This window comes from Rhineura floridana, chromosome 1, assembly GCF_030035675.1.
Source record: "Rhineura floridana isolate rRhiFlo1 chromosome 1, rRhiFlo1.hap2, whole genome shotgun sequence".
NCBI classification, from domain to species: Eukaryota; Metazoa; Chordata; class Lepidosauria; order Squamata; family Rhineuridae; genus Rhineura; species Rhineura floridana.
The window spans coordinates 286,051,025-286,195,203 of record NC_084480.1 but is presented as its reverse complement, the minus strand read 5'-3'; the positions used below and the strand labels follow the sequence as shown (position 1 = coordinate 286,195,203).

At 42.4% G+C, this 144,179-nt stretch overlaps 1 protein-coding gene across 2 annotated transcripts; it reads right to left on the bottom strand.

Annotated features, from left to right (window-relative positions):
• Positions 1-36,273: 36,273 nt before the first annotated feature.
• On the bottom strand, positions 36,274-104,094 carry KCNS2 (potassium voltage-gated channel modifier subfamily S member 2). Of its 2 annotated transcripts, XM_061607341.1 has the most exons (3): positions 104,011-104,094; positions 38,763-38,921; positions 36,274-38,137 (listed from the first exon to the last, which is right to left on the bottom strand). In XM_061607341.1, exon 3 carries the CDS (start codon positions 38,093-38,095, stop codon positions 36,662-36,664), a length of 1,434 nt encoding a protein of 477 aa, XP_061463325.1. In that variant the 5' UTR covers positions 38,096-38,137; positions 38,763-38,921; positions 104,011-104,094; the 3' UTR covers positions 36,274-36,661. The 2 variants fall into 2 exon arrangements, 1 of the variants encoding a protein (XP_061463325.1); XR_009760254.1 differs by lacking the exons at positions 36,274-38,137; positions 38,763-38,921 and adding an exon at positions 99,988-100,251 and having other exon boundaries at positions 104,011-104,080.
• Between the last annotated feature and the right edge of the window lie 40,085 nt (positions 104,095-144,179).

Here is a 144,179-nt window from a genome sequence, read left to right as displayed (position 1 = left end):
CCACTTCCACCCCCCGGCTTGTTGTAGTGGTTGTAATGCATTGTGTTAGATGCTGTATGAGTTTTAATTGTATTTTTATTGCTCTTTTATTTCTTATAATGCATTTTATTGTATTACACATTCCATATAATTCAAATTGTAATACAAAAAAACTCACAACAGCCTAAAAAATAAAAGGAGCAATAGAAATACAATTACAGATCAATATGAATATTTAATGTGGACATGCTGCAGACCACCTGAATGAAGCTCACGGACCACTGGTGCTCTGTAGACCACAGTTTGGGAACCTCTGCTCCAGGCATGTTGAAAATCAGGTGTTACCTATAAGAATAAATGAGTTATTTTTTTTCCTGAGGGTTTCATTAGCACAAGTTTGTAAAACATGAGACTCTGCTCCAGAGGTGGCCCAGGAGAGGGCATTCTCTGTGTCCCCACTAACTTGTGAAACTCCCTCTCCACAGAGATGTATACAGTTTTCATCAAATGCTGAAGATGCACCTCTTTAACCCAACCCTCGACACTTGCGATGAATATTATTTTTAGGATCCATCTTATTTTTGTAATTTGTTTTAAACTGTGTCGTTCCCCCCCCCCCAGACCTTAGGGTGAAGAGTGGGTAACAAATCAGGACAATGATGATGATTCAGACTTTCTTATCAACCTCTGTTTATCACACTATTACTGCACTATAACTACAGCCTTGTGTTTATTTTTTTGTAAAAGTCCAAAGTGTATAAAATATACAACTGAAGGGTTGAATTTCCTTAAAGCTTTTTCCGGATCCTGGCTCAGCAACGCATGTTCAGCTGAGCATTTATACAATGGTAAGAAGAGATGGGAAGGGTCAGAAAGCGCACCATATCCTTTTCAGTTTAGGTTTGTGGACTTCGGAAAGCTGGGACAACTTAATGCAATCTGATGATAGTTCTTTCCTTTACTAGCCATTACACTAGGGTGAGGGGTCACAGGAGATGTAAGGTATGGTGCGTCCAACTTTCTTATAACATGCATGCTCAGGATAATTAGTAATATTAATACAATTTAATATCTGGCTATTGCTAAAACTGGTCATTTGTCCTTGGGCATGAGAAACCTCTGTCACATTGGTAGAAAATCAGAACAGCAGAAATATTTTAAGTGTGACCGTTATGGTTGTGTGCATATGATGTTATGTTATGTTATGGTTTATTTCTACACTTCCTTTTGGCCAAAAAGGCTCTCAAGGCGGCTCACAAAAAACAAACACAAATACAAAATACACATCAGAAAAGACCAGATACAAAACAAATACAAAATATGATACAAATTGTTGACTGAATGTAACTATAGGCTGGCTGTTTTTGTAGTGGTCCCTTATATTAGTCAAGGATATTGAAGACTGATTGCTCTACTTTTTAATGGCACCAGGTTTGTTTATCTTCCATAATACAATATTCCTTAAGTTATTGGTAGCTACCCAATAGCCCTGTGCAAGGATTTAGTAAACCTAAACCTTGTTCAGTTGGTAAGTGCAATGATCAGTTCTGTTTATACACCCAAGCTGACAGATGTTTTTTGGTCAAATGTAGAGGGGAATTAATCAGGAATGTTAACAGGAATGTGTGTATGAATGTTTGTGTAATAGATATATACCTCCTTAAAATTACAGGATTCATAACTGAGCTACTGTGGCCCCTTCACAACGGGACTTCTCTTTGCCTACATGGCCCTCAGTCTTGGCCTGTCAAATTAAAACACTTCTGTCTACATTGAGATTGGGTAAAGCTCCGGGTGAGGATATGCTCCCCTCTGAAATTTTTAAAAATTTCCTGGACTGGTGGGCACCCATATTAGCCAAATTGTTTACACAAATAAATAATACAGGTATTTTTCCAATGGGATGGAAGCAAAGTATAATCATTCCCATATATAAGAAAGGGGAGAGACTGGACCCTAATAATTAACCCCATCAGTCTGCTAGATACAGCAGTGAAATTGTACTCTAAATACCTGTTATCTAAATTTGAAGAGTGGGAAGCTGCTAATTGGGTCATTTCCTCGGAACAAGCCGGTTTTCGTAAAGGTCAAAGCACGATGGACCACTGCTTTACCTTATACTTTTACAGTATTTTATTACTATGTTGTATTCTGGATGTTGTTTGGTTCTCGTATTGTTTGTGTGTTTTTGTTTTTTTTGAGTTATTATATTTATTGTATTTATATATTGTGCCTGCTTTTACCTTTTATGTACACCGCCCAGAGAGCCTTTGGGCTTAGGGCAGTATATAAATTAAATTAAATAAATAATAAATAAATAAATACTATATCGCAAGGAAAAGTGTTCTCGGCCCTATGAAACATCTATATGCGGCCTTCATGGATTTGGTGGCGGCCTTTGACTCTATAGATAGAGCAAGGTTGTGGGCCAAACTGGCCAAAACTAATATAGGCAAGCATCTTCTCTTCCTCATCAGAGAACTATACACTGACAACAGTGCTAGAGTTAGGGTGGGCCTTTCTGGCACGCTTACAGACTCCATTGTTACTAACAAGGGAGATGAACAGGGTTGCCTCTTGGCCCCATCTCTATTTAATTTCTACCTTAACGAAATAACCTCTGAATTGGCCAGCCCTGATTTCTTTCCTCCCGCCCTTGGAAACAGGAAAGTATCGATTCTCTTATATGCTGACGACATGATCCTGTTCTCCATTACACGTGTTGGCCTAAGGAGATTGCTTAGGAAATGCAGCGCTTACTGTGCAATAGAAAACCTCCGGATCAATTATTCCAAAACCAAAGTTATGGTTTTTGGTAAAAGGCATAGAAATTTTTCCTGGACTATGGATGGCCACCCGATTGAGCAATGTCATTCTTTTAAGTACTTGGGTATTTATTTCCAGGATAACCTTTCCTGGAAAAAACATATAAACAATACTAAAACAGCAGCTTTAAGATCCTGTGGGGCTATCTTGAGCTTCTATAGAACAGTAGGAGGCAATTTAGTCCTCCCAGCCCTAAAAATTTATACAAACAAAGTTCTTCCCCAGATTATATACGGTGCACCTGTTTGCGGATGGGAAAGTTCCATCTTGTCCTCCCTTGAGACAATTCAAACCAGTTTTTTAAGAAAACTCCACCTCCCTACAGGCACGCCAGCTGCATTACTCCGAGCAGAACTTGGCCTCCCCCAAATTAGAGCCCGTGCTCATTATATCCTGTTCAATTTCTGGGAATCTTTAAAAAATGCTTCTACCAAACTCTCAAACATCTGCTATGACCAGGCATTCTGGTGCTCCAGAATAGTGAGCCTATATCACTTGTACCACACAACAACCCCAAATTTACTCATTTCGAACCGAGTTAAGTTGAAAGATGCAATTTTTCAACACTGCTTCTGCATTGATCATCTCGCCATTAATAATTCCAAATTTTCAAGGTGGTATGGAGCAATTAAGTCGGATCATCAGAGGGCTAGTTATGTGTCCTATCCTATGCCAACAAACTTTAGACACGCATTTACCGCGCTAAGGTTCCAGACAATGCAGACGGCGGTCCTGTTAGGCCGCTATAGCCAGGTCCCTTGGGCCCAGCGATTATGTATTTGCGGAGCAGAGGTGGCCAAAGATCTACCCCATTACTTGCTGGATTGCCCATTATATGCCCACCCGAGAGCTAAATTCCTTGATGGTTTGTTGTTACAACAGGGAACTTTGCAAGAAATCATGGTCCATCTCTTATCGGACCAGGACCCATTAGTCACACAGAGTAGCCCTCTTTGCCTTCGCTGCCCAAAAGCTACGGGTGAAGTATGCTGAAGTTTTGCTAACCAATTCTTAGTGAGTAGTATCATGGATATGTACTTTTTATCTGTTTTAAATGCTGGTATTTTTTTTTTATACTGTAAATTTTATAATGTATATTGCAAAGGCCTACGGCTAGGCAATAAAGTTTGACTATGACTATAACTGAGCTATTTACGAATTTGAGTATATGTGAGTTAAAATATATCTCCATATATTTGAGTATATGTAGGTTAGAGTGTGTGTGTGTGTGTGTGCCACACTAATCATAAGGACTATAATACAAACTGTTGTCCAACACAATGCTTCTGCTTATAAAAATTTGTTTTTAAATTGGTTTTTTTTTTAAGTGTTTTTAAATTTGTATATTTGTTTTTAATTGTTGTAAACCGCCCAGAGAGCTTCGGCTATGGGGCAGTATACAAATGTAATAAATAAATAAATTAATTGATTAATAAAAATAGTGAAACTTTTAAAAAACAAAATCCTGAAATTCAGACAACACTGAAAACTAGATGACATTGAGCTCCAAGCAGGCAGCTCAAGGTGGTATAATAATTTTTGCTAAGATAGAGTGGCTGTTTTGGCCCTAGTGAGCTTCCTGGTTGAACAATGATTTGATCCCATATGTCTGTGATCCATGCCCAGCACTTTATCGATTATCCCAATACTAGTAGTATTCAGACTTTCAGACTCACATTTAACCCCAACCTTCAGAATGAGATTGACCATATATATGTCCTTCCTTCTCCTCTACATGATTCCTTTCTCTCTCATTACTCCTGTCCACTAGATCCAGTGTGGTATAGTGGCTAGAGTGTCAGACTAGAAACATAGAGACCCAGTTTCAAATCTGCATTCAGATATGAAACTCACTGGGTGATCTTGGGCCAAACATATGCATATGCACAGACAGGGTTAAATGGGGGAAGAACCATGCATGTTGCTCTGAGCTCCAAGGAGGAAGAGCTGGGTAAACATTTAATAAACACTACTCTCCCTCTTTGTCAATCGTCTCTTGAAATGTTTGAGAAAAAAGAAAATGGTAGTGGCATTGTTGTTGCCACCTTTTATGTTGTGAGTTGATATGCCGCCATCACCAATGCACTGCACCTGACTGATGCTCAAGTCTATTGATTGGTGGATTAGTGTTCAGTGTTTGCACAAAATTTCACAGAGTCCTTTAAAATCAGACTACATTAATCTCCAATTTTGCTAATATAAAAAACTACCCTGTTTCACTCTCCTTCTGTTCTCTATGCCGCAAGGAACCTGTGAGTTTCATTTAAGACTCCCTGTTAGCCAAGGATGATGGGAGTTATAGTCCAACAACGTCTAGAAGGCCACAGGTTCCTCATCCCTACAGTCTGGTCCAATTAACAGTGTAAATCCTTTCCATGCCTACCCAGAAATAGGAATTTAGGAACACAGGAAGCTGCCTTTCATTAAGTCAGAGCATTGGTCTATTTAACTTAGTAATGTTTACACTGACTGGGTGTGGCTCTCCAGGGTTTCAGGAAGGGGTCTCTCTGGAGAAGACCTACCTGGAGATGCTGGGGACTGAACCTGGAACCTTCTGCATGCAAGGCAGATGTTCTACCACTGTTGTCCTATGGAGTTGCATGAGATTTACTCCTAAGTCTGCAATCTTCTCTACGCCACCTTAAGGCTCTGTCTAAATGCAGACTTTGCGGCTTCACTATGAACCCAACAATTCACCCACCCTCATTTTGCTTAACATGTAGTTCATAGAGAGCTCAAGAGCTGCCTTACTATTTTTGTGATATTTGGGTTGGTGTCACCTGACAGAAAAGAAGAACATAAGAACATAAGAAGAGCCTGCTGGATCAGTCCAGTGGCCCATCTAGTCCAGCATCCTGTTCTCACAGTGGCCAACCAGATGCCTGGGGGAAGCCCGCAAGCAGGACCCGAGTGCAAGAACACTCTCCCCTCCTGAGGCTTCCGGCAACTGGTTTTCAGAAGCATGCTGCCTCTGACTAGGGTGGCAGAGCACAGGCATCACGGCTAGTAGCCATTGATAGCCCTGTCCTCCATGAATTTGTCTAATCTTCTTTTAAAGCCGTCCAAGCTGGTGGCCATTACTGCATCTTGTGGGAGCAAATTCCATAGTTTAACTATGCGCTGAGTAAAGAAGTACTTCCTTTTGTCTGTCCTGAATCTTCCAACATTCAGCTTCTTTGAATGTCCACGAGTTCTAGTATTATGAGAGAGGGAGAAGAACTTTTCTCTATCCACTTTCTCAATGCCATGCATAATTTTATACACTTCTATCATGTCTCCTCTGACCCGCCTTTTCTCTAAACTAAAAAGCCCCAAATGCTGCAACCTTTCCTCGTAAGGGAGTCGCTCCATCCCCTTGATCATTCTGGTTGCCCTCTTCTGAACCTTTTCCAACTCTAGAATATCCTTTTTGAGATGAGGCAACCAGAACTGTACACAGTATTCCAAATGCGGCTGCACCATAGATTTATACAACGGCATTATGATATCGGCTGTTTTATTTTCAATACCTTTCCTAATTATCGCTAGCATGGAATTTGCCCTTTTCACAGCTGCGGCACACTGGGTCGACATTTTCATCGTGCTGTCCACCACAACCCCGAGGTCTCTCTCCTGGTCAGTCACCGCCAGTTCAGACCCCATGAGCGTATATGTGAAATGAAGATTTTTTGCTCCAATATGCTTAATTTTACACTTGTTTATATTGAATTGCATTTGCCATTTTTCCGCCCATTCACTCAGTTTGGAGAGGTCTTTTTGGAGCTCTTCGCAATCCCTTTTTGTTTTAACAACCCTGAACAATTTAGTGTCGCCAGCAAACTTGGCCACTTGACTGCTCACTCCTAATTCTAGGTCATTAATGAACAAGTTGAAAAGTACAGGTCCCAATACCGATCCTTGAGGGACTCCACTTTCTACAGCCCTCCATTGGGAGAACTGTCCGTTTATTCCTACTCTCTGCTTTCTGCTTCTTAACCAATTCCTTATCCACAAGAGGACCTCTCCTCTTATTCCATGACTGCTAAGCTTCCTCAGAAGTCTTTGGTGAGGTACCTTGTCAAACGCTTTTTGAAAGTCTAAGTACAATATGTCCACTGGATCACCTCTATCTATATGCTTGTTGACACTCTCAAAGAATTCTAATAGGTTACTGACACAGGACTTTCCCTTGCAGAAGCCATGCTGGCTCTGCTTCAGCAAGGCTTGTTCTTCTATGTGCTTAGTTAATCTAGCTTTAATCATACTTTCTACCAGTTTTCCAGGGACAGAAGTTAAGCTAACTGGCCTGTAATTTCCGGGATCCCCTCTGGATCCCTTTTTGAATATTGGCATTACATTTGCCACTTTCCAGTCCTCAGGTACGCAGGAGGACCCGAGGGTTAGCAGATCAGCAATTTCACATTTGAGTTCTTTGAGAACTCTCGGGTGGATGCCATCCGGGCCCGGTGATTTGTCAGTTTTTATATTGTCCATTAAGCCTAGAACTTCCTCTCTCGTTACCACTGTTTGTCTCAGTTCCTCAGAATCCCTTCCTGCAAATGTTAGTTCAGGTTCAGGGATCTGCCCTATATCTTCCACTGTGAAGACAGATGCAAAGAATTCATTTAGCTTCTCTGCAATCTCCTTATCGTTCTTTAGTACACCTTTGACTCCCTTATCATCCCAGGGTCCAATCGCCTCCCTAGATGGTCTCCTGCTTTGAATGTATTTATAGAATTTTTTGTTGTTGGTTTTTATGTTCTTAGCAATGTGCTCCTCAAATTCTTTTTTAGCATCCCTTATTGTCTTCTTGCATTTCTTTTGCCAGGGTTTGTGTTCCTTTTTATTTTCTTCTTTCGGACAAGACTTCCATTTTCTTTTTTTTTTTCAATAATTTTTATTCAGATTTTCATAAAACATACAAGACAAAATCATAAAACATTCAAAGACAAAAAACAAAATCAAAAATAGTTAAACAAAAAGAAAAAAAGAAAAGAAGAAAAAAAAAAAAACAAAAATAAAAAATAAAGAGTAAAATATTGACTTCCCATTTGTCAAAGATCAAATCAGTTATAAGTCTATAATATATAGCAATCCTGTCTCTTAAGTCATATTATAAAATCACTTTCCTCCAGTAGTTATCTTACTTAATCATCAAATCTCATAAACATTACTTTATTCTTTCCACAAAAAGTCAAAGAGAGGTTTCAATTCTTTAAGAAATATATCTATCAATTTTTTTTTTCCAGATAAGCATATCGATTAATCCATCTCATTACTAATTATGATAATCTTATTGTCATAACCATAGTCAAAATAAACATTTCAATTAATCCATCACATCAGAATCTGTTAGGTTCAATAATTTCAGTAGCCATTGTTCTATTATCTCTATTAGTTCCATTTTCCATCTTCCATCTTCAGTAGTCTTGTTAAGTCCAGTAATTTCAATATCCAATCTTCCATTATCAGTATTCCATAATAATCTTGCTGTCAAAGCCATAGTCATATAATAAGAGTCTGATGGGAATTACCTCTATCCCAAATATTTTCTTGCCATCCATTCTGAATAAGTTGCTGAAATACTGCTGTAAAATCATATCTCTGTTCTTTTTTTCAAAATACACTGGGTCATCTCTTAAAAGTTTTTCCATTGTCACATGGCTGCAGTTAATTCCATAGATTTTCTCTATATTGGGCTCCATCACATCATTCCAGTCCAGAAGATAATCCATGCCATTGATAACTTTATCTCTAGAATCTTCATTAATTTCTTCAGAGATAACATTGAGTTCCAAACAATAGATTTTATTTCTAAAGTCCATAGACTCCAAATCTTGTTCCTGTTCCACGTTTGTTCCAATCTCCGGGATCTCCTCTCTCACAGGGACCCCTATTCCAGTCTCCAGGGTCTCCTCTCTCACAGGGACCCCTATTCCAATCTCCGGGGTCTCCTCTCTCACAGGGACCCCTTCCAGGGTCACCTCTCTCTCAGGGACCCTTATATCTTTAATCTCCTGCTTCATTTTACTCAATTCAATTTTCGTTATCTCAATCTCATTCATTATTCTCTGAAACATAGTTATTTCCAGATTCTCAGCCACTTTCTTAATTGCCATTTTAAAAGAAAAATATAGGAAAACCACTTCTTATTTCAGCAACAATTGGGTTAATACTCCAAACTTGGTGACATCACAGTATAAACAGAGCAGACAGCCTTATCTCTCCAATAGTTAAGTAAACAAAATGCAGTTCCCAGGATCGAAGCAATTAATGGCAATCGTCAAGAAACAGATTCGTCAAAATAAAATAGACCAAAAAGAGAGTAGTCTCAAAACAGTATAATATTCTTCAAAATAAAAATCTGGAATAGAAATCCCTCTTCTGTGTGTATCTTTAGAATGCAAATCCAGGACAGCTTTTTGCAACAAAAACAGAGATAAGCTATTAATTAGTGCGTAGCAGAGAGAAGTTACGGCTCCCCAGTGAGATGTCAAAAACCGATCAATCTGGCAAATCTCTTTTAAACAGCAACAATTTAAGTCAAGTAAAAGAAAAATATAGAAAGAAGGGTGCTTGCCTGTTAGTGCGTTCTCTCTTAGAAGATAAGATGAACGTTCGCTTTAACAGATAGAGCTTGCTGTTGAAAATCCGTCCCACCTTCGTCGGCTGGACCTCGTCCCATAAATTCATGAGATCTGGTCGTCCCAACAAAAATAGGCTTTGAGGTTAATCTCTTCGTTTCTCCCTGCCCGGGAGAAGTTTAATCAGTCAAAAAAAAAAGAAAAAACTGACTGATATATCTGAATAAGCTTCTTTTGAGGCAGGAGCCCGTCTCAAAAGCAGGCACAGGCTAAGTCACCCTTCCCGGAAAGACTTCCATTTTCTGAAGGAAGACTTTTTGCCTCTAAGAGCTTCCTTGACTTTGCTCGTTAACCATGCTGACATCTTCTTGGCCCTGGTGGTACCTTTTCTGATCTGCGGTATGCACTCCAGTTGAGCTTCTAATATAGTGCTTTTAAACAACTTCCAAGCATTTTTGAGTGATGTGACCCTCTGGACTTTGTCTTTCAGCTTTCTTTTTACCAATCCCCTCATTTTTGTGAAGTTTCCTCTTTTGAAGTCAAATGTGACTGTGTTGGATTTTCTTGGCAATTGGCCATTTACATGTATGTTTAATTTAATAGCACTATGGTCACTGCTCCCAATCAGTTCAACAACACTTACATCTCGCACCAGGTCCCGGTCCCCACTGAGGATTAAGTCCAGGGTTGCCATCCCTCTGGTCTGTTCCATGCCCAACTGGTCTAGGGCATAGTCATTTAGAATATCTAGAAACTTTGCTTCTTTCTCATGACTGGAACAAGGTCTCCCTGAGCATTTTGATCAGGGGGACAATAGATCGTTCCCAGTATTAAGTCCCTCCTGGGGCATGGTATCACCACCCACAACGATTCTGTGGAGGAGTCCGCCTCTTTTGGGGTTTCGAGCTTGCTGGATTCAATGCCTTCTTTCACATATAGAGCAACTCCGCCACCAATATGTCCTGCCCTGTCCTTCTGATATAGTTTATATCCAGGGATAACCGTATCCCACTGGTTTTCTCCATTCCACCAGGTCTCCATTATGCTCACTATATCAATGCTCTCCTCTAAGACCAAGCACTCCAGGTCTCCCATCTTGGTTTGGAGGCTCCTAGCATTAGCGTACAGGCACTTGTAAGCAGTGTCTCTCTTCAAGTGTCTTTGGCACTTGTGGTTTGGCCTGTGGTAATTTTGCTCTTCTGAATTTATATCCTGTGCCCCTGCTCTCACAATGCCTACTTCTAGGCCTACCCCTTTTAAAATTTCATCATTTCTTTGGTTTTTATCCCAGGGGGGAGGTTTACTCTGAACCGGACCTTCCTCAGCTCCTGTTGGGTTTCCCCCCTCAGTCAGTTTAAAAGCTGCTCTGCTACCTTTTTAATTTTAAGTGCCAGCAATCTGGTTCCATTCTGGTTCAAGTGGAGCCCGCCCCTTTTGTACAGGCCCGGCTTGTCCCAAAATGTTCCCCAGTGCCTAACAAATCCAAACCCTTCCACCCGACACCATCGTCTCATCCACGCATTGAGACTGCAAAGCTGGGCCTGTCTGGCTGGTGCTGCGCGTGGAACCGGTAGCATTTCAGAGAAAGCCACATTGGAGGTCCTGGCTTTCAGCATCCTACCTAGCAACCTAAATTTTGCTTCCAGGACCTCACAGCTGCATTTCCCCATGTCGTTGGTGCCAACGTGCACCACGACCACTGACTCCTCCCCAGCACTGTCTACCAAACTATCTAAACGACGGGTGATATCCGCAACCTTCGCACCAGGCAGGCAAAACACCTTGCGGTCTACACGCCCATCACACACCCCACTGTCTATGTTCCTAATGATCGAATCACCCACTACAAGGATCCCTCCACCCCCTGGAGATATATCCTCAGCACGAGAGGATAGCTGCTCATCCCCCAAGGAATGGGTCCTTTCTAAGGGATTGTTTCCCTCTTCCTCAGCTGGATGCTCTCCTTCCCCGAGACCATCGTTCTCCATGATAGCAGGAGAGCTATCATCGTTGGAGTGGGACACAGCTATAACGTCCCTGAAGGCCTCCTCCACACACCTCTCTGCCTCTCTCCGCTTTTCCAGGTCCGCTACCTTGGTCTCAAGGAAATGAAGTCATTCCCGGAGAGCCAGGAGCTCATTGCACCGAGAGCACACCCACGACTTCTGTCCAACAGGCAAATAGTCATACATGCTGCAGGCGGTGCAAAACACTGGAAAGCCCCCACACCCCTGCTGGCTTCTTACCTGCATAGTTTTGTTTAAGGTTTATTACCTCAATGGGTTGGAGACTGTGGTTTAGTTGAGGTTAGGGAACAGACGGGCAGAGTGGGGGGCCCTGGCCTCCTCGCTCTGCTGCTTAACGGGCCTTGACGCTTTGTCAGCTGGGGCCTTGACGCTTTGTCAGCTGGGGCCTTGACGCTTTGTCAGCTGGGGCCTTGACGCTTTGTCAGCTGGGGCCTTGACGCTTTGTCAGCTGGGGCCTTGACGCTTTGTCAGCTGGGGCCTTGACGCTTTGTCAGCTGGGGCCTTGACGCTTTGTCAGCTGGGGCCTTGACGCTTCGTCAGCTGGGGCCTTGACGCTTCGTCAGCTGGGGCCTTGACGCTTCGTCAGCTGGGGCCTTGACGCTTCGTCAGCTGGGGCCTTGACGCTTCGTCAGCTGGGGCCTTGACGCTTCGTCAGCTGGGGCCTTGACGCTTCGTCAGCTGGGGCCTTGACGCTTCGTCAGCTGGGGCCTTGACGCTTCGTCAGCTGGGGCCTTGACGCTTCGTCAGCTGGGGCCTTGACGCTTCGTCAGCTGGGGCCTTGACGCTTCGTCAGCTGGGGCCTTGACGCTTCGTCAGCTGGGGCCTTGACGCTTCGTCAGCTGGGGCCTTGACGCTTCGTCAGCTGGGCCCTTGACGCTTCGTCAGCTGGGGCCTTGACGCTTCGTCAGCTGGGGCCTTGACGCTTCGTCAGCTGGGGCCTTGACGCTTCGTCAGCTGGGGCCTTGACGCTTCGTCAGCTGGGGCCTTGACGCTTCGTCAGCTGGGGCCTTGACGCTTCGTCAGCTGGGGCCTTGACGCTTCGTCAGCTGGGGCCTTGACGCTTCGTCAGCTGGGGCCTTGACGCTTCGTCAGCTGGGGCCTTGACGCTTCGTCAGCTGGGGCCTTGACGCTTCGTCAGCTGGGGCCTTGACGCTTCGTCAGCTGGGGCCTTGACGCTTCGTCAGCTGGGGCCTTGACGCTTCGTCAGCTGGGGCCTTGACGCTTCGTCAGCTGGGGCCTTGACGCTTCGTCAGCTGGGGCCTTGACGCTTCGTCAGCTGGGGCTCCCTCTAGCTCGTGGAGCAGGCTCCCTCGCTAAGGTGCTCTGACTTTATATGTGTGGCTGGTTCCTCCCAGCTACTGCTGCCAGCCAATGATGTGTTACTTGAGGCTGATGGCTCCGCTATCAGCTGGGGCTTAACTCTTTAGGATTATCTCAGGCTTCCTTCCTTTGAAGGCAGGAAGGCAGGCTTCCTTCCTGAGCGAGGGGCGGGGCTGTTTAAGCTTTTGGCTGCTTTTAATCTGAGCAAGGGGCTGCGACTTCCAGGCAAGTCTTTTTTGTTTGTTGTTTTCCCACCTAGAACAGCCTGACCTTTCTTTAACCTAGGGAAACAGAGCTTGTGGTTGTGTTTCAGGAAGGCTAAAGCTGCCCTTTTTAGCAAGGACTGAGCTGACTCTCTCCCTGTATGTATCGGTGGAGTTTCCTTTTTCCCCTTCTCTCTGACTGGAATTTAGCCTTGTTTACAGTATCCCCTGACACTTTCCTGCTAGGGTGGTGTTGAAAACTAGCTTTCTATAGGCTTTCTTCTTCTAGGATCTGTCTCCTAAGATATAGGTTCTTTCAGGAATTGGCTCCTAGCTCAGGGTGACCTTGGGCTGCCCTTATTACTTATTGCTCTGAGCTGTTTTACTTCAATTAAATAATGGAATAAATGGGAGCTACTTACCCTCTTTTCGCTCTGCTGCTTAACTCGCCTTGACGCTTTGTCAGCTGGGGCCTTGATGCTTCGTCAGCTGGGGCTCCCTCTAGCCAGCAATTCATTCCGTATTATTATTTATGTGTTGTTTGTGTTATTAATACAGTACCTTATTATTCTCTATTTGAAAATACTTGTTCTCTCTTTAGGATGCATTGTACTTAAGATACCAGGGGAATGTCCTTATGGCCTTGCCTCCTTGCACACATCTGGAAAGTGGAAATGCTGGACCAAATTCACCCCAGGTGAAACTCTGGTGAACATCAGGCAAGCTAACCAAGGGAAGGGAGAGCTTTCCAAGGAACAGAACTGGTGAGAGCCAGACAAATGTTATCCAACTGCCATTAGAGATAGTTGGGAAACTTTAAAAAACAACAAAACCTGTTGCGAATGAAATAACCGATACAGGAAAGGGCAGTGAGTTTGAGAAACATGTCACAAGGAACAATTGCACAGCTGGAGCCTCAGAGGAGAGGGCTCCTTGTGTAAAAACCAAAAGGATGCAGCACCTCTGAGGATTGTTGATGCTTTGCTGAGTCTCCAACCTACCAAAAAGAAAACAGGAATGTTGTGCCTTCTATTTACTGACAAGGGGAGGAAAAGCAGAGGGGAACTGCTTTGTATTAATACTCAGCTTAATAAACCGTAGTTTTTCCCAACATTTTTGGGGTAGTTCTTAGTTTAAATTTTGCTGGAGCACTTTTCTGCTGGCAGTAGATAGGTCACCCTAGATGTTTTTCTAACATAAGACATCCTGCATTGGTTGCCAGGCCCAGCCTCCAAGAGGTCTTCTGTATCTTTAAAAGTTGTGCAGGGGAAGGGGGAATTCTACCTTGTGGTTTTTCCCATTACAATGTTGCAAGAACACCTGCACTTGGCTGACTTTCTCTTCTCCTAAAGATACAGGATCAGTCTCAGGCTTTGAACCTGGCAACCCTAATGAGGACTGATTTCATAGTTTACAATGAATTAGAGTCAATGCTTATTATGTCAGTGGCTTCTTAGGGTAGAACACATTCACTATTCTGCTGGCTCCAGTGCATCTTCATCTCTCAGGGGCACATGATCAAACCCCACCCCTTTTTACTGTAATACCTAATAGGAGTAGTTTGAGTGCAGTTTGAGTTTCGGTGCGCTCTTAAAAAAAAAAACTGCTCCCAAGAGATTTCACAACTGATTGGCAGATCAGTCCATTCCCCCTCCAGGTGTGGCTAGTGGAAATGACTACTGTGTTTGCAGCCTTATTATCTATTAGATGACAAGGGTTTTAGAAGAATGTTTAACTACGTTGCTTTCACCAGTTAATTGACTGGTAAGCTTTGTAAGCCCCCCCCCCCGCCCAGTATTGGGTCTTCCTGCTTCTCCTGGAGAATGAGCATGCACATTGAACATTAGTATATATAATGTTTTAGGAACCATCACAATTTTGGGTTGCTAGATCAGCCTTTCCCAACCAGTGTGCCTCCAGATGTTGTTGGACCACAATTCCCATCTTTCCTGACCATTGGCAATGCTGGCTGAGGCTGATGGGAGTTGTGGTCCAACAACATCTGGAGGCACACTGGTTGGGAAAGGCTGTGCTAGATGTTATTTTCAGTAGCCCTGGGTTGTTCCACCATAAATACTTCCCCTCTCCACCTCTGTATGGCTACTGCATTCTCTTGATGGCAAGATATTTCAACATATGGGATTATTTGGACGGGAAAAGGTGCTTACTGTTCTGTCTGTTCTATCTGTAGGTTGTAATGCTGAGCAGAGGCAACACTAGGTTATGTGACAGGGGAGCCCATTGTCTGTGCTTCCTGATGAGAGAAAGCTTTTCTAGCATTTGTTCTGTAATAGGGACTTTCTGAATGTACAAAGAAATCTTTCTAGGATTGAAGGAAGAGGACAAAAACAAAATTCCACATATAGAAAGAGAGAAAGCTCCATGTAATGCATGTGTGTGTGCCTGCAAATTGTGACCCTCCAGATGTTGATGGACTCCAATTCCCATCAGTCCCAGCCAGCATGGTCAGTGGTTAGGGATGAGTGTTTATAGTCCAGCAACATCTGTGGGCTACAGGTTGCCCACCCCTGATATAACTCAAACTTGCCTGTAAACCAGTTTTTTAATTTTTATTTTATTTTATTTCCTGCCCCTCACCCTAAGGTCCCAGGGCAGGCTGCAATGATTTAATATTCTACTAGTAAACAAGTCCCAAAGGCCAGTTTTAAAGTATGTAAAATCTCCCTCAATGGTTGCCTAGCATCAGCCTTCAGACTGCAGCCAAGGAAGGCGTGGGAAGTAGGGCCACTCCTTTGTTTCTACTGAGAGGCCAGCTCTATTTTGCTCCTCCTCTCCTGAACTATTTCCATTCAAACTGGTGACTATAACAACCTTGTAACTTTAAGAACTGGTGCCTGAGATTGTTTGGTTTCTTCCTCTTCCCTCCTCTTCCTTTTCTCCTTTTGTGTTGTGGCTTTTAGATTGTAAGCCTATAGACAAGGGCTGTCTTGCTTCTGTAAGCCACTCTGGGAGTCTTTTCAGTGGTCTACTACCTACTACTGTACTGCCTTCAAGTCGATTCCAACTTATGGCGACCCTATGAATAGGGTTTTCATGAGGCTGAGAGGCAGTGACTGGCCCAAGGTCACCCAGTGTGCTTCATGGCTCTGTGGGGATTCGAACCCTGGTTTTCCAGGTCGTAGTCCAACACCACACTGGCTCTCTTTTCAGTGGTAGGCTGAAGTAAAAGTATTTTGAATGAGTAAATGTATGAGTCAGTCACAGCTGATTTAACTCCTGATTTTTTCAGAGGAAGGCACCTATTTAATACTGGGTGTGTAGAATCATGTAATCAAATACAGGGGACCTCAATTTGCAGGTCAATCTTTGATCAATTTCTTGATATTTAAAAGTACAAGAACTTCCAGGGGATGCATTATGGTAGTGTAGAATTGAATTCTCAAATTGCTTGATCAATTAATCTGTGAAAACATATTGCTAAGCCATTTTTAAAAAATCTTTACGTCTGCTGACAGGCAAAATTAGCAGCTAATTTAATTAATATTGACTCTAAACCTGAGCAAATATCAATTACTTCATTGCAAACTATAAAATTATTCACAGGCTGTCCAAGGGATGTATGATACGCATTTTTTTCCAGTGGCAATCGCTGACTTTAGAAACCTCAGTTCCACAACAAATGGTAATCCTTTTAACAAAGTTAGTTGCTCAGTTGAAATTAATACCTTAATCTTCATTTAGCCTCTAACAATCCTTTTTTGTATAGAGAGGCAGTACTGGCCACATCCTCTCAGTGTTTCCTCGGATGCCAGATACTTGCCCTTTAAATGGCATAAACAGAGAGATCAAGTATGTACACACCAATGAATAGATCAGTGATTACAGTGCAGTGATGTAACAGGCAGTACCACTGCCCCCCAGCAATGACCAAATGTAACAAGAAATAAAAGGATTCTGATTTATACATTGAATGGCTCGACCCTGTGAACTGCTGCTGCATGGAAACAGTGCCTCACATAGGCCTGGCCTAAATGTTTGAAAAATGAGTCCTCCCCTGTCTCTGTTTTCTCCCCTCCATCCAATTCTAGCTCCTCTGTCCTCGTACACTGTAAAGCATCATGCACATTGATGGTGCTGCAAATGTTTACTGGAACTGGGACTGAAACACCGGTCCCAGTACTGCTGTAAGGCTTTTCCTTGAAGCCCCCATGGGGCTGCACAAATGTCTTTTCACACATCAGTTGCCTTGGCACTCCTTCTGAAGCTTCTATTGCCCCTCTTTCACTATTTATGTGAACTGTCTGGTGTCCGTATTGACATTTGTATTAGGAATTACCTCTCTTGCTGACGGAAGCAAGGACTACTTTAAGGCACGCGTGGGGAACCTGTTGGGGTTGGGTGAGCTGGGTGGTCTCCCGGGCCCTGAGCTGAGGGGGTGCCAAGCTGAGCTTAGTGGCTGTGTGTTTTTTTTAGGTACTGTCTGCAGTGAGCTAAGGTGGCAAAAAGGAAGAGTCTGTAACCTTTTTTTCAAGATTCTACAGGTTGTTTGGGTACTAACTACAAAAATGATCTTCCCTCAATTAGCTTTAAAGTATGTTTCTTTTTCCGTTTCCCCTTCAATGTCATTTGCACTAGACGAGAAATCAGTGGAACACAGCTTTACTTTGAGGCAACATTACTGAGCATTTAGCGCTTCAAATACTACTATAAGCACCATATAAATAATGAAAAAATAAAGCTGTAAGGGGTCAGGTGGATACCTTTTTTATTTATAACGTTTACAATTATTTTTAGAAATAAAAATAATGGGTATTCTAAAATAAGGAATGCTTACCAAAAGATAGGAACTGCTACAAAAAAATTCAAAAGTAAAACCTGTGATAGCTGAGGAGGCAGTGTTGGAGCTCAGGGAGGAAAGCTTGCAGCAGGAACCATTTTGTGTGTGTGCTGAATATAATAAAGAAAATAGGCCTACAGCTCCATGAGGCATACAACTCCATGAGAGTCATCCTTTGAGAACCACCCACACCACATGACAGAGAGTTCATTGGGATCCTGAAACTGGAGCAGGAGTGCATTGAAAGCAGAGCAGCAAATAAGAGGTAGCTCACCTGGACCCTTTTCACAGGCATTGCAGGGGGAAAGCCTGGGAGTATCAGGGTCTGTTACACTGCTATGTCTTGCAATCCTGCACAAGCCACACAACTTATAGCACAGCAAAACTGCAGGGCTGCCCAAGGATGGAGGGCACCTGGGGCAATTTGCCCCAGGCCCCCCGCAAAGCATGGCCTCCCTTGCCTCAGTTCCTGTGCATATCATTTGTCCCTGCCCTGACTCTGCCACATTGTTCACCAAATCCTTGGTATTTTGTTTAAAGTTTTCATAAAAAGAAAAAAAAGGTATATTAGCGTATATAAGATTACACTGAACCTCAACAAATAATTATAACATAAGGAGACCTCACCATAGCCATGATGAGGTAAGTATTTTACATAGTTGTGTATGAAACAGAATAGATGCAAATTTGAGGCTTAAGCTGGCTGTAAAATGTATCCTTGGGAGGTTGGAAGGGAGGGACCTGCTTATTCACTAGGTTTGCAGCCCAACTGTAAGGGAGTCTAAACCAATCATGGTAAGGTAAAATCTTCGTCTGGGCAGCAATAAAGATAAGATTGGTCATACAGGTTTACAGGGCCAGCCCCAGGCATGCCAGGGCCTTGGGCACCAGCCTGCCCTGGGCCCAGGCACCCACAGGCATGCAAGCATGCATGCACACACAGCCCACCTACCTACCTACCTACAAAGTGGGCGGAGGAGCAGGAAGTTGGGCTGGCGGGTGAGCAAGCAAGTGAGCGAGCGGGGTGGGTGGGATGGTGAGCAAGTGAGTGAGGGGGCAGGATGGTGGGTGAGTGGGGGCAGGCGAGCAGGGGGGAAGGTGGGGGGAGGGTGATCAAGGAGGAGAGGGCAAGCAGGGAGCAGGGGGGAAGGTGGGGGGAGGGTGAGCAAGGGGGAGAGGGCAAGCAGGGGGCAGGGGGAGGGTGAGTGAGCAGGGGGAGGGTGATTGAGTGGAGGGAGGGTGAGCAAGCAGGGGAGAGCGTGAGCAGGCAGGGGGAAGAGGGTGAGTGGGCAGGGGAAGAGGGTGAGTGAGTGGGTGAGCGAGTAGGCAGGCGGGCAGCAGGGAGAGTGAGCGAGCAGGTAGACAGCTTCCTCCCTGAGGGGAGTGCTACTCCCGCACCATAAAGAGGGGCACTTCAGGGGCCCTTGTGGGCCACGGAGCCCTCAGGCAGGGCCCCACCTGGCCACCCTTTGGAGCTGGCCCTGCAGGCTTATGATTGGCCCAGGCCAAGTAGCTGTAGTTACAGAGTTGGTTTTAAGGAGAGAAGGAACACGGAAGGCTTTAAGGAGGGATTCCGTGGCAGAGTGGCAGCCTGTTCTTGTCACAGAAAGAACTTCAGGCTAGCCAGAGAAAGTAGTGAGTGAGTGAGTGAACACCACCTAAGATTTCCAGGCAAGGTGCCACTGTAGTGCTACCATAGGGAAAGGCATAAGAGTGGTGTAAGGCTAGGCCTTAAGAGAGGAATCCTTCCTGAATGAGTACTGTAGTGGAGAAGGCCAGCAGCAGGCCAGAACCAGAAGACATTTGAGATTGAGCCCCAGAAAGCAGAAAGAAACTCTGCCAGAAGGGGGTTGAAATTTGGAGGAGGTACACAGGTAGGGTTGCCATATTCCAGTTCCACAAATCTGGGCAGGCTAATTTGCATATTATGCAAATTATTTGCATATTAATATTTGGATTGTCCAGTTGTTTTGTTTTTGTGCCTAGGAATTACCACCAAAAACTGGGGAAAGATGTGAGAAATCTTTTTTTAAAAAGCAATATTTTCAGCCTTAAATGCCTAGACGCTAGTTTCCACTATGGAATATTGATTGATTAAGAGGATTTATATCCTGCCCTTCTGCTGTTAAAAACAGAGCTCAGCACAGCTTACAAATATAATAAAAACAATAAAAATACACAATCAATATAAAAACATAATAAAAACACAAAATAGCAACAAACATAAAGTAAGTCAGGGCAGCAGTATGGTTAACCTTTGCTGGTCATTGACCGAAATAAACTTATTTACATTTTTTAGTATGGTTAACCATTACATATACGATATTTTTCAGAGATGTGGTGGGTGGAGAAAAACAAGAAGCCAAAATGTTAGGAAAAGGAGTCTTTCACACCACATGCTCAGTTCTAAATACTGTTGCAGCAAGTTTTACAAGTTCCTCCAGTATTCCACTGGTGCAGGCACTCAGACATTCAAAGTATCTGTATGTTTCTTAGGTTTTATAAAAGCAGAGCTTTGCTTAACTCAAAATTTCTTCTCCCTTTGATCAACCACATCTACACAGGGTCCACCTCCAAAATGAAACTGGGCCTGGAAGTGTGCAACAACCCCACACATACCTTGCTAATTAGATTACCAATGCCAGGATGTCTGTCTTATCGACTACTCTCCTGCTCCCCCCCCCACCGGGCATCATGAAAGACCCAGTCCTTGGCTCAGAAAGAAAATAAATATCTGGTCCTCTTCAAAGTACTCATAAGCCTCTTGTTTTAATTAAAATAATAATTATAAATTCTTGCTCTTATCATTAATGGGAGTTAATTACCTTGCATATGCTGCTGTTGCTTCTATGGCTGTACTGGAGTGAGGTTAAAGATAAGTGAAATGCAAATAGGAAAAAAACAACACAAAAGGCAGTAACACTTTCCTAAATGTAATACCGTACCAACCACAACAAGATTCCTATGAGTAAGGCAGAAAACTCAGCATCCCACAACCAGTCAGGATTCATAACCAAAAACCCAAACTAAAAAAATCCTAGCAGCCAGTCAGTCAAGGTCACAGAAATCCCCATGCAGCACAACCTGACCTGGGGACTGCAGTTAATGCAGAATGCTGCAGCATAATTGCTGACATGAGTGAGATCCTATCAGCACATAATACCTCTGCTCTGAAATCTGCATTGGTTGCTGATTTGCTACCAGGCCAAGTTCAAGCTGTGCTTTCCATGTTATGGGTGCCACATAGTACAGTGCTTGTTCTGCTCTTGTAAGAAATCAGTCCTGTAAAGTGGCAGCACCTACGCTTTGGAACTCCTTGCCTATTGACATTAGGCAGACGCCTCTTTTCAGCACCTGCTAAAATCAGTTTTCTTGAGGCAAGCCTCTCCAGGCATGTGGAAGCTATTGTGTTTTTAAATCTGTTTTTAACTCATTGTTGGTTTTATTATTTTGAATGTTTTTAAGTATCTGTCCTTAACGCTTTTGCCAATAATTTTATTGTTTTAATTCTTTCTGTAAACCACTTTGAGATTTTTTACAATAAAGTGGTATATAAATGTTGTAAATAAAAATACAAAAATAAATGTTGGAGTCACTGTGGCCCTTGAGTCTCTTCCCACTTTTAGGAACCAAGGAATCTGCCTTATACTGATTCAGGCCATTTCGTACCATGATTTCTTAAATGCAACACCATACCAACCATAACAAGATTCCTATGAGTAAGGCAGAAAACTAAGCATCTCACAACCAGTCAGGATTCCTAACCAAAAATATGATAAATGAAGAAATATTTATATAAGCATGACTATCAAATATATTTATTATTTACACAAACTGTAAATATATTTATAGTGCAATTCTAGGTTTATTTATTCAGAAGCAAGTCCCAGTGTATTCAGTGGGGCTTACTCAAACAGGGACAGATATGCAACCTCAAGTGATAAGCAACTTCATTCACACAACCCAAAATTCCGAATCATGCCACTTTACACTGTTTTGCAACTGTTTATACTTGTTTTTATGGTTATTGGATTTTAAATGGCTTTATTTCTTGTTGTGAGCTGCCTTGGTTTCCAACCCTACCTCACAGGGTTGTTTGAAACACTCCATACACACACACACACACACACGCTGCAGATGTATAAATACATACAGCCCATATAATAGTTTATTGTCAATCAATCAATCAATAATTTATTGCGGTCACAGACCCATAGTATATACAGAATAAAAACGAAATTAAACTAAAATGCAATGCAAAACACAATATAATCAAATAGAGCGGAAATAAAAATAGTGGCAAGTTGAGTAGTACTCAATATCTTTCTAACTAGTAGTAATAGCTTTGCGTTTCTGTTGGACCACATATAAAAACTTTGCGACTTGGGTGGTAATCTCTTTATTTGAGCCAGATAAAAGATAAATTATCATGGATTCGGGAGACTTATGAGGGACACTTGCCATTAAGGGGTTTAGGAACTTACTGCGTGTCCAGGAGTATAAAGGGCATGAAAAAAGCATATGTTGGATAGTTTCAATATTACCCGCTCCGCAGGGACAGACACGTTGTTCATAGGGAAGGCCCAAGAACCTCCCTTCCAGAACTGCAGAGTGTAGAGAATTAAACCTAGCCTTAGAAAAGGCTAAGCGAAATTTGGGGACTGTAAGAAAATCCAAATAAGGGGCGAACTTACCACATTCGAATCTTAAATTCAAATGAAGGGGAGAACATATTATGGAAGCCATGGCAATTGAAGTTTGAAAATCAATGTCCCTAAGTTGGGACCGGATAATGGATTTAGCAGAAGCAGGAGAATGAGAAGATAGATATTCTCGAGAGAGGCCGTTCCGTGCCAATTTCATCTCCATTTTTCTGTTCCAAATAGAGAAAAAGTCGCTCCAAAGGAAGGATAAAAAACCAGAGGGGGGGGGTCAAACGATAATTTGGCCCAGTAGTTAGCAGACATCAGCCAAGCATGACACTCAATCGAGGTAAGCCCGCATTCTAATCTAAGGGCAGCTGAGGTAACACATCTTGGGACACCTAATAGTCGGCGTAAAAAGGTGGAAAGCACCGCTTCAACTGAAGAGTTGAATGCATGGATCCAAATTGGGACACCATATAAAAGTTGGGGGATGATCTTGGTTTTAAAGATCTGAATAAGTGCTGGAATGAATTGCCCTCCTTTGTAAAAGAAGTAACGAAGCAGACCCTTTATGGTATTCCTGGCACTCAGCACCGCCGCCCTTATGTGGGTGGTCCAGTTCAGCGAGGAGTGAAAGGTAATACCACGATATTTGTAATGGTCAACCTCTTCGATTTGGTGGCCATTAATAGTCCAAACAGGGGTGGTTATTTGTTTAGAAAACACTAGAATTTTTGCTTTAGCATAGTTAATAATTAACAGGTTCTCACTACAATAGGCCATAAAAGCGCGGAGAGTTCGCTTAAGACCCACCTTCGAGAAAGAGAGAAGGGCAGCATCATCTGCATATAATAATAGGGGACAGCTTAATGCAGCGATTTTAGGAGAATGATGGTCGTGAGAAAGACAGCGAGCGTTCAGGTCATTTAAATACAGGTTGAATAACAGGGGAGCTAGAATACACCCTGTCTCACCCCAGTGTCTGTAGGGATAGAATTAGTTAAACCGCCTTTGCATCCGCAGCGAACCCACAAGGATGTATGTTGATGCAAGTTGTAGATCAAAAAAAGAAGCCTTTTATCAATGGAAGTTTTAGCTAGTTTGGTCCAAAGTTTATCCGGGGGGATAGAATCAAAAGCAGCTTTTAGGTCAACAAAAGCAACATATAAGCCGTTACCCCTTTGACTTCTGTATTTTTCGGCAAGGTGGCTCAGGAGAAGACAATGGTCAAGGACGGAACGTTCTCTCCTGAACCCTGCTTGCTCCCTTCCGAGAATATCATGTTCCTCCATCCAGGTATAGAGTTTTACTTTCAGGTAAGAAGCATATAACTTACCTATTACAGATAATAAACTTATGGGCCTATAATTTGTGGGGTCCTCTCTATCCCCTTTTTTGAAAATGGGTATGATTATTGCTTCACGCCAAGCTGCAGGGAAATGACCAGTATAATTGAATCTAGTAAATAAGTTGGCCAATAGTGGAGCCCACCAATCTTGAAAGTTTTTTAATAGCTCTGGAGGGATATTATCTGAGCCAGGTACCTTACCCATTTGTAGCCCAATTATCAAATCCCTTATTTCATTCTGAGAAACGGGTAACCATACCGGAAGCGACGAAGAGTCCAGGGGGGAGAAAACAAGATGGGGCATTGTGTCGAGTGTTCACGTACATAGCTGTAAAGTGCCGTTCCCAACTTTGAGGGGGAATATTGCATGGAGCAGAATGCGAAAACCTAAAGGCTTTAGAAATAATGGACCAGAAATTTTTGGAGTTTTTGGACCTAGATGCTTGAATCAGGCTATTCCACTCCTCTTGGACTGCCAACCTCCTTTCGATGGCCAACATTGATTTATATTTTCTTTTTATGGCATAGTAATCGGGAGGGAGATAGTTAAGATTTTGATGACGGTATTTTAGATAAACATTCCTTAACTGCCGTTTGAGGGACAAACATTCGCTGTCAAACCATCTTGGCCTAGCACTCGTTATTGCTTTGGGACCAGAAAGCTTGGGAAGCAAAATAGTATTTAAATTCAAAATTAGGGAATCATAGTCACTAAATAGGGATTTTAAAGAGGAGGAATTCATTAAATGCGCTCGGTAAGACATGGCTTCGGGGGATGAGAGAAAAATTTTAATTCTGGAGGCTAGAAAGGGAGACCAAATAGACCGTTTATGGAAAAAGTAAGAGCGATTTACTGTGGTATTGTAATTAGAAGTTAAGCGCATCTTCTCTGATAGGTGACATAAGAAACTAAGGGGGAGGTGATCACTATTTTGTCTATTGCCAATGGCGAATGCTGATGTTAATTTAAGTAACTTAGAGGATATTATCGCGTAGTCGATTACACTGCTGCCATGATTGGATATGTACGTATATTCCACACAGTCATCTATATGGTCGAGGCCATTTAGGATGGTCAGATTGTGACAACCTACTAGCCGAGCCAGGCAGATTCCCCCATAGTTAACCCTAGCGTCCTTCGATTTCCTATTTGGGATGGAGGCAAAACGGTCGCAGTCTTCACCGCGCCATAGCTTTGAGGTGAACAGAGAGATGTTATTTGACCCAATCCTAACATTAAAATGTCCCATAATTATCATTTGGGCTTTGGGGTAGGTGGACTCAAGATCTAGTAAATAGTTATCTAGCTCTTCCCAAACCTGCTCTATAAGATTCCGCACAGATAGGGGAGGGATATATACATTAATACACAGTAAAGATGTTGCATTGAAATGCATAAGGACTGCCATCGTGGTGGATTTCAAGGGCTGAAGGGCTTTGAATTGGATAACCAAAGAGGTAGAGATCAATATTGCCAGACCCCCTTTTGGTCTGCCTTTCGTTGAGCCCGAAGGTTTATAAGTGGTCCAAGTCTCTTGTAAGAAAATTATGTCATGGTTGTTAAGATAGAAGATCCACTCTTGATCATTTTGCTTGGCATTCCAGCCAGCAATATTCCATGAAAGAAAATGAAGAGGGAAGTTGGCCGGAAGAGAGGACACAGAGTTGCACACAAACAGTGGAGAGGTATCAGAGTCAGCTCGAGAAGCAGAACTTTCCGCTGGCAGAAGTTGTCAGTTCAATTCTGCAATTTGATTTAGAGATCTGGAGACACTTGTAGGCGAGCCTAGTTCCTCAGGGTACAAAAATCTTATTTTATCCCAATCCTCACCTACCTGAATTGACCTATTTAGGGGGGAGGGCCTGACACTCCTGGTACATCTGGAGGGAGTATTTGAAGAGGAATAAACGTCCCCAGCTGGTATTATTGTAGCAGGATTAACTAATGGAGCTGTAACAGGTACCGAAGACCTAAGACGTTGGATCAATTGATGTAACTTGTTAATAAGAGCTGCTCGCTCGATGTCAGGCAAATGAGAATAGAGCTCCGTGAGCTGCCGCTCCTCAGGTTCCATTTCCTGAATGAGGACAGACATCATTTATTGTCAAACCAGTTGGTCATTGCAGAAAAATCAGTATTAGTTTTAAAAAATCAGTATTAGTTTCCTGCAGAATAAAAACTGTAATACCTAAGTAAGCCCTGTCTACTTGCTTTAAAATAGGACTGGAGGGTGAACAGAAAGAGTTAGAACACAAACACAATTCTTTTTTACATTCATTCCAAAGTCCCATTGATTTTCAGCACATTCATAACCATGTCTACTCAAAAGTAAGTCCTATTGAATTCAAAGGGATTTACTCTGGGCATATGGGATTAGCATTGCTTTTACAAAAGCAAGTATTGGGAAGGTTTTTAAAACACTGCCCAGGATCTGACTCCTGCACACAAGAGGAAAAAAACCTGAAATGTATATACTTACCCAATTTATGAGATTTTCAGATAAACGGGGAGAAACCACCATTTTCTGGCATTGCAATGAGGTTTTCTAGACACTGCCTCTGGTCAACCAAATGCAACCCTGGCTTCACTGATTGGCTGCAATCCTGAATGGGCGGGGCTAAAGCTACGAAGTGCTATACAGTACTGTTTAAAGAAAGATTTAACAGTCGGGGCGGCTGACGTTTTTATGTGTATCTCGAGAACTGGACCACCTAGAAACTTAATTTTTAAAAAAAATTAAAGCTGAAAATCCAGGCCACCTGAGGGGCTAAACGGGCGCCGGGTGGCATGCAAAGAATCCGGGTAAAACCCGGCTAACCGGGCAATATGGCAACCCTATACACAGGAGAACCATAAGGGATCCATATTCTCTTGTCCCCATGTAAGAAAAAATGAAACACATCTATCATTCTGTTTGATTCCAGGGCAAAGAGGAGCTGAAGGCAAGAATTCTCAAATGAAGTTCGTGCATGCAATAATTTTCACATGTGGCTCCAGCTTTGTACACATATACATGGGTTATTGTGGGGGAAAGCAGCAGGGGCCCTGACATCACACCTTCCCTGGACCCCATAAACCCTTTTGGTAACCCTGCAAAATTGACCATAAGGGGGCACTGAAGGCACTCCTCACCCAGAGGTCTATTTATCTCAGGGCCAGCCCTGCCCATGCCCATTCAGATGTCACTGGATTCCAACTCCCATAAACTTCAGCCAGCCTGGCCAATGGTCAGGGACGATGGGAGACTGAATCCAACAACATCTGGAAGTCTGCAACTTTCTCACCCCTCTATTCAAGCAAACTGCATCTGGAAAAACACACACACATGGGTTTCATGTCATTTTGTTGTGATAGTGGCAGGACTTTTCTATAGCATCCTAAGGACTGTTTATTGCCCCAGAAGCCAGGAAATATAGGAATGACTTTCTTCTGCTATTCTATAGTGATTTGCAGTAGCATAGTACAAATGAAGCATAATGGGGAGGTCCCAGTGGATAGGGATAGTTGCTAGTTGTCCTGAGTCTGCAGAGCTGAAGGAAAAAACACTGTAGCTTCTTTCATTAGCCAGAAGAATGAGGGCCACTGGGAGGTTGCACACCCCATGCCTCCCAGGCCAGGAAGAACAGCATGGTAAGGGGAAGACCAGCCTGTCCCCAGTCATAAGCCTAAGAGTCAGCTGCTGCAGGAAGGTGTCTTCCCTCCTTCCAGAAAGAACATTCAGCTACATCCCCTGGGATTACAAAACTGAGGACAAGGACACCCTGACCATTGGCACTGGCCAGCGGATTTCAGTCAAATGAGGTATGATGATAAACACATTTTTTGTGAGCAGCAGTGGGGAAGCCTGCACAACAGCATTGAAACCCTGGGAGATGGGTAAGGGGAATCTCTTTCTCTTCCTCCCATGGTCCTGAGAAAAAAAACCCTCTCTAAAGCTGCTATTTGTGTTTCAAGGGAAGCTGCCACTGGCACCAATGGGAGCTTCTTCCCTTGAAGTGCACATTCTCCTCCCCATCTCTTAGGTTTCCCCAAGGCTGCTACTTCCATAACACCACCACCACCATGTAAATCAGATTCACACAATCACTATGGTGTCTAATTAGGCCCAAAGAGTCCATTGGTAGCTGACCAGTTTTTTCCAAGTAAGACTATTAGCAAGGGAAGACCAGCCCCACTTGTATGTGTAAACTCACCACTTTGTTCTGGAATTGTAGAACTGATCTCCCACTTCTGCCTTTTCCTTCCATGTTCCTCCCCTTGTGAGTTGTGTCTTTTAGTTGCTAAGCCTGAGGGCAGGCTTGTGTCTCATTTTTATTTATGAACAAGGTCTGCTACTAGCACTGAATTCAGTGCTTAACTGATGTGAGTTGCTTTGGGAGACGCTTTTATATCTATATATAAAAATAGGAGGGCTCACTGAAAACTACTGTTTGGGCTGTGGTGTCTAAAATTTACTCCTGGGATTCACTTGTCTATCCTATATTTAGATTATTTTTTCCTCACCTTCTCATCCTGCTCGGGTATGGTAGCTAGAATACCGGCGGCCGTGAGTTCTGGTTTTGGAAAAAGGGCGGGGTAAAAATAATGATAATAAATAAATAAATAAATAAATATGGGCTGTCCAGTTTGAAAGCCCCATTCAGCTATGAAAGCTTACTGTGTGGCCTTGAATCTCTCTTGCTTTCTCTCTCTCTCTCTGCTTAACCTGTGGGTTACAAATGTAAGCACTCTATGCATATTCTGTAGTATTTGCATTGCAAATGACTGTGCTCAAGAAGTCTGGGTAGTCTGCAAATAGGATGCTTGATGTAACTAGACTTGACCCAGCTATGCAACTTTTATGTTCTATTGTACATCTGATGAGATGTTAAACCACACCATACACATCCACACTATACATTTAAAGCACATGGCTTCCCCAAAGAATCTTGGAAATTGTAGTTTGTTAAAGCGGGTGAGAACTATAGCTCTGTGAAAAGTAAACTACAGTTCCCAAAATTCTTTGGGGGAAGCCATGATTGTTAAAGTGAGGGAATCATTTACTTGGCAAAACATTCACTTTGGCCTTCTCAGAAAACAGTATAAGCCATTGACTTGCCTGTGATTTTTTTCCCCCTGTCATTCTCCAGGTTGTGGCAAATTTGTATTTAGGGTATCCAGTGTTCCACAGTTTTAATAAATGTGTGTTCTGCTCATTATTTTTAAAATAGCATCCATATTTCAAACCAACAGTTTTATAGGCAAAATAAAGTCTTAAAGGATCATCATTTTTAAAAAGTATAGTGTGAAAAGTTTCACCACAGCAGTGTTATCCTATTGAATCAGGACAGCGAGTTCATGCAAAACCGCAACATATTTTATTGGTTAAGCATGTATTAACTAAAGCACTTTTATGTATTAAAAAGCATTAATGAAAATTTCTTCCAAACAATGCAATAAAACAGTGTCTCTTGTTGAGCAATTCATTTTTGTTAGTAAACTGCAGTAGTGACTAAGCCTGATCTCAGTCAGTAATAACACTGTAACATGGAATAATCTAAAAATGATTCATATGACCCAAATGTGAATAATGGGGAATAGCCTCGGGTTGCCAGGCTCAGGGCCTGGGACTGATCCTGTATCTTTAGGAGAAGAGAAAGTCAGCCAAGTGTAGGTGTTCTTGCAACTCTGTAATGGGAAAAACCACAAAGTGGAATTCTCCCTTCCTACAACTTTTAAAGATACAGAAAACCTCTTGGTTGGCAGGCCCAGCCTCCAACAGGTCTTCTGCATCTTTAAAAGTTGTGCAGGGGGAAGGGATAATTCCACCTTGTGGTTTTTCCCATTACAGGGTTGCAAGAACACCTACACTTGGCTGACTTTCTCTTCTCCTAAAGATACAGGATCAGTCTCAGGCCCTGAACCTGGCAACCCTAGAATAGCCATATCTCAGTGACAGGGCATGTTCTCTGCATGCCAAAGATCCATAGTTCAATTCCTGGCATTCCAGATAGGGCTGGGACATACTTCTGCCTGAAACTCTGGAGAGCCATTCGTGGGTGTCTCAAGGTGAGGATTGGCACCCCCCCCAGATGAACCATAATCTCAAGATCCTCAGTTTTCATGTTTTAAAAATAGTAAGTTACATGTATTTGTAGAACCTGAGATATGAGGCAAAATCTACAGACACCATTCTTCTCAGTCTTGCTTGTGTGTGAGAAACTAGTCTGTTCCCCCTTTTTGACTTTGCCCCTCTCAACATGAAAAAGAAGTCCTATAGATGCCCATGGAGCCACAGCCACTCAATTCAGACAATGCTGAGGTAGGTGGACCAATAGCCCCACTTCATAGAGGCAGCTTCCCTATATTCCTAACTAAACTTCAGTAATTTATGAGGTAGAGAGAATTTGGTGTAGAAATTAATACGATAGTTGGTTTAAGAACCAATGAGCCCCAGGAGTTTTGATTTAATACCAAAGAAATTAATTCTTGCCATTGGCTAAAACAGAAGAAAGTGAGGAAAGATGCCCGTCTTTTCCAACAGTCTTTGGAATCTGGCCCCAGTTTTGCTCCTTTACATGTCTCTGTCAAGGAATGAAGAGTTTGGCCATAAACCAATCTTATCCAATACATTTTATACATATTTCATTATTATTGTGGCAAGGATTTTGGCAATTTCCACATACCTAGATAAAGCCCAAGTCAGATCACTGTATCATTTGCCATATACACCCAAGTATTACATGTAGTTTATTATGAACACTTTGAAATCAACCCTTGAGTGGTAAAATGAGACCAGGCTTTTTGTTTTTCTTAAATCTGGATTCCTAATTTCTAAACTCAAACATTTCATTTTACCTTCAGCTAACTAAAGATAATTCCTGATGCCCTGGATTATCTCACACACAGATCTCTCACACTTTTCCTTTGTGGACACGAATCAAGAAAGATTTAATTCATAAAGTAATGCGAGTCTTTCTAGTTTGGAGAATGTATTGACTTTTAATACAGAGACATAAATAGGGAGGGATCATAACTTAGTGGGTGGAACACATGCTTGGCATGCAGAGCATCCCAGTTTCAGTCCCTGGCATCTCCAGTTTAAAAAGAATCAGATGGCCCTTGATGGGAAATTCTTTTTCCTTGAGACCCTGGAGAACCATTGCCAGTCAGAGTAGACAATACTGAACTGGATGGACCAATTATTTGATCTGGTATAAGGCAGTTGTCTATGTGCTACCTATCAGAACACTACACCCAGTAAAGCACAGATGAGACAATTCATTTGAATGATTACAGACAATCATTTAACAAGTAATACTTTAACCTTTCCATAATAGGCATGTAACCATTTGCTAAACTGATGATTTCTATTGCCTTGCCAGGTACTGAGGGTAACACCACCACACTTCTGCACCTGGTGATGTTACCTTCACTATGCGGGGAGAGGAAGCAGGAGCAGTGAATAAGTCCATTTCACATAAGTTCTTATATTTGAAAGACACCCATTTTTTGCACCATTATCCAAAGCTCTGCAAGGATCTGATAAGTACCTGGAATTCATGTTAGCAAGGGTTGCCACAGTCATTTCAAAGTTGGGGAATGTTTTGCATGTGTGCTAGGGATGGGGTTTGCTGCCTAGTTCCAATCCGCTTGTATTCTGATAGTCCATCAGTCAATCCCGATCCGCCATTTTTTTGTTCCCTCTTGCTTTTGCACTTGCCAATTCGATGTCCTCTGGTGTTTTTTTGTGTGTGGTGAAAAAAATTACATAAATTTTAACATAAATGCTTATGTAAATCCATGGAAGTTAATGGATAATAGCAATTGTAATTACAAAGATAATTACTTAAAATCAGGGGGGGAAATCGGGGTAAATGCCATACTGATTACAGCCACGGCCAGCCACAAGAAATCAGTGTCAGTGTGAAAAGACAGAGGACCCTTGGATTCAGTCAAAATCCAGAACTAAGTCCGATTTAGCGGATATTGTCCCCCATCCCTAATGTGTGCACACAGCAATTTGTGTTCCTTAGGAGCTGATTTGGGGTGTGTGTGTGATGTAGAAATAAGCTTTACTGAAGCCAGCAGGACTTAGCCGGTGTTACTCAGTGTTGTTTTTGGAACATTTAACATTAACCATTCTCTGAGACCATCTTGATTTCAGGAATAGAATAAAAACTTTGAATCTAGTTGCCAATATAGCTTGGTGTGAGTTTTGCCTCCAGATGAGAGAGGCTCACTGCTTAGGTTGCATTTTCCAACTTGGAGATGGATCTCTGGGTTGGTGTAAGTGTGGAATTTGCAATGCTTGAAGAGTAGTGCCAGTGTCTATTTCACTATGGGCACATGCACATAGTGCATATTTTGCTGCCTGAGACAAGATGGTGACTCCTCCCTATTCCATGTACAGAAGCAGACTGGCCTGTCAGCTGAATTTTACTTCAACACTAGTGACTATATAGCTTCCTCCACTGCACATGAGACCACAGGCTTGTTTAACAGGTGCAGGGCAGACCCCATACCCTGCACACCTCTGTCCTCCGACAGAGGGGAAAGGCTGGGGAGCTTAAGAGGAACTGCCATGGGGCTGCAACTGTTCCCCCTCCAGATATGCCACGTGAGGTGGTTGCCTTCCTTTGCCTAATAGTAGGGCCAGTCCTAGGTGAGGAAGCTACTGTATATATTATGGAACTGTACTAAGGAATCCCTTCTCACATGAGATCTGTTAGGCTCATTCAACCAGAATCTTTGGATTACTGTTTGAGTCAACCACCCTAAACCCACTTATCTGGGAGCAAGCTCTATTGAACTCAATGGGCCTTACATCTGAGTAGAGGTTATAGAATTGTGCACTTCTGCCAAGCTTTCTATGGCCATGGGACTTGTTGGATTTTCACGTGTCCCTGTTTTATTTTAGTTTTTATTTATTTTTATTTTATTTATTTATTAAATTTATATACCGCCCGACTAGCAATAGCTCTCTGGGCGGTGAACAGAGAAGCAGAGTAGTTTTAAAGGGTTTAATTTTTCTAGAGTGATTTTAATATGATTTTATGATGGTTTATTTGTTTCATAGTAAATCCCGTGGATGCACCGTGTTGGAGAAGTGTGGGATATAAATTTAAATATAAATCATATCGGCTTTCTGATATTTATAGTGGACAAAATGGCCTCCCATTCAAATGTTAAGTGTTTCCCTCTCATTGAGGCCTATCAGAAATTATAAATGTTGAAGCAGAAGAGGAGCTGCTCAAGATCATTGTTTATAATTACCCTTTGGTGAAGAAAGGAATTATTTTCTGAATAATTCCTGAATCACACCCAAAACCCATCTAGTCCAGCACTCTGTTCTCACAGCGGCCATCCAGACCCCATTGGGAAAGCTGCAAGTAGGACGTGAGTGCAACAACACTCTCCCCACCTGTGATTCCCAGCCACTGGTATTCAAAGATCCTGCCTTTAACAGTGAACCTAGCCATTGTGGCTAGGAGCCATTGATATTCTTAAAGGTAAAGGTGTCCCCGCACTTATAGTGCGAGTCGTTTCCGACTCTTAGGGTGACATCTTGCGATGTTTACTAGGCAGACCATATATAAGGGGTGGGATTGCCAGTTCCTTCCCCGGCCTTTCTTTACCCCCCAGCATATGCTGGGTACTCATTTTACCGACCATGGATGGATAGAAGGCTGAGTGGACCTCGATCCCTTTTACCGGAGATTCGACTTCCTCCTTCCGTTGTAATTGAACTCCGGCCGTGAGCAGAGCTTCCACTGCATTACCGCCGCTTACCACTCTGCGCCACGGAGGGTCTTTTTCTCCTTTCCTTCTCACCCTCCCCCCATTTAGTTTTAGCTTCCATGAATTTATATAATTCTCTTTGAAAGCTACCCAAGTTGGTGGCCATCACCGTCTCTTGTGAGAGTGAATTCCGCAATTTAACTATGTGCTGTGTGAAGAAATGCTTTCTTTGGTCTGTCTTGGATCTTCGAACATTCAGCTTCATTGGGTGTCCCTGGGTTCTAGCTTTATGAGACAGAGTAACAGCACTGTCTTAAGCTTCAAATGTGCTTACTTTCAAGAAAGGGTACACTCTAACCAAAGCTAAGCACTTTTAAGTGTCCTTAAGTGGGGTTCGCATGGAGTGAAAGAAATACATTCAGTTCTCTACCACTGAAAATATAAGGTTGCCATCCTATGCATCATAGATGGGGAATCTGTGGCTCTCCAGATATTGTTGGACTTCAACTCCCATCAGCCTCAGCCACAATGGTCATGATGGGAGCTATAGTCCAACACTATTTGAAAGGCCACAGGTTCCTCATCCCCAGTATATACACATTGACCTCAGTGGGATTTAATTCTGAGTAGGGATGAATCAAATTGTGCTGTAAACTTGCTTAATTTTTTCTGGTTCATGTACAGTAAAATCAATTAAAGTGAACTACAGTCCCCATAGTGTTACCAAGATGCTTGGTTCAACTGCAATGCTCATGAGATCTGAACTTCTGTTACGTGAACTCTCCCCTTTCCTTGTGTGTTTTAGATTCCATGCAATTCCACTAGGTTTTTAAGCATCTGCCTGTATTCCATATAAGGCCACCTATCTCTGTCTCTGTCCTAGGGTTTATTCAAGCTTATGGTCCAGGCAATGTGGATTTGGTAGCCTGTGAGATTTCTAACAATTAACCGTCTTGCTATTTTCTGTGCCTGTACTGGCACTTCAAGCCATAAAGTCATTTTGTATAATGTCTGCCATTTTGTGTAACAAAACAATTATATTCATTTGGATTGGCATTTATTGGTGTTTGCTAATTTCCCCATATCAGCAAAGCAATACTGGCATTTACGGAGTACTTAAGTCCAAAGCAAATAACTTTTGTGGTGCATAATTGTCTCCAGTAAAGATCCCTAGAGTAATAGTGAACAAGTATGTAAGACGGGTTCACATGTATATGTTTCTAGAATTGGTAATAATAGACTTTATCTCTCTGAGAAAAATACAGATGGGGGATTTTGGGCGGACAGAAGGGAACAGCTCTTAACTCCACTTCTATTGGTCTGCAATCTACCCATAGTTGCTCTACATGATAAAATAATTGGTGGTGGTGGTGGTGTAATATGTAGTTCTACTCTGACTGCCAAGTAATTGTGTTTGTGACCATGATTTGCTGAAAACGTAATGAGACATTACCTCTACAGGCACCATTTTTCATTAATGTGCAAAGCTTGAAACCCGTCTTTTATGGTAAAATTGGACAGTAAGCCTGGAAATACATATAACACCATTTTAGTACATTTTTGTCCCTAGGCAATTGTCAGCTTGCATATTACTGCCTCTACCACTGGATTTGGTGTTTCTCTCTGCACTAGTGAACTGTAATAAATATCTTCTAATTATGTGCATGCCTACATTGATCACTTAGCTCATACTTCTGTGTGTGTGTGTTTGTGTAAGTTCTGAGCATGCAAGGTTTTAACTTAAGAGGAGATAACAATTTCTAATGTCTAGAAACATTAGGTCTTAAATATCTCATTTGGCACAAAAGTGGGAGTTTTTTTTAAAGGATCCTTTTGAGAGGGAGACCTAATGCATGTCTCAGTGGCAGGAGCAGATGGGAGATAACTTTTTAAAATGTGTCTTCTCAGGCCTATTTTTGTTCCCATGCATAGGAATAACACCCAGAAGAAAGATAAATATCCGTTTACTAAGTGACCTTGAAAATCAGTCCTAACATTCTATCTGTCTGTCTATTTATATATCTATCCATTCCCAATGATCTGTCAAACACTCCCAATATTCTGTCGCACTCCAGGGCAGGGGTGCCAATGTTGTGCCCTCCAGATGCTACCAGATTCCAGATTCCATCATCCTTCATCATAAGCCATGATCCAATGATATCTGGACAGTCATATGTTCCCACCACAACTCTGGATGACCAAGAAACTGAAAAGGACAGTATAAGAGCAGACTTGATCAGCAGAGCTCAGATGCAGTATTTGCGGGACAGACTTTGAAAAGCAGACCTGGCTCTGCAAATTACTCTACCCATGGTGATCACTTTCCATCACCCTTCCCAAGAAAGTTGATAGGTCTTCTGCTAAGTTTAAAATATCCCACAGCTGAGAACTGATACCAGTTTCTTCGGAATAAGCTCAGTCATAGTTAACACATGGTTACAACAGCTTTACTTATCATAAGGAGGAAGTTATTCCCTAAGTGAATTCTCAATTGATTAGTAAAGTATGATAGTGGCAAGTGGTTTTGAAAATGTAATATGGGTACTATAGCTACAGTTGCTCCTTAAATCAAGGAGTAATTGTGTAGCCTTTCTGCTGTATCACAAACGTGCATGGAACTGGGATAACTGCATTTCCAGTTTTGCAGGTGATTTGTTTTTGTGGTCTTCCTGGAAATATTATTTTCTGTGCTCACACAGGGACTTCTAAAGCAAAATTCACATGTGACAAAGAAGCTCAGCATCACTAGCACTAACATCATGGAAACAAAAACAGCTGGATAGAAAAATCAGAAGACTGTTCTCTATGCAGCTGGGTGAAAATGCATAATGTGTCATTCTGTTACTAAATTTCATCTTTAGAATTACCAAGGTAAGTGGATTTCTACAACCATTTTTCCATCAGGTGACCCTTTGCATGTTGTGGTAATTCATGTGCATCATGGATTTGTGATGGTTCAACACACTTTTGATTGCAAGCCGGCACAAGCTGAATGAACTTCAGAACTTATATTATCCCTAAATCTGAATGCATGATGAACCGTTCACAAGACTCAAGTGCATGTGAATTGCTACGAAAAGATTACTGCAAAAAAAGATGGTGGAAAAAATAGCTATGTGGGTCTGTGTTTGGTGCTTAATCGACAACATTAGATGCTGGGGTGAGAAAAATAACATATATAAATACATCTCTTGGTTTTCCATCATGCAAACTGGTCTTGGAACCAGAGACTAATGCAATGAATCATTTAGACTTAGTTCACTGGGAGTGCTCCTGCTCATGTTTGTGAGACTGGCCATAAGTGATTTAACTTTGTAGGCATAGTAGTCCCTTAAGTTGACTGAAGGGACCACTTTCATCCCATCCCCAAAATCACAGCTCCTCATGGCACTTTCTAGCTGCTTTTGGCGCCTGTAAAAGTGAGAGAACTTGTTGAAAATGAGTGTGATAGGAAGAACTACTACTAAGATGCCAGCTAGGATGCATGCAGAAGCTGTCAACCTGCCTGCAGTGGTCACTGGGACAACATCTCCATAGCCAACTGTGGTCATGCTAACTGTTGCCCACCACCAGCAAGCAGGGATGGTCTCTAGGGCCCTGTTTTCCTCTTTTTCAATTGTGTAAGCCACTACAGAGAATATAGAGATTCCAACTGAGAGGTAGAGCAGGAGAAGCCCTACCTCCTTGTAGCTATACTTGAGAGTGGCTCCAAGAGATCTAAGGCCTGTTGAGTGTCGTGCAAGCTTTAAGATATGGAATATCCTCATCAATCTCAGGACTTGGGCTACTCTACCCAAATTCGCTAAAGCAGGGCTACTTTCCACCACCAAGTTAACAATTAAAGTGATGTAAAAGGGAAGGATGGACATTAGGTCAATCAGATTGAGTGCATGCTTAAAAAACTTCAGGAAGTCTGGGGCCACTGCAAACCTTGCCACCAGCTCAAAGGTGAACCATGCAATACCAAAATGTTCCACAATTTCAAATCGAGGGTCTTCTTCAGAGTTCCCATTGCTGTTAACAATCTGAAAGTCTGAGAGGCTGTTGAGGCACATAGTTACTATGGATCCAAGAACAACCACTATGGAAAGAACACTGAATATTCGGCTCAAGACAGAATAGCCAGGATTGTCTAAAGCTAACCAAAGCTGCCGCCTAACTTTCCCAAAGGGTTGCTTGTCAAACTTAGCAGCATCATTGTAGAAGGCCAAGATCTCATCAAATGAAGAGTTGGTGCTTTCCTGATCACTGTGATCTTCCCATTTTTCTTGGTCTGGTTCCATTTTTCTCCCATGGTAGCTGTAACTGCAGCAAGAATCAATAAAGAATTCATTGATTCCCCAATATTCAATCTCCTGACTGAAGGAAAACACACAGAGTTCACCCATCACATGCAGCTTTCCAGTATTATAAAAATGCAGCACATAAGGGAAAAGTTCAGGGTTCCTGTCAAAGTAGAACTCATTCTTAATGTCATCGTAATCATCACAAAGCTCTAAAATCGACTCCTTTGAATTGCAGCTCAGCAGTTTACCCAGTCTCGTTTCAGGGAATCTCAACAAAGTGTTGGATCTCATCTTTTTCTTAAAGCCTCCGACATTGATGCTGATTTCACTGTCTTCAAAATCAGCCTCTGATAAATCCCTCAGACTCAGCCCTGTCATAGTGAGTGTCTTCCGAACCTATATGGGGCAGGGAGAGGAGACCTATGGAATAATTAAAGGAGGCAATCAGTGTTATCCAGTTGTGGGGGGATTCATAATTCTTCTGCCACCCCTTCTGTTTTATTTGGGTCAAAATAAACCTGCACGTCTAGCACCCCACACCCATTCAGATTAGGACACTGAGGCGCCTTTCTTTGAGCCTAGCTTTTGTTCTTCACAAGAGATGAGAGAATCTTAAGGCAGGCTAAATCCACACATTAACACCTTGTATTCCCTTGCCCCCTTTTCTCCTTCCCTGCACAGCCTTTGGCAAGGCTGTAGCTGACACAATACCATGCATAGCCCTTGACTGTCACAGCCCCTCCTTAAACAAGAGTAGAGCTGCCAGAAAGAGGGCATGGATTTTAATGGTTGGATGGGCAGCCAAAACAGCTCCACGGTTCCAGGTGACATAGTAACAGGCGTCTCTCCCTAAAGTCTACAGAGCGGGCGAGTGGAGCGTGGAGGCAAGTCTCTCTCCCTCTCTGCTTTCTCTTTCTCTGCTTCTCAGGTACAAAGTAAGCGTGTCTCTCCCCCATAACAAAGAACTAGGAAAGCGACGACCAGATCCCCAGAGTCGCCAAAAAAGAGCAAGCCCACCGTTTAAATACTCAGGCCCCCGGGTTACCTCAAGAGCTGCTGTTGCTGCTGCGGCCCCTGTTTGGAGTGCGAAACTTCCCCAAGCTGCGCTCCAGCATCGCTGGGGCGGGGTCCTTCTTCCAGGCTGAAGATGCCTCGGCGCCAAGAGCCGATCCGCCGCTTAATGGAGGTAGACAGACAGCCTTTCCTGGAGAAGGTGAGTGGGCACAGCTTTACATCCTGGACCACCCGCCCAAGAGTTGAGCCGCTCCCGAAGCGAAGCCGCCGCGCCGTGGTGCTGAATGGACAGCTCCTCTCCAGCCGCGCCTCCCTATTCAGCAGCGACAGCCGCTGCTGCGGCAGCAGTCATGGCGACCACCGGCAGCCCCCTACACTTTCGAGGCAAGCCCTGCCTGAGGATTGAACGCCTCCCTCCCCGATCTCTTCCCAGGTGGGCGCCGCCTGCTTTTTTTCTCCGGTCGGGCTGCAGCTGAGAGGTAGCAGAGATGGGGATCAACCGCGGGATGCACTCCATGCAAACCTTCTGTTTGGGAGGGAAGGTTGTAAAAGTGTGTCAGCTTGCAGAAGGAGAGCCTGGCTCCGTGTTTGGGACGGAATGGGGCTGAATGCTTCCTAGGGAATCCCACCACCACCTACCCACCTGTCTCCCCTACCTCTGTGGTGAAGCACGCTAGTCATCATGATTAATAATCCCGACAGACTCATCACCCTTTTCATGAAAAGTTCGCAAGGAAAACTGGGAACCGATGGGGCTGTTATCGACTTCGCTAGATTGGGGCGACACTGTATGTCTGTGTATGCTCACTCGATCGGTGCCCAGACAGAAGATGGGTGTGTTTTCCACGAGCCAGCCGAAAGAAGACCCATCGCCTGCAGGCATCAGTGAGCGGGAGAAATAGGGCGCTCTTGCAGGACGCAGGCAGCCAGTCAGTACGTGCATGCGATGGGAATTAATTCCTGCCAGGGTCTTTCCTTTCCCACCTACAGACAGCTTTGGAGATACCAGTCTCCTTTTGTACAGATAAAAATGTCTGCAATTAACAATGCCTTCATCACAGCCCCATGAACGCTGCCCTTCTTTGCCCTCGATGCCTCGCTGGCGATCCTCCATCACGTGGACACCCCAGTCAGTCCAGCTTTCAAAATTGGCTCACTCGCTATGTTTTCCCATTTTAGCACAAAGAGCCAATGAAGGTCTTGCCCATTTTCAGAAATACGTAGCCCTTTCTCTCTGTGTGTGAAACTGGTCGGCGGTAGGTTCACAGGGGCTAATAATTAGCCCTCTTCAGACTTCATTCTTCCCAGAACCATTGTGTGCACACACTTGGGTTCCCCATTGATCTCACTCACATTGTTGCGAGTGTAAACCCTCCCTATCTCACTACCACCCAATGTGCAGCCACTGGTGTTTGCGGTCTGTGGAGGAGATGATGATGCGCCATGGCCAGCAGGGAAATAAAGTGTCTGGTCACTAACTAGACCCCCAGATTGAGAGAGATCACAGCATGTCAACAGCAGATGCCTGAGAGACACAACTGGAGAGGCTGCTGCCTTCTCTCCTTTGTCAGCTTCTTGGAGATCTCTGTCTTGCCACAGGGGTTTGGACTAGACCAGCCATCCTTTGCCTGATGCCCTCCAGATGGTTTGGACTCTGACTCTCATCAGCCCAAGTCAGCATGACCAATGGTCAGGGATGAAGGGAGCTGTAGACCAACATCTGAGGGCGCCAGGTTGAGGAAAACTGAACTAGACAAACTCTTGGCTCAGTAGGACTTTTTGAGCCAGCCTTATCCTCTCTAGTCCTACATTCCTCTCTAGACAGTGTCTCAGGGCTCATTGGTATGTCAGTAGCAGAAATTGTTAAAGGCTGCTTTCACATTCATAGGATTATTATAGGGCATTTTCACAGACTAGGCTTACATAGATCTTTAGTGTGAAATTTTAATTACCTAGAATTTGATTATTGTTCTGTGGCCTGTCCTGACTTAAAAACAGGATGAATGTTGTTTACAATAAGTTTGAATGTGGGCCAAATGTGTTTAAACAAGAGTGCATAACCTTTATTTTGGAGAAAAAGCAATTGTAAGGGTCCATTCTGGGGCAAAAAACAGCCGAAGGAAGTGATTTTCAGCAGGAAACAGAGACCAGGATCAGCAGTGCTGTCAGGGCACAACTTTGGGGCAAAAGCCAAGGACTCCTTCTCTGCAGAGTGAATCGGAACAGGGGCATTGACAGGTTTTTCTAGACCTAGTGTGTGGATTAGTTTCTCCATTGCAGTTCCAAAAGGGAACACATATTTGCATAAAACTTGCTTCTGCTTTGTGTCATGTGCACATTTGTGTCCTTTTTTTACAGGTGCGAGGCAGGGCCCCAAAATAAATCAGGGGCCCACTGACACGTATAATAAGGTGCCTGACAGATGGAATGTCGACAGGTGAAATATTTCCCATAATTATATTGCCACACATGAAAAGGCTTAATTGTTGAATTTCTGTCTGCCACACAACTTCTGCCTGTCTGCCTGACAAATGACAGCCATACTGCATGTATCTCATGAAGTGGGCTCTAGTCACTGAAGGCTTATACCATAAGCAGAGTGTTAATCTTGAAGGTGACACAAAAGATTCTTGATTGTTTTTGCTGCAAAAGTCTTACACGGCTACCCCTCTGGAAACTGTTCATGCTGGAGGCAGAGGTCCATGTACTCCTCTTTAAAACACACATAATTTTATTTATTGATTAATCATTTGCCATAAAACATCCCAAAGAAATTTCGGAATAAAAACAAATACAAAAGCCAATGTCAAGCCCAATACAGAAAGAGACGATAATGTACCGTTCCACCTTTTTTAAAGGGGGACATCTCATATTAATCAGGCTTCCACATGGAGTGCCCACATGACACATGCTATGTGTACACTGCAGGAAGTGGGCATATTTACTTCACCACCATAGGAAGAAGGGCCTTTTCAGTGGTGGTGCCCTGTTTGTGGAATGCTCTTCCCAGGGAGGCTCACCTAATGCCTCACCTGATGTCATTTCACTGCCAGGAAAATACTTTTTTTATTATTATGTGAGGATTTTCAGTGTAATTTGATCCATTTAAATTTAAATTAGCTACAGTTGCTGTTTGTACACTGTGATTTTACTGTTTCTAGTACATTTTTATATTTTAATTTGTTTTATTCTGTTCTGAGATTTTGGAGGCTATTCCACAAAATTCATTGAGGGGCAGGGTATAAATTCCTAAACAAACTAACTGACTGAGTATCAGCTGGTGCCCAGGGTTAATTTATTAGGACAAAGTTAGTGAACTTGTTTGCATGTATTAGACCAGACTCATTTCTTCTTTGTAAATTATGTAGACACACAGTGACCTTTCTCTGTTCATCTCCTCCAGCCATGAGTCATATCGCTTTTGTATCCTTCACAAGTAGAATACACATTAGAAAGAGCACACTGATACAGCAGTTGTGCAGCAGGGATTGCAAGACTTGACTGCCTATGTTCAACAGTAATCCTTACAGTGGAAATTACCTAGTATTCTGTCTCTCTCCCTCGCCTTCTCTGTCCCTTTTACATGGACTAATAAAGCTGTGGTCCACTGGGATAATCTCTTACAGCGCAGTCTTGTACACATCTACTCAGAAGTAAGTCCCAATGAGTTCAATGGGGCTTACTCCTAGGTAAGTGGGTATAGGGTTGCAACCTTCCTTTTTAAAAAAACAAGTTTATTGCTATGCTGGTACTCTTTACCTGAGAGCCCCTGAGCTTTAAACATTCCATAAGTCCATGTGGTTATGATCCATACACATTTACTTTGGCATGTCCTTTCCTGGGCTCATGTTGAAAGTTCTTGCAATCACAGTGTTTTTGTCGGTGTAATTAGAGAAGCCTAACCAACTGTTTCTCATCTTAAATCTCCCTGGGATAGTTTGGGAACACCTGCTGAAACCCAGCTATGGTATTTAGAGGAACGTTCTACAACATTTTGCATTTATATGTTGTATTTTTAATCTGGCCTTCTTTCAGAGAGGTCAGGGCAATACAAATCCCCCCCCCAATTTTATGAGCTTGTGAGATGGATGAGACTGAAAGATAGTTACTGACCAAGGGCACCTAGTAAGTGTTATGGCTGAGTGGGAATTTGAACTCAGGTCTCTCTAGTCCAGGGGTAGCCAATCTAGTGCCTCCCAGATGTGATGGACTCCAACTCCCATCAGCCCCAGGCAGCATTACCAATGCTAAGGGATGACTGGAGTTCCAGTCCCACAATCGCTGGAGGTAGCCCCATGGGCTGTTCCTGCTCTAGTCCTTATCTGAGATTCTAGTCACTATATTTATTTATTGAAACATTTATATCCCACCCTTCTAGGGCAAAAGACACCAGTCAGGGTGACTTACAACAACATTCCATAAAACAATTACAGAAAAGAGTTAGGGTCTTCTGTGGGTTTTTTTTAAAAGAAAAATCATAATATTGTCTACCTCATAAAAATAAAAGCCTGCTGGGATGAAAAAAAAAAGGTCTTCAACAACTGACAAAAAACAAGGGAGGGTAATGGGTAACTGAACTTCATAAGGCAAGGCACTCTGTAACACCAGTGGAATCCCTGCAAAAAAGCCCTCACTCTTGACCCACCCATCTGTACTTCCACCATAGGTGAGGCATAGCAAAGAGCCTCTCCCTTTGATCTTGGGAAGTGGGCAGGAGGAGGTGATTCCCAAGGTATCCTGGACCTAAGACAGCCTTTCCCAACTGGTGGGCCACCAGATGTTGTTGGACCACAATTCCCATCTTTCCTGACCATTGGCAATGCTGGCTGAGGCTGATGGGAGTTGTGGTCCAACAACATCTGGTGGCCCACTAGTTGGGAAAGGCTGACCTAAGACATTTAGCAATTTAAAGGTAGTTCACAGCACTTTGGATTGTGCTCATAAGCAAACTGGTAACCACTGAGGCTCTCACAAGATTGGTGCAATATGATCTCACAGGTGTCCACCCTTTGAAGACTTTTCAAAGGTAGCCCTACATAGTAATCCAACTTGGATGCAATGAAGGCATGTGCTCAGTAGTGTAGTAGCAAATCTAGAAGTGCAAGGTCCCTTCATGATCATCGTAGCCACACACCCTTATTTTGCTGCTAAGTTGAGAATGTGATCCTTGTTAATGCCTTCTCCCATAACAACAGACATCCCTAGGAGCCAATAAGCATGGGAGAGTGTTAGCTACTGAGAAGAGTCTTCTCAGTGGCTGACTCACCTCCTATCACTCCAATTGGCTCCAATCAGCAGGAAAGTACAAGGAAGCATGTCAGAAGACTCTTCTCAATGGTGAACACACATGCTGATTGGCTCATAGGATGCTGGAGACATATGGACCTTCTGGGAGGATTTTGGCCAGCTGCATGTGGTCGGTCTCTCTCTCTCTCTCTCTCTCTCTCTCTCTCTCTCTCTCACACACACACACACACACACACACACACACACACACACACACAGAGAGAGAGAGAGAGAGAGAGAGAGAGAGAGAGAGAGAGAGAGAGGAATTCACTCTAGGTTGCTCGGAGGGCATCAAAGCAATTAAGTGCATGTATCTGATACTTGCTATAAAAACTCACCTTATTGAGGCTTCTTCAGAAAACCTATTCAGCAGGTTGTATTTATTAAATTTATTAGTTGCTTCTCTTCACTAAAGTGAACCCAAAGCTACTTACAGTCTATAAAAAGATTAAAACCAATATAAAAATTTAAAACAAACAAAATCTTTCAAAACACAGTAGATTAATATAAAAGGCCGTGGAACAGCCCACCCGCTACAGGAGGCTACAGCATCAAAAGCCCTCCAAAATTCCCTCCCAAATGCCAGTCAATACACATTTTTCGGGGAGGGGGAGGAGTTTGCCCTAGTCCCTCCTCTCAGAAGGAATCTACTACATCACTGTAAATCCTTCTTAATTCTACAAAACTAAATTCATTTGTTTCTTTCAGGTATTTATATCCAGTCCTTAGGGATACAGTCCTTCCAAGGTGACTCATGTTATGTACCTAACTAGAAACTAATTCTATCAAAATAATAGGATCTCTCTCCAAGTAAATATGCTGATGACCAGAGTTTTGAAATACTTTAATCACCTTGAAGTGCTACAGTTCAAAGGGCGTTTAAACCTTATTAGGCATCAGCAAGTCTAAAACCTCAGGGCTGTTTCTCTACTTTCTTATGCTGATCAGATGTAGCAAACTAGGAACATAGGAAACTGCCACATTTTTAGTCAAATCATTGGTCCATCTAGCTCAGTATTATTTACATTGACCGGTAGCAGCACTCAAAGATTTCAGACAAGAATCTCCCCCAGACCTGGAGATGCCGGGAATTGAACTTGTGACCTTCTGCATGCAAAGCAGATGCTCTACAACTGAGCTACAGCCTTCCCCCCAAGGGGAAGCTGATGAAGTTTCAATCATTAGACTGTCCTTACACACGCAATACACCTTGCTTGCTGCTGATTAGCTACCAGGCTAAGTTTACAGTACTGGTGTTGTGTATAAAGCCCTGTTCAGCTTGGGACCAGGATACCTGAAAGATCATCTTACCCCTTATATACACAGTCAATCACTGCACTCTGTAAGTGATGGCCTCCTGCAGATACCATCTCATTTGGAGGTCCATACTGCACAACATAGGAAATGGACCTTTAGTGTTGTGGCACCTACCCTGTGGAATTCCCTCCCCTTAAATATTAAGACAGGCAACATCTGTGCTATCGTTTTGGCACCTATTGCATTGCAGACATTATTCTGCATTGCAAACATTATCTGAAGTGGCACTTAGCAGCATATGAGATAGTAGGTCAGGCATGTCTTGTGCAAGGACAAACCAGTCTGCAGCTGGTAGGCCAGTTGGTATGGTAGACCAATAATGATTATTGCTGAACTGCTCCAAGAGAAGAGAGAAAACAGTTGATAGGCCACTTTTATAGGAGCAGGATTTCTTCTTCTTAAAGGGTTGCTGGGTGTAGAAATAACACCAAGCTGTGAGCTTCTCCTATCAGTCATCACATTGAATTGTAGCCATTTATACATTTGTCCAATAAACAAACAAACAGACATGCTTCTCAGAGACCTAGATTGCTTAAAATTCAACAGGCGATACTTATCCTACACTTGCTATTAAACATTCTGATAACCTGCTTTCAAGACCTGGATATGTCTGCACTAGATGCATGCTCTGTGGCATGGATCAATAACCTCACAGACTAGGAATGGGGAATCTGTGGCCCTCCAGATGTTGCTGGGCTCCAACTCCCATCAGCCTCAGTCTGATGGTCAGATGATGGGAATTGTAGTCCAGCAGAATTCTGAGGGCCACAGTTTCCTCATTCCTGCCCTATGGGGTTGTTGATTTTAGTCAACAGGATCATGCCAACTTCAAATAATTTATTAATGTAGGACTTTTCCACAGCAACCACAGCAGTTACAGTAGCAGGTGGCAAAGGCAGCCTCTCACAGTGCAAATCTTCATCCAGCAACCTCAAACAATCCCCCGGATGGTTTCTTGGGGCTTCCCAAGTAGAGAAGAGAGAGAGTTTTTGCAGTGTGCTTCTTTCCGCTTCAGAATATCACCTTATTAGCTGTCTTCATGAAATCAGATGACTTCCCAACTGCAGAAAGAAACTCAGCATCCAAATTTTTCTTGGATGTGCTCCTGCTTTTCCAAAGCCACCAACTGTCTCTTGCACCTTGACCTTGGAAATGACTTTGATGTCCTCCTCTTTCATGCGATAGTGTTACTTTGCTTTATAAAACATGTGAGTTGCAGAATAGTGAAAGCTCAAGGCATTCCTGTGCATGTTTGCCTAGGGGTGTCCCATTGAATTCAGTGGGCTTACTTGCCAGATTATGTGTGTAGGACTGAAAATCTCAGGAACTGGACCACTGGCTTAGCTGAGCAAGTCAAGAGAAGGTGTCACTAGACCATCACCTCCTTATTTGAATTTTATTTATTTATTTATTTATTACATTTATTGGTTGCTTTGTAAACTGACTTCTACCTAAAAGTTTTGTATTTTGATATTTTAAATGTCTGTTTTAAGCTGCTTTGGGCATAGCTCACTGTGGAAAGGCGGCATATAAATAAACTCAATCAATCAATCAATCAATCAATCAATCAATCAATCAATCAATGTACAGCCACTGAATTTTTTATGCGCTAGAATCAAGCAACAACAATGGTCATATGTTATTTATTGTTGTTGTTATATGCCTTCAAGTTGATTACGACTTATGGCGACCCTACGAATCAGCAACTTCCACTCCATCTTCTCCACACTTAGAATATGCATGCAGAACAAGTGAAGAGGGCTAAAGAAGCAGGCCTGCCATGAAGACTGTATGACCCACCCTGATACGTAACAGATATGTGGATGAGATGGGACTAGAGTAGGCTAGAACTTCCTACAGCTAGTACTGAAATAAAGTTTTCAGCCCTTATCGTCATTGTTGTTATGTGCCTTCAAGGTGATTTCAACTTATGGCGGCCCTATGAATCAGCAACCTCCAACAGCATCTGTTATAAACCACCCTGTTCAGATCTTGTAAGTTCAGGTCTGTGGCTTCCTTTATAGAATCAACCCAACTCTTGTTTGGTCTTCCTCTTTTTCTACTCCCTTCTGTTTTTCCCAGCATTATTGTCTTTTTTAGTGAATCGTGTCTTCTCATTATGTGTCCAAAGTAGGATAACCTAAGTTTCATCATTTTAGCTTCTAGTGATAGTTCTGGTTTAATTTGTTCTGACACCCAATTATTATTTTTTTGCAGACCGTCGTATCCGCAAAGCTCTCCTCCAACACCACATTTCAAATGAGTTGATTTTTCTCTTATCCGCTTTTTTCACTGTCCAACTTTCACATCCATACATAGAGATGGGGAATACCATGATCTGAATGATCCTGACTTTAGTGTTCAGTGATACATCTTTGCCTTTGAGGACCTTTTCTAATTCTATCATAGCTGCCCTCCCCAGTCCTAGCCTTCTTCTGATTTCTTAACTATTGTCTCCATTTTGGTTAATGACTGTGCCAAGGTATTGATAATCCTTGATAAGTTCAATGTCCTCATTGTCAACTTTGAAAAATGGAAATGGACTGTCTTCAAGTTGATTCCGACTTATGGTGACCCTATGAATAGGGTTTTCATGGTAAGCGGTATTCAGAGGGGATTTACCATTGTTTTCCTCCAGTTTTTCCCTCCAGTTTTCACAGCTCCTTCATTTTGGTCCAATCCCTCTTTCCGTATGATATGTTCTGCATATAGATTAAACAAATAGGGTGATAAAATACACCCGTTTCACACCCTTTCCGATATGGAACCAATCGACTTCTCCATATTCTGTCCTTACAGTAGCCTCTTGTCCAGAGTATAGGCTGCGCATCAAGACAATCAGATGCTGTGGCACCCCCATTTCTTTTAAAGCATTCCATAGTTTTACATGATCTACACAGTCAAAGGCTTTGCTGTAATCTATAAAAGCACAGGGTGATTTTCTTCTGAAATTCCTTGCTCCGTTCCATTATCCAACATATGTGTGCGATATGATCTCTGGTGCCTCTTCCCTTTCTAAATCCAGCTTGGACATCTGGCATTTCTTGCTGTATATATGGTAACACCCTTTGTTGTAGAATCTTGAGCATTACTTTACTTGCATGGGATATTAAGGCAATAGTTCAATAATTACTGCATTCCCTGGGATCCCTTTTCTTTGGAATTGGGATATATATTGAACACTTCCAGTGTGGGGGCCATTGTTTAGTTTTCCATATTTCTTGACAAATTTTAGTCAAACTTTGGACAGATTCAGTCTCAGTAGCTTGTAGCAACTTTATTGGTATGCCATTTCTTCCTGGTGATTAGTTTTTCCCAAGTATTTCACCTCACATTCTAAAATTTCTGGTTCTTCATCATACGGTTCCTCCATGAATGAATCTGTCATCCTGGCATCTCTTACAGAGTTCTTCAGTGTATTGCTTCCATCTTCTTTTCATTTCATATCGGTCAATCAGTGTGTTTCCCTGTTGATTATTCAACATCCCCACTCTTGGTTTAAATTTGCCTTTCATTTCTCTAATCTTTTGGATCAGGACACTTGTTCTTCCTTTTTTAAAAATCTCTTCTATTTCTATACAGTAACTATTGGCTGTGGATACCATTTCCAAGTGCCTGGAGTCCGTAAGTGAATGGATGGGAGGTAATAGGCTGAAACTGAACCCCGACAAGACCGAGATACTGCTTGTGGGAGACAAGAGGAGGTTGGGTGATATTGACCTGGTGTTAAATGGGGTAAGATTGCCCCTAAAGGACCAGGTTTGCAGCCTCGGGGTCATTCTTGACTCCCAGCTGTCCATGGAGGCTCAGGTTTTGGCAGTGAGCCGGGCAGCTTGGTATCAATTACATCTAATACAGAGGCTGCGTCCCTACCTTCCTGTCCATCTGCTCCCACGGGTGGTACATGCCCTGGTCTCCTCTCGCTTAGACTACTGTAATGCGCTCTACGTTGGGTTACCCTTGAGGACGGTCTGGAAACTACAGCTGGTACAGAATGCGGCGGCACGGTTGATTAAGAACAGCCGCCACCGTGATCATATCACTCCAGTGCTAGAAGATCTGCACTGGTTACCAGTTGTTTACCGGGCCCAATTCAAGGTGATGGTATTAACCTTTAAAGCCCTACACGGTTTCAGTCCAGTTTATCTAAAGGAGTGCCTCCAGCATCATCAAATATGCCACCTGACGAGATCAGCCTCACAAGACCTTCTCTCGGTTCCGCCAGTTAAAACAGCTAGGCAGGTGCAGACCAGAGAGAGGGCATTTTCAATTGTGGCCCCCACCCTCTGGAATTCTCTGCCATGTGATCTTCGCCATGCCCCCTCCCTGGTAGGTTTCCGCCGAGAATTGAAAACCTGGCTGTTTCAGCGGGCCTACGGGACTTTTGGGTAATCTAGTTTTATTCTGTAAAGATGTGGGTGGGTTTAGATTAAGTAGAGTCTGATGTATTTGTATTTATATGTTATATTTTAATTTTCTGTACGTCGCCTAGAGTGGCCGTTAATTCGGCCAGATAGGCGACTTAGAAATAAAATTTTATTATTATTATTATTATTATAGTTCTCTTTGTCCCTACGTACTAGTCGCTGTATTGTTGCATTTAGGGTTCTGACTGCGTTTCTGTCTCCTTTTGCTTTTGCTTTCCTTTTCTCTTTAACCATTTTAAGAGTTTCTTCAGTCATCCATCGAGATCTTTCTCTCTTTTTAACTAGAGGTATTGTCTTTTTGCATTCTTCCCTGATAATGTCTCTGACTTCACTCCATAGTTCATCTGGTTCTCTGTCAACTAAGTTTAAAGCCTCAAACCTGTTCCTTATTTGATCTTTATATTCTTCTGGGATGTTATTTAAATTGCATTTTGGCATTATGATTGCTTTGTTGTTCTTCTTTAGCTTTACTCTGATTTTAGATACGACCAGTTCATGATCTGTACCGCAGTCTGCTCCTGGTCTTGTTTTCGCAGAAAGTATGGAACTTCTCCATCTTCTGCTACCAATTATATAATCAATTTGATTCCTATATTGGTCATTTGGTGATGTCCACGTGTACAGTCATCTTTTCAGTTGCTCAAAAAATGTGTTTGCAAGAAACAAATTATTGGCTTCACAGAATTCAATAAGTCTTTCTCTTGCTTCATTTCTGTCTCCTAAGCTCCATTTCCCCACAATTCCTAGTTCTTCTCTGTTCCCTACTTTTGCATTCCAATCCCCCATGATTATCAGCACACCTTGTTTTGGTGTGTGATCAATTTCCTCCTGTACTTCTGTGTAAAACCTCTCCAATTCCTCTTCTTGTGCGTTTGCCGTTGGAGCATAAACTTGTATGATGGTTATGTTAACAGGTTTCTCATTTCATCTCATTGATATCACTCGCTCAGACCTTGCGTTGTAGCTCCTAATTGCTTTTGCTACATCACTTCTCACTATTAAAGGAACCCTGTTTCTTCTTAATTTCTCATTTCCTGCATAAAATATTTTGTAGTTGCCTGATTTAAAATGTCCCATTCCCAACCATTTTAATTCACTCACTCCAAGTATTGTAATGTTGATGCATTCCATTTCTTGCTTGACAATTTCTAACTTTCCCTGGTTCATGCTTCTCACATTCCATGTTCCTATTGTGTGCGTCGTACAACTCCGGACTCTCCTTTCGCATCTGTGTGCATCAGCCTCTGGGCTTCCTTTCGGCTTTGACCCAGCTGTGTCATTAGTCACAGCGCTACTCGCACTTGTCCTTTGTTCTTCCCCAGTAGCTCGGTGAGTGCCTTCTGACCTGGGGGTCTCATCTTCCAGCACTATCTCGTATTGCAGTTTGGATACTCTGTTCATAGGGTTTTCATGGTAAGGGGTATTCAGAGGTGGTTTACCATTGCCTTCCTCTGAGTTAGGATGCATCTTAGTCTGGTGTCTCAGCTTTGACCATTCCGGCTTGGGTGCCCCTGCTAGGAGTGTAGCCTCTTGGTCTAGACTCTGGACAGCATTGCTCTGAGCTTCTTCAACACTCACAAACTCCCTCACCACGTTAAGGTGTGCATCCTAAAAGGTTTTTAAAATTATTATTATTTTATTATTTATATGGCACCATTAATATACATGGTGTTTTTAAAAGTTTCATAATTAAAGATGATAGGTCCCTGCCAGTGAAAAGCTGACAAACTACATTCCAAGTTTAAGGAAGCCACTCAGTATAGCACAAGGACTCTTCAGTGGATTCGTTCTGCTATTGTGTGTTTCACAGGCCACTGTCACAAAAGATGCAGTTGTGGAGGCAGAGGGAGAATGGGACATGCAAGTTGTTCTCGGTAACTGTGTGGGGGAAAAACACCCAAGCTAATTCACACCCTTCACTCCAGGCAGAATAGCTGAGCTGACTTCTCATTTCGCTCTTCATATTTGTGACATGATCACCAGTTTCTAAATTCAGAAGAGTGTTAAGTAGCAGAGGGATTTTTTTTTGTCTTTACCTAGAAGTCTTCTAGTTACATATTGTGCATATGATAGATTTATTTTCTAGTTTCAATCTGTTTCAATCCAAAATGAAATAATTCTAGCTGGTAATGGAAAAAAGCAGAAAGAGCGTTGATGGGAAATATTTTATTCAATTATCCCTATAGCAGAGCATCAGGTTTTAAAGAGCAATCTAATGGCATTGGGCAGGGCAACCACGCACATCCAGCTGATGCTTGCTCTAGCTCAGGGGTCATTAATGTGGGTGCCAGTGTGCCTGCCAGTATCTTTTATGGTGCCCACGAAAGGTCTCTGTAAATAATCCCTCAAAAATACAGAATGCCTGGGAGACTGTTTTGCTCAATTCCTGTTTGCAATGACTCAGTCTCTCCTATGCTGAACACATCCACATTTCATTGGATGCCAGGATTGGAAGACGGAGCCATCACCCAACCTCAGTAGAGAAGATGTGCAAAATATCTTCTCTCTGTGAGCAAATGTGGTGGTGACTGATATAGGTACTTTCCCCCCTTTTGTGGTCCTGTCTCTTCTTCTGCTCTGTTGGTTGTAGCAGCCATTTTGTATTATGCCATGCATCCATGGGAGCCATTTTATGTTATACCATGCCCCTATGGTAGGCATTTTGTGATTGGTGCCTACGGTACTTTCTCAAAATTCCAAACGTGCCCACTGGCCCAAAAAAGTTTGGTGACCCCTCTAGCTGCTATGGAACTTCAGCAGTGCTTGCACTGACGTCAACTAGCTGAACCTTCATCCAAACTCGGGAAAGAAATCACACAAACTGTTTTTTTGAAATGTATTTCTATCCCAATGTGATTTTCAGGGCATGGTGGACTGGTAACTTGAACCCAGATAAAACCTGTGTCTGTGGTGTCAGTTGAAGTTTGCTTGACAATACCCAAGCACCCAGAGTCAGTAAACACTTATTCATAGGAAGCAGCATTTTTCTGTGCAGTAAATGTTTGCGCCTTCCCCTGTATATTGAGAAAGCAAAACCGTTTCTGTTCCTTTAATAAGCTATTTGTTTTTCAATTACAAACAACAAAAACATTGGACAAAGTAGTTTGGGGTGGGGAAATGTGGTTGAGTGAGAGGGTTCATCTCTCTGATCCTGTAAGCCCATCCTGGCTTTAAAGTGCCTGCATTCCAGCCCATCCCCACTTTATATCCCCACTTTATATGGAATTGACTGAACCTGGGTTGGGTCCTGCTGTCATCATTCCCAGGACCAGTTGCCTGATGGCTCCCTTTTCTAATTCCATGTACAGGAACAGACCAGACTGACAGCTGAATCTAACTTCAACACTGGCGATGGAACAGAGTCCATTGCATCTGATGGGCTACAGCCAAGGGTGTAGTCGTCCAGGGCCTCAGGGGGTCTTAGACCCCTTACCTTTTTGGGAGCAGGGTCCCAGCAGGGTCCCTATGTCTCCAACATCCTATGAGCCAATCAGCATGAAAGAGGAGTGTGTTAGCCATTGAGAAGAGTCTTCTAATATGTTTCCTTGTCCTTTTATGCTGTTTGGAGCCAATCAGAATGAAAGGAGGTGAGCCAGCCACTGAGAAGACTCTTCTCAGTAGCTAATACTCTCCCTTTGCATGCTTATTGGCTCCCAGGGATGTCTGTTGTTGTGGGAAAAGACATTAACAAAGATCTCATTCTCAACCCAGCAGCAAAAAAGGGTAAGGGGGTGTAGCTGTGACTATCATTAAGGGACCCAGCACTTCTGAATTTGCCACTACACTACTGCCCATAGCTGAATGGTAGAGCATCTGCTTTGCATGCAGAAGGTCTTAGGTTCAATCCCCAGCATCTCCAGGTAGGGATGGGAATTGTTCCCTGTCTGAAGTCCTGAAGAGTTGCTTCCCGTCAGTGTGGACAATATTGAGCTAGATGGACCAATGATCTGACTTGGTTAAGGCAGCTTCCTATGTAAGGGGGGACAGGGCACACCACATGGCACTCACAGCTCTATCCTCCAACTCCTCACTGGTGCCTCACCAGGTCCACTGCTTGCCTCACTCTGCCTCATGGTAAGACCAGCCCTGATCACTTGTAGTTGTGTCTAGATTTTTCACACTGAATATTGTTACAAACTAGTCAGTGGTATTTACTTTTGATTAGAGATGGATAGGATTATGCTATAGGACTAAAATCTTATGAATTTTTATCTCAAAGTAAGCTTCATCAGACTTTGTGGACTTATTGCTGGGTATGCATAGGATCATGCTACATATGGGTCTGTCTACAAGGTATGAATATCAAAAGCATACGTCTCTTTCTTTTTTTAAACAGAGAGAGAGGAGATGCAATCAGGCCTGGCACCAGCATGTGGCCAGGTTGGTTCCTGGCTGAGGGCCCCTGTGGCTGAGAGGTATTTCTGAGAGGCCCATCTGAGAGGCCCTTCTTTAGGGTGGGAGGATGGAGTTTGCTCTGCAGAAGTGTTGGGTGAGTGGGAGCTCCCAGGGATCCCCCCATACATCCCCCATAAATAAACCCGCCTGCCTCACCTACCTGTTGCATTAGCGCATCATTGTGCATGCCTCGCATGTTGTGCATGCCTGCCTGCCTGCCTTCATCCAAGATGGTGGTAGGGGCATCCATAAGAGTTTGATGTCCCCACTTCTATTTTGGGTGATGGCAAGCGAGCACACACAGCATGTGGGGCATGTGCACTGATGCCAGAGGTAGGTGGGGGAGGCCTATATAAACACTGTGCTGCCTGTATCGGGATGGGATGCTGCAGGCCTGGGCAGGCTGGTGCTGCCCCTAGACACAGTGCTTGGCCTTTGTTGCTAGCACTGCTAGCAAAGTGGCACAACACCCACCTCCATATTATTTATTATGGGGAAGGAAATATAGCTCAGTGGCAGAGCATCCGCCTTGCTTGCAGAAAGTCCCAGGTTCAGCCCCTGACATCTCCAGGTAGAGTTAGAAGAGAACCCTCTCTGAAAACCTGGAGAACTGCTGCCAGTGATTGTAGACAATGCTGAGCTTGATGGATCAGTAGTCTGACTCAGTATAAGGGAGCTTCTCATGTTCCTCTATGAACATTGATGACAATATCTATTTATTAAAATAATCTCTACAGATGCTCTTATAACACAGTGCTTTTTGCAATGTAAGCCTGAATGTATGCAAGAACAGGTGTTGAAACCTTGCTGAATTCTGCCTTCTCCCCAGAGTATGACATTGGGAAATGTGCCCTTTTATGCTTCGGATCATATTGTCCATGTAGTCTAAGCAATATGCCAGTCCTTGGAGTTGGACTTCGGTGCACCTCTGTTGGTTCAGTCACACCCTTCTGATTAAGCAGTGATCTTTACTGCTGAATTCACTGTTTGCCTTGCTTTCTTTAGGGAGAAAGGAAGGAATCAGACAGATGCAAGCGTGCAGTTGCTATAGAAATGCTAACTTACTGCAAACACAATAAAGACAACTTCAGACAGTTATTCTTTATTGCAGTCTTGAACAAAGCAATTGTTTCTCATCCTTACAATGTGATTTCCTTGTACAGTTTCCAACTGAGGCACGGAGTCACTAGCTGGATGCTTCTTTATTGCAGGCTGTACATTTGAAAGTTGTTCATCTTCAACCCCATGATTGTTTCCCTTTCCCTAACTTGTTTGATCTGAGAATGGATTCATCCTCTTGGTCTTTACTGCCTCTTATAGCTGTGAGTTCCACTGATCAACTGAACACTAAAATGAAATACTCTTGTGTGGAACTTTCATCAAATGTCTGCTGGAATATATTTTAGAAACATTTTGGCCAACACATATGTAATTTAATTTTAAAATACTTTTCTATTTAATTTTAATAACATTCTTACTTAAACCTCTGGAAATGGCTAGAATACAAGTGGAAGTAAGCAAACACTATGTGTGCATGTTAGTAGATTTTTGCTACTGAGAGGCTGATTGTTGTTAGCATCCTCTGTTTTTTTAATTTGCAGCTATTATTTGCAACAATAAGGGCTAGAGATATTTGTAGTTCTTTTTTATTAAATGATACTCTGAGGAGCATACTGTGCCGCATGCTGAGACTGATGCTTCAAATGTAAGACAAAAAGCACGCAGGTCTGAATTTACAAAATGAGAAGAGATATGAAGAAGAATTCTTTCCAAATTGACAAAATCTGACAAAAAAGAGAAGAATGTATTACATTGCTGCATGCCACCCACTGATTGATATAGTCAGATTCCACGGGAAAGATGGGTAAGATCTAAAAGCTATAACAAGGAACATCTGACAGATGTTTCATTTGGGAAACAAAAAAACCTGTTACATTATATTTATTCATTTCATAGCACTGCTTGAAAATGCAACCATACATGGGGTGAGGGAGATGAAAACACTGCATCAAGATGCTGTTGAATGCACATACTAAAAAGGAGGAAGAGGAGGAGGAGGAAGGTGAAGCCAGGTCCTTTCTGCTCTGTGGGAGGAATTATTCATTTTCTTGCAAGGCGGATGGCATCTCCATAAGCTGCAAGAGTGAAACAATGGGGTTTCCTTTTGCTCTTGCTTTTAATGTACTCCCTCTTTCCCCTTTTTGCTCCACTTCAAGGAGTTCCTTGTCCTATGTCGTTTTTTTTAGAAAGAGTGACATTAAATGTGACAGCTGCATCTGTTCTATGGATTTCCCTGAGTGATATCAGATTGGTGGCTGCATCAGGCCAGGCAGCATTCACATGAATGCATCCTTTTTCTAGGCAGGTGGTCCTGGAGCAAATTGAAATGCTGGTTGCTCCCTGGTCAGGATCTCCAAAGAGCTTTATAAATATCAAGTAGCTTGGCCTTAGTGCATGCCTTAACAGCTGGTATAGCACAGTGGGAAGGAGAGTCTGGATGGGAGTCCAGAGTCTGTGAGTTCAAATCCCCGCTCGTGTCTCATGGGTGTCAAGGGCCAGCTAAAGATCACCCCCACAGGGAGTGGCTCAGGGGTTACGTACCCTGCCCAGGTGCCCCCCAGCTGGCAGTTGCAGACAAGGAAAGGGCTGGCTTGTGCAGCTGTGGCAAGCTGAGCAAGCCCTAGCCAGCTGGGGAGGACTAGTCTCAGAGGGAGGCAATGGTAAACTCCCTCTGAATACTGCTTACCATGAAAACCCTATTCATAGGGTAGCCATCCGTCGGGATCGACTTGAAGGCAGTCCATTTCCATTTTAGTGCATGCCTCCAATAGGATGCTTAATAAATAGTGTCTCCAGGAAGGTTGGCATGATGACCCATTGCAGTCTGCATCACATTATTGGTAACTCCCACAAGCTGGCCAGGTGCACAGATTGATTCCTATTTCAGCAGAAACATTACAAATGCAATCATTATTTTGCCTTATGGCAGGTATGGGGACCTGTGCCCCTCCTGATGAGATTGAACTGCAGCTCCCATCAGCCCCAGTGAACATGGCCAATGGTCAGGCACAATGGAAGTTGTAGTCCAACAACCTCTGGAGGGCTATACACATTTTATAGTCACATTATCTATAAATAATAGATAATTTATATTATTTATAGCATTATCTCATCATTAATTGAAAATGGAACCAGAGGAGAATTGCTTTTGTTTGATGATGATATTGATATTATTATTGTTATTTTATGTTATCAAGCTATATATAAATATTGTTAAATAAATAAATATTATTATTTAATATTGTTATTTAATATTTATTTAATAATTACAGTGGTAGCCACTCCAGCAGTAGTAGGGTGACAGTAATATAGCACAGTGTTTGAGAGGCTTCCCAACCTCCTGGCCCTCTTGAAAACAGGTGAAGGGGTGGAGCTTAGGAGCCCAATTCAGTATGAAAAACTCTCATGTCTTAAATACATCTGATGTTTAAAAGGGACAAGTTAAGCAGATGCATCTTCTCCCACTAAGGTTAGCCCATGACATTTTGCTGCCTGAGATGAAGGGCAAGATGATGTTTGACCCCATTCTGTGTATAGAAGCCAGCTGGACCGGCAGCTGAATCTTACTTCAACACTGACAACAGAACAACATCCTCCAATACAACTGAAGGCTGAAGGCTAGGAGGAGTCACAGGGCAGGCAGCACAGGGGTATCTTCCAACACCTTGCTGTTGTTCCTTGCTCCCCCGCATTGGCTGCCCGAGATGGCTACCTCACTCTGCCTTTCACAGTTGGAGTGGGGTCTCCCAGAATGAGGCAGTATTAGGAGTTGTGCAAGATGCATTTTGTCCTTCTGTGCAAATGAGAAGGCAACCCTACCCTAAAGACCCTTACTTGGAATGAAATCTGTAGTTTTTACTTCAAAGCAAAGTTATTTAGGATTGGGAGAGGAAATGTAACCTAATGTTCAAAAAGATTGATTGCTGTTGAACTTGTTGCTCATGCCGTTTAAAGAGTGAGGTCATGAATGTTTTAAAAAAAGAAGCTGACTTTCTTTTACTTTAGGAAATGGTGTCAGCTCTCCTTTTAATGGGGGGGGGAGAGAGAGAGAGAGATGTAACGTTGACTTAATCTTTGTAGGATGTTGCTCTGCTTCCAAGTCCTCTAAGACCTTCCCAAGGCCTTGCAACAGAAAGAGGATTGGCAGATGGACACACAATGAAAGCTGAAAAGTCAAGCCAAAGATCTTGGCAAGCAAAAGATTTTTATTTAGCACTAGTTAATATACTATATGGGTAGGATCATAGGACACTGCCTTATACTGAGTCAGACCAATGATCCATCTAGCTCAGTATTGCCTACACTGACTGGCAGTGGATTTTCAGGGTTTCAGGCAGGTGAATATTCCCAGCCCTACTTGGAGATGTCAGGATTGAACTTGGAACCTTCTGGATGCAAAGTATATGCTCTACAACTGAGCTAAATGGAGCCACTGCAAAGGGAATAGTGACAATGTATGTAATCAGAGGAAGCTCAAGCCACATATAAGATTAAACCCAGTATCATTTTATTAGGGGGAAGATCCCCCCTATAGTAGTTGCTACATAGGGAAATTACCCTGCAATGACCTGTAACTGGACCTTTGCATTAACCACAGCCTTTATATACATGCTCAATTAATCCCCTGGAGTTGGTGCCATATCTAATGCAGGTGACACCTCTAATTCAGCTGTTAATTATCCCTTGTGAATAATGGATGTCTTAACAGCTTGAACCAGTTTACTTGAAGGATTGCCTCACCCCATTAATCAGGGTTGTGCTCTGATTTGGTTTGGGGGCTGATTCATTGATCCTGGTCAGGGCTGGACTGTTCCAGGTCTGACCTGACCCAGGGCCCGAACCAAATCAAGGGCCTTGCACACCCTCAGCTGGCCACTTTGACACCCCCACCTGTCAATTAGCTGACATCACTATTGACAACAGGTGACCATACCACACTACAAAAAGACAATCCTGCCAAGCAAGGAAGTTTCCCCCTTTCATCCTACAGCCTGCTTTCTACCGGGATCAGCTGAGCTATCGAGTTCCCAACAAGGGACTCCATTGTGCAGCCAGCACAGCAGGCTAGGAGTCACTGCATTTAAGCTGATGGGGGACGACTTCAAACCTGCTTTCTGCAGGGATCAGCTGCAGCGATCAGCTGCGCACCCAACACCTACCAGCTGATGTGTGGTGCCTTCAAGCCCGCTGGAGTTCCCCATTCCCCTTTTTGGGCAGGAGACTGCTGAGCCATGCAGACGAATCCAGCAGGCTGGCTCTCAGCTGACTGGAGGCAACAGGAAGCCTCCCTTGCCAATACACCATCAGGAGCACACATTCATGCCCCCAATTGTGGATCAGCAGCCGCGTCTCTACCTGCCCCACCCCTGACATCACATCTGAGGGCAGCTGGGCATGGTTTGGAGAAAATGGCCTCATGGGCCAAACTGAGGGTCCTGCTGGGCCAAATTAAGCCACCTGCCCTGGTGTACAAGGAGCACTCAAACTTCAAGAACTGCTTCTCTTGTTTAATGAAAGTATAAGAGGGAAGGGAGGATGCGCCTGCTGGCCATACCTCTTCCATGTTAATGCACTTGCTTGCCATTTCTCCCAAACCACCCAGCCACAGACGCATTATAGCCAGTTCACATTAAAAGGGCACATCACAACAGTTAACCTCCAGCTGAGCTCTTTTCATAGGTGTTCCTCCCCATTTATCACCTGGGGTATTGCAAACATACAACATCCCCTGACTCCCACCCAGCGGATGATAACTCCTAGAGTCCCAACAGCCTCTCACACTGGGCACCCTAGGAGAAGCACTTAATCCTATGCATATGGTCAGACAACACACATCTCAATCCCATACAATCTCAATACAGTAACAATACTACAAGAGGAGAGGAAGGAAAAGGGGTGATACCCTCACCCCCATTCCAAAGGGACAACCTCCTTTGGTCCACCAAGAAGCAAATAGCTTTGCTTTTATGGTTGAATGGGCTGGTAAGCAGCCAATCAGCTAGGAGGTCCACTGCAATTCCTAGCTAGCAGGCAAGAAATCATCATCATCATCCTGAACAAGCTTGCCAGTGGATAAAAAGGGTTGAGGTGGTTCAGATATCAGCTCTCCTCCCTACAGTCACTGGCAGCTGCACAAAATCTCAGTTGTGCCTTTCATTATGGTGATATGAAGTTATTGCATGCTCAACTGTTCACAAAACCCTAAGCATATACAAGTGAATGCACCCTAGACTTCGTTGGGTTCTCCCACACATGTATGTTTTGAGTATGTTTACCACTACTTTTCTGCACATACCCATAGGAGGACTATGCATATGGCCTCTAATCTGAAATATCCAAAGTAAGGTCTAATCAATTTCAATATGGAAAATGTACAATTTCTTTACATCAATATACCCATAGATATACTTTTTAAATTAAGTTAAGAAGTTCCAACAAGGCTGTGGACGCTGGAGGCTGGGGAGAGGGAAAGTGTTTGACTTATTTTGGGTCATTTCCAGAAGGTCCTTGTAACTGTCACAGCAAAATGAGCATATGCCTGTTAAAGCAATGCTTGTTCCTGCTTTCCTGCAAAATGGAAACTGTAACCATTGTGGGACGGACACACACACACACACAATTTTCCTCATGAGCAATCAAGAGCAAGTTCTAAAACATCATCTGCAAATCTCAAAATCTAGCTCTCACCTTTGAAAAGTGAGATGACAAGAAGCCTCAGGTAAAAAGGATAACTATTCATTGCATGTTTTCACGGCCACCAAACCAATTTACAATACTTCTCATTCAAATGTCTTGTGGATTAAGGGGCAGGGATATAAACAGAGGAAGACTGGGAATCAAGAATGTGACAAAGGTTAAAGTTTGCTTTTCACCTTTGAAAGTGTGTGAGCTTAAGCAATGTACACATGTTTTTAACGGGATTAAAATATATAACAACCAGGAAACTTTTATAAACTCTGAGCATCCCATTCTTAACACAGCAAACAGTAACCTAGAAACATATGTGGTGAGCAATAACAGTCATAAATCTTTTGAGATTATGTGTTCCTAATGTGAGATTTCAGACTGATCCATTCTGTTCACAGTGCCAAACTTCAGCAGGGTTCAATCAAGTTTGGCTTAATCTGAATTTATTTACTCTGGGTGAAGATGATGATTCACTGAATATGTCTGTAGTCCAGACTGTTGAACTAATTTATCAGGCATTTTGATGGACTGGTGATTTGTTTTCTCTGAATATTTCTTTGTTTATTTATATCATCATCATTGGATGAGAGCTGGGTTGCACAGAGCAAACGCTGCACGTTCTGCTATGAATTAAACATTCCAAGCAACAATTCCATCTGTTAGCAACAGTAAACACCTTGCAGATAGGCATTCAGCTGTAGCTGAACTGGAGATGAGTAAACTCAGGGGAAAAGGCATTGCTTTCTGAAGATTGGACTCTCCATTTTAAGCCCTGGGGCACTGCTATCTATGCATCTAATTTCAATATTTCTGCTCTGCTGTTTCAAACTGCAGTGATCTCTTTTGTAAGGAACTTAACAAAGTAAAAAAGAGCAGTGTTAAAAAATGAATTACATCTTTAAAAAGCAGAAAAAGTACCAAAGCCATACATTTATTTATTACATTTATATTCTGCCCCAGCTCCCCAAAGAGCTCAGGGCAGCAAATCATATGCATATGCATAATCATATTTGTATGAAGCAGCAACTAACACCCTATCTTTGTTCAGAGGCAGTCAATGTAGTGCCCTCCACATGTTGCAGACAACTCCCACAAATGAAAATGAAAATGAAAAGCAAAGCAAGGAGAAAGTCCAAGGGGTGGCCTCTAACTTTAGTCCATAATACAAAGTTCTAATATTTAACTCTTAAAGGGTCATGTTACTACCCAAGCTGGTTTTTTTCCGGATCTCTTACGTAATGTTAGGGTAATAATGATCATGAAAAATCCACCCTCAGAGAAAGTCTGGAGTGAGCAGACCTTTGGGGGCTTTTTCAGAGATGAGGCTGTTGCCGTGCACTCGGCCTTCCTCATTCACTGATTTTTTTCAGAGGGTTCTATTCTTAAATTGCTCTTTTTCTTAAAACAAGCTGCCATTCTTTATATGTCATGTCAAAAATTAAAAAGACAATTTAAAAAAAAAATCCTAGAGGAGAATGAAGCACAGCTCAGGGGGGGGGCAGTGCACCCATACCCCCTCCCCTGGCTACAGGGCTGGGAGGATGAATCCATTTTAGAGAGATTTATACAGAGAATTTGGAGATTCTGAACTGATCAGACTTTGTCCACATTGGACGTCTTGCATCTAGTACTGAAAGGTAAACGTTTGAATAATATGAAGGGCTAGTTCAGAAACTTCAAAACTGTCCACACGAAGTTTCCCCATGGATGCCCCATATAGAGGACATGGGGTCACCATAGAGATGTTCACACATTGCATTTCATGTGTATAATCTGTGTGTCTGTGTACAAAAATAATTAAGCTGTAACACTAATGTAATTGTCCCATGCAATATTCAAGGAGTATATAGTCTGTGTGCCCATGTACACAATAGCTGAGCTGTACATATCAACAGGTGTACCTTCTTTCATACAAACACTTGTACAAGTGTAGAAGCAGCTTCATAGAATCATAGAGCTGGAAGGGGCCTTGTAGGCCATCGAGTCCAACCCCCTGCTCACAGCAGGAAATCCACAGCTAGAGCATCTCCCGCAGATAGCTGTCCAGCCTCTGCCTGAAGACATCCAGCGAAGGGGATCCCACCACCTCCCTAGGCAGTCGGTTCCATTGCCGAACTGCCCTTACTGTCAAGAAGTTCCTTCTAATGTCCAATCTGAATCTACACTCCTGCAACTTAAAACCATTAGACCTAGCCCTACCCTCTGGGGCAGCAGAGAACAAATCTGTACCCTCCTCTATGTGACAGCCCTTCAGGTACTTAAAGAGTGCAATCATGTCACCCCTCAGCCTTCTCTTCACCAGACTGAACATGCCAAGTTCCTTCAACCTTTCCTCATAAGACTTGTTCTCCATACTGGCTATCATCCTCGTCGCCCTCTTCTGAACCCGCTCCAACTTGTCTATATCTTTCTTAAAATGAGGTGCCCAGAACTGAACACAGTATTCCAGATGAGGCCTGACTAATGCAGAATATAGTGGGACTATTACTTCCCTCGACCTGGAAACTATAGCTCTGTTTATGCAGCCCAAAACCGTGTTTGCCTTTTTTGCTGCAGCATCACACTGCTGGGTCATGTTCAACTTGCAATCCACTACAATTCCAAGGTCCTTCTCACATGCACTACTGCTAAGCTGGGTATTTCCCATCCTGTACCCGTGCATTTTGTTTTTGTGGCCTAAATGCAGAATCCTGCATTTGTCTTTATTGAATGTCATTTTATTAATTTCAGCCCAATTTTCTAGTCTATCCAGGTCCCTTTGGATTTTATTCCTGTTTTCCATTGTGTTAGCTATCCCTCCCAGTTTCGTATCATCCGCAAACTTCATAAGGCTTCCCTCCACCGTGTCATCTAAGTCATTGATAAAAATGTTGAAGAGTATCGGCCCCAGGACAGAACCCTGTGGTGCTCCACTCGAAACCTCCTTCCAGTCCAAAGCAGAGCCACCGGCGACCACTCTTTGAGTACAGTTTTCCAACCAGTTGTGAATCCACCTGATAGTATTTCCATCTAGTCCGCATTTGACTAGTTTGCTAATCAAAAGGTTGTGGGGGACTTTGTCAAACGCTTTGCTGAAATCTAGATAGATGACATCTACAGCATTTCCACCATCTACTAAGCTAGTGACCCGATCAAAAAAAGAGATGAGATTAGTTTGACAGGATTTTTTCTTGACAAACCCATGCTGGCTCCTACTAATCACAGCATTGTCATCTCGATAGTTGCCAATGGACTCTTTTATTATCTGTTCTAATATCTTTCCTGGAATTGAAGTCAGACTGACCGGCCTGTAATTCCCCGGATCTTCTTTTTTACCCTTTTTAAAGAGCGGGACGACATTTGCCCGTCTCCAATCCTCCGGCACCTCTCCCGTTCTCCAGGATTTCTCAAAGATGATGGCAAGAGGTTCTGAGAGTACATCCGCAAGTTCCTTCAATACTCTGGGATGCAGTTCATCCGGCCCTGGAGATTTGAACTCATTTAGGTTAACTAGGTATTTCCTGATTATCTCCTTATCAATCTTGAACTGCAATCCCGACCCCTTACTGAGATTGCTACCGATGCAAGGTTGCACACTGTTCCCTTTTTGGGAGAAAACAGAGGCAAAATAGGCGTTGAGCAGTTCTGCCTTTTCCTTGTTATCTGTCAACATTTTGCCATCCTCACTGAGCAGCAGTCCCACCGTTTCCTTGGTCTTTCTCTTGCTTCGAACATATCTGAAAAACCCCTTTTTGTTGTTGCTCGCTTCCCTCGCCAGCCTCATTCTGGGTTTTAGCTTTCCTTATGCTATTCCTGCAAGCCCGAGCCACTCGTCGGTACTCTTCCTTGGTGATGCGTCCTTCCTTCCATTCTATATACATGCTCATTTTTATTTTTACCTCCTCCACCAGTCTTCCGTGTAGCCACATTGGCTTTTTCCGATGTCTCCCGTTTTTCTTCCTCTTTGGAATTGTTTGCGATTGCGCTTTTTGTAATACGTTCTTCATGAACTCCCACGCTTCTTGGGCTCCTTTTTTCTTTAGTCTATCTAGCCACGGGATCCTACCCATCATTTCTATGAGCTTGCTAAAATCAGTTTTCCTGAAATCCAAGGTCCATATTTGACTATATGTGTCTGTGTTCATTGTAATGTATGAACAAGCCTCACATTGTGTGGCTATCTGACGGTGTGACCATGTTGGCAGGCAGCAGCATCTCTCCAGTATTTATTTATTTATTTATTTATTTATTTGTATACCGCCCCATAGCCAAAGCTCTATGGGTGGTTTACAACAATTAAAAACAAATATACAAATTTAAAAACACATTTTTAAAAAGCAGTAGCAAGTCCTACCTGTGTTGCAGGTTAAAAAGGGCACTAGTGCCAGCAAGTGACACCTGTTAGTGTAGTTTCTTGTTTTATCTTATTTCTATCCTTACCCTTCTGAGGCTTATGCCCCATTCAAGGTGGCTTTCATAAATTAGAATCATTGTAACAATAAAACATAGTAAAAAAAGGGGAGGAGACAACCATGACTGATAAAAACAATCCTCAAATAGGGATGCAGGAGAAATTTACGTCAGTTTACATTTAAAGGTGATCCTATCTAATTTTTAGATAGACAGACAGACAGACAGACAGACAGGATAGATAGATAGATAGATAGATAGATAGATAGATAGATAGATAGATAGATAGATAGATAGATAGATAGATAGATAGATAGATAGATAGATAGATAGATAGATAGATAGATAGATAGATAGATAGATAGATAGATAGATAGATAGATAGATAGTTTTGAAAACAACAAACAGAACTTCACCCAAGCTTGCTCTGGATCCCTATAAGGATTCCGTTAATCACCTAAAAATATATGCACATAATTGTGATTAACAAAACAGAGGTTTTTATTGTAATACCAAAACGTTTTGGCTTCCGCCTTCATCACCTGCTAATGTACAAATGCTGTTATATGAACCAAAATGCAGTCATCCTTTGAAATGTGCACTTCTCTGAATTTTGCAATGCAGTTCTCCAGTCAAGTAATGTGTACAAAAATGCATATATACTACAGTAAAGTATGCATCAAAATGCATATATTAGTGAAAATAGCATGCAAAAAGTCATTAGACTATGAAGTATTGCTTTGCAAAAATTGTATATTAGATAAAATTGCATGCAACAATGTATCTATTAGGAGACATTTGCTAAAATGCTGATGAATTTTCATGAATTTTTTGATTGCAAACTGGTGGAAATGTGGAGAACTGAATTCAAGATGGCAAAAATGAGAAACAGAAATTGACAGATCTTCCCATTCCTACTCTCAACACAGATCCTTATCTAAGGTAGCGTAGGAAAAGCCTGCTGGTATAGAAAGGTCTTCCCTGATCAGTAGAAAATGGCAAGAGAAGAAGCCATTCAAACTTCAAGCAGCAAGATTGTCTATAATGTAGGTGTAGCCAGGTTGTGCCGGGTCAGATGTTATTTCCTCCACGAATGTGACTGTCTTCCTGGGACTCCGTGTGGAGCGTTTGAAATCACCTGAACATGCCCATAGACTCAACTACTGTCCCATTGGGATTTGCACTTTCAGTTAGCATAGGTACCAATAACAGAAACCAATACAATTTTCTGCCCTTCAAGGCTTGCCAAACATTTGTTGTTTACTGTATCACACCTCCCGTGGCATATGGCAGCAAAGCATGTTAATGTTGTTTCTTTAAAACCGTTAGAGCTCTCTGCATATTGTTTTAATCTGCTGATGGTTGTCACTTTAAGAAACAGTGTGGCCATTTCTGAAACAAAGCATTTCCATAAAAAGCAACAAGATCAGAAGGATCCTCGTGTGTCTCTGACTTCCTTATCTCCTCTGTGCAGCCACAAAGCTGGTCCCAGGGTGCTGTATCTGGGAACCAGGGCTATAGCAAATATCTTCCTACGCTGTTTTAATTCAGCTGAACATATACAAGTCCATGTATCTATATCAAGATATAAAATGTGTTGCAATTACTTAATTCAGAGTGGAAGTTATAAATTTTTAAACAGTATCTTTTAAATAATTCAATTCAATTGAACTGAATTTGTTATATTTTGGGCACTTGTATGCTTCTTTGGGTGTCTTTCAATAAAATACAATGTAAATATACGATAAAACATAAAGGATAAAATCAAAACAAAATAAATCCAACAAAAACAGAGCACACAGCACCCCTCCCCGCACAATGAAAAACACAGATTTGAGCACTGAGAGCTCAAAATTACATAATTTGCTTAGAAGTCCTGGATAAACAGAAAGGTCTTCACGTGATGCTGAAAAGACCACAAAGATGGCACCAGGTGAGTCTCCCTGGGAAGGCTGTTTCATAACCAGAGTGCCACTACTGAAAAGGCTTCCCCTTGATAGTTACCCACCGCACTTCATTTGGTAGGGGCATCCAGAGCAGAACTTCCAAAGAGGATCAAACTTTGGGTAGGTACATATGGGCAGGGTTGTAGTGATCTGGGGTCTCAGGAGGTCTTAGACCCCTTACTTTTTTGGTAGTAGGATCCCAGCAGATCCATGTCTCCAGCATCCTACGAGCCAATCAGCATGAAAGGGGAGTGTGTTAGCCACTGAGAAGAGTCTTCTAACATGCTTCTGAGAAGACTTTTTTCAGTAACTAACACTCTCCGTTTTCATGCTTGTTGGCTCCTAGGAATGACTTTTGTTGTGGAAGAAGGTATTAACAAGGATCTCAACCCAACACCAAAAAGGGGGGCAGGGAGTGTGGCTGTGATTATCATGAAGGGACCCTGCATGTCTGAATTTGCCACTACACTGCTGCATATGGGAGAAGACTGTCTTTCAGTAACCTGATCCCAAGCCATTCGGGACTTTAAACTAGGACCAGAAATCGACTGTGAACCAGGGCAGCTGACAAAGTATAGGTGCAATATGTTCATACTGCTTAATCCCAGTTAATAATCTTGCGGCTATGTTTTGCACCAACTGTAGTTTCCAGGCTGTTTTTAAAGCAGCCCCAAGGCCCATACAACACATTGCCAAAGTCCCAGAGCATAGGTAATTATAGTTAAGCTATCACAATCCAGATAAGGTCACAGCTGGTGTATGTACCAAAGTTTATAAAAGGTGCTTCAAGTGAGAGAGGTCACTTGAGCCTCTAATGACAGTTCTAGATCAATAAGCACCTAGACTAAGAGCCTTATTCATTGTAGGGAAATGCAACCCCACCTAGGCTCAATATCATTCTCCTGGGTAGATGAACCACTAACAAACAATACTTCCATCTTGTCTGGATTGAGTCTCAGCTGGTTCACCCTCATCCAATCTGTTACCGCATCAAAGCACTGGTTCAAGACAGCCACTGCCTCATATGCATCTTATGAAAAAGAGAGGAAGTTGTGTGTCATTCTGTAAACTGGTGGTACTTCAGACCAAATCTCTGGATGATCTCTCCCAGGGATTTCATGCAGATGTTAAACAGCATCGAAGAAAGGATAGAACCCCGTGGAAGTCCCAAAGCATGACTGCCAAAGGGTAGCGGTCAAGCAGTAATTGTGCAGCACTGCTTCCTGGAAATGGTCAAAAAGGAGAGGAGCCACCACCTAGCAGTACTTTCCACACCTACCCCAGACAGCCTAGCCAGAAGGATCCTGTGGTTAATGGTATCAAAAGCGTGGGTGGCTGCTGTTCAGGATTCTCCATTCTATTCCTCCGCCAATTCAATTTTTCTTCCCCCATCCTCAGAGTCAGTCAGCATCCTAAGGCCTCTGAGCATGCTCAGTCCTTGTTGGGTTGCTTTTGGGTGTCCCCCTCTTTTGGGTTCCCCCCCCCTTAAAGATCCCTTGTCCTTCTTGAGGTTCCCCAAGCCTTGCCCTTGTGTGTGGAAACTTCTGCTTTGGCTACATAATGCCTGGCACTCAATAGTATTGAGATAGCTATTAGACTATGTTTATTAGTGTTTGTGTGTGTATGTACATGTATGTATGTATATGTGTGTTTGCACATACACATGGAGTATATAAACCTCCATGTTCAGAGGCAGTAAGCCACTGAAAGACAGGCCAGGAAAGATGTTGCCTTCATAGTCTGTTTATGGGCTTCCCGTAAGCACATGGCGAGTCACTCTCAGAAGCATATGATGGACTAAGTCACCTTTGGCCTAATTTGACAGTAGTCTTCTTAGGTTCATAGGCTGGATAGTCTTGTTAATTTATATGCTTCTTTTATATGGCTGTAGCCACAGGACAGCTCAGTGTGGGGGATGTTAGTGTGCATGAACTGAGCCATGCACCTTTCTCTTAGCAGTGCTCTCCATCAGAGAGCCTTAGGGCTAGCAGAGCAAGGAGAATGACACAACCACATGGCCCTCTCTCTGCTGTTTCTGTAAAGGCATTGCAAGCACTTCATCAATCAATTCACTGCATTCCTTGTCAGTCAATTCACTTCATTCCCCATCAGTGAATTCATCTGGCTGATTACCCTGTACCGTGTCTTTTTCTTTTTTTTTTTTTTTTTCAATAATTTTTATTCAGATTTTCATAAAACATACAAGACAAAATCATAAAACATTCAAAGACAAAAAACAAAATCAAAAATAGTTAAACAAAAAGAAAAAAAGAAAAAAAAAAACAAAAATAAAAAATAAAGAGTAAAATATTGACTTCCCATTTGTCAAAGATCAAATCAGTTATAAGTCTATAATATATAACAATCCTGTCTCTTAAGTCATATTATAAAATCACTTTCCTCCAGTAGTTATCTTACTTAATCATCAAATCTCATAAACATTACTTTATTCTTTCCACAAAAAGTCAAAGAGAGGTTTCAATTCTTTAAGAAATATATCTATCAATTTTTTTTTCCAGATAAGCATATCGATTAATCCATCTCATTACTAATTATGATAATCTTATTGTCATAACCATAGTCAAAATAAACATTTCAATTAATCCATCACATCAGAATCTGTTAGGTTCAATAATTTCAGTAGCCATTGTTCTATTATCTCTATTAGTTCCATTTTCCATCTTCCATCTTCAGTAGTCTTGTTAAGTCCAGTAATTTCAATATCCAATCTTCCATTATCAGTATTCCATAATAATCTTGCTGTCAAAGCCATAGTCATATAGTAAGAGTCTGATGGGGATTACCTCTATCCCAAATATTTTCTTGCCATCCATTCTGAATAGGTTGCTGAAATACTGCTGTAAAATCATATCTCTGTTCTTTTTTTCAAAATACACTGGGTCATCTCTTAAAAGTTTTTCCATTGTCACATGGCTGCAGTTAATTCCATAGATTTTCTCTATATTGGGCTCCATCACATCATTCCAGTCCAGAAGATTATCCATGCCATTGATAACTTTATCTCTAGAATCTTCATTCATTTCTTCAGAGATAACATTGAGTTCCAAACAATAGATTTTATTTCTAAAGTCCATAGACTCCAAATCTTGTTCCTGTTCCACGTTGGTTCCAATCTCCGGGATCTCCTCTCTCACAGGGACCCCTATTCCAGTCTCCAGGGTCACCTCTCTCACAGGGACCCCTGTTCCAATCTCCGGGGTCTCCTCTCTCACAGGGACCCCTTCCAGGGTCACCTCTCTCACAGGGACCCTTATATCTTTAATCTCCTGCTTCATTTTACTCAATTCAATTTTCATTATCTCAATCTCATCCATTATTTTCTGAAACATAGTTATTTCCAGATTTTCAGCCACTTTCTTAATTGCCATTTTAAAAGAAAAATATAGGAAAACCACTTCTTATTTCAGCAACAATTGGGTTAATACTCCAAACTTGGTGACATCACAGTATAAACAGAGCAGACAGCCTTATCTCTCCAATAGTTAAGTAAACAAAATGCAGTTCCCAGGATCGAAACAATTAATGGCAATCGTCAAGAAACAGATTCGTCAAAATAAAATAGACCAAAAAGAGAGTAGTCTCAAAACAGTATAATATTTTTCAAAATAAAAATCTGGAATAGAAATCCCTCTTCTGTGTATATCTTTAGAATGCAAATCCAGGACAGCTTTTTGCAACAAAAACAGAGATAAGCTATTAATTAGTGCGTAGCAGAGAGAAGTTATGGCTCCCCAGTGAGATGTCAAAAACTGATCAATCTGGCAAATCTCTTTTAAACAGCAACAATTTAAGTCAAGTAAAAGAAAAATATAGAAAGAAGGGTGCTTGCCTGTTAGTGCGTTCTCTCTTAGAAGATAAGGTGAACGTTCGCTTTATCAGATAGAGCTTGCTGTTAAAAATCCGTCCCACCTTCGTCGGCTGGACCTCGTCCCATAAATTAATGAGATCTGGTCGTCCCAACAAAAATAGGCTTTGAGGTTAATCTCTTCGTTTCTCCCTACCCGGGAGAAGTTTAATCAGTCAAAAAAAAAAGAAAAAACTGACTGATATATCTGAATAAGCTTCTTTTGAGGCAGGAGCCCGTCTCAAAAGCAGGCACAGGCTAAGTCACCCTTCCCGGAAGTCCCTGTACCGTGTCTTTTTCTGAACTTCTATATCAAGTTTGCTGCCCATCACAGTGGGGCTGGGACTCTTTGCATTACTGCATGCCAAATCTGTCTTTTCTAACAAGTATCTGTTTTTCAGATTACCCTCTTTCCAAATTATGACCAGTGTCATTCACATTCTGTCATTTTAAGCTCAGTTGCTTGATATTAATTGGCCACACTAGGATGGTGTGAGAGGGTTGTGGGTTATGTGGGGTTTGGGGGGGCAACACCTCCAATTTGTTATAGTTTGCTGCAATGAATATAAACTAAGTTAACATGCTGTTTATTCATCTCTTCCAGATCATTAATATAGATGCTGAATAAAACCAGATCTAACCCAGATCCCTCTGGTGTCCCACTGATACTTCCTGATGAACTTTGTGCTTGGCTGTTTATCGTTCATTACTCTTTGTTTATGTGCCTCAACCTGTTTTCAATCTACATGACAGTCCTTGCATTTCAGCCAATTTGCATTAATTTTTAAAGAGAAATATTTGTCCCAGAAGCTCCATTCAGTTTTTCCTGTTACATTTGCTTAGTTCTTATTACCTATCAGTTCAGTTAATTCAGTGGATCCTAACAGCAGGCCTGATGTCACCATGCGACATCTTTGAGCAGCTGTTGGAGCCCCAGTTGTACCAATGCCTGCCATGACGTTTGGAGCCACCATTTCAATTTCCCACGATGCTCCGGAGTGATGCTATATCAGAGGAATTGTGGGAAGTTAAAATGGCACCTCTGAGCTGCCTAGTACTGATCACAGTGCCGCCACTGCCACTTCCTCTAGTAGATAAGTCCATCAGAGTTCACCGGGGCCCACCAACGTGGAAAGGCATTTTGCTGATGGACCACTCAAACTGGAAGCCATCTGGCCCTGTATAAGGGTTTGGGGCAGACTAGGATGGCAGGATTATTCCTCACACCACTCATACACTTACATTGTCCTCTTTACAGTATAAAGGGCAAACTAGACCTGAAGGTTTTGCTACCAGCACAGCCTGGGCCATCCCTACCATTAGGCAAAGTGAAATGGCCACCTCAGGTGGCAGATGCTGAGAGGGGAGGAGGAAGCAGTGGCAAGGTGTTGGAAGAGAGAGGTGTGCACCGTGCAGCCTCCTCCTGTACCCCCTAAACTGTCCTGCTGCCCTTAGGAGCAGCGGAGGAAGCTGCCAGTGTTGAAGTAAGATTCAGCTGTCAGTATGATTGGGTCCTGAACATGGAAGTGGGGCAGGGGGCACCATCTTCTCATTTGCCTCAGGCCCAGCTCACTTCCAGTATCAAAGTCAGGCAGAGGGAAGAAGCCCTTCGGGTGATGGGGAGACACAGGGAGGTGAAGGAAAATTCAACTCCTGTCACACATATAATCCTGCCCTGCTTAATATGTGAAACGATGGGTCTGGTGCTTGAATAACAATGCAGTTACATGTGCTTGGGGTTTGCTTGAAGTGAAGGGTGAGAACTACCTAAGGAGTTAAGCCAAACCCTCCCCAGGAAAGAGGGCTGGGTTTTGAAGAGGAATTTGAAGGGTGAGTGGAGACATCACTACATAGGACTGGGGTCGGGCACCTTTTTCCACTCAAAGGCCACATTTCCTTCCAGGCAACCTTCCGGGAGCCATATGCCAGGGGTGTGTGAGGCCAGAAGCAAAGTGGGTGGAGCAATGAATGTTAATGTTACCTTTGTACATAAGGCTGGTTTCTACATTCATCCCTCTCTATCCTCCATCCCGGCCGGCAAGCAGCATGATCAGAGTTCAAGGACACATTCCAGCCATGCAAAAGCACTCAAGGAAGGTGCTCAGCAGGACTGGGGTGGGGTGTGTCCTGGGGAGACTGCCAAGGGAGACAGAGAGGCCTGGAGACTGTATTCAGCCCCTGGGCTGGAGGTTCCCCTTCCCTGTCACAGGAGGTCTGGAAGAGAGTGTGGGCACCTGAAAAGCTGAATCCATTGAAGGGAGCAGAAAACCTGAGCATGATGGAGTTCACAGAGTTTATAGAGGAGCGAAGGTCTCACGCAGGAATGTGATTGGAAATGAGGGCAGAAGGGTAAGGTGTGGCACATTTCTTTATGTATCTTGATCCCTTGAACAGTTGTGCAATTGGTGGGGATGCGAGATAGGGCCTTCTCGGTGGCTGCTCCTAGGTTCTGGAACTCCCTTCCTAGGGAGGCACGAATGGCCCCCTCCTTGCCATCCTTTCATTGGCAAGTAAAGACTTTTTTATTCCGACAGGCTTTTGGGATAGAAGGTGTTTAGGACTGGGCTTTACAAGGCTTGTTTTATCGTTTTATATTATTATTTGTATTATTTTAAATTGTTTTTAGATTTTTAAGTGCCTTTTACGGTTTTAAGGTTGTGCATAGTTTAATTGTATTTTAATTGTATGTTTTTCTATGTTTTTAACTACATGTAGTTCTGTTTGTAAGCCGCCCTGAGTTCCAGTTTGGAAAAAGGGCGGGATAAAAATAAAGTTTCAATTCAATTCAATTCAATGCAGGGATGCAGTTTCTCAATGGAGAGCCAGAAGAACAGAAGGGAAGCTTGCTCTTCTGGGAGCTGAATAATATTTCTGGGCTCTTATCGCCTTATGTACAAGTATTGTCTTTCAAGTCACAGTTTATATGTTTGCCATGTGCTGTGGTTGTCCTGTCACTTTGGGACTAAAGCGGTATGCAAAGAAGCAACTCTGAAGCATTCAGCATCCTGGTGAATTAGAGATACAATTGGACTGGCTTACTACAAAGTTTGCAAGCAATCATTGTCTAATTTTCTCTTTGGACTCAAAGGGACTATTGCGTTCTTGTTTTAAACAAGTCACTTATACATTTAGCTCTATGGGGTTATTTGCTGGACCATTCTGTATAACAACAGTTCCAAGCTTTATTCCACCTAAGGTAGCAACCACACAGGGGAAAGGTTAGTTATACTCAGCGCAGAGATTTTCACAGAAGCTTACCATGAGGCCTGAATCTCTAAGCAAAAAAAAAAAAAAAGTGTAGGGATCTCCAGTTTAGTTCTGATGTTCTAGTGCCCTTGCTGCATGAGAGGTGCTGACCGTACTCACTGCGTTAGAACCTCAGAGGTGGCACACATAGTAGTGGCTTAGGTAGCTTCTCCATACATGTGATGATCTTCAAGAACTTCATGACAATTAGTCACCAACATATCATATATTTTCATCACCATTTGCCGGGAGACAATTGTTATGTCTAAAATTTTGCTAGCTTGGAAAAGTATGCCTACAGTTACTGAGGTGAGTACTGGGGGTTTGAGAAGACAGCACTTGCTTGGTTTCAATCATTACCTTTGGAGAGAGCTTTTGGCAAGAGGGAGGCTGAAGAAGGAAGGAATCCCTGATTCTTAACATTGTTTCAAAATGTGCAGCTATGTTTTTTATTGGGGTGTGTGATTTTATTGTTTTATTGCATTGCATGCTATCGTCTCAGTTCTATTCTTTGTTACATATTTATTGTATTTTGCAAACCACTTAGAGACTGCCTAAAGTGTTAAGTGGTATATAAATACATTAAACAAATAATATTATTGTGACGATACACTACCACGTTTTGTTGCACATGTTTGGGTTGAAATGCATTAAACAGAAATGATAGCTTAAACTCAGTATATCATTCTCATGTATCCAAGTTCAATGGAACATGGACCTAATAGGCACAAAAGCAAGTTTTTCATCCTTGAATCAGTGGAGAAGTATAACCATTGTTTTGGTATGGCAGGTTTGGCTATGCTTGGGTTAAAGGACAACCCCAAATCCATCTCCAGCATAGTAAATATGAAGTCTTTACAACAATCAGTCTACACAAAAATTACACAGGAGTCAGATGTGAGCGTGATTCAGGAAAGGCAACTAAACAGTTGGGAATATCCAAAAGGCAGTGTTCAGAGCAGTGCTATGTGGCTTCCAAGCAAATTCTCAGAGGTCACATGAGTCAGAAGATGAACCCAGGATCAGAATAAAAGATAATGCAAAGGGAGCTCCCTTTCTCACTGCCCAGCACAGAAGTTGAGCGATCTGCCTAAGGAGAAAGAGTTTGCTCTCTTTCTCCATGGGCAGATAGCTAAAAAGGAGTGTATGGAGCTGAGCAGAAGATCTGAGGCTGGTTAGAAAGGCTTCACAGGCCAGTGTTGGCCTGCAGGTCACCAAATTCCCGTCCTTGACATACTTCAAACTAAAGATTAGAGATCAGGATTGGGAAGTAAACAAGATGGGGAAAAAGTAAAAAGATATAGTGAGGATGCTACCTGCCTTTTCAGAGCAAGTCCTACGGTGATGGTGAGGAACCTATAGCCCTTCAGATGATGTTGGACTGCAACTTCTATCATGTCTCCCTGGGCTCCTGCTGGGAGGAAGGGCGGGATATAAATCAAATAATAAATAAATAAATAAATAAATACCCAGCCAGCCAGCATGGCCATTGGTCAGGGGTAATGAGAGTTGTAATCAAGCAACAGCTAGAGGGCCACAGGTTCTGTCCTATGAAAAAGGTGCTGAGACTCAGAGCTTGGAAAAGTTACTTTTTTCAACTACAACTCCCATCAGCCCCAGCCAGCATGGCCACTGGATTGGGCTGATGGGAGTTGTAGTTCAAAAAAGTAACTTTTCCAAGCTCTGCTGAGACTTATGCAAGCTCTGGAATCACCTATCAAGATTCCATGTGGCCACAGCCAATCACATTCTTCCATTGCCAGGTCTAACAACTGTTCCCTTGAGGCTTCAGGCTGTATTTCTGTCTTCTTGAAGCTATACTTCTGTGGTCTGGTCATTGGAAGGATTAGAGTTTTGACCGACAAAAGTGCAAATTCTGGTTCAGGATCTGGAGTTTCTTCACGTCCATCACCATAAGCCAAATGTGTTGTGTGTCAGCTTCTCTAGCTTCCAGCAGGGGTTGATTTGACCCACAGCTGTCTTCAGGACAAGGTAAGGTATGGTGACTCTCAAGGGAACAGCTCTTGGCCTGAAGTACATATCTAAATTCCAGCAGAGCATATTATATTTTATCCCATTGTGACAGTAAGATTAGCTAGTAACAGATTTGCCTGTGCCAGATTTTAACTTGGAAAGCAGCACTAAAGCAAAGCAAAGGGAAAAGGTCGGTGCTCCCATTCCACTCTACTTCTGTACTTGACTGTGTTTATGTTACATTGTTATTCCAGGAGTTCAGCCGTATCTCTGTTGGGAATAGTTTTGGCGTATCAGGTTTAATACCGTTTCTTCTGTGGCCATGTGGAGGAAGACAAACAAGAATATAACTAGCTGACAGATCCCCTTTCAAGCTGCTGCTTGACTTGTGAGAATGTTAATTGTGGAATGTTAAACCTTCAAGTGAGCAAGACTTTGCCACACTGTGGAGCAGTCAGTGATGAGATGAGTCCTGGATATCTTTCCTTGGCTCTCATCATGCCAGCTTGGTGCACACTTGGGTATGTTGTTTTTGCTGGTTGCTCTGTGGCAGAACTATTGGGCAACACTCATGAAAATAATGATGTATCTCAATACTGTATTAACAGCTACAGTATCACAAAAACACACCTTGGTATAGGACACTGTCAGGAGGGAATTAGAAATTAAGACAGACCCATGGCTACTGCATAAAATGGCATCCCTGCGTAACGATGGGTGAATCGGTCGATTTCATTTTCTCTCCGTTTCTCATTTTTCCATCTTAAATTCAGTTCTCCACACTTCCACATCAGTTTGTAATTTTTTAAAAAGTCATAAAAATCACCAGCATTTTAGTGCGAATTTCTCCTAATACATAGTTTTGTATCATTTTTGCCCTACATACACATTTTTGTAAAGCAGTTCTCCCTGATATAATGTGTTTTTGCATGCTACGTCCACTAATATATGCATTTTTATGCACACTTTACCTCAGTATATGCATTTTTGTACACATTACTTGGCTGGAGAACTGCATTGCAAAATTCAGAGAAATTAGAATTTTGAAGGATGGCCGTGTTTCAGTTCATGTATTGCTTCAGAAAGTGCAAATTAGCTAGGTTCACTTTTAAACAAACTGCATTTTCTGCAGCACCCTTCTCCATTTCTTTGCTAAGTGCAGAGGAGAGGGCTTTCCTCCTCTGTGGGAGTAGCCGTGTTTTTCTATGCTGGGTGGAGAGGAGGAACAGAGCACTCCATCCCTCCCCCATCAGGTCACTCACTCACCAGCTTGGAAATCCTTGCTGCCTATGGCTGCCAGGCTAGTGCTTCAATATTTATTATTAATTATTTTTTATGTCAACTTGTATGCTGCTTTTCCATATAAATAGGCTCAGAGAGGCTCACAGCCCAACAATAATGCAAATCAACACATCATTACAATGACACTGAAATACTAGGCCATTTCAGAATATTATATGACTTTCTAAATAATTCATTTTGACAATATAAACATTCTAACATTTTAAATTATTCTAAAAAAACTATAGCTCATTAAAACCTATCAATTTGTATCAATCAAATATAATAAGCATTTCCAGGACAATCCTATATTAACAATAATAAAACCAGCATCCACTCACTTGCCTTCATTTAGTCTAGCAGTCCATTATCCCACTGGGGCCAATGCCTCTGTAAAGTTTAGTAGCAAGGCACCTCTGCCCCCCTCCCTTGTTGTTTATCCCCAGCACCTGATGTTCACAGGCATACTGTCCTTAGAACAGGAAGGCTGCATTTATTATTGGAGTTTAGAAGTGAAGGGCTTGCATGGGCAGATCAAGGCTGGAACAGATAGATGGAGTTTCGGCAGGAGAGAGTTGGGGAAATATGTGGCAAGAGTCATTTGGTAGAGGCTTTTTGGAGGCAGCAGCTACCCTTGTCAATGACCCATGGCATAAAGCAGTGGTAGCCAATGTGGTGCTCTCCAGATGTTGTTGGACTACAACTCCCATTACTCCAGTCAGCATAGCCAAAGGTCAGGTATTATGGGAGTTGTAGTCCAACAACATCTGGAGGGCACCACATTGGCTACCACTAGCCTAAAGCTATCTATTTTTTGTGCATGATGTATTTCTGTAGTTTAACCACGAGGAACCACTGGACTTAGTTGGGTCTGGGTGGAGTCAAGAGTTTCCTTTTGCTGTTTTGTTCTTGCTGGAAAGAGACAATAAATGATTTAGACAGTATGGCATCTGGTTCTGTGGAACAGAATTCTTATTCTTTCCCTTAAAGTTGGGGTAGGAGGAACTGCATCTTAATGGTGTGAGCTGAACAGGGTAGAGGGCTCAAGGACTCTGTTGTTGCTCCAGATAATGGATTCCCTCAGGTCGCTTGAGCGCTGCTGCTGCCACTCTCGTGGACTCTTGTTACAGTTACTGATGCCAGCCCCACTCAGCCTGGGCAAGCAATCAGGGAGCTGTAACCAGATCACTGACATACCTATTCCCTGCCTGCCTCTCTGAGTGGGAAGTCAGCTGCAGTGGAGAAACCATCCTCTTAATGCTTATAAATAAGAATATGCGCTCCAACCAAATTTATGAAGGGGCCAAGGGCCAGCTCACAGAGGATCAAACTGTTGACGTTTTCCTCTTTAAAAATGTAAAATTACCCAACTGTTTAAAGCTGTTTGAACAAGCCTGTCCTGCAAATGCTATTAAAAGACTTGTGCTTGGGCCAGCCTCAGTGACTTTATCCACTAAGGGACTGCTGAGAATAGGCTGCTGCCTTTAAAACAGGCCTGTTATGTTTCTCCCAGAATCCTCTGGTTGTGTTGTAACCACAGCTGCAATCATGACAGCTGAGCTGGAGAGCTCTGCTCTTTCTCTCCTCTGATCTAAAGGGAGGCTTTAGAAAAACTTTGCACCTGTGCTGACAATACAGTGCCCGGCACCAGCACGGCTCTGCTCTGGAGAAGCCTGTGCAGAATTTTTGATACATTTTTTCCCTTCCATTCCAAGGCACTGTAAACACAAACACAAAGGAGGCCTCTATTAAAAAGGGGTGTTTTTTGGAGATGTGGGGCAAAATATCCTCTGTAGGTTTCTCATGCAATTTGGCATCCTTTACAAAGGTTAAGGATATAGCAAATGCCAAATGATAAGCATTGTGCTCCTGAGACAAGGAAGAAATCTGTGAGTAATTGTTTTACTATTCCCTGCAGGCTGATGGATGCTGTCATGCCTAAGGGTTAGTTAAAGAGGTTATGAAAACAAACCACCTCTTTGGTAAGGAATGCCAAGCTGCCTGTTCAGTGAGAATCAATTTCCATAGGTTTCCCTCCCCGTTTGTTTGCAGACTGAATTTTTGTTTAAGGGAGGTAATGCCTTTTCCTTGGTTCAAGCAGTGCATTAGGAATAATTTCACAAAGGTAAACCAGAGGTGAGAGTAGCATGGCCTCCTGATTTAACAGAATCCCACACACTTTACAAAACAAGGAACCCTGAGGCTAGCATGGTGTTAGGTTAAGTGGCAGATAGCCCCACAGAGCCATTTTCAGAAAGCCCCAATAGCAGCAACATAAAACACTGTTTCAGACATTTACCCAGCAGCCTTGTCAGCAAGGATACAACTATTTTTGCAAACACATGTTTGTCATACAATTCATACTCTATATTGTACACCTACAAACTGTAAATGTGCAAAGCGGCCCTATGTTGCATCTAGCATTTCACAGTGTACTGTAGTAAAAAAAGCTGTTGGATGGCAGCAGGCGCACAGTGGTTGCCAAAGTGGCACCTGGAGGCATCACTGTATCAATGTGTACCTCCTATGGCACTCATAAAAATCCATAACACATGAGAGTCTGTTTGTTCTTCCTGCTCAGTTCCTGTTTGCACTGGCTCACCCTTTCCTTCACTGACCACCCCCCTTAAACATGTCCACATTTCATTGGATGCCAGGATTGGACACCCAGCCTCCCATCTGTTCGGAATAGAAGAGAGGTGCAAAGCGTTTCTCTCTGTGAGCAAGACTGGTGGCTGATCTTAACACCCAAAAGGGTCTGATGCAGGGGGCATGCCTACACTGTATTGTTTTAAATGTTGTTTTCTGCTTTTTTAGATGTGGTGGCCATTTTGTGTTATGCCATGCACCCAAGGTAGTCATTTTGTGTCTGGTGCCCACAACACTTCCTCAAAATTCCAAGTATGCCCACTGGCCCAAAAAGATTGGTGACCCCTGCATAGGGCCTTCTCTTTTGATGATCCCATATACTTCCCAAGGGATATCTGTATGGCTCCACCAGTACTGGATTTTAAGCAAGGCTCGAAAACCAATTCATTTCTAGCTTTTAACTGAGAAGACATGATGAATTTCCTGACATTCAGTGTTTTATATCACTGCTTAAGACCAGTGAAAAATAGTTCATGAACTATTTTAAATTGCTGTATTAAATGTATAATTTTTTATAAAAAGGTTCTTGTATTTGATGTTTTCATATGTAAGCTGGTTTGGGAGAGCTTTGCCCTATAAGACAGCCTAGAAATATTTTAAAGAAACAAATAAATAAAATATTTAGCACATTTACATACTAACTTTCCTCCAATGAGCTCAGGGCACTATACACAGTCCATCCAAGATTTTATCCTCATAAGAACATAAGAACATAAGAAGAGCCTGCTGGATCAGGCCAGTGGCCCATCTAGTCCAGCATCCTGTTCTCACAGTGGCCAACCAGGTGCCTGGGGGAAGCCCGCAAGCAGGACCCGAGTGCAAGAACACTCTCCCCTCCTGAGGCTTCCAGCAACTGGTTTTCAGAAGCATGCTGCCTCTGACTAGGGTGGCAGAGCACAGCCATCACGGCTAGTAGCCATTGATAGCCCTGTCCTCCATGAATTTGTCTAATCTTCTTTTAAACCCATCCAAGCTGGTGGCCATTACTGCATCTTGTGGGAGCAAATTCCATAGTTTAACTATGCGCTGAGTAAAGAAGTACTTCCTTTTGTCTGTCCTGAATCTTCCAACATTCAGCTTCTTTGAATGTCCACGAGTTCTAGTATTATGAGAGAGGGAGAAGAACTTTTCTCTATCCACTTTCTCAATGCCATGCATAATTTTATACACTTCTATCATGTCTTCTCTGACCCGCCTTTTCTCTAAACTAAAAAGCCCCAAATGCTGCAACCTTTCCTCGTAAGGGAGTCGCTCCATCCCCTTGATCATTCTGGTTGCCCTCTTCTGAACCTTTTCCAACTCTAGAATATCCTTTTTGAGATGAGGCGACCAGAACTGTACACAGTATTCCAAATGCGGCCGCACCATAGATTTATACAACGGCATGATGATATCGGCTGTTTTATTTTCAATACCTTTCCTAATTATCGCTAGCATGGAATTTGCCTTTTTCACAGCTGCCGCACACTGGGTCGACATTTTCATCGTGCTGTCCACTACAACCCCGAGGTCTCTCTCCTGGTCGGTCACCGCCAGTTCAGACCCCATGAGCGTATATGTGAAATGAAGATTTTTTGCTCCAATATGCATAATTTTACACTTGTTTATATTGAATTGCATTTGCCATTTTTCCGCCCATTCACTCAGTTTGGAGAGGTATTTTTGGAGCTCTTCTCAATCCCTTTTTGTTTTAACAACCCTGAACAATTTAGTGTCATCAGCAAACTTGGCCACTTCACTGCTCACTCCTAATTCTAGGTCATTAATGAACAAGTTGAAAAGTACAGGTCCCAATACCGATCCTTGAGGGACTCCTCTTTCTACAGCCCTCCATTGGGAGAACTGTCCGTTTATTCCTACTCTCTGCTTTCTGCTTCTTAACCAATTCCTTATCCACAAGAGGACCTCTCCTCTTATTCCATGACTGCTAAGCTTCCTCAGAAGCCTTTGGTGAGGTACCTTGTCAAACGCTTTTTGAAAGTCTAAGTACACTATGTCCACTGGATCACCTCTATCCTCAGCACAGCCTTGTGAGTTAGATTTGGCTGAGAGATAGTGACAAACTCAGTGTTATCCAGAAAGCTTCATGGCTGAACCTGGGTTCCCCCGATGTTTGCTCAGCACTGTAACCCTTAACTAGTGTGACACTAGTTCATTTTGTAGTACTATCTGAGCTAAAAAGAACAAAGAATTTTCTGGCACCTTAAAGATTAACAGATGAATTGTCGCACAAGCTTTTGTAGATTAGTCTACTTTATCAGACGCATATGATGAAGTGGACTCTAGATCATAAACACTAGTATTAGGATTAATTTGTTAGTCTTTAAGGTGCCAAAATACTCTGTGTTGTTGTGACAAACTAACAGAAGTACACCTCTGAAAGTTAAGCAAAAAAGGCTCTATAATCCTTTTACATTCTTGAAGGCAAGAACGCATCAGCTCATGAATGTAAGGTCTACAATGCTAACAGCTGCATCTCCTATTCCATGTACTTAGAAAATGTTTTATTCATGGCTATTACATTAAGTATTTATACTATTACCTTTACAGAAAAGCTAGGACCCTTCCAGAATAAACATAACAATTAAGGCTCTTGCCTTAAGGTGTTTAGCTCCGCAACTGATGTGATTAATTAGAAAAGAGAAGGAGATATTAATGACAGTTCCAGATAGACACATGCCCTCCCTACAAAAACATGCAGTCTTCTGACTATTAACTTATATAATTAATTCAACGTATTTCTTATGCACCATTAAATGCTGTAGCAATATCTGAAATCTTGGGTAATTGATACAAAGCCATTCCCCTGTGTCCTTGAGCAGTTAATCATGGTATATGTTGTAAATTCCGTGCTTCAAAGGGTAGAGAGAATAAAGAAGGGTTAGAACCCAATGCTCAAATGACTAAGAACCAATTCACAGAGCCATTTTGGGGGTGATAATGCTGAGGCAAAGTCTGCATGACTTGAACCAATTTTTGCACATGTCAAGGCTGTGGCTCTCCAGATCTTGAAATACGTGCTCCAAGATGTGACATGATATATTCTTGACCTGGGTTTCCACTGTAGCTGATGGGCTGCTCCTCTTTCCTCTGGCCTTTGACATCTGCAATGTATATTTTTAGGACCTACCCTGTTTTTTTAATGTTGTGATTTTAAGTTGTTTTTCATTGTTTTTCATTGTTTTTAATGATGAATTTAAAACTGTTGTAACCTGCCCTGGGACCCCAGGGTGAACAGTGGGTCAAACGTAGTGCCTGGCATTAAGGCTACTGTTGGTACTAAAGTTTGGAAATGGGGGTTCATAATGATGGGAGTTTGCTTCCCCCCAACTCATTATGAACTTAGGGCTGAATGATGATGGTATTCAGGGTCTGCTTGAAATGGGTTTGTAAGCAATATAGAGTTTAGAGTGGTAAACCAGCTGGTCCAGACTAGTGTGGCATTATTAATAGCAGACCACTCAATAGCCTGTTGTAAGAGATTTGCGAGTCTCTGAAGAGAAAATTACTCGGATATGTGCTAAACTTGACACCACAATTGTTTCAGGCATGTTGGAGGTCTCTGGAGCACTAACAAATTACAGCTTATAGGATCATTTTCAGTTGCTTTACCCCAAGGATTTAGACAGGGGACTTGCGGCAGTGAGGCCAACTCCATGCCCTCTCAATCCCTACCCATATGGTTTGTAAAATCTAGTAGGAGGAAATTGACTGGATGGATCCTGGGAGTGGTCAGTGCCTCACTATGCAAGGGAGTTATGCCCACCATCTTGAAAGAGGAGGTGGTGTATTATCTAGATCCATTCCAATCTGGTTTCCGTCCTGGTTTCAGTACCAAAACAACTTTGGTGGCCCTGAATGGAGAGAGAAACAGGAGCAATGTGACCCTGTTGGTTCTCCTTGATCTCTCAGCGGCTTTTGATACCACTGACCGTGATGTCCTTCTGAAGTGACTGAAGGAGATGGGAGTTGGAGGTACTGTATTGCAGTGGTTCTGCTCCTACCTACAGGGCTGCTCCCAGAAAGTACTTGGAGACTGTTGCTTAGCTCCATGGCTTTTGGGCTGTAGGGTCCGCAAAGGTCCATTCTGTCTCCTATGTTATTTAACATCTATATGAAACTATGGGAGTTGTCATCTGGGGTGCTGGACCATGGTGTCATCACTATTCTGATTACACACAGCTCTGTCTCTCCACTCCATCTGAATCAGGAGAGGCTGTGAAGGTGTTGGACATGTGTCTGGAGGCAGTGATGGGCTGGATGGGAGCCAATAGATTGAGACTGAATCCTGGTAAAATGGAAGTGCTGTGGGTGGGTGGTTCCTATATCTGGGAATTAGGTGTATGACCTGTTCTGGGAGGGTATGCATACACCATGAAGGAACAAATTCATAGTCTGGGGGTACTCCTGGATTCCAACTTGTCACTAGAGTCTCAAGTGGCTTCTATAGCTAGGAGTGCTTATGCCCAGCGATGGCTGTTCCTGGACTGGTCGCCTGGCCTCAGTTTTCCATGCTCTGGTGACTTCTCATCTGGACTACTGTAATGCGCTGTGTGTAGAGCTGCCTTTGATGATGGTCTAGAGGCTGCAGCCATTGTTGAATGCAGCTGCTAGGGTGGTAAGTGGGACAGCCCAATGGGACCATGTGTCACCGGCCCTGAGAGTGCTGCACTGGCTGCCAAGAAGCTACCGTGCCCTATTCAAGGTGTTATAGTACTAGCCTTTAAAGCCCTAAATGGTTTGGGACCCAAGAGCATCTTCCCCAGTATCAACCACCTTGTATCCTAGGATCAGCAGGTGAGACCTTGGTGGTGCCACCACTGAGGACTGGTTGACATTGTCCTATGATTGGGCCTTTTCAGTGATAGCTCCCCATTTGTAGAATGCCCTCCCCAGTGAGGTGCATTTGTCTCCATCATTATTTAATTTTAGGAGGGATTTAAAAACATTCCTGTTTACCATAGCATTTGATGGCTGAAGGGGACTTTTCCTGGCAACCTGGAGATCACTGGGTGAAAGAATGCTTTTAACTACAACTGCTTTTAGAAGGTTTTAGCTGTAACTGTTTTACAATGTTTTTCTTGTTAAATGTGATGTGATCTGTTGATATCTTTGCTGCCCTGGAGGAAGGGTGGAATATAAATTCAGTTAATAATAATGATTTCTGCCTCTGCAGGTGCCCCATTTCCTTCATCTGTGAAGATATTCCTTCCTCTGGTGTTCGTGTCTCTGTGAGACTTCCATTCCTTCAGAGCACCTTGAATGCTGAAACAACAGCATCCCAGGCATCAGGGATTCTGGGAAATGTAATTCTCCTTGAAACGATATACTCCAGGATTCCTTGCATCTGGGACACTGACTCATGATAGGGTGTCCACACTGCATATGATGGTCTCAAGCACCATGCAGAACCTTGTTTCCCAAGATCCCTGATGTCTATGATGATGCTGTTTCAGTGCATTATAGTGAAGAATGCAGGCCTTATAGAAAGGCCCCCTATGGTGTTTCCTCATTGCTATGATCACCACATAAATTTTGGGTAAAGAAGTTAAGGAGTAGGACTCAGGGACTCATATTTGGACTCCACTGCACTCCTAATGCTGTCATTAGGAGTCTAATTAAAAGGTCCAAATTCTACAAAAACTGAGTTAGAGCTCTGTTTTTTTTTAAAAAAATAACATGTTAGCCACAGCCATTCTGAAATGTGCCAAAAGGAGCACTCTCCCCTCCTCCATCTTCCAGCAACTGGTATTCAGAAGCAAATTGTCTCCGACCATGGAGGCAGAGCATAGCCATCATGACTAGTGGCCACTGATAGCCTTATTTTCTATTTATTTGTCTGACCCTCTTTTAAAACCGTCCAAGTTGGTAGCCATCACCTGTGGGAGTGAATTCCATAGCTACCTTTGTGCTGTGTGTACTTTCTTTTACATGTCCTAAATCTTTCGACATTCAGCTTCATTGGATGTCCACAAGTTCTAGTCTTATGTAGGGTTGCCAGGTTCATGGCCTGAGACTGATCCTGTATCTTTAGGAGAAGAGAAAGTCACCCAACTGCAGGTGTTCTTGCAACACTATAATGAGAAAAACCACAAGTTGGAATTCTCCCTTCCCCCTGCACACCTTTTAAAGATACAGAAGACCTCTTGATTGCCAGGCCCAGCCTCCAAGAGGTCTTCTGTGTCTTTAAAAGGTGTTCAGGGGGAAGGGAGAATTCCACCTTGTGGTTTTTCTCATTACAGTGTTGCAAGAACACCTGCAGTTGGCTGACTTTCTCTTCTCCTAAAGATACAGGATCAGTCTCAGGCCCTGAACCTGGCAACCCTAGGGGAGAAAAACATTTCTCTATCCACTTTCTCTATGCCATGCATAATTTTATACACTTCTATCATGTCCCCTCTTACTCACATTTTCTCTACACTATCCCAAATGCTGCAACCCCTTGATAATTTTGGTTTAATCTTTTCCAGTTTTACAATATCTTTCTTGAGGTTAAGCAACCAGAACTGCACACAATATTCCAAATGCACCAATGAAACGGCATTATGATATCAGCAGTTTTGCCATTTTACTGCCCATTCACTTAGTTTGGAGAGGTCCTCTTGGAGCTCTTTGCAATCACTTTTTGTCTTAATGACCCTGAACAAATGTAATATCATCAGCAAACTCAGCCACCTCACTGCTCACCCCTGACTTTAGTTTGTTTATGAACAAGTTAAGAAGCACAGTTTCCAATACTGATCCTTGGGGGACTCCGCTTTCTAAATCCGTCCATTGGGAGAACTGTCTATTTATTCCTACTCTCCACTCCCTGTTTCCTAGCCAGTTTCTGATGCACAAGAGGACCTCTTCTCTTAATCCATGAGTGATAAGCTTACTCAGAAGTCTTTGATGAAGTACCCTGTAGAAAGCTTTTTAAAAGTCCAAGTATACTATATCAGCTGGATCACCTCTATCTATATCCTTGTTGGCTCTCAAAGAACTCTAATAGATTAGAGAGATAGGACTTACCCTTGCAGAAGCTATGTTGGTTCTGCTTTAGCAAGTCATGTTCTTCTGTAAGCTTGGTTATTTTATCTTTAACCATGCTTTCCACCAGTTTTCCTGGAACAAATGTTAAGCTAACTGGCTTGTAATTTCTGGGATCCCCCCCAGATTCCTTTTTAAAGATTGGTGTTACATTGGTCACTTTCCCATCCTCATGTATGGAGACGGATCTAAGGGACAAGTTATATATTTCTGTTAGAAGATCAGCAGTTTCACATTTGAGTTCTCAGGTGAATACTATCCAGACCTGGCAATTTGTCAGTTTTTATTTTGTCTAATTGGCCTAGAATTTCATCTCTCATCACCACTGTTTGCCTCATTTCCTCAGACTCCCTTCTTGCATAAGTTAGTTCAGGCCCAGGGATTGTCCTATATCTTCTGCTGTGAAGACATATGCAACAACAACAACAATTCAGCTTCTCTGCAATCTCCTTATCCTCCTTTAGCACACCTTTGACTCCCTTGTCATCCAAGGGTCCAACTGCCTCCCTAGTCAGACTTCTGCTACTAAGGAATTTAAAGATTTTTTTGTTGGTGGTGGTCTTTATGTTTTTAGCAATGTGCTCCTCAAATTCTTTTTTAGCATCCCCTATTGTCTTTTTGCATTTCTTTTGCCAAAATTTGTGTTCTTTTTTGTTCTCATACGGAAGTCTTTTTGTCAAGACTTCCATTGTTTGAAGGAAGCCTTCCTGCCTCTAATAGCTTCTTTGACTCTGCTTGTTAACCATGCCAGCATCCTCTTGGCCCTGGTGGTACCTTTCCTGATATGCAGTATGCACGCCAACCATACTGATCACCTTTCACATTTTGGAAGAGAACATCTGCAGCAGAAATCCTTCTCTACTCGTGTAGGTTCCTCACGTGATTTAGAACCTTGGAAGAAGAAGAAGTTGTCTCAAAGCAACTTACAGTATATAAAATAGCAAACAGCTTGTCAGTCATTTAGATCAGGGTTCTAAATTGTGTGTGGAGCTTCCGTGAGTACAGTGAGCTCCCTGCTCTAAAAGATTCCTTCCCAACACATGGAAAGTGATTAAGCCAGTGATGGGTACACAATAAAGTGGAGGGCAGGGCCAACAGGCTTGCACCCACTATTTCCCTCACACAATGGCGATTGTATGTGCAACCTTGAGCTCCTTGGACGAAAGGCAGGATAGAAATTTAATACTTTTTAAAAATCACTTTAAATTCTGTCCTTTCCCCCAGTCATAGTCATGCTAATATTGCAGGTGTGGAGAACCTTTGGCCCTTTGGTCCTCCAGATGCTGAACTATAACTCCTATAATTTCCTATCATTCCTGGTCATTGGCCATGTTTGCTAAGGCTGATGGGAGTTGTAGTTCAGCAATATCTGGAAGGCCAAAGGTTCGCCACATCTGTAATATAGACTGTCCTCCATATGGTACATTACACATAAGACTTCTAGAATGCATTCTAATGCCTGCAGTTCAGGCGTACCCAGCTTGTGATTCTTGAATCAAATGCAATTCTCCAAGTGCTTGTCAGTCCCCCACATTGCAATTTATTTATTTATTTATTACATTTATACCTCGCCTTTCTTTTCATGAAACCCAAGGTGGCTTACATATGGTTCCCAGGCGGTCTCCCATCCAGGCACTGACCAGACCTGACCCTGCTTCAGCAGGGAGCTGGCCTTATGTGCCTTCAGACCACAGACTGGGAATTTCAGGCAACCATCTTCAGGTGGGCTACCGCAGACATGGCTAACGGGCTGCTTTTAGCAAATAGATCTCAATTTGCAGACCTTTCATAATATATAACTCCATCATTATATATAAATGGGTTTTTTCTTTTTTTGAAGCCACAGAAAGTTCACTGACAACAAGAAATTAGAAATATTTTAAATGTATACAATTTTTAAAAAATCCTTTTAAACAGCATTATTTTCCTTCCATATGCTGAATGGTTGTGATGGAGAAGCATACTCATGCTCATGACATCCCCCTTCCTGCCTTGTCAAAACTTTGGCAACATCTCTCTCTGCTTGATGGATTACATGCGCTAATCTGTTGGAGATCTAGTTGATCCAGTTTTACATTGCCTTGACTAGTTTGCACATGGTTTAAACTATGGTTTAAAGGTAAATATGCAGCATGCTGCTGCACGCTGCTGAATTCATGGGCAGTTTGCTCCTTCCCTCTCAGGCTAAGCCATGGTCTGGCTTAGCATTACATTTGAACCCAGAGTCATGTTTTTTTCCCCAAAAAAGCAAACCATGCGTGGTAAGCCAAGAACAAACCTTGGGTACAGCTTGTGGTTTGTTAGGGAGAGAAACAATCCATGAATCTGGGTTTGGAAACAATACTAAGCCAAACCATCACATAGCGCACAGCAGGGCAGTAGGGAGCAGCAACAGGAACAGGGAAGAAGCTAAGCACTTGCAATTTCAGCAGCATGCACCAAACATGTAGTTTAACTATGGTTAAAATGATGTGCGAAATGAGGCCATAGACGGGTTAGCCCAGATGTTTTTGGATCTACTTCCAGCTTTGTGATTCTGTGTGTGAATCTTAATCATACATGGAAATAAATACATGCTTAATTGTATTTTTCCATTACTGTTTCTACTATTTCTATTACAAGTTTTCACCATAGATCTGGTCCAAGACAGTAAAGCATAACCCTTTCATTAGCTGAGACTGGCATAATCTGGCAAGTATCTTTTACAGATTGATTGATGTATTTATTTATTTAATAAGATTTCTTGCCCTTCTGTCACCATAAGATCCCAAGGTATTTTAAACAACAATACAATGACACAAGCTTGACTTGTGCATTTAGTGACAGGAGCCTGCTTTTGATCAAGCTTAAGGTCAGAGGCTATTTCTGTGCTGCCCGACTGGGCAAAGCTCTTAGAACACAGAGCAGGGATGATTTCAAAAGTACGTCAGGTGCTATCAAGAGAGACAGTCATTTTGCCTAGCTGGAACACAAGACATTTTAAATAAAGCTGATGCAGTATTTTTGAAAACATAAACAAAAGGATTTTTTTTTTTTGCTTTTGGGTTTTGTGGGTGTTTATTTGTATTTATACTAATGTTGGGGCTGCAGAGAAGCATTCCCAAACTATGCCCTACAATGAGAGGTGGGGGAGAAATCTGATTCACATTTAAAGGTTAATCTGCCTAATTTACATGTTCTGAAACATTATGTAAACCAAAACACAGCTATCCTTCAAAATTCTCATTTCTCTGAATTTTTCAGCAAAATCACATGTACAAAAATGCATATGCTAGGGAAAAGTGTGCATAAATTCATATATATGTGAAAATAACATACAAAATGCATATTAAGGGAAATAATAATAATAATATATTGTTATTGTTGTTGTTGTTGTTGTTATTATTATTATTATTATTATTGATAAATGTATTTATTACTTGGTCTTTACCAGCCGATCCAAGGGCGGGTTACAACAATTTGAAATTCAATATTAAAAACAGTTAAAACAAATCACAGTCACTGGTACAGGTTGATCCTGAAAACACATATCTCAGGTGTCAAAGGCCAAGGTAAAGAGGTGCATCTTCAGCATACGGCAGAAACTATATAATGAAGATGCCAGATGCACCTCTGTGGGGAAGACATTCCACAACCGAGGAACCACAACAGAAGATGCCTTCTTCTGGACCACCACCCTTCAAATCTCTGAGGGCGGCAGAACTACCAAGAGACCCCCTTCTGCTGAGTTTGTAGGGAAGGAGGTGGTCTTTCAGATATTTGTAGCCTAAGTCATTTGGGCTTTAAACACTAATGTGAGATCCAGAAACAAACTGGCAACCACTGCAACCATTTTAAAACAGGTTATATGAATTCTAAAGGGAATCCCAACCATTTTGGACCAGCTAGAGTTTCCAAGTCATCTTCAAGGGCAGCCCCATGTAGAGGCCACTGCAATAACCCAATCTGGAAGTTAGCAGAACATGGAGAAACATGAGTCAAGTCATCTCTGTCCAAAAGGGGCCATAGCTTGTGAACCAGCTGGAGCTGGAAATAGGCACTCCTAGCCACTGAGGCCACTTGAGCCTCAAGTGACAATGTTGGATCTAGGAATACCACCAAGCTATGAACTTGCTCCTTCCAAGGGAGTGTGGCCGTGTCCAGAACAGGCCATCTCCCCACATCTTGGACTGGAGAACTTGAAACACACACCTCTGCCATTGATTTCATATACAGTAGATGTTAAAACAGCATGGGGGACAGGATGGAACCCAGCAGGACACCACAGGAAAGCTCCCATGGGGTTGAATAGTGGGGGCCCATAACTGCTTTCTGGAAATGGCCTTGAAGGTAGTAGCAGAAGCACTGAAGTATAGTTCCCCCAACCCCCATCTCCCTGAGCCACTCCAGAAGGATACCATGGTCAATGGTATCAAAAGCCTCTGTGAGGTCAAGGAGAATGAGCAGGATCGCATTCCCTCCATCTCTCTCCCGATAAATGTCATCAGTCAGGGTGACCAAGACCATTTCAAGACCATTTCCATGACCAGGCTTGCAGTCAGATTGAAATGTATTGAAAAGGAGGCAAAATTGCATAAAAATGTGTATATTAGCAGAAATGCACACTAAAATGCTGATGCGTTTTCATGAGGACTTAAAAAAATTCACAAACTGTTGTGGAAATGTGGAGAAAGCAGTTGCTCTACCACTAACTACAGCCAATCCTTTGATACTGGAGGTAATATAACACCATCATGACTAGTAGCCATTGAGAGCCTTAAACTCATGAGGATATCCCCTGTTCTGAACTTGCAATCAGTTGACTGACTGACTATTGAATTCTGTTTTTATGTGAGAAGGGGGGAAATGGTATCTATCTACTCTCTTCACACCATTAATAATTCTGTCATCTTCCCCTCCCTCTCTACCCAACTTTCTTTTTTCCTAACTAAAAAGCTCTAAACATTTTAGCATTTTCTCAATGGGTATATTTGATCATCCCTTTCTTCACCTTTCCTAGCTTTGCAACATCCTTTTTGAGATGGGGCAACCAGACCTCTATACAGTATTCCAAATGTAGCTGCACCGTAGTTTTATATAAAACCATTATTTATTTATTTATTTATTTATTAAATTTATTAGTCGCCCATCTGGCTGGTTGTCCAGCCACTCTGGGCGACGTACAAGATAAAAAACAATACATTAAAACGTTAAAATTTGAAACCATAACAGTAAAAACCTAACCCACCCCAAAAGCCTGCCTGAAGAGCCAGGTGTTTAAGGCCTGGCGGAAGCTCATCATAGAAGGGACATGGCGGAGATCATTTGGAAGAGAGTTCCACAGGGTGGGGGCCAAGGTCTTCTGAGGCTGATCTTGTTGAGCGGCATCCCTGACGATGCTGGAGGTGCTCCTTCAGATAGACTGGGCTAAAACCGTATAGGGTTTTAAAGGTCAAAACCAACACCTTGAATTGGGCCCGGTAAACAACCGGTAGCCAGTGCAACTCCTTCAGCACTGGAGTGATGTGATCTTGCCGGCGGCTGCCTTTAATCAGACGAGCCACCGCATTCTGTACCAGTTGCAGCTTCCGGACCATTTTCAAGGGTAACCCCACATAGAGCACATTACAGTAGTCTAGGCGAGAGGTGACCAGGGCATGTACCACTGGTGGGAGCAGATGGTTGGGAAGGTAGGGGCGCAGCCTCCGTATCAGATGGAGTTGATACAGCGCCGCCTGGCTCACAGCTGAGACTTGAGCCTCCATGGACAGCTGGGAGTCAAGAATGACCCCCAGGCTGCGGACCTGGTCTTTCAGGGGCAATCGTACCCCATTGAGCACCAGGTCCACATCCCCCAGCCTTCCCTTGTCTCCCACAAACAGTACCTCGGTTTTGTCAGGGTTCAGCTTCAGCTTATTCCTTCCCATCCAGCCACTCACCGACTCCAGGCACTTGGACAGGGTTTCTACAGCCAACCTCGGTGAAGATTTAAATGAGAGATAGAGCTGCGTGTCATCCGCATACTGATGACATTGCAGCCCAAATCTCCTGATGATTGCCCCCAGCGGCTTTATATAGATGTTGAACAGCATCAGGGAGAGAATGGAACCCTGTGGCACCCCACAAGTGAGAGGCCAAGGATCCGAGACCTCATCCTCCAATGCCACTCTTTGGTACCTACCAGAGAGGAAGGAATGGAACCACTGCAATACAGTGCCCCCCATGCCTAACCTCTTCAGGCGGTCCAAGAGGATAACGATTATGATCCTGGCTGTTTGATATCCAATCTCTTTTCTAATAATTCCTAATATGGAATTTGCCTTTGTCATTGATGCTGCACACTGAGTTGATATTTTAATTGAGCTATCCACCCCACGACCCCAGGAAGTCATAGTCAGTTCAAATCCCATCAGTATATATCTGAAGAGGGATTTTTTTTATCCCGATGACCATCACTCTCTTCACTTCCTTACATTTTATCTCATTTGCTGTCTTGCTGTTCATTCACCCAGTCTGGAGGGATCCCTTTTTGAGGTCTTCATTTTCACCATACCGAAATCCCAAATAATTTGGACTGTATGCACACCATACATTTAAAGCACATTTCCTCACCCTCTCAAAGAATTGTGGGGACTGGAGTTTATCCCCTTACAGAGCTATAATTTCCACTACCCTTAGCAAACTACAGTTCCCACAATTCAGTTTGGGTGAATGTGCTTTAAATGCATGGTGTTTATGTAGCCCTGGTATCATCTACAAAGTTACTTCCCTCACTGCTCTACCCGGGAGTAGCTTTACTGCAAAATGAAATATCCCATCTCCCTCCCCTTAAATATTAGATAGGCACCATGTCTGGTATCTTTTCAGCATCTACTGAAGACCTTCCTCTTTCAACAAGCCTTTTAAGTAGAGACCTTATCCCAGACTGCATCTGTGTTGGAACGGCTTTTAAAGACGTTTTAAAGATTTTTTAAAAATATTTTTAAAAGGTGTTTTATTTTTTAAATGTTTTGAAGATGTTTTGTTTTTGAGATGTTTTTAGTGTTTTGTCTTTTGTTTGCTGCTCTGGACTCCTTCTGGGAGGAAGGGTAGAATAGATGTTTAAAACTAACTAACACTAACTAAATCTAGTAGCTCATAACACCTGGAAATACTTGACTGTTTGCCATCAGACTTCAAAGACACAGAAATTGTATAGGGGGCAAATCATTCTGTAAACTGTAGACTTAGCTCAAGAGGTTAGCACAGTTCAAAGGACCTAAAGCAATGACTGAAGTGGCTATAAAGACTGCTGTCCTTTTCACTACCCTACATTGCTGAGCAGCGTAGAAGTGGACAATAAGGTCAGGAATGGTTTAATTATTTTTATTTCCTTGCTTTTTGTTGCATCAGTTTTCTTATTCTAATGTTTTAAGTCTACTCTTTAGAGGATTCAAATATAGTATATTATATAAAGTGCATAGTACATTATATACATTTGCTACTGAACATCTTAGATGACAAACACCACCTCATATTCCAGAAAAGATTAAATTCCTAGCTGACTTTAGAGCATTTTTACCAGGGCTGCATTTCCCCTTAACAGCCTTATTAAATTACTAAAGTTACCAGAATAAATACACATACACGGGCATGGAAAACACAAATACAAAATCCTCTTTACAACATCAGTTGTTTACAGACAAATGGGTCACACACAGAAATGGGGTGTGGAGCCAATCCAGCTGCTAAGGGTTACTCTTACTTTATCTTAAGAATGAAAGCAGAAAAGTCAATGGTTTTACTATGACTGACCCTGTTTTATAGGAAGCCTACTGCCCTTTTTGAATCAACAGGCCCCAGGAAATCTTGTAAGAGACAGTTACTGAGTCTAGCGATGTAATGTGGAACAGCCAGCCTGCTGAAGGCAAGTACAATAGATTGCCTACTCATGCATGTTTCTCTTTAAATATTTTAAATTGATTGCAATCCTTGAGCAGCTTTTCTTATACCAATTATAACGCTCAGGATACCCATACTTAACAGTGTGCTTCCAAGTTAAATAAGCCAGTAAGTGCATACACATTTATGTTTCTTTCTGGGTAATCATGACCCTTCCATACCATTGTGCAGTAAATGCTGTAGCTGTCAGTGATATAATACAGATGCAAGCCTGTCCAATCAAAGAAAGCTGTGCAGTGAACATGCAATCACACTGGTCTTGAAATAAAATCAACATAGAATACACACACACACAGTATACTGTATATATATATAGATATACAGTAACTTAAAAATAACAAGAAAATAGCAGCTGACCATAATCTCCAAGCAAATAAAATGGTATGCATTTCAGAATCAAAAAGTTACCTACTACCATCAGTATGGTTTCCATCAGCTGCTTACACAAAGGGGGAGATGCTTTCCCCCCTCCCCCTATGACTGTATGCAGTTGAGAAATATTCAGACCTGAGAAGTCTTACAGAAAATATGCATAATAAATTTTGCAGATGATGCTGATGTACATATGATGCTTTCTGCAAATTGCATTTACGTTTTCTGAATTCCCAATATTTTAAATAATAAGTCAAACATGCAGTTAGTTAGGCCATATACTCAGTGACAAAGTGCATGCTTGGCCTGCAGAAAGTCCCAAGTTCAGTTCCTGGTATTGCTACTTAAAAAGATCAGATAGAAAGGAATGGGGAGAAAACTCTGCCTGAGACCCTGGAGAGCCCCTGCCAGTCAGAGTAGATAATACTGATCTAGATGGACCAATGGTCTAATCTGATATAAGGCAGCTTTGTATGTCATATGTTCAGATTGGGTTTGCATCCTACTCAGAGCAAACCCACAAAAAATAATGAACCTAAGTTAGATATGTTTATTAACATCAGTGTGTCTACTCTGAGTAGGACTAGCATTTAATACCACCCATTTTCTCTGCAGTGGTAAATCTGTGTCTCGGCCATACCACTTTGGACAGCAAGCCAGGCTCACATGATTGAATACTTCTAAATAGCACAGTGGGGAGGTGAGCCTGGCTGGGAGTCCAGAGTCTGTGAGTTCAAATCCTCGCTCGTGTCTCCTGGGTGTCAAGGGCAGATAAAGATCACACCCACAGGGAGTGGCTCAGGGGTTACGTGCCCTGCCACCTGTGCAGCCATGGGCAAGCTGCATAGTCCCAAGGAGCTCAGTTGCCCCCCAGCTGGCAGTTGTGGACAAGGAAGGGGCTGGCTTGTGCAGCTGTGGCAAGCTGAGCAGGCCCTAGCCAGCTGGGGAGGACTAGCCTCAGAGGGAGGCAATGGTAAACCCCCTCTGAATACCGCTTACCATGAAAACCCTATTCATAGGGTAGCCATAAGTCAGGATCGACTTGAAGGCAGTCCATTTCCATTTCAAATCTTGATTTGACTGAGAAAGACAGAACCCTTCTAAAGTGTCCTCATGCTGATTTTTAACACATGCCTGAGAAGTTCAAGATCACCTTCAATGTTTAGAAGACACAAATATGTCATATTATTTCATCAGCCAGAGGCATTATTTTGCTCCCAAAAAGAAAAGGACAAAAATATGCGGTGTCCTGTTTTTAAAAATGATACAGAGTGAAGAAGACTGGAGTCAGGAAAAATAGCCCTCACTTGGAAATCTGCCAGCTGAAGCAAGTACTTCACTTTGCTTCATTGTAAGGACGGCCATAAGAACATAAGAACATAAGAAGAGCCTGCTGGATCAGGCCAGTGGCCCATCTAGTCCAGCATCCTGTTCTCACAGTGGCCAACCAGGTGCCTGGGGGAAGCCCGCAAGCAGGACCCGAGTGCAAGAACACTCTCCCCTCCTGAGGCTTCCGGCAACTGGTTTTCAGAAGCATGCTGCCTCTGACTAGGGTGGCAGAGCACAGCCATCATGGCTAGTAGCCATTGATAGCCCTGTCCTCCATGAATTTGTCTAATCTTCTTTTAAAGCCGTCCAAGCTGGTGGCCATTACTGCATCTTGTGGGAGCAAATTCCATAGTTTAACTGTGCGCTGAGTAAAGAAGTACTTCCTTTTGTCTGTCCTGAATCTTCCAACATTCAGCTTCTTTGAATGTCCACGAGTTCTAGTATTATGAGAGAGGGAGAAGAACTTTTCTCTATCCACTTTCTCAATGCCATGCATAATTTTATACACTTCTATCATGTCTCCTCTGACCCGCCTTTTCTCTAAACTAAAAAGCCGCAAATGCTGCAACCTTTCCTCGTAAGGGAGTCGCTCCATCCCCTTGATCATTCTGGTTGCCCTCTTCTGAACCTTTTCCAACTCTAGAATATCCTTTTTGAGATGAGGCGACCAGAACTGTACACAGTATTCCAAATGCGGCCGCACCATAGATTTATACAACGGCATTATGATATCGGCTGTTTTATTTTCAATACCTTTCCTAATTATCCCTAGCATGGAATTTGCCTTTTTCACAGCTGCCGCACACTGGGTCGACATTTTCATCGTGCTGTCCACTACAACCCCGAGGTCTCTCTCCTGGTCGGTCACCGCCAGTTCAGACCCCATGAGCGTATATGTGAAATGAAGATTTTTTGCTCCAATATGCATAATTTTACACTTGTTTATATTGAATTGCATTTGCCATTTTTCCGCCCATTCACTCAGTTTGGAGAGGTATTTTTGGAGCTCTTCACAATCCCTTTTTGTTTTAACAACCCTGAACAATTTAGTGTCATCAGCAAACTTGGCCACTTCAGCTTGGCCTTGTTCTGCGATTTCCACAAGAGTTTGTAAGTCACCCACGCAAGTGAGACCCACGCCTAATTACAGTGGCTGATTCTTTCAGCTGAATCCAACAAAGTAGTTCTGTTAACACATGGGCTTCTGGGGGCAGAACAGAACCTCCCCTACCCAGAGCTTGGAAGATTACTTTATTACTAAAAAGTAATAAATTACAGTTACAGTTACATGGCCCCCCAAAAGTAGTAATTACCGTTACAATCACAATTGCTCTGAAAGTAATTGATTACTTTACTTTTGCTCAAAAGTAATTGCTACAATTACATTTTAGTTACTTTTTTTAAAAAAAATTGCCTACAAGGTGCTGGTCTTGGCTGCTGCACATCTGAATAGCCTAAAACAAGATTAAAAATAAGCACAACCACACAGAGGGTACTAGAATAGTTTTTTTATCCATAAGATTAACAGAATGGCATAACAGAATCTCACATCCCCTCACCCCACACCCAGCAATGATGATACCCCAACACACATATTTTTGTATATATATATATATATTGCCTCCAGCTCCTTTCTCCTTCCACTCCTGTCAATTTTTAAACAATTGTTTTCTCCACCCGGTCTCGCTCTCCACCACCTCCCTTGTCGCCTCCTAAGCACCCATAGAGCATCAAGGAAGAACAAAGCTGCACAGAAGCCCAATTTGAAGCACATGATTTTTATTCACAAATCAGAGGAGCAGAAGACTTCCCCTGCGCCCCCCAAGTAAAGCACAAAAGTAATGCTGGAAACATTACAATTACTCCTCAAAAGTAACAAAATTACTACTCGTTCTATTACCAGTAAAATATAATGAAGTTACCCATTCATTACTCAAATTACAAGTAATTCGTTACTTGTAACTAGTTACTTCCAAGCTCTGCCCCTACCTCTCCTGCCCTTGCATGCCCCCCATGTGCCCCCCAAGTCTGTTCTACATTTCCCTTCAACATTCCAGAGCAGATGTGGGGAAGGCGCAGAGGGTGTGCATGGAGAAGAGAGGAACAGGACATTCCGTTGGGCAGATGGAAAAGAGAGTGCCCCTTTCTTCTTGTTGCCCCTTTCTTCTTGTTGCTCCTTTGAAAATGATACTCAATGGCTTGATACTGCTTCTGAATCCAGAGGTTGCATATAATCATCACGACTATTCAGCAGCTGGGGGGTGCATGCAATGCAGTGTATTAACTCTTACTAACACTTACTCTTTCCCCTCCACGTTCTCCAAATTGTACCCTTGTTACAGTGGAGTTTCATTTAGGTTACCTTGAAAGCTGAGTTACTTTTTGAAAAGAATGGAGAAGCAACTTCAAAGGCAAATGCCTCCCCACCCTATACTTTGACAAAAGAAATTAGCAAGTACGAACATAAGAAGAGTCTGCTGGATCAGGCCAGTGGCCCATCTAGTCCAGCATCTTCACAATGGCCAATCAGATGTCCACAAGCAGGACCTGAGTCCAAAAGCACTCTCCCCTTCTGTGGCTTCCAGCAACTGATAATTCAGAAGCATACTACCTCCGACTATGGAGGCAGAGCATAGCCATCATGGCTAGTGGCCTTTGATACCGTTATCCTCCATGAATTTGTCTAATCCTCTTTTAAAGCTGTCCAAGTTGGTGGCCATCACTGCCTCCTCTGGCAGCGAGTTCCATAGATTAACAGTGTGCTGTGTGAGCATCAAGGTAGCTTGATGTCCATTTCTTAAGAACTTAATTGTCTGTCATTTTTAAGTCACAGTAAACTCACAGGTGCAACCATTCCTGCTACTTGCTTGCAAGTCTTATGCTACCCTCACCCCACCCCAGTGGAGTAAAATACTTGTAGATTTGAAAGCAATGTCATTCTTTTATTGCTTGCGTGCTACAGTGAAATTAAAAGTAAACCAACCAGTTGTTGCATTGAAGGAAAACATATATAAATGAAAAGCAGACAAGCGAATAATAACTCAAAGAATCCACATCATGAAAAGCTTAAAGGGACACTGTCAAGTTGATTTAGGTCACATTTTGGGGGTTTTGCAAAACAGGAACAATGCAAAAGTCTCTGTTGTTGTTCCCCTCTTCACATCTAAAATTTCATTGAAAAAAAGATTTCTAGATTCCATGGATTAATTCTGTTTCTGTATACACCAAGGGTGGGCAACATGTTGTCTGCTGAGGCCTGCATTCCCTTGGGGTAATCTGTAGGCAGCTGCATCTCAGTGGTGGGTGGTGCCAGAGCTAATGATGGGGGAAGTCAGGGTTCTGGATTACCTAATCCGGAAATTAAATAGCTTTAATTTTCACTATGGTTACTTTGAATGAGAATCCTCATCCCTATGCAGGTCAACTCAGAAGTAAAATCCGCTGGATTTGAAGGGGTTATTCTCAAACAAGTATCAGTAAGGAGTGTTCATTTTTATTTTAACAGACCAGTACAACTAGTTTTATGGAAAACAAGTGAAAGTAATTTCTTAATGACTTTAGTGTGCTATACACATGCACCCACAGCTGGTATAGCGCAGTGGGGAGGAGAGTCTGTGAGTTCAAATCCTCGCTCGTGTCTCCTGGGTGTCAAGGGCAGATAAAGATCACACCCACAGGGAGTGGCTCAGGGGTTACGTGCCCTGCCACCTGTGCAGCCGTGGGCAAGCTGCATAGTCCCAAGGAGCTCAGTTGCCCCACAGCTGGCAGTTGCGGACAAGGAAGGGGCTGGCTTGTGCAGCTGTGGCAAGCTGAGCAGGCCCTAGCCAGCTGGGGAGGACTATCCTCAGAGGGAGGCAATAGTAAACCCCCTCTGAATACCACTTACCATGAAAACCCTATTCATAGGGTAGCCATAAATTGGGATCGACTTGAAGGCAGTCCATTTCCATTTTACACATGCACCCATACATACCATGGCAGAAGCTTACCAATTTGTTCACACACAGCTGGAGAAAAAAAAACATTTTTTCCTCAAGCCATGCAACCAGGAACAAGCAAAAAAGCAAAAACCAAGAAACCCCTTATTTATTTGATGTTTGATATTTTGAAGTATTTTTAGTGCTTTTGTTTGCAGCCCTGGGCTCCTACTGGGAGGTCGGGTGGGATATAAATCTAAATAATAATAATAATAATAAAGAACAAGAAGGAGTTTGTTTGTTTGTATACCATTTAACATGCCAAAGTGGCTTCTAAACAGTTTTCAAATATAAATCAATGATAAAATCCATACATAATTGAAATACATAATAAAACAATTCCATCAAAGCATGAATAAATTGTAATTAAAATATAAAATAAAACTATTAAGTTAAAAAGCATAACAATTTAAACAGTCAAAAACAATTAAATTAGGCAGTTCATGTTCAGGGAAAAGCTCGCCTAAACAGGTGTGTCGGTGGAATGCCAATACTGATGGAGCCTCTTCAGTAAAATATAGCCCTTTCCACTTGTTCTTAAAATATATAGAAATATGGAAAAACACTTTAAAATATCAGGAAAAAGTAAGGGCGAAACAAGCAAGAACTTTGATAGGCTGGAGGAACAGGGGAGCTTGAAGAGATGTCACACTGCATAATACTCACCTCTGATCAGTGCAATCTTACCACTGCACTGAATACACAAAGCAGGCTACAAGGTATTTGCAATCTAATGGAACAATTAGACCACTTTTGCACTGCAAATTGCAAACCAAGTCTAAACCAGCACAACAGTCATGGTTTTCTTTATTTTATCAATGTATGTCTTTTTTATTTATTTAAAATATTTTACCCTGCCTTTCAATGCAAGATGATCAAGGCTGCTTAAATTATTACATTAAAAACACAAAAATATGATAACATTACAATAAAACAAAAATGGAAATGGACTGCCTTCAAGTCGATTCTAACCTATGGCAACCCTATGAATAGGGTTTTCATGGTAAGTGGTACTCAGAGGTGGTTTACCATTGGCTTCCTATGAGGCTGAGAGGCAGTGACTAGCCCAAGGTCACCCAGTGAACTTCATGGCTGTGTGGGGATTCGAACCTGGGTTTCTCAGGTCATAGTCCAACACTCTAACCACTACGCCACACTGGCTCTCCAATAAAACAGCAGCACATAACAATTTAAAATCACCAGTAAAGGCACAGAATTCCTTGAAAGCTAATAAGAGCCTAGAAAAATAAAATGGTTTTCATCTGGTATCTACAAAAAAATAAAATAAAATAAAATAAAATCTGGTGTCAGTCAAACAGATAAGTGGCAGGAGTTCCGTAACAGAGGTGCCACTACCATGAAGGTCCTATCCCTGGAAACCACCAACCTCACCTTCAGAGATGGGCCCCCCAAATCCCCCATTATCAGGCAGGTTCACTTGAGAGCATAAATTGTAATCTTTACGCTGCAACCCATATCTCTCAATAACTTTTTCAGGGATAATTCTGTTCTGGGATTTGCGACATGAGAGAAATTCAATTCAGTTTGCATTTAAAGATGAACCTACCTAATCCACACTTTGTGAAGCAATACATTGTTGGATTAGTTTAGCAGAGTCCGCACATGCATTTTAGAGGTGACTGCATACTGAATGCTGTGTGAGTGCCCTTCCCTTTAGTTTCAATCACACTGAGGAGGGCAACAAAATGACCAGGGGACTGGAAACAAAGGCCTATGAGGAGACACTGAAAGAACTGGCCATGTTTAGCCTGGAGAAGAGAAGACAGAGGGGAGATATGATAGCACTCTTCAAGTACATGAAAGGTTGTCACATAGAGGAGGGCCGGGATCTCTTCTCGATCGTCCCAGAGTGCAGGACATGGAATAATGGGCTCAAGTTGCAGGAAGCCAGATTTTGACTGAACATCAGGAAAAATTTCCTAACTATTAGAGTGGTACAACAATGGAACCAATTACCTAGGGAGGTGGTGGGTCTCCAACACTGGAGGCATTCAAGAGGTAGCTGGACAGCCATCTGCCAGGTATGCTTTAGTAATAATAATAATAATAATTGCTTTTTAATATGTTTTTAAACCTTTTTTAAAAATATGTTTTAACCTTTTTTTAGGAAAAGGTGTTTTGAAAGCTTTAAAAAAATATTTTTAAAGATGTTTTAAGTTGAGACCTTATCCCAGTCTGCGTCTGTGCTGGAATTGCTTTTTAATATGTTGTTAAACCTTTTTAAAAACAATATGCTTTTAACTTTTTTTTAAAGGTGTCTTGAAAGCTTTTTACAAAATGTTTTTAAAGATGTTTTGTTTTAATGTATTTTAAAGTCTGTTTTTATGATGTTTTAGGTGTTTTTAGTGCTTTTGTTTGCCGCCTGGGCTCCTGCTGGGAGGAAGGGCAGGATATAAATCAAATAATAAATAAATAAAATTTGGATTCCAGGGTGTTGGACTCGATAGTTATAGGTCCCTTCCAACTCTATGATTCTATGGTTAGTGAGACTTTTGTTAGTTAAGGAAAAATAAGAAAAGGTACTTTATTATAGAAAGTATGTACTTGGATACACAAAATCCTAGTTCTAACTAATTAACTTGGATGGAGATGAAAGGAGCCATGCCTGCTCCTTCACCTCTGTAGGAGGGGGAGAGAAAGACAAAGGCAAGATGTCTCCCTTCTCCTAAGGGTGGAATGAAGAAGGAGTCAGGAAATGAGGTCAGCAACCCTAAGAATATCATTTTTTACAGCTGAGGAAAGAGTCAGCACAGGTTAGCTTAGACAGTCTAGAAAATTTGGAGGTTCCTCTCTCTGTCTATCCCCATGCAAACCCACCAAGTTGAGTTGCCCCCCAACACTTCAACATACATAAACCGAAATGCAGCCATCCTTTGCTGAGATAAATACAGTTTTGGGGGGTGGGGAGAGAGATTTTATTCAGAACAGCAGCATGAAAAGAAAGGAAAGACACACTACAATCACAGACACATGAATACACTCAAGGATCAGTTCTTTTTGAAACTCTCAAGTGTTCATAACTTTCCAGGCTCTCAGTCACCTTTTCTCTTGCCATCTCTCCTTGCAAAGCTATCCCCTACAAAACTTTGTAAATTCCTTAAGTACTCACCACTGCCTTCTATTTTCAAATCCCTTACTCCACAATCAACGGCTGAAGCATAGCATCAAATGCTCTGTCTATGACTAAGCAATAGGGATGGGGGAGTAATGCAATTCAGTTTGCATTTAAAGCTGAATCTATCCAATTCACACTTCCTGAAACAATATGACAACTGAAACACAGCCATCCTTCAAAATTCATATAAATCCGTATTTTGTGATGTAGTTCTCCAACCAAAAATGGTTACAAAAATGAATACATTTGGGGAAATTGTGCATAGAAATGAATATATTAGTGAATATAGCATACAAAGATGTACCATATAGGAGAAACCGCTTGCAAATATGTATTCATTAGTCAAAAATGCATACAAACATATGTTTATTAGGAGAACTTTGCACTAAACTGCTGAAGAATTTTCATGAGGTTTCTAAAAAGGAAAATTTGCAAATTGTTGAAGAAATGCAGAGAACTATATTTAAGATTGGAAAAATGAGAAACTGAGAGAACCAAACTGATAGATCCTTTCATCCCTACTGGGCAATAAGGAGGTAGGTATTAGTGAGTTTGAGAGCCATTGTGGTGTAGTGGTTAAGGTGCTGGACTATGACCTGGGAGATCAGGATTCGAATCCCCACACAGCCATGAAGCTCACTGGATGACCTTGGGCCAGTCACTGCCTCTCATCCTCAGAGGAAGGCAATGGTAAACCCCTCTGAATACCGCTTACCATGAAAGCCCTATTCATAGGGTTGCCATAAGTCAGGATCGACTTGAAGGCAGTCCATTTCCTTTTCCATTAGTGAGTCTGTAGCAAGGAGAACTATAACATACTGTAACATCTATGTCCCCCTCTAGGATGCACACTTTAACGTGGTGAGGGGGTTTGAGAGTATTGAAGAAGTTGAGAGCAATGCCGTCAGGAGTCTAGACCAAGAGGCTAGACTCTTAGCAGGGACACCCAAGGTAGAATGGTCAAAGCTGAGACACCAGACTAAGATGCATCCAAACTCAGAAGAAGGCAATGCTAAACCACCTCTGAATACCTCTTACCATGAAAACCCTATGAACAGAGTATCCAAAATGACATGCTACTGGAGGTCGCTGATTCATAGGGTCGCCATAAGTTGTAATCGACTTGAAGGCACATAACAACAACACCTGTGTATTTTGATCAGTATCTAGCAAACGTTTGGTGCTGAATAAATGCATGCATAAAAATACAGGAACAGTCCTGCTGGCTCTGATCAAATTCCCATCTAATCCAACATGCTGATCTCAGTGGCAAACTGGATGCCTATGGGGAGTCCACAAGAGGCACCTGAGTAGGAGCAGAGGATCAATGGATGTATTCTACAGTCAATGAGTATATCACAGAAAAAGCACATGAACCATTGGCACTGAGCCAGAACCAGAGTGGGTGGGGGTCTTTTTGTGACTACATCTACCTCCATGAAAAATGTCCCCCTTTTCACATTCCTTTGAAAAAGTTTTTGCAAAAGAAGCAAGTGAACAGAGAACATATTTCCACTGCAGAGGGGACCTGGCTTACCCTCCCTTACTCCAAATAAATTGTGCATAGTTCACTAGTTACAGTAGAATGGATGCACCTAGCATTGAAAGTAATGCATCCAGATGTTTTGAACCCACATATTATTTTCAATGGGATGTGCATTTGAATGTGCATCCCCATCCATATTACACCACAACAAGTCATATATAATGATTTGGATTCCTGCATTGAGCAGGGGTTTGGACTTGATGGCCTTATAGGCCCACTATTCTATGATTCTATAAACATGCATGCCTGGAGTTGGATTAGAACAAAAGTCATACCATGTAGCAGCACAATGTGGCAAGTCTGGTTGCCTTGCCAATGAGGACATATTCATTCTTACCTCCCATTTCAAATGAGGCAATTTGCCTTCAATGAAATTAGTCACATCAACATCATACATTTAAAGCATACATTATTATTCCACTTTAACAGTCATGGAGAACTCTGGGAACTGTCATTGTTAAGGGTGCTGACAGAGCCACAGTTCCCAGCACCCTTAACAAACTACAGCTCCCAGGATTGTGAAAGTGGTATAATAGTGCTTTAAATGTATGTGATCATTTCACAGTCCAACAAAAAAAAAATTTTTTTTTAGTTGCCAAGGATGTTTGAATGACTTTAAGGTATTTTGGGGGTGCTAAATCCAAAAATGACATTAGTTTTGCCGAATTGGCTCTAGTTTTTGAGATAATGGATACCCCTCAAATGACGATTGTACCACAATACGACCTGTAGCTGCTGACATATGCAGCAGGGTTTGGTCTGTCTTTTTACTCTTGAACATTGTTTTGCAAGTTTATCCATTGCATATAATATCATACTGATACTTTTTTTTTTGAAGAGGAATATGAGTTCGTCACAAAGAGGCTGCTTAAACAATCCCAATGCATTCTGCTACATTTGTGGCGAATACACTCTGCAAAAAGAAAAAACATCACTGACTTTGTAAAACAAGCATATCTTGCTTATTTTGGAGTGAAGCTTGGAGATCAAGATAAGTCTTGGGCTCCCCTGTGTAGAGTGCCTACAACAGTGGAAAAATGGAGAAAGGAAACGTTTAAACTTTGGTGTGCCTATGGTATGGAGAGAGCCGCAAAACCATCACGATTATTGTTATTTTTGTGTTGTGAATGTGAAAGGCTTCAATCGCTACAAGAAACATAAGTGGGAGTATCCTGATTTGGACTCAGCAAGGCGACCTGTGTCACACAGCGAAGACGTTCCCATACCAGTGTTTACCTCACTGCCTGACCTTCCATTGTCAGATGTTGAAGAAATGCTGGACGTGGAGTGTAGCACAGGTGGTAGCCCTGGAAGTGGATATGAAGAAAGCTTTTCAACACCTGAGCAGTTCTCCCAAAAAGAACTCAATTATCTCATACGAGACCTCAGTCTGTCAAAGCAAGCATCTGAACTTTTAGCATCCAGGCTAATGGAAAAGAACTGTCTACAGCCGGAAGCTAACATAACAGCTTATCGGACAAGAGAGGAGGGACTTCTTCCATACTTCAGCCAAGATGAAGAACCTGTATACTGCAATAACATTCCTGGACTTCTTCTCCAAATGGGACTACCGGAATATCGACCAGAAGATTGGCGGCTTTTTATAGACAGCTCCACCAGAAGCTTGAAATGTGTTTTATTGCACAATGGTAACCACTATGCATCTCTTCCAATTGCTCACTCAACAAAACTTAAAGAAGAATATGAAAATATCAAAATGGTCTTGCAGAAACTCTTCTATCATGAGCACCAGTGGTCTATTTGTGTTGATCTAAAGATGGTGAACTTCTTGCTTGGGCAGCAAAGTGGATACATGAAGTACCCTTGTTTCATCTGCTTGTGGGATAGTAGGGCAAAGTGAGATCATTGGAAAAAAGTGACATGGCCTTCAAGGGAACACATGACTGTAGGTGCAGCGAACATCATTAACAAGCCATTGCTTGACAGAGAAAAAATCATTCTCCCACCACTCCATATCAAGCTTGGACTGATGAAGCAATTTGTTAAGGCCTTGGACAAAGATGGTGATTGCTTCAAATACATTTGTAGACCGTTCCTTGGACTGACTATGGAAAAACTAAAAGCAGGAATCTTTGATGGTCCTAAAATTCGTAAACTCATCAATGATTTGAATTTCACTAAATTTATGAATGATGTTGAAGCTTCTGCCTGGTGCAGTTATGTCTCAGTTGTCAAGAACTTCTTGGGTAACCACAAAGCATACAATTATGAAGAATTGGTGCAAAACATGCTCGCTAACTTTAAACATTTGGGTACTAATATGAGCATAAAGGTACACTATCTCCTTAGCCACTTAGACAGATTTCAGGATAATCTTGGTGATTTTAGTGAGGAACAAGAGGAGAGGTTCCATCAGGATATAAAAGTGATGGAGGAAAGGTATCAAGGCAGATGGGACAGACACATGATGGCAGACTACTGCTGGAGCCTCCAACGTGATTGTCCTGATGCCCCACATAAAAGAAAATCGTACACACAGCGTTTTTCTATGCATTAATTGTGATGATCTGAATCAGCTTACTTTGTTTTAATGTTATTGTACTGAATACAACACCATTAGGTATTTCATGTGTTTACTTTTGTATGATTTGAGACAGTTTCCATGTCATTTGTGGGTAGGCTATGCCTGACCATTAAATGTTTTGAATTTGTTATGTTTTTCAATGGGGGCATCCATTATCTAAAAAATTAGAACCAATTTAGCAAAACCGATGCCATATTCGGAATCAGCGACACAAAGTTACCCTAAAATCGATCAAACATCATTGGCAATAAAATTAGTGTTGACCAGTGAAATGCTTTCTAATGCTTTCTAAAATTGCTTTGCAAAATTGTGTATTTTAGGCAAAGTTGCATACAAAAATGTGTATATTAGGAGAAATTCCCACTAAAATGCTGATGAATTTTCACAGGAGCCTTTTTTTAATCGCAGATTGATGTTGAAATGTGGACAGTTGAATTTAAGATCAGAAACTTAAATTTCTTAAGATTAAGATACTGAGAAAATGAAATTGTCAGATTTGTCCATCCTTATCTGGGACATATTTTACAAAACTTTCCCACTTCCATTCATTGGCTTTCCATATTCCTATCTTCTGACACCTTTCACCTTCAATATCTCACAATTTGAGTGGGCAGGTGGGACTTTGCCAAAATGTATATGCCTAACACTGTGGGTGCTTCCACACTGTTGCTATTTTCAGGTGGGATTCAATCACATACCAGCAAATTCAGGTTGCACAATTAAAGTTATTTGACGGTCTCATGCAATAAACTGGCTCCCCACAAATATTGGACTTTTTGTGATAAGGAAAGTTATGGGGAAATGCACTGGAAAATATGGGATAACACTGGCTTAATGCACCATTGGGCTCATCCACACTGAAGTTGAATGTGGATTTGAAGCGACTTGTGTCTCTATTTTATTTTATGTTACTTTATTTTATTACAACATTCACACATCTTCCTCATCCAAGTGGCAGTCCGCACTCAGCCCCCACTAAATTAGATTTTCCCGATTCATGGATAATCCAATAAGGGAAGACAATTTAATATAAAATCTCATGTTACCTCACCGTGGATGTCCTGAAGCGCATTGTGTGGACACGGGTTTTTTTTTTACATGTGTGGTAATATTTCACTGGGTGTCATCTTTTGCCACACACTCTACTTCCATTTTGTTTCCATCAGCCCAAAGAAAAGGATGCAGCCTGCCCTTTTCCACCAGCTGTTGCTGAAGGCACATTTGTGGTGTTTTTATTTTTAAAGCATCTCTTTTGCACAGAACTGCTTTTGTACAAAAAGTCTGCATTAAAAATAAAAATAAAAGTTGCCCTTGCAGGTACAGGAGGTGAGAAAGGAAAAGGGTAGGAAACCAAGTGGCAGGATTTTATGGGGGCAACTCCAAATCCTTGGCTGGCTTGGATTTTAAAAATGATTGTTGACTGCTCTTTTATGCAAATCTGACATATGGGAAAACATGTATTTCAAAAATAGTTTTAAAAAATTAAAACAAATACCTGATGCATGCCTATAAGGACTTCAAGCTTCCTGACTTGGAGCAACGCACACATTTTTTTTAAAATGATATTTACTGCTCTTTTGTGCAAATCTGGTATATTGGAAAACTTGGGTTTCATATATTGTTGTTGTTGTTATGTGCCTCCAAGTTGACTACAACTTACAGTGACCTTATGAATCAGCAACCTCCAAGAGCATCTGTTAGGGTTTTATATATATATATAATTTAAAGGTGCACCTGTACAGCTAAACAAATACTTGTGAGCGTGTTTCCGGATCTCAGGTTTTTGCAACTTATGGTGGATGAATAAATATTAACTGAGGAGAGAGGACAACAACATACAGTATGAAATTATTATTATTGGAATTTATATACCACCTTTATATATACCAGGAAGATATGCCAAAGTAGTACATATCCCATCAAGTACTGCATAAAGGTGCATAAATGCGCACATGGAAACAGTGATCTACCAATGCCTAAATGCCGTATTTAGACACAGCCATTGTCTAACCTCCCCGCAAACAAATCAGGATGAATGCCCAATAAAGAGGTGGCATTGTCTAACATCCCTGCAAACAAACCAGGATAAATGCCTAATAAACAGGTCATCTAGAATATGGATGGGGGAGAAATTCAATACAGTTTGCATTTAAAGGTGAATCTATACTTTCCGAAACAATATGAGAACTGAAACACAGCCATCTTTCGCAATTCACACTTCTCCAAACTTTGCAGTCCAGTTCGCCAATCAACCAATGTTTACAACAATGTATATATTACGGTAAAGTGTGCATATCAACAAACATATTAGTGAAAGTCACTAATATCACTAATATTATATGAGGATAAATGATGAAATTTTAAAAGGGGTAGGCCTAGAAGTAGGCATTGTGAGAGCAGGGGCACAGGATATCAATTCAGAAGGGCAAAATTACCACAGGCCAAACCACAAGTGCCAAAGACACTTGAAGAGAGACACTGCTTACAAGTGCCTGTACGCTAATGAGAGATGCCTCCGAACCAAGATGGGAGAACTGGAGTGCTTGGTCTTAGAGGAGAGCATTGATATAGTGAGCATAACGGAGACCTGGTGGAATGGAGAAAACCAGTGGGATACGGTTATCCCTGGATACAAACTATATCGGAAGGACAGAGAAGGACGTATTGGTGGCTGTGTCGCTCTATACGTGAAAGAAAGCATTGAATCCAGTAAGCTCGAAACCCACAAAGAGGCGGACTCCTCCACAGAATCGTTGTGGGTGGTGATACCATGCCCCAGGAGAGATTTAATACTGGGAACGATCTATCGTCCCCCTGATCAAAATGCTCAGGGAGACCTTGAGATGAGATATGAAATTGAGGAAGCATCCAAACTAGGAAATGTGGTAGTAATGGGTGACTTCAACTACCTGGACAAAGACTGGCCACATATGTGTTCCAGTCACGACAGAGAAGCAAAATTTCTAGATATTCTAAATGACTATGCCCTAGACCAGTTGGGCATGGAACAGACCAGAGGGATGGCAACCCTGGACTTAATCCTCAGTGGGGACCAGGACCTGGTGCGAGATGTAAGTGTTGTCAAACCAATTGGGAGCAGTGACCATAGTGCTATTAAATTAAACATACATGTAAATGGCCAATTGCCAAGAAAATCCAACACGGTCACATTTGACTTCAAAAGAGGAAACTTCACAAAAATGAGGGGATTGGTAAAAAGAAAGCTGAAAAACAAAGTCCAGAGGGTCACATCACTTGAAAATGCTTGGAAGTTGTTTAAAAACACTATATTAGAAGCTCAACTGGAGTGCATATCGCAGATCAGAAAAGGTACCGCCAGGGCCAAGAAGATGCCAGCATGGTTAACAAGCAAAGTCAAGGAAGCTCTTAGAGGCAAAAAGTCTTCCTTCAGAAAATGGAAGTCTTGTCCGAATAAAGAAAATAAAAAGGAACATAAACTCTGGCAAAAGAAATGCAAGAAGACAATAAGGGATGCTAAAAAAGATTTTGAGGAGCACATTGCTAAGAACATAAAAACCAACAACAAAAAATTCTATAAATACAATTCAAAGCAGGAGACCATCTAGGGAGGCGATTGGACCCTTGGATAATAAGGGGAGTCAAAGGTGTACTAAAGAACAATAAGGAGATTGCAGAGAAGCTAAATGAATTGTTTGCATCTGTCTTCACAGTGGAAGATATAGGGCAGATCCCTGAACCTGAACTAACATTTGCAGGAAGGGATTCTGAGGAAATGAGGCAAACAGTGGTAACGAGAGAGGAAGTCCTAGGCTTAATGGACAATATAAAAACTGACAAATCACTGGGCCCAGATGGCATCCACCCAAGAGTTCTCAAAGAACTCAGATGTGAAATTGCTGATCTGCTAACTATAATGTGTAACTTGTCCCTCAGGTCCTCCTCCGTGCCTGAGGACTGGAAAGTGGCAAATGTAATGCCAACCTTCAAAAAGCGATCCAGGGGGGATCCCAGAAATTACAGGCCAGTTAGCTTAACTTCTGTCCCTGGAAAACTGGTAGAAAGTATTATTAAAGCTAGATTAACTAAGCACATAGAAGAACAAGCCTTGCTGAAGCAGAGCCAGCATGGCTTCTGCAAGGGAAAGTCCTGTCTCAGTAACCTATTAGAATTCTTTGAGAGTGTCAGCAAGCATATAGATAGAGGTGATCCAGTGGACATAATGTACTTAGACTTTCAAAAAGCTTTTGACAAGGTACCTCACCAAAGACTTCTGAGGAAGCTTAGCAGTCATGGAATAAGAGGAGAGGTCCTCTTGTGGATAAGAAATTGGTTAAGAAGCAGAAAGCAGAGAGTAGGAATAAACGGACAGTTCTCCCAATGGAGGGCTGTAGAAAGTGGAGTCCCTCAAGGATCGGTATTGGGACCTGTACTTTTCAACTTGTTCATTAATGACCTAGAATTAGGAATGAGCAGTGAAGTGGCCAAGTTTGCTGACGATACTAAATTGTTCAGGGTTGTTAAAAGAAAAAGGGATCGCGAAGAGCTCCAAAAAGACCTCTCCAAACTGAGTGAATGGGCGGAAAAATGCCAAATGTAATATAAACAAGTGTAAAATTATGCATATTGGAGCAAAAAATCTGAATTTCACATATACGCTAATGGGGTCTGAACGGGCAGTGACCGACCAGGAGAGAGACCTCGGGGTTGTAGTGGACAGCATGATGAAAATGTCGACCCAGTGTGCAGCAGCTGTGAAAAGGGCAAATTCCATGCTAGCGATAATTAGGAAAGGTATTGAAAATAAAACAGCTGATATCATAATGCCGTTGTATAAATCTATGGTGCGGCCGCATTTGGAATACTGTGTACAGTTCTGGTCGCCTCATCTCAAAAAGGATATTATAGAGTTGGAAAAGGTTCAGAAGAGGGCAACCAGAATGATCAAGGGGATGGAGCAACTCCCTTATGAGGAAAGGTTGCAGTATTTGGGGCTTTTTAGTTCAGAGAAAAGGCGGGTCAGAGGAGACATGATAGAAGTGTATAAAATTATGCATGGCATTGAGAAAGTGGATAGAAAAAAGTTTTTCTCCCTCTCTCATAATACTAGAACTCGTGGACATTCAAAGAAGCTGAATGTTGGAAGATTCAGGACAGACAAAAGGAAGTACTTCTTTACTCAGCGCATAGTTAAACTATGGAATTTGCTCCCACAAGATGCAGTAATGGCCACCAGCTTGGATGGCTTTAAAAGAAGATTAGACAAATTCATGGAGGACAGGGCTATCAATGGCTACTAGCCGTGATGGCTGTGCTCTGCCACCCTAGTCAGAGGCAGCATGCTTCTGAAAACCAGTTGCCGGAAGCCTCAGGAGGGGAGAGTGTTCTTGCACTCGGGTCCTGCTTGCGGGCTTCCCCCAGGCACCTGGTTGGCCACTGTGAGAACAGGATGCTGGACTAGATGGGCCACTGGCCTGATCCAGCAGGCTCTTCTTATGTTCTTATGCTTGCAAACTTCTGTACATTAATCAAAATGGCATACAAAAATGTGTTTAGTAGAAGTTCATACTAAAATTTTGATGAATTTCCATAAGGATTAAAAACAATAACAATTGTTGCAGCAATGATGAGAACTGAATTTAATATTGGAAAATGAGAGAACTGAAATTGACAGATCCTTCCCCCCCTATCTAGAAGCAAACACTATCCCATTTATAGCTCAGTGGCAATTATTTTTTAGCATGCCAATAATACTTACAGTCAACATTTTTGGCACTAGGCTAAGGCAGGGAGAGTGAACAGACAGAAAAGGCAAAGCTGCCTTATACTGAGTCCGATCATTGGTCCATCTAGCCCAGCACACTCTAATGATCTAATGATAAGCAGTGACCTTCCATGTTTCCTGGCCTGTCTGCCTAGATCTTTTAATCTGAAGATCCCAGAAACTGACCCTGGGATCCTCTGCATGCACTGTATGAGCTCTCCCCTGTCCCACTGTTTTATTCTGCCTTTTTTGCCACTTCTATGACTGCATAGCAGTAAAATGAGCAGGAAGACAAAAGGTAACTCATAGGAAGCTGCATCATCAATGCTAGTAGCAGTGGTAGTGCTTTTTTATGACAGTACTCACCGTTACGGAGTACTATCACCTATTTTATTCTTAGTTTTGCTGCCCATATCAACCATTTTGTGCCCTTTTATCAAGATATGACTACCCGCGCCTGGTGTCTTTACCAAAAAGCACCTGTCATGAGGATTATTAAAATAATTTGCCGCCCTGGGCTCATTCTGGGAGGAAGGGTGAGATATAAATTTAAATAATAAAATAAATAATTTATATACCACTTCATTTCACTAATATATGCATTTTGATGCACATTTCCCCCTAAAATAGACATTTTAGTTCACGTTCTTGGTTGGAGAACTGTGTCACAAAATATGGAGCAGCATAAATGTGAACGGATAGCTGTGTTTCAGTTAGGGTATTGTTTCTGGATGTGCAAATTAGGGGCAGCATTTAACTTCATAAAAGTACTAGTGCAAGAATTAGTGCTAGCACAAGGGGCTTCCCTCCCCTCGCATGCATCTTTTGCTGTCTCCAGATCTGTTTCCAGGGTTGGAGGAAAACCCAGAACAGGATTTAGGGGGTGTGCAGGGGGGTGGGGGAAGGAGAGGGGGAGAATGTTCCACTGCACAAGGAGAAAACCTTGACCTGGTGGAACAATGTTCCACTATGTTGAATACAACCTTAGGTATTCAAATTAAAATGTGGACTGAATTTCTTCCTCATCTCTAGTCTACACTGGCTCCATTTGCACATAACAGTAAGCCAAGGTTCTTGGCTTGATAAAACCTACTTTGCACAAGCTAGCCAAATTGCTGCTGCTTCACATAAGGAAATAATCAAACCAGGAAGGGGATAGTTTAGTGTTACATCTGCCCCAGGGTAGAGTTTTTTTCCTCCCTAACAAACTATGATCACCAGAATGGGTTCAGATTCAACATTAAACTATCTCATTCCTGGTTTGCTTCATGCTTGTGTCAGTGTGTGTGTGGGGGGGGGGATAGTGAAGAGGGAAGAATTGGGCTGTATGCATGGTTCTTTATTGTCAGCTTATGTGTGAATGCTTCCATTGGGAGCTCATGTCCTGGGCTTTAGACAGAAGCTTTCTCAAGTCCGACTTGGAGATGCCTGGGATTGAATCTGGGATATTTTTCATGCAATGCACCTTCTCTTTCACTGAACTAAAGCCCTCAACTGTGTCTGTTCAGTCTTTCTTAACATTAAGGCTGAGTCAGCCAGTGGAGAGCCAATCTTAGGGGCCTGTTGAATATAGCAAGGCAGAAGAATAATCTCACTATGTTTAGATTGTTCCCAGCAGTGTTCTGCAGGGATTGCTGAAGTAACTGAGTCTGAGTTCAAAGTGAGAGTACTCAGGACAGCAAATCTATACCCCCGTTTCTTGGGATCAATGCCCACTGAACTCAGTGGGATTTACTTTTGAAGGACATGGGATAGTGCTACAAAGGTCCAACTGCATGCACCTCCCCCTATTCCAGCCCCAGCCATCCAGCATCTCTCGATCGTCCCATTCCAGGGCTAGCTAGCATTCTTTGTTAAGCAGAACACTTTGCAAACAAAAGTATGAATAAAATCGCTTGCAAATTCCCATAACGATTCCCAGAATGTTTGCAAAGGTGCAATCAAAGACTGAGTCTTACTACTGATCAGAAAAACTCAAGCAGTGTATATTCTCTGATATGTAGCTAGGTTCACTTCTGGGTTATTTCTTTTTCTTGTGTGTGTGTGTGTGTGCATACACTGTAGAAATTTGTTCCAATGTGTGCAGGAGGGACCACAGCTCAGTGCTGGAGTACATTCTTTGCATGAACTATGCAGATAGCCCCAGGTTCATTTTCTGGCATCTCTGGTTAAAAGGTCTAGATAGCAGGTGATGGAAAAGACATCTCCCTGACATCCTGGGGAACAGCTGCTAATCACAGCAGACAATGCTGGACTAGATGTACGAATAGTCTACACAAGGCATCAGCCTATACATCAGGGATGGAGGACCTGTGGCCCTCCAGATGTTGTTGGACTCCCATCAGCCACAGCCAGTATAGCCAATGGTTAGGAATGTTGGGAGTTGTAGTCCAACAACATCTGGTGGGTCAGAAGTTCCCCATTCCTGCAATACCCACTTACTTGGCTGAAAAGCTATACCAACATATCTGAAAGTAGATTTCATAGAAACCAATGGTTCTTATTTCTGAGCATACATGTATGGGATTGTGCTGTGAGTTTTCCCAACTACCTGGCTGCCCTTGACAAGTCCTCCTAGGGCTTTCCTGGTGCATTTTTAGAGCACTCAAAATAAAACCCTTCAATCCAAGCTAAAGTAATGTCACCAGTACATACAACAAGCCTATTTTGTCTTTAAAATAGAAGAGACCTTTTGAGGGAAAGAGAGTTCTTCCTTCATACAGTGATTGCAAAAACACGAGGGAGGTCAACATTACTGGTAGTATTTTAAGACATTCAGATCAGGCCAGTGATGACATCCAAGGGAGGAATGTTGGGCAGAGGCAAAGATAACAATTACAGCTGCAAGAATGAAATGTAGCATTTAAAAAATGCAATAAACCTTAAGTGCTCCCAGATAGAGAGAGCTAGCTGCTGAGCTCCTCATCCTGTCTAGGCTGTCAGCAAATATCTCACTGGGTAAGGAAAGTGGAAGGCATTTAAATGCATTCTAAACTAGACATCTCTGCAGACCCATAAGATATACACCTCATAACTCAAGTTACTTATAGGCAAAAGCCCTAGGAAATATATCAAGTGCTCTCTCTCTCTCTCTCTTCATTCTTTCTGGATTGAGGCATGGAGGAGAGACTAAAAACGTGGGAGAGAGGAGGAAGAGTTAGCATGAACCAGTGGCTGCAGTGCTGTACTTTCCAAACTAGTGGCAAACTAGATGTGTCCTTAACTGCATGGATGCAAATAATAGGCTATTTATATATATCTATAAAAAGCAGCCATGGGGGGAGGGATGCAGCATTGTGACGGTAGGGTGGGGAGTAGGGAGAAAAGTTAAACCCTTTCCCCTCTGCTATACTCCTGATAAAAAATCACCCCCAGCTGCTATTTGCATTGGGAGGGAAGCCTCCATTGGAAACTCAAGTCATTTCTTGAGTGCGTAGATAGAGTCATTATATAGTTGAGTCACTAGGTGGCATTGGTGAAACTGGCTGACCTCAGGACTTTCATGTTGCTGTTCTGTTCTTGTTAGAGAAAGACAATAAAGTTCTTGTCTAGGCTTCCTGTCTGGTGTGATGTGTAAGCATTCTGTGGCAGTGGGTAAATGGTTTCCCCTCAGCTCAAAAGCAGATATAAAACATAAGAATGGTCCAAAGAATGGGCCAATGTATAACTCAGGTAGTGATGGCTGGTAGACTTTGCTGTGGATAAAGCACACGATTTACCATTCATAGTCCCCCTCCCAAAGCACTATGCTTTCTGCACTCTGCCTCCAGTGTAGCTCCAGCTCTAGCTAAATCCAGTGTAGCCCCAACTAACCCCAGCCTAGATAGCCCTCTGTGTAATTCTCCATGCCATGTGGGCAATCCACAATTCAGTGATCAGTGTGACAGCCAGTTGTTTCTGACGTTCACAGCCAGGGTGATCATAGGTATGCTTCCCTTTAATTCAAATTAGACAACTATATGGCATGTTTAGCATTAGAATGAGCATCCTGAGAATCTCTGGGCTCCTCCAGACTGGCGTTTTCTTGCCAGTGTATTCTGCAACATGTCATTAATAATGCAATAACCACGATTGATTTATACTGGACCATCCACACATTATTCTGCTTTATGAGTTGACCCCAGTGTTATTGCATTATTTCCATATGGCGGAGAACTCTTGTACTAAAGCACAACAAAAGTGGGACAAAGATCAGAACTTTTGTGGTATGAAAAGTTAAGTGAATTTCAGCAGAAAACTACAGGACATATACCAGTTAGAACCAAAGCAGTATGTCTGCCCCAAAGCTTTTGCAGGCACTCACAGTATTGAAAGCAGGATCACATATAACTGCCCCAATACCATCTTAAACACAAATAATTATGAATGCACAATCTGGAGATACCCTCTACCTATCCCTTGAGAAAAAGATATGTTTGAAAAATGTATGGGCTTTTTCACATACTTGGTGATGAACTCACAGCAAGATGCCCTGTTACAAATATGCAAATATATACACATTTTTAATTTGCGTAATATGTGCCAACTAAAGAATTCTGGTTGCAGATTTACAAAACAAACAAACTGCAAAGTACCCAGAGCCTTGCCTATGGCCTAGATTCATCTCTGCTGCAGCAATCCTATGCATACTTACCAAAGACATACAGTAGGTCTGTTTAACTCAGTAAGATATTCTTCCAAGTTAACATGTTTAGGCTGAGGCTGATTTCCCCACTTGTAAAAAGGAAATGACACCTACTTCACATTATGAAGTGCCCCCCTGGGCTCCTGCTGGGAGGAAGGGTGGGATATAAATCAAATAACAAATAAATAAATGTTAATATAGTAATGTTCAACAAGGTAGCGCGGTGGCAGCAAAACCAGGGAAAGAGCCATGCAGCTGCAATTTTTCGCTCTGTGTATCTGCATGCTTGCTCGTTCATGCTACTGTTTGTCTTAGCATTATTGTGTGAGCCAGGCCCATGTGATATTTCTTCTAAACCAGAGTTCCATTAGTTGAACATCTATTTCATCATGCTGCATATCTTTCCTATATTGAATAATAAAAACCACATAAAAACTGTTCATCTTCACAGACAGCATTCACATGTGAAAAAAACATGTTGTATGACTGTTAGGGAGAAAAATATTGTTTACTTGCCCCCAAATCCTGTCTATGTTTACTCAGAAGTTGCTGAATTCAGTGGGACTTACTTCCAGACAACTGTACATAGAAGGGGGGAAGTTTGATGCAGTTCACATTGAAAGCCAACTCTATCAAATTTGCACTTTCCAAAAGTATTGTTGTGAGTTTGGGGGTTGGAATGGATGATTCCTGTGGGTCCGCTTCCAGCCTCTGATTTGGAACCCTGTGCCTTGGGGCTGGTTCTGCTGGCCAGATGAATTTCTTTTGTTAAGCTAATAGCATGGTCAGTTTGCTAATGGGCCTATTAGGTGCCCAGCAACTGGTGAATGGGCCAGGAAGATCCTTTTGTCATTGAAACTGTTCAGGAAAGCCTCCCCCTCCCCTCTTGGTGGCTAACAGAAGTTTGTGCTTTGAGTGTGTGTAGAGTGTCTAGATAACGGCTGGGAACTGGAGGCAGGGAGAGAGTCTGGCTCTCTGCACGATGGCTTTAGGATGCCTCCTGTAACACTGATGGAAAAGCTGGATATTGGACTGCTGATGCCTTGAACCCCTCTATCCTAAGCTCAGGTTGGAATGTGTGTAAATAAATAAACCATATTTCATAAAGACACCGCAGTCTCCGCTGACCTTCTTCCCAAAGGAAACCAAACCCTGGATGAGCACAGGGACCCCGGAAATCTCACCGCTTGGAGATTGGGGAGGCGCGCAACAGTATATAAGAATCAAAACAAGCCATTCTTCACAATTTGCCCTTAGTGCAAATTCTCCAACCAATGTTTACAAAAATGCATATATTAGGAGAAAGTGTGCATAAAAATGAATGTATTCATGAAAATAACACAAAATGCACTATATTAGGAGAAATTGCTTGCAAAAACATGTGTACTGCCTTCAAGTCGATTCCGGCCCAACACCTTAACCGCTACACCACACTGGCAAAAACATGTACATTAATCAAAACTGCATGCAAAATATATTTATTTGGAGAAATTCATGCTAAAATGTGGAAGAATTTTCATGGAGATTTTAAAAAACCCACAAATTGCTGCAGAAATGTGTAGAACTGAATTTAAGATTGGAAACATGAGGATCTGAGATAACTGAAATTGACAGATCCTTCCTTCCCTACTTCATACCCTCCTTGAGCTTTTTGGCCTGGCTGGAATGTGTCCTCGAACTCTGATAATGCCTTTTGCCCGCCTGGATGGAGGATAGATCAGTGTGTGTGTGTTGAAACTATTTTAATTTACAAAGGTAAAATTTATATTAATTGCTTTGCCCATTTTTGTCTTCTAGGAGCATAGGAAGCTGCTTTATATCAGGCCCAACCATTGACCCATCTAGCTCATTACTATCTACACTGACTGGCAGTGGCTCTCCAGGTTTTCAGTCCAGAGCTCTCCCAGCAGCCCTACCTAGAGATGCCGGGGACTGAACCTGGGACTTTCTGCCTGCAAAGCAGATGCTCCGTCACTGAGCTACGTCTCTTCCATCTTGACCCACCCACCACTATCATACCTAATAGCTACTGATAGTGGCCACTTACACAGTGCCAAAAAAAGTGAGCTGCCATTGGATAGAAATTTCCATAACATTTGCATATGCTAATGTATATGCTGGGTGAAATTTTTGAAATCCTTACTATTTAAATAGAAATACCATACATCTCACCATAGTGGAGAAGACTGTGACCAGGTGACCTGTGTGCTTGCTCAGGCTGGTCTCCAGATGCTCTTGATGGGCAAATGCAGGGTTCCTGTCCTCCTTTCTTATGGATCTTTTTCTTTAAGTTGGTCTTGAACCAGACAGCCCTTCAAAGAGAGAACTCCTTCAAATAGAAGACTGATTGGCCTTCAGAGAGAGGCCTGTTCTCCATAAAATAGGACACATGACTACGCTAACTGGTTACCCTTAATTAATTACAATCCCTTTTGTAAAGTCATAATCCATTTTAGAAATCTACATCTTGAGGAAAGGTGGGGACTCTGTTTTAACAGCCAACAGTGCCAGGACTGGGAACCTCATGATTCCTGTTTTATAGGTCTGCAGAGCCAGGAGAAAGAATAAATATAGCATGGCCTCATGGTTTCTGGGAATGCCTCCTTGCATTTGCTTTCAAAGCCAAGATCTGAACCACCAAATCATGTGAACCATGTTCAACAGGCAGGGTGGGTTTTTTTGTAACAGTACTCACTGATACACAGTACTAGCACCTCTTTTTTTGCTGCCCATGGCAACCATTTTGTGCTGGTACCCACTGCACTTTTATTGAAGTATGAGTACAAGCATACTCTTTTTTTTTTTAACCAAAAAAGCACTGTCAACAGCTCTACAAGAGCAAGGCAGAAAAAATCCATGTTTTGGTCAGGCCAGTAGGAAGTTAAATCTCTATCTTCCAACTGTATATAAAAGTTTGAAAAACAACTGCTCTCTGCAGTTCTCCCCAGCTCAAGCAAGACAAATTTATGGCTAGCGGGCAGCTTTCCTTATGTATCCTAGGCTCCATTTGGCATCCATTTCGACTCCATAGGGGGAAAGACAATATGCAGACCAGAAAAGCTAAAAGGTCCAATCAGCATTACCAAATGGGATCCTTCTTCTTTGTGATTCCTACATATGGTGTATGTTAAAGAAGAGAGCCGTGTTGGTAAACACACCCATGGCAGCCTTCAGGGGAACTGGTGCCAATCACCAGCAGAACAATAGAGCTCTGAGGCTGAAATTGGCCATGAAGTGTGATATGCCATGCAAAGGCGCATGCCTTTGTTTTTCCAAATGTGTTCATGTTTCCATATGCAGTTTACTAAAACACAGAGTGTCTCTGTGGAGCTGGAAGCGGCTGTCATTTGGCATGAGTCTTCTACCAAACAGAGCATCAGTCTGGGAAAAGAGGAAGCCTGAGAATGAGCGTAATGCTTTGTATTTCTTCGCATGGTATCATCTCCATGACAATAATAACTAACACTCTGTTCCCTGTTCCCTCCCACTGGAGGGTTTTTCAAGGCTCTGCAGATACTAGAATTCCTCAAAACATGTTTATGGGCCACGTATTGTTTTTATTTTGGAAAGGTTAGGAAAGTGTGTCAAGCAGGGGGTTTGAGCCATAAGATGAAAAGACAGTTCTTGACATTTTATGCATTGCAAGCAAGGACCAGTTCAAACATACACAGACCAAGGTGGCACACATAAAAGGGATGGGGACCCTAAGGCTGTCCAGATGTTGTTGGTCTCCAACTGTAAACCGCCCAGACAGCTTCGGCTATGGGGCGGTATATAAGTACAATAAATAAATAAATAAAAATAAAACTCCCCATCAACCCATCAACATGGCCAATTATCAAGGGTGATGGGATCTGTTGCTGCTTGCAGGCTTCACGTAGACAACTGGTTGGCCACTGTGAGAACTGGATGTTAGAATATATGGGCTGTCTTTGGCCTGATCCAGCAGGGCTCTCTTAACATCTGAAAGGCCACAGATTCCTCATCCCTGATCTAAGACCTGGTCTAGACATGTAGCAGAATGAGGCAGTAAAGGGGTGGAGTAACCATACAAATTCAGGCCACAGTTGCTGGGTGCCATTGTGAATGCTCCTGTATGGGGAAAAATATCCCTGTAAATAAAAGATTGTATATCAGGCAAAATATTCTAACCTAGCCCAGTCGTTGCTTTGATGGCTTTCTATTTGCAGGAGTTTAAAAAACAAATACAAGGAAACATTAAAAAAATGTGATTGCCTCCCGGCAATCTGGAGTGGTACACCCCATTATACTACCTTATGATCTATGACCTCTTTCCCACTTTATTTTGTTCCATATGTAAACCAGGTTTCAGAGACAAGGCTTGAGGTAGTATGTTTGGATACGAGTTGCAATTTTCACCAAGAGTTCTATTCTTTCAAACAAGCAACTCTCCACTTGAAAACTCATGAGGAGACTCTACTGCCTCAGATAATGTCTGTTAGAATCAGGTTTAGTACTGACAAAATCAAGTTGATTTTGTGTCAAGCACTCAATGAACTTGTATTACACAAGTAGCAAGTGGTCAAATAGCTTCAACTCGATCACCTAATTTTGTTTCCTATATATCAGGCATGGGGAACCTGTGGCCCTCCAGATGTTGTTGGACTACAACTCCAATCATTCCTGATCATTGGCAATCCTGGCTGGGGCTCATGGGAGTTGGAGTTCAAAAATAACTGGAGGCCACAGGTTCCACATCCTGGTCAATATATTTATAGGAATTAATATGAGGTTTGCCACTTTGTGATAATCTGAAGATTCTTCCTTGCCTTGACCTCTTCTATAAGATAGCTGCGTATGTGATGGCTACTTTCTAGTGCAGGGGTAGGGAATCTTTCTGAGTACAAAAACTGAATTCCTTCATGGATTAATTCCAGGAGCCACATGCAATAGTTGGGTAGGGCCACAGTCATACATGCATCTCATTCATACACATCCATGTATCAGGATCATGCTTGTTCAATAATTTCTCCCGTGGTCTTCATTTTGATGGTCGTTCCAGCCTGCATAGTGCTGTGCTTTCTTTTTTGCAGATATGATTTTTATTGAGTACAATGTGTATAACAAACAAAAAACATTTTAGCACAAAGTTCCCAGTTAGCATTAAGCATGAAGTAATCCAATATGTCACTCTCTTAAATAGATTGCCATCCCTTTTGCTTTTCATTGTATCAAGTCCTTCCAAAAATATTGTTTTTTTGGAATGAAGTCCTGAAAGTGCTCAAGCCCTCCTAGTTGTGGCCAGATTAAAAGTGGCCCCTATGATCTGATCCATTTTGTAGGTCAGAAAGTGAGTTTATGTGGTGTTTAAATGAAATGGGAGGGGGTAGTTTCTCCATCTCCAGAGTCCTTGCACACTTATAAGTCACCAGGACCCATTGCTTTGTTTCATTACAGAACTTCCATGCATCTCGCCTTCCTTGTGTAAGCATACTTTAACAATAAATATTCTAAGGCTGGTTCCCTTTGAAAAGACATTAAACAACAAATATTTAATAAATCAACAACAGTGAGTAAAAGAGCAGAACAACGGGAACAACAAAACAACATAAAACATCTCATCAAGTTGAATGGTCTGGGAAAATAGAAAAAACGTTGTCTGGCACCATTAAATATCAATGTAGATGTCAGGCAAGCCTCCCTGGGAAGAGAATTCCACATGCAGAGCACCACTATGCTGGAGGCCCGTCCCCAGGCAGCACCTGGTCTCACCTCAAATTGTGGGGGCACCTGGAGGAGGACCTCTATAGAGTATCTTAGTGCAGAGGCAAGAAGGTTGATGGGCAAGTAAGATGCTATAGCCAGGACAGGACTAAGGATGACAATAGTTCAGGATTTGTCATCTACGCAGTCCTGCCCCTACCGCTAGGCAGAGTGAGGTGACTGCCTCGGGCAACCAGTGCTGGAAAGCAGTGGTGTTGGAGGAAAGAGCTGTATGTGCCATGAGGTCTCCCCTGCACCCACTAAGCTAGCCTGCTGTCCTCAGGTGGAGTAGAGAACACACTGTTCCATTGCCAGTGTTGATGAGAGATTCTACTGGTTGTCTGGTTGACTTTTGTACCTAGAATAGGGCTGGGCGGGCACCATTTTGCCCTTCGCCCCAGGCAGCAAAGTGTATTGGGCTGGCTCCACAAAGTTTATGTGATAAACACAAGATACGGGTTCCTTCTGTGGCTTAGCATCTTCTTCACCATAAGGCAGCTCCCGAGTCCATTTTCAGTCCCCTCACTCTGAAGAGAACAGCCTGTAACCTGGACTGTATCACCAACAGCCAGTGGCCAGCTGAACTGAAGGGTTGCTGCTGTGGGCTAGCATCCCACGGCACATGGCAGCCCGAGTCCAGCTCCTTCTGCCTTCTCGTTCAGGGAAGGATGAAGAGGTTGGATCCTGGACCATGTCATCAACTGCAAGGAGCTGGAAGATCAACATACCAACATATGCATGATTTTACTGTGGATTTTAATTGCAAGTGACTTTGTAAGCCAATCTTGGCTGAACAGCAGGATATAACTCACCCTCTACTCTCATGCTCTGCTATATAACTAAGCCTAAGCACATACAACTGAAACAACTTGATATTGCTTCTCTGTTTATCCATGCCTTCTCTCCCGGGTTGTTTCCCCTGTAGAGAATTATAGAATGCAGTGCCTGTATGTTTTCTCCTCTGTGGCTAATAAAAACTCTCGGGACAAGATGATTTGAGTTATAGGGAGGTCAAGATGGGGGAGAGGCAAAGGGAAAAAAGGGTTAGGCCCTCCCTGCACCGTGGCTCCAATCTAAAGCGACGCCTCCACAGCTGCTTTTAGAAGAAAACTATTCTCAGGAGTTGGGAAGGGTGTGAATTTCGATTCAGTTCACATTTCAAGCCAAATCTATCAAATCCACAGTTTCCAAAACCAGGTGAGAACTGAAACACAGCCATCATTCGAAATTCATGCAGATTCAAATTTTGCCATGCAGTTTGCCAACCAACCAATGTTAACAAAAATGCATATATTAGGGGAAAGTCCACATGAAAATGAATATGTGAACATAACATGCAAAATGGCATTGCATGATGAGAAATGGTTTCCAAAAATATGTACATTAGTCAAAACTGCCTACAAAATGTGTTTATCAGGAGAATTTTGCACTAAAATGCCAGAGAATTTTCATGAGGATTCTTTTTTTAAAAAATCACCAATTGCTGCAGAGATGTGGAGAACTGAATTTAAGATTAGAAAAATGAGAAACTGAGAGAACTGAAACTGAGATCTTTCCATCCTTACTCAGGACTTGCTAGATCTGTGTGCAGCTCTCCTGTATGGTAAACCATCAAACTGTACATGGCAGCTTCTCGATGAATTGCCTTTAAGCCCTGGACTGTCTTTGCCCATCCAGACTGGCCACTAGATCCTGTCCCAGTTGAGCCTTGCTTGAGCAACATGGTCTTCCTGGAATCTGGTATGTTCCTCAGTTTATCTTTTGATTCTGACATCTGGCCTACTCCTTGATCCTGCCCCCAGGCTTATTCTTTGGCCTTGACTTGGTCTTTGGTCCTGACTTCTGGCTTGTCCCACAGCATCTGGTTGCCAGCCCTGGCCTACCTCAGACTGTTGCCCAGCCCTGACAATATAGGGAGCTCCAATCAGATATGTCATATCTTAGTTATGCCCTTATGTACTAGTCCACTTAATGCATGGATCTGAAACCAGAACATGCTGAAGGACATCAATAAGGGGTGACATACGCATTGCCAAGAAAGATGACAAAGGAGGAGACACATCTGCATTAAATTTGCATACACTGATTTATATGTATAGATGTACGTTTAGAAATAACATAATTTAGACAGAAATACATCTTACCATGGTGGGGAAAAATTGACCAGGTGACCTGTGTGTCTGTTCAGTCTGCCTAGGTTCCTGGCTGGCTCTCAGACCCCTCCGCATCTCCCCCCATTGGGCCTCAGGACCAGAGGAGATGAAGAGCCAGGTGGGAGGTTTGTACTGCCGCCAAACTGCCTGGTTAGCTGTATATGAGGCTACTCAGATGGAGGAGGAAGCACACGGAAATACCTGCTTGGATCCAGGCATGAGTGAGGTAGAACCTCCGGCTCCTATATAAGCTGCCAGTCTGAGCTGCTTCATTGCTGAATCAACAGCTCTTGGCCCAACTCCAAACTCCACCTTTCCCAAGCTGGGAAAATGGACAATTGTACTACATGTCCACCTATATACTTTGAATTGGCTTGTTGTCAAAAAGACAAGATATAGACAAGTTAGAGCGGGTTCAGAAGAGGGCGACGAGGATGATAGCCGGTATGGAGAACAAGTCTTATGAGGAAAGGTTGAAGGAACTTGGCATGTTCAGTCTGGTGAAGAGAAGGCTGAGGGGTGACATGATTGCACTCTTTAAGTACCTGAAGGGCTGTCACATAGAGGAGGGTACAGATTTGTTCTCTGCTGCCCCAGAGGGTAGGACTAGGTCTAATGGTTTTAAGTTGCAGGAGCGTAGATTCAGATTGGACATTAGAAGGAACTTCTTGACAGTAAGGGCAGTTCGGCAATGGAACCGACTGCCTAGGGAGGTGGTGGGATCCCCTTCGCTGGATGTCTTCAAGCAGAGACTGGACAGCTATCTGCGGGAGATGCTCTAGCTGTGGATTTCCTGTTGTGAGCAGGGGGTTGGACTCGGTGGCCTACAAGGCCCCTTCCAACTCTATGATTCTATGATTCTAAGAGAAGGCTTTTAACCTAAACAGGATTAGGTGTCCGTACAACCCAATGTCCCGGTTCTCAGAGTTTTGTGAAAACTGCTGAAAATAGATCACAAAAGAATGGCTCTTTTATTTTGTGCATAATACATGCTTGGAAGTCGGCTCTCTTTTTCGGTGGGGCTGTTTGAGTCTCCTGGCTAGGTGAATAAAAATGGAAGGGCATTGGCAAGGTTCTGCATTGTACAATGCTGTAGCAATTGTTCTAATTGTGTCTGATTCAAGACTGATGTAAATCAACACTGCCACCTCATTCTTTTTTAAAAATCTGTTTCTTTGGCAGTCATTCAGATGACTGCTGGGTTTTTAAACATAACTCATTGCACCACACCTAGCATGTTTAGTGTTTGTTCCATAAGAGACTGGATAGAGCAGACAAATGTACATGAAAACTGTTGTTCTTTATCAAAAAAGGGGGGCATAATGTAAAAGCAATTTCCTGACCCTTGAAGTGGTTACGGATCCCAGATCAGATAAACTGCAGTGAAGTAGACCATTCTATATCATCCGTCCAGCCCCGGTTATAATGCCAGTTGCCCCCTCTCCCAGTGAAATATATTCAGGGTTCAGTTCTCAACAGTAATGTTTGGGAAAAGCACAATCTAAAACAGACAAATCTGTATGTGTTTAGGTTTTGCTTTCTTTCCACTTTTAAATATTAAAAATTGACTCCAGCTGTGGGGTAAAGTAACGCCCAGCCTATAAAGACATTGACAAATAAATCACAGTGCAATTTGCTGCGCATTTTTGTGAGGTCTAAACACCAGTTCTTGAAGGGAATTTTCCATTATTACATCTTGGGAAGAGGTCTTTGCCACCAACAACTCATTTGACTTTTATACTTCATAAAAAAATGAAAATAATAATAATCACTGAATTCCAATGGGGACAGGTTCTGCCATGACTCTTCTGACAAATGGGTCATGATGTTTTGGATTTTGTAAACCAAATTCCATAAAGGTGGCCATGATAGTCTGTTGCAGGCAAAGCAACAGAGAGTCTAGTGGCACCTGCAAAGACAAACATGTATTTTGTGGCATGAGCTTTCACGGATTGGAATCCGCTTTGTCAGATGCACAGCTCAAACTCTGTTATGAACAGGGATGAGTGAATGTGTCAGTTTTGGTTTCTCTCAGTTTCTCTTTTTTCCAGTCTTCAGTTTCCACATTTCCACATGTTTGCAGGGTTTTTTTTTAAGTCTCATGAAAAATTATCAGCATTTAAGTGCAAATGTCTTCTAAAGTACATATTTTTGCATGCAGCTTTGACTGACAAACACAATTTTGCAAAGCAATTTCCCCTAATATCATGCATTTTTAATGTTATTTTCACCAATATATGCATTTTTATACACATTATTTGGCTGGAGAACTGCACTGGGAATCCCGAGTCAGAATTTTGAAGGATGGCCATGTTACGGTTTGCATGTTGTTTCGGAAAGTGCAAATTTGGCAGGTTTGCCTTTAAAAAGTGGACTGAACAGAATTTCTCCCCCATCCCTAGTTATGAATAAAGTTATGTCTATGAGCAGGTACGTTGAGGCTGTCACTATTTCTGTGTGGGATACAATCACATTCCCAGCAAATTCAGGCTGCGTAATTAAAGCCAGTCTGGAGCTCTTGGAAAACAAATCTAATTTGCCCAAAAGTAATGTACTTTTTGCGATAAGGAAAGTAATGGGACCATGCATTTGCTTGATGCATTGTTGTCTAATCTTCCCACAAACAAATCAGGATGAATGCTCATTAAACAGGTTGTCTGTAAGAGACCTAAGGGATGGCAATAAGGAATTGGGACACTTGTTTGAAGGTGCAACCAAAAGTACCACCTTGAAGATTTTCCTGCTTGTTCTTTGAAGAGGACAAGAGGCTAGGAGCGAGTTAGGGCTTTCATTTGCATGGAACTACAGATTACCCTTCAAATGCATAAATTGTGGGAGGGCAGGTAGTTTTTTATGTCAATAATTTAAAGAGGAAAATCCTGTGAGATTCTTCACTTTGTCCAATTTCATTGTCAGTCTGCATCATACATTGAAAACACGTGGCTTCCCCCAAAGACTCTTGGGTACTGTAGTTTACCTTTCACAGAGCTACAATTCCCAGCACCCTTAACAAACCCACATTCCCCAGCATTCTTTGGGGGAAGCCATGTGCTTTAAATATATGGGATGGATGTGACCTAATATCCTTTTTTAGTGGTTTTTAAATTTTTGAATAGGAAACCTGTGGTAACTATTGAATAAGCCCTTTGGTTCTGTCCCTTATACAAGCGCGGGTAGATAGGTGTAGGGAAGAATTTCCTTCAGGTCTGAGAGGGCTCTAATTTTACTGAAATTTCCATCTAAGGGATAAAATGGATATGGACGACTATCCCACATTGGATGGTTACTTTGATCACTTATATAAGAGTAAGTGTACTCAGGAACACAGGAAATTGCCTTATACCGAGTCAGGCCAATGGTCCATCTAGCTCAGTATTGTTTATGCACTGACTAGCAGCAGCTTTCCAGGGTTTCAGACAGAGGTCATTCTCAGCCCTACCTGATGATGCCACGGTTTGAATCTGGGACCTTCTGCAAGCAAGACAGATGCTCTCTACCTGGGCTACTATGATTCTACGATATATAATTCTTTAATATTTGTTTAATTAAAAATTATAAACCACTTCATTAAAAAAAAGCTGTAGTGGTGTACAAAGTTTATAAACTTCATCCTTCTCACAACTTTGTTCCTCATATGGACTTTGTTGTTGTTATGTGCCTTCAAGTCGATTACGACTTATGGCGACCCTGTGAATCAGTGACCTCCAATAGCATCTGATATAAACCACCCTGTTCAGATCTTGTAAGTTCGGGTCTGCGGCTTCCTTTATGGAATCAATCCTTTGTTTGGCCTTCCTCTTTTTCTACTCCCTTTTGTTTTTCCCAGCATTATTGTCTTTTCTACTGAATCATGTCTTCTCATTATGTGTCCAAAATATGATAACCTCAGTTTCATCATTTTAGCTTCTAGTGATAGTTCTGGTTTAATTTGTTCTAACACCCAATTATTTGTCTTTTTCACAATCCATGGTATCCACAAAGCTCTCCTCCAACACATTTCAAATGAGTTGATTTTTCTCCTACCCACTTTTTTCACTGTCCAACTTTCATATCCATACATAGAGATCGGGAATACCATGGTCTGAATGATCCTGACTTTAGTGTTCAATGACACATCTTTGCATTTGAGGACCTTTTCTAGTTCTCTGATAGCTGCCCTCCCAAGTCCTAGCCTTCTTCTGATTTCTTGACTATTGTCTCCATTTTGGTTAATGACTGTGCCAAGGTATTGATAATCCTTGACAAGTTCAATGTCCTCATTGTCAAATTTAAAGTTACATAAATCTTCTGTTGTCATTACTTTAGTCTTCTTGACGTTCAGCTGTAGTCCTGCTTTTGTGCTTTCCTCTTTAACTTTCATCAGCATTCATTTCAAATTGTTACTGGTTTCTGCTAGTAGTATGCTATCATCTGCGTATCTTAAATTATTGATATTTCTCCCTCCAATATTCACACCTCCTTCCTCTTGGTCCAATCCCACTTTCCATAATATGTTCTGCATATAGATTAAACAAATAGGGTGATAAATACACCCCTATCTCACACACTTTCCGAAGGGGAACCAATTAGTTTCTCCATATTCTGTCCTTCAGTAGTCTCTTGTCCAGAGTATAGGTTGCACATCAGGACAATCAGATGCTGTGGCAGTGGCACCCCCATTTGTTTTAAAGCATTCCATAGTTTTTCATGATCTACACAATCAAAGGCTTTGCTGTAATCTATAAAGCACAGGGTGATTTTCTTCTGAAATTCCTTGGTCCGTTCCATTATCCAACGTATGTTTGTGGTATGATCTCTGGTACCTCTTCCTTTTCTAAATCCAGTTTGGACATCTGGCATTTCTCACTCCATATAGGGTAAGAGTCTTTGCTGTAGAATCTTGAGCTTACTTTACTCCAGATTCTATTGGAATTCCTGCAGTTTACTGGTAGCCTGGGAATAGGTTGATCCTACCCATCCACAATCTCCATGAAACCACCCACCCACATTACAAGTAGTATTAGAAAAAGTTGATGCCAATGAAACTCCTTCATCCACCAGTGCTAATTCCCAGTGTGGGGTAGAAGTGTTGCATTTTTACAGAGATTGTGTCGGGGAAGGAAGGTGTATACTTTGTCTCCCTGCATAAGGTGTTTCCTGGCTACTACTACCATCATGCCTGATATTTCCTTTTTTAAAAAACACACACACAATTGCTAATCACATTAATGTCATATGTTCCTTTAAATACAACCACTTGTTCATTAAACAGGGTGGTGTGAATCAGGAAACACCCAGTTACTACAAAATGGTTTGTTGGTTTGTTTGCACAGGGAAAATATTCATCATCATCATCATCATCTCATCATCATTTATTTGCCATCTAAGATGCGTCTCTAGGTGACTTACATATTCTATTAAAAATAGCCATTTAATTTAACAATAAAACAATAACTCTCCTCACTCCCCAAAAACAGAAATTGCAGTAAACATGTTTATCATAATCCCTCAGAAGTCTGAGAGAAGAGGTACTTCTTAACTTGGTGCTGAAAGGATGTTAATATTATTGCCAGGTGGGCTTCACTGGAGACAGCATTCCATAGATGGGGAGCCACAACTGAAAATGCCCTCTCTCATTTTACCATCCTCAATCTCAGAGGTTCTCAGAAAAGGACAACCAAAATTAGCAAAAGGATTAAGCAACTCCTCTATGAGGAAAAGTTGTAGCACTTGGTTTTTTTTTAGTTTAGAGAAAAGGCTAGTAAAAGGTGACATGACAGAAGTCTATAAAATTATGCATGGCATGGAGAAGGTGGATAGAGAAAAATCTTTCTCCCTCTGTCATAATACTAGAACTCATGAACATCCAATGAAGCTAATTGTTGGATGATTCGGGAGAGACAAAAGAAAGTACTTCTTAACATAGCACATAGTTAAACTAGGTAATTTGGATGGCTTTAAAAGAGGATCAAATACATGGAGGATAAGGCTATCAATGGCAACTAGCCATGATGGCTATGCTCTGTCTCCACGGTCAGAGACAGTATGCTTCTGAATACCAGTTTCTGGAAACCACAGGAGGAAGAATGCTCTTGAGCTCAGGTCCTGCTTGTTGGCTTCCCATAGACATCTAGTTGACCACTGTGAGAACAGGATGCTGGACTAGATGTGCCACTGGCTTGATCCAGCAGTCTCTTCTTATGTTCTTAGGTGGCACCTGGGGAAGAAACTCAGATGACGAATGCAGAGTTTTAATTTTATGACCTTTACACGATTCCCAGAAAGCCTGATACCCACACAGATGATCTCCAGTGTATCATCTTGACTAGACACAGCTCATCCAGAGAGAGAATACCAGTAGAAATCATTGGCCAACTTTCCAGAAAGATAGTGCCGTTGATTTCAGACCACAGTAAAGCCACACAATTCAGTGTCAAATTAGTTCTGGGCTGGTGCAAACTTCAGATGTTTATCTCCCAAACTGTAGCTTGATCCACAAGTGAAGACAAATGGAAGTAAAACAGCTGGACCTTTCCTCTGTCTGACCAGCACTGATTAAAACAAGGAAGAATTGGGGAAGAGACACACTTACTCTTCTGCTGGTTACAGTGAATCTCCACCTCCCTTTTCTGACATGGAGACACACGATACTAGTCAAACTCCACCCCCTTTTATTGTAAAACTTCGTGGGATCAGCTCAAGTGCTTTTTTTTTTAAAGAGATCTTTAGACAGGTTTCACATCTGATTGGCAGATCAACCTGTTGCCCCTCCAGGTGTGACCAATGGAAACGCTTTTCTGCAGGCGACTAGTGTGCTCCCAGCCTAGGTCCCTAGGTTAGGGTTGCTCAATGTTGGGATCAAATGGGCAGTCAGTCCGCTTAGTCAAAGATAAAAGCAGGTTGCAGGGAGGGGGGATCCTGTGCAGACTCCTCAACTATTTTAAAATTCAGACCCTCTTCAGCAGCAAAGAATCATCTGCTCCACACCATCTGGCAGCTGTGAAGAAAAATAGAACTGCATATACATGTACTGTCAATTTACAATTTTAATGGGGTTCTTATGTATGGTAAAAGACCTGGGTAACCGGAGCTCTCTTTATATTCGATTAATTACATTTCATACATATCAAGGGAGGCTAACACTGTTCCCTTATCCCAGTTAGCTTTCCCAATGAGGAAAGGGTAAAGCAGTTTGGGCTTTTTCATTAGAAACATAGGAAGCTGCCCTATCGCTAAGTCAGACTACTTGTCCCCCTAGCTCAGCTTTATCTACAGCAGCCCTCCAGGATTTCAGCCAGTCTGGTGTCCCAGTGATAATTGTGGGTGAGCAAATTCCCAGGCCCTGCTCATGTGTTTGTTTATCATGATTAAACCAGCCCTGGAGAAGGACGGCAGCCTTTCAATTAGAGGACTGATTTTTTTTAAAGGATTAGACCAATTCGTGCAGCAGAAATAATTAACAGCTAGCTGTCATGATAGCGAAATTAAACCCAGAAGTACAAAAGCGTTATCCCACTGGAACATATGAAGCTGCCTTATACCAAGTCAGGCCATCGGCCTGTCTAGCTCAGTATTGTTCACACTGACTGGCAGCAGCTATCCAGGGTTTCAGACAGGGGGTCTTTCCCCATCCTTACCTGGATATGCTGAGGATTTGAAGGGCTGCCCTCCTTGTCCAAGGTCACATCAGGGCCATCGTACATTTACAGCACTGTTATATCACCTTACAAGTCATGGCTTTTCGCAAAGACTTCTTGGAACTGTAGTCTGTGAAGGATGCTGTGAGTTGTTAGGAGACTCCCTGTTCCCCTCACAGAGCTACAGTTTCCAGAGTTCCCTGAGAAGACAGATGGATTGTGAAACCGCTCTGGGAACTGTAGCTCTGTGAGGGGACTAAGGGTCTCCTAACAACTCTCAGCACTCTTTAACAAACTACAGTTCCTAGAATTCTTTGGGGGAAGCCATGACTGTTAAAGTGGTATAATAGGGCTTTTAATGTATGGCGTGGATGTGGCCAAAGTCTGGTTTACCCAAGGGAAAGAAGCACAAGAATATGGGGCTGGAAATTGTTCATCAGCATCAACCTGTGACCTTCTGTGTGCAAAGCAGATGCTCTACCACTGAGCTGTGGTTCTTCTCTGTATCAGATGATGAGGACAACCCACCAGAGACAGCCTCTCATGCCCTGCTTGTGGGCTTCTGGAGGCATCTGGCTGACCACTTTTGGAGCAGGAATACTAGACTACATGAGCCTTGCTCTCTTCCAGCAGGGCAGTTTTTATGTTCTTATCACAACAGCAATATACATAATGGAGCCTGAATTTGCTTGTGTATGCACATTTTTTCACACCACAGTCATGCAAAACCATGAAATAGCACCTTTTCCTTTCAGAGCCCCTCAACATGTGCATAATTTAAAAGGTGAACAGCAAAAGCTTTAAGGGAAAAGATAAAAGTAGCTGTGAGCTTGGAAGACAGCTCAGAAATATGGCTTGCTATACAGCAAAGCACATGTGTAGTGCTGTTCAGGTCCAAGGTTCCATCAGCAGCAGTGGGCTGTGGAGAGGATCGAAAAAGACTACTACATATGTATATGTGTGTGTGTGTGTGTGTGTGTGTGTGTGTGTGTGTGTGTGTGTGTGTGTGTGTGTGTGTGTGTGTGTGTGTGTGTGTGTGTGTGTGTGTGTGTGTGTGTGATTAAGATCAGTAGATATTTGGATAAAAGGCAGTGTTCTCTCAATGGATGTTGTGCTGAGAATATATTACAGGATGAAATAGAGGGGAAATGGATATCAAGATACTTAGCATCACTAAAGTATGGATAAAAGAGGGTGGGGTGCCATTTCAGTGTTCTGTGTGGAGATTTATGTGTGCAGTGCTCGAAGAGCACAGTGTTTTTCAGGCAGACATAATTGAGTGTGGCCTAACCATGCCACTTCCTTTTTTGAAACTATCCCTCTTCCTTTTTTCCTCCCACTTCACACATATTGATGAGGATTGGGATAAAGCCGAAACTAGAGGCCCACCCTTGTATGCTGTGACGCCCTTCCCTGGCTCTCCCTGTCAGGTTCCTACCTGCTCGTGGCTACTGCCTGTCACTAGGCACCACCAGGGACTCCACCAGTCTGGACTGTCCTTTTTTATGGTTTCTCTCTCCGCTCTAGCATAGACCTCACCAGATCCCCCTGCTAGGCAGCACCACCAGTCACGTCCTATAACCAGTATCCCCAGAGACTCTGCCTGAGTCTCTCTCAATCAGGTTACCTCTGTGACTGCGTGCTTAAGCTGTCCCCAACCCCCTTGTATCACTGCAGATAACTCATAACTCAGGGTTGCTCTAGATACTTATGAATGTTATAATCTCCTCTTCACCGCTGCCACCATTTGTTACTGTTTCCCTTCAGCCTTGGTCATTACCTTACCCTCCCTTCTGGTCTGTGAAACCCCAGCCAAGGATCAGGCCTTTGGTAAACCAAATATAGTTTTTATTAAATAACGGAGATAACAAGGTTACTTTTCTAATGGTACTTAAGCATATGGTTTCATCTATTTCTGTGATACTTGACTTATCATGAACTAGAACTCCCACTCTCTCTTTCTCCACACGCTCCTGACATCCACCTCCAAACACTTCTCAAACAACCCAGCAACATCCACCCAGATTCACCACAGATTTTCCACCTAGATTCAACTGTCATTCTTCCATTTATACTCCCAGCCATTCAAACACTCAATCATCCAGCATTCTACTGCTCATTTACTCCCCCCTCCTCTTTCATTCCACTTACCATGTATCTTCTATACAAACAGCACTTACTATATATACACTAATACAGAAACATCACATTTGCATTTGAGGATAAATGGCAAAAATCATTAGATTTTAAGGGCATTTGTTTATTATAGAATCGAGCTGTTGCTTTCTCATTTACATCTGACTGTAATGTAACCATCAGTATTACGTAAGCATCAGCATTAATCCGTTAGCTCAAAAAACGTTTAAATCATAACAATGTAAGAACATAGGAACAGCCTGCTGGATCAGGCCAGTGGCCCATCTAGTCCAGCATCCTTTTCAACCAGATGCCTCTGGGAAGCCCACAAGCAGGACCTGAGCACAAGAGCACTCTCCCCTTCTGTCGTTTCCAGTAACTAGTATTTGGTAGCATACTGCGTCTGACTATGGAAGCATACCGTGCCTCTGACTATTACAATCAAATGTACATGAGAAATCAACTAAAAATATGTCCCTAATTAATCAAGCCCCTAATTAATAATATATATTACAAATACAAATAATTACAACAACTGCAGGTGCAAGCCCCATCTTTAAAAAAATGCAATCCCCTTTTTCACATAGGAGGGATGGAATACTTCTGTTGGGTGCCCTCAGGGTAGGACTTTTGGACAGAAGTCCAGGGCCTCACTCAGCAGAATGAGCAGGTGGGTCCCCAAATGCAGCAGGGCTGCCTTACCATATTTGAAGTCAGTCAGTAATACAAATTACCATCTTAAAAGGGACCGCCAAAACATCACTACGTCCTAAGTCAAAAATTACCTAACTGCACCACTGAATACCTCTTCTAAGCAGTGGAGGCTGGTCCATTAGAGCACATGGTGTGTTGCCCCACCAACCTCAGCCAGTCCTCAACTGCCTGCTTACAACCAATCAGGAGGTGGCTCTGCCTGTCATTGGCTCTGGCTCCACCTAATGTTGGTCTCCCTGCCTTCCGCCCTACCAGCCCCAATAGGCACCAGCCACCACTGCTTCTGAGATTATGCCTGTGATAGCACATACGGGTATTATCTAAAAACAAAGAAAACATGCTTCTTGCTTCAGAGAAAATACTAGCTTGTTTTACCCCTATGAAAATGTATGCAAATTTAGCCAATAGACTGGTGCTTCTCAAACATTTTGAAGTAGAACTCAGCTTTAAACTTACTCAGCCTTTTGGGAACTAATTGCAAACGAACCCTCCCCCCTTTTGAGAATATGCAAAAATCATCACATCAGTAATTAACACTGAACAATATTTTATTTTTAATTTTTAAAATAGTAATACAGTTATATATAGGCAGTATGCATGCAAATAGTATTTATGCAGGTCATATAGGGAGGAAGGCGGGTAGCAAGCGAATCTGTCTCTTAAAGGGGCCACACAGCTGTACTAGTGTGCTGTTGGCCTAGTGAAAGAAGGCAAAGCCCACCCCCTGGCCTGGAAATGGGGGCAGGGGAAGCCCCTTGTTGGGTAATTTACTCCAGAAACTCACCGTAACCTGTATTTTGAGAAGCACTGTAATCAATTATTAATTGATCAAATTGATTGACTAATATGATTTATAGTCAACATTCACTGAATTGGTGGTAGACCTAGGATTAAGCTTTCATCCAGTTCAAAGACAATACAGGCCAGACTTCCCTAATCTAGAGTTCCCATCAACCCTGGCCAACATGGACAATGATCAGGGATGATGGGAGTTGTAGCCCAAAACATCCAGAGAGCACTAGGTTGTGAGAATCTGACATAGCCAATTCTAAAAAAAAATCTGTAAAATATCCACCAACATATGAAACTGGGGGTGTAGGGAAAATGGCTATCTATGAGGAAAAATGACATTTTGAAGGGAATATCTTGGAGACATCTTTACACATAATATACCCAACTAAGGCCACTTCAGTTGTTACACATTATGCAGGGAAAGCATTGATGTGCAGGAAATAATGCAATACCCTTGGGCAGATTGTCTCCTTTACGTGCACATCCAAGTCTGGAAAGCCACAGCTAATTAACAGCTGATAGGATCTGAAAACATGTATCCTCACTTGCCTTTGGGCATTCACTCAAGAGAAAGAACTTTTTAATAGTCACCTCATAATTTTAGTAAATACATTCCATCACCATAAGTGGTGGATTCTTTGTAATCTCAAAGTACCTTCAGATTGCCTTAAAACAATTACTTTATTAAAATGTAAAAAGACATCTTGCTACGCAATAGCTATACAAGCCAAGTTTTGAAAAGAAAAGGGAAAAAAGATAATGGTGCTTTTGTTTTCAAAGGGGATGGATTCATGGGATATAATTTCATATTAAAAATACAATTCTGGGCATCCAAGAATAATTTGCAGCAGCTTAAGAACATGGGAGCAAAATCCTTCCTACCATTTGCACAGCTGTGATCAGTGCTTTAAGTTTTTTAATGATGCTGATGTAGCACTGCGCTCATATGGCTGCTGCTTCTCTTTCCAGTCTGCTGTTTAGTTTTCCTTTGTGGTTAATGTCATGCACAATCTCATCAAGAAGAATCTCATCAAAAGCCACTTCAAAGACAATTTCCCTTTTTTACAATTGTAACATCATCTCTCATGCTTCGGCAGCACTAGCATGCTCTGGAAAACATCTATGTATAGTGGGAGGGCCAGGGGAGGGGAAAGAAGAGGAAACAATGCATCACAGAGGGAGTCCTTAAAAGGCATCAAAACCAAACCAAAAATCCATGATTGCAAATGCTTTCAAGGCCTGGGAGAATGGTGGACAGGACTCCAGGGGAGCAGCCAAATACAAATATTACTGCAGCTCTCAGTATTACATTTATTAGATAGCATGCCCTGTGGTTTTAAGCACCAAGATTATTATAGTCTGCTATGAGGTTGTCAGTTCCTAGGATTAAAAAAAAATAAAATGAAAATTGGATAACTGGAAAGCAAATACAGGAAAACCTTGTTATAATGTGGGGTTCATGGAACAAAGGATGCACCTGCATTATAGGGGTTCCATGTTATAATGAAAACTGTGGTACTGTATACAGTATTGTGTTTGGGGACATCATCATACCCGCTGTATATCCAAATCTGCAGTACAGCAAGCTGTGTTACAGCGAGGTTCTATTGTGCTTGTGTGCAAGGGCAGGACGAGTGCAATGGGATGTGTTGGAGTAAGCATTGAGTGGGTGTAGGGGATATGGATATACCACTGAAAGTTATTTCTGGGAGTAGGTATGGTACGGTAAATGGAAGGGTTCAGAAAAGCAGAGAGGGACAATAGCTTCTGATCACCCCTTCTACTGATCTTGGCTGGTGGTGCTGCCACGAGAGCTGAAAAGTTGCTGTTGATCCATAACAGGGCCTTTTCACTGATGTTCCCCATTTGTAGAATGCCCTCTCCAGTGAGATGTGTCCATCTCCATCACTACTGACTTTCAAGTGGAATTTGGAAACATTCCTTTTTACCCAGGCATTTGATGGCTGAAGGGGACTTCCTGGTAACTTGAAGATCACTGGATGAAAGAACATTTTTTATCTTTGACTGTTTTTAGAATGTTTTAACTGAAACTTTTTTTAGAATGTTGTTGTTGTTGTTGCTCTTGTTGTTCTTGTTACATTTTTTGGTGATGTGTTTGCCACCTTGGGCTCCTTCGGAGGAAGGACAGGATATAAATTCTTTAAATAATAATCACAATAATTCTGCCTTGCAGGCAGCTGGTGGGTTGACCTCTTGAGGCTCTTAGCTTGGTGCTGCTGCTTTCAACACCAGGTCAGTACATAACCACCAACATCCATGATTTAATTATGGGTGAGGGAGTTGACCCGGCTTATATAACCAAGACCTGGGTGGGTGAATTAGGTGGAGTGAGTTTAACTCAGCTCTACCTGTTTCCTAGCACTCAGTGCAGCACCAACCAAGGCTAGAAGGCCACTGTGGTCCATAAGACATCTATTCTGTTTACCAGAAAACCCCTTCACCTTGGAATGGGCATTGAAGGCCTGTACCTGTTGTTAGATCAGTGGAATATATTGGGGATGCTCTTGGTGTACCACCCACCCTGCTGCCCAGTGGCCACCTTCACTGAGCTGATGAAGGTAATCTCAAGTGTTGTGCTATAGAAGCCCAGGACAGTGGTTCCGTGAGACTTTAATGTTCACATCTAGGTTACCTTGTCTGAACCAGCTTGGGACTTCATTGCTTCCATGACAACTAGAATTGTGCTCCATATTTGACCAAGGCCCAAACTGAACTGGGTCCCTTTGGAGGCTTTTGGGCCTTGGCTCAGTCTGGTTCAGATAGCCCCAGATCACTACAGGTTGGGCACGGCAACCCGGAGTGATCCAGGGCTGTCAGGGGGCGGGGTATGGAGACTGAGTGACAACATCCAACACTGAGTGCAGGCCTCTGGAGGGAGAATGCTGTGGAGTGGCTGCCGTAGGGCCCCCTAACAGATACTGACCTCTTGCATGGCTCTTCGACAGTCCACTCCAATGATGTCCTCCCTTCAAAGCCAGTGCATGAAGAAAGAGGCCAGTGTCAGGCAGGCCTAGGCCTACGGCCTGACCTTGACTCCGTCCTGCTTAGGCTCTCCTGAGATCGCCTGAGATCACTAGCAATCCTGCAAGAGCAAGCATAGCAGGAGAAGGAATCTCCCTCCCATCACTATGGGGGCCATGCGCCATCTCACAAATGTGCCCTGCACTGGGCATAAAGCAGTTGTTGTACAGTACTGGTTGCACCCACCTGCTCAGGGGAGGGAAGAGACATAGTCCTTCTTCCCCCTGAACATATTTTTAATTCAAGAAAACCCTTAGCCCCATCCCCAAATAACTTCAGGAACAGATCTGGGGTGAGATGGGTGGTCCCATCTTTGGGACAGGACGGATTGGCCCTCCACAGATCAAGGCCATTGGGCACATTGGGAGGGCTGTGCACTGCTCTAATGAAAACCAGGACTGTCCCAAGTTGTCAATGGACCAACACAAAGGGAGGAGCACAGACTCAATTTGGTCTTCAGAAAGAGCGGGTGGTGGTGGTTTGGATATTGGAAGGATAGACCTTTTCCCTTTGTCCTGGTCTGATCTGAATGCTCTCAGCAACTGTCCAGAAGGCAAAGTTGGTGATTGTGATGTTCCTATATTAATGTATATATGGTAAGTGTTGTTGTTTTAGAAGATACATGGTAAGTGGAGTGAAAGAGGAGGGGGAGTGAATGGGCAGTAGAATGCGAGATGATTGGCTGAGTGTTTAAAATGGCTGAACGTATAAAAGGAAGAGTGAGAGTGGAATCAGGGGGAGAGAAGAGAACTGAGTGGGTTGCTTGGTGGGGTTTAGAGAGTTGTTTACCAGGAGGGAGGTGGAGTTCGGATTAGTATTGAGTAAAACCATATGCTTATGTGCCTTAAGAAGAAATCTTGTTAATCTTGTTAGCTTTGTTATCTGTAATAAATACTTAATTTGGTTTACCAAAGGCCTGATCCTTGGCTGGGGTTTCACAGACCAGAAGGGAGGGTAAGGTAATGACCAAGGCTGAAGGGGAACTGTAACAAATGGTGGCAGCGGTGAAGAGAATAACAATACCAGTATTCAGAGTCTCTGGGAATACTAGTATTGGGACGTTACTGGTGGTTGCCCAGCAGGGGGATATGTTGAGATCTGTGCTAGAGCGGGGAGAGAAACCATAAGAGAGAGCGGTCCGGACTGGTGGAGTCCCTGGTGGTGCCTAGAGACAGGCAGTAACCACGAGCAGGTAGGAACCTGACAGGGAGAGCCAGGGAAGGACGCATCACAGTGATCCTGTTGAGGCTCTTACCTCATTGTGAAACAGCGAGATGAGGATTATTGACACTATTGCTCCAGAGCGCCCATTTTGACACTTGTGGAGTTTGTTGTGCTCCTTCATTTTCCTTAGAACTATGAGCAATGAAATAGTCCAGAAACAGCTAATGCAGAAGGGGCGCAGGACCCAGTGTGAAGTTGACTGAACATGGATTAGAGCACATAACTACATTTATCATATGGTGATGCAGGCGATGAAAAAGACCTATATTGCTGCCTCCATCACACCCTCAAGTAGCTGTGCTGTTATAGTAAAAAAAGTTAGTATCACCTGCCCTAGTAACTGGGATGATAAGCCTGCTGTGATAAACTTCCAGGCAAATACATGAGATGTTGGATGCAATCCTGACTTTGGGGAGGAACTCAGTGGTAGAGCATCTGATTTGCACGCAGGAAGTCTCAGATTCAATCCCCGGCATCTTCAGGTAGGGTGGGAGAGACTCCCTGCCTGAAACTCTGGAGAGCTACTGCCAGTCAGTGTAGAGAGAGTACTGAGCTACGGGAACCAGTGGTCTAACTCAGTAGAAGGCAGCTCCTATGTACCCAGAAGGAGGTCCGACTGAATTAAATGGGGCTTATTCCCAGGTAAGCGGGGTTAGGATTGCAGCCTTGCAATGCTTAACTTTGGCTGGATTTTGTCCTTCATTAGGAATGGCCCTGATCCTAATGTGCCACTCAGCTCCTTTGACAGCTTCCACTGTGAGATATATGTAGCACCTCATCCTATATCTGTATAAACATGAAAAGGCACATTGGGTTGTATTTTATCCATGTTTCTGCGCTGCTCGCAAATGAAGTAGGGTGCATGGAGAAGAGCTGTGCGACTTGCCTCTGTCCTGCAGCTTACCACAATGCATTAAGCAATTTTCTCCCAGCCTTGGTCATGTCTGGTACTGGAGCTGGACTGGGAACTGGAAGGAACAGACACAAGAAGGCACTTCTTTATACATTGCACAGTTAAACTGTGGGATTCGCTCCCAAAAGAAGTAGTGATGGCCACCAACTTGGGTGGCTTCAAGAGAGAATTAGACAAATCCATGCAGGATAAACCTATCAGTGCCTACTAGCCACCATGGCTATGTTCTGCCTCCTCTGTCTGAATGCTACTTGCTGGGAATCACAAATGGGCAGAGTGTTGTTGTGCTCAGGTCCTATTTGTGGGCCTTCCATAGGAATTTGGTTAGCCACTGAGAGAACATTGGCCTGACACAGCAGTCTCTTTTTATGACTTCTTGGTGGTGATACCCTGATTGTGGAATGCTCTCCCAGAAAGGCTTACCTGGTACCTTCATTATGATATTTTCGGCATCAGGTGAAGCCTTTTTTTTTTATTCTCCCAGGCCTGTGGTTTTTGTGTTCTAAATCAGTTATTTGCTTTTATTCTTCTCTGAGATGGAAATTTTTATACTGTAAATTGTTATTTTATGATACTGTGTTTTAAATTGAATGTTATTACAGTAGGGCCCCACTCGTTCCGGACCCCTACTGAAAAGCAAAAACTGCTGAAAAGCGGAACTCATTGAATAAAATGGCGCACAGCGCCCGAAAACCACTGTAAAAGCAGAGCAAGCGCCATATGAGTGGGGCTTTAGTCTAATTGAGTCTAATTGAGACCGCCGCATTAGCGAAGCACCGTAAAATGAAGCGATGTAAAGCGCAGCCCTATTGTATTTTATGCTGCAGCATGCTGCCCAAAGAACGATGTTATTTGGTGAAGCTGTCCAGAGAACAATGTAATTGGTAGACTATATTTATATAAATATAGTAAATAATAACATAACTGGAAAAACACTGCTTAAAAGAACACTGCTTAGAACAATAGAGTGAGGTGAAAAGGGTGCACCTCTCTCTTCCTTCTACCAGTGGATCTGCAGACATTGCTGGACTACAATTTCCATCATCCCTGACCATTGGCTGTGGTGGCTAGGACTGATGGAAGCTGGAGTTCAGCAGCATCTGGAGGGCCATTGGTTTTCCACCTCATGTGCTTTATGTGTGGATGTGGTAGAAGCATAAACTACTGCCCCAGCACATTTTGTTTGGCATCAGTCAAAATTTCAGCTGGAAGAGAAAGATTGCTAAATAGGGATGGGGGAAACTTTTGTTTGCATTTGCATTAAATTCGCACTTTCCAAAACAATATGAGAACCAAAACAGCCATCCTTCAAAATTCACACGTATCTGAATTTTAAAGTGCAATTCTCCAACCAAACAAGATTTATAAAAATGCATATATTAGGGGAAAGT

Coding starts and splice junctions, on each gene's coding strand:
- KCNS2 (XM_061607341.1), bottom strand. CDS start 38,095: ATGACAGGGCTGAGTCTGAGGGATTTATCAGAGGCTGATTTTGAAGAC.